At 42.4% G+C, this 143130-nt stretch overlaps 1 protein-coding gene across 4 annotated transcripts; it reads left to right on the top strand.

Moving 5' to 3' along the window:
* Window positions 1-33583: 33583 nt before the first annotated feature.
* Window positions 33584-107677, top strand: LOC147888226 (protein phosphatase 2C and cyclic nucleotide-binding/kinase domain-containing protein). 4 transcript variants are annotated; one of them, XR_015543099.1, is made up of 16 exons: window positions 33584-36329; window positions 44809-44940; window positions 45060-45278; window positions 45515-45640; window positions 46111-46173; window positions 46335-46423; window positions 58525-58756; window positions 58928-59202; window positions 59396-59483; window positions 59793-59859; window positions 60059-60336; window positions 98817-98882; window positions 99321-99442; window positions 104859-105015; window positions 105106-105495; window positions 106021-107677. XR_015543099.1 is itself a non-coding variant. In XM_087393351.1 (15 exons), exons 1-15 carry the CDS (start codon window positions 35268-35270, stop codon window positions 105358-105360), a joined length of 3231 nt encoding a protein of 1076 aa, XP_087249477.1. In that variant the 5' UTR covers window positions 33584-35267; the 3' UTR covers window positions 105361-105916. The 4 variants fall into 4 exon arrangements, 1 of the variants encoding a protein (XP_087249477.1); XR_015543098.1 differs by having other exon boundaries at window positions 105106-105602; XR_015543097.1 differs by having other exon boundaries at window positions 105106-105725.
* Window positions 107678-143130: the final 35453 nt, after the last annotated feature.

Below are 143130 nucleotides of genomic sequence, written 5' to 3'. Positions count from 1 at the left end.
GCATGCACAGTGGTACAGTAACGGTATCTCAATTCACTGCGCTATTGTAAATCTGCGGTGGAGCCTTCGAAGAGTCTGCGGTCTTTTACTTTGGTGTGTGAGCATTTGAAAAGGAAGGTCGTCCGTGGGATGGCAAGTGCTTCCAAAGTCGATATGTCTGAGTACATGGAAGGTATTTTGCTTTGCTGGCTTTCGGTTTTCGTCAAGTTTTGAAATCACAAATGCTTGGACGTTCGAGCTTTGTGCTTATACATGATTGGAGCTACTTCGCTACTATTTTGATGATGTTTCAAACATGCGAATTTGTTTGGAGTTTGCCATTTCCTATTTCGGGTTTGAGTTTTGAGATTATGGTGGATTCGAGCTCGCTCACTACAGCAAACTGAACTTCGCTAGGTTTCACGCACGAAAACTCGCTGTTTGTCTCACTGTGAAGCTCTCCACCTGACTGCGTCCTTCACATCTTTATACTGTTCTACATTTCCCGGTGCCTAGATTCCTCACTCTCTGTTTCTCTTGCAAATGTCTAATTTACAATCATTAGTACAAAGCGTTGTCCTGCTCCCGCTCTCCTGGCAAAGCTGTTCCTCTGATACCTCCTTGCTCTTATTCTCAATCTTGTCATCGCTACTCCTTGTATTACCACTGAGGTCTTCGCTTTTCTTTTTGTTGTTTTTGCATTATGTTGTCGTTCTTCCTGTCGCATTGCTGTAGAGAGTGGATGTTATGGACAAAGTTGCAAGTAGTGATGAGTTTTACGCTTTTTGTGAAGTCGAGCTAATTGTGAGTGTCATTGTTACATTGCTATCTTTGTTGAGGCTGGTTCATAAAGATCATTTACATAATGACACTGTATGGTTGTGTTGGCATTAGATGCGAAAACTTGTCTTGCTTGTCTAGTGAGATTCATTTTTCTGATTAGGGTTCAATTTGTTTTTGTAACTCCAGTTAGTGAATGTTATATTTTGTTATGTTATGCTTGCTTGTATGAACGTGCCTATGCCTTTCAACATGTTTGAAAGGCATTTTTAATGGAAGGCCCAACATGTTAGCTTTGCCGATACACTTTATTGGCCCTGCAAAGATGAAAAGTTCTGACTTATTGTAGAATAGTGCTTTTGCAGCTCCTATATAGAAAAATGTTCGATGATTGCCTGTGGGCAAAAGCTTTTGTATTTGGAAAACCAGTTTCATTAATGTAATACGTATTATTATTATTAGATGAAAGCAGATTTTTAAAGCATGAGTCTCATACTCAATTTAAATTTTTATTACAAAGTCTTTCGTTTTTGTCATTATTTAATAAGAACTGTGTGGCATAAATACATTTTGGCACTAGTATTTACTATGCAGTCTTCTGTGTTTGCCATTATTAAATAAGAACTGTGTAGCATGAATCCATTTTGGTAGTAGTATATATAATTTAATGGTTAAACTCCAATGGAACATCCAAAATATGTAAATATATTTATATTGATGAGTTCAATATTCTCGAAACAGTTTTTTTACATTTTTAAACTCAAGTCATGTTAAAATTATTCTATTTAGATCTTTTTACAGTAAATTTTAATTTTTTGTTTTTTTCATTTGGTTTTTTTTTTAATATTTGCAGCAAGTAAGCACTATTGCACATGTTTGTACCCTCTATTTGCACCTACAGCTGTTGTGCAACATATTAAATGTAAATGACTACTATCTTACATAGTCTTTGTGTAGTAAGAAGCTGTATCAAATTAGTAATTACATAATCATAACAACTTTAATAATCCTTAATTTCAAGCATAACCACAAACTCTTTGCTGTGTTAATACTTATAATTTTAGTAATTAGTCTTGAGCTTATTTAGGTTTTATTTAGGTAAGTTTGAATTAATTTGTTTCTTTATTTTTTTTTTTACATTTCATTCCGGTTTTTTTTTAACATTATACCCCATTTTATAAAACATTAAATTCCATTAGGAAGGCATTATACTTTTTATACAGATTAGAAAATAGACAATATAAATTACTTCTAATTTGTATAAGACAGTTTACTATAGCTGTAGATTAATTCTGAAGTTTGATTTATATTTAGTTGTATATATTGTTGGACTAGTTTTTTTATTTAAAGCTTAAAATAAACTTTAAGCTTTTGGAGGCCATGTATCTCTTCAATATATAAATGATTGAATAGAAATACTTCTACTATAATTTTGGCTTGCTTAAAATAGTTTTAACATGACTTGCAGGAGTCGTATAGAAAGTCATGGATTCTAGTAAATCTTCAAAATCGAAGTTGATTACAGTTGTAAAGAAGAAGCTAAAGCGTAAAAAAAGAGAAGAGAAGAATGTAATAAAGCCGTGCTACTATGAAAAAGCTAGAGCTTTAGGGTTTTCTAAATTCATGAGTACAACCAAGAGTAGTCTTTATATAGATAAGACGCCATCTTTATTGTGACGCGAAATGCTCATGGAACCTGCAAATCCTTGAAAAACACAGCAACACTCTTCGAAAATATGCACAAACTCTCAAAACTCACAAACGGAAGAGACAGAACAAGCGTGCTTAGGTGTGGTGCTCTCCGTCCACCTCCTATGTATTTATGTATATTCCCCAAAAAGCTTCCGAGCAAAAATCATACAAAAGCCTCTATGCTTTCCTCCATGCACCATTTTATAAAAAGCCCATCCACCTTCTAGAATAGCTGGCTTTTTCCAAAAATAAAGCTTTTTCTAACTTTAGTTTATACACTTAGCCAAGCCACTAATATTCCAAAATTCAAATATGCACATAAGCTTTTGGAATATCAAAAATTAGGCATAAGCCTTATTCATCTCCACATCACTGGAGTTGCGCCTACTCACCCAAAATATGGCGGATCATGGTTGCCAGATGCCATCACCCGATCAATTACTCTTCCTTTGGATTCACATGATCAATAGTAATGAAATATTTCAAGCATAAGATAACCTTGGAATTAATTACCACAATCAATCAACCTTTCAGTATTATAGCAACGTGAAATCAATAAATCACAAATGAATGGTGCACACATGCAACACATACCATCTCATGGTGCACCTGATGCTACACATGAATAAAATCGTACGAATGGTGCACACATGCTACACATACCGTCATCGCGTAAGTGGTGCACACAATGCTACACACTCATACAGCCTGCAACCGTATATCCAGCCATGTAGGAGCACACATGCATCACTATGGAACAGCGAGAACACATGCATCAGCTGTGCAATAAAAATGTTGGATCTCACTAAACTAAATACTGAAGGGTTAAATTATTGGGATAATTCCAATTCTCGTAACATCCCTCTTGCTTGAAATCGCAATTGGCCTCAATAACACGACAAAAAAGTAGTCAATAAATTAGGGTACTGGTGAAAATATCACTCGAGCATCAACACAGCATCCTCAACGGGGTGGTTCTTAAATGTAAGAAGATAAATAGGATACGAGTTTCCATGTCTCATTTGAGTAATTTGTTGATCAATGATCTGGTCTAGCTCTAAGAGCTGGGTCTCCCCTTGAAGTAACAGTGCATCGTCTAAAATAGGTCGAACTGGCAGGTCTCCATGGAAAGGTTTTAGGAGGTGCACATGAAAAGAATTATGAATTTTTCCAATCGGGTGGTAATTCGAGCCGATAGGCATTGTCATTAATGCGCTCCAAAACTTTAAAGGGACCATAGGATTTAGGAGCAAACTTAACTACAGGGTGTGTCTCAATACTCTTAAGTCTGCGCTTCTCAATACGTAACGTGACTAGGTCACCTTTAGCAAATACAACTTTCTTTCTACCCTTGTTTGCACGTGCAGTATACACAGCTTGATCATGCTCGATATTCTTTTTGATAGTAGCCAAAATGCTAGAGACATCTTCAGTAAATCGATCAGCAGTCTCTACTTGGTGCTTAAGGCAGGACAATGGAGTAGGAATGGTCTTTCCATAGACAATTTGGAATGGAGATTCGCCTATGGCAAAGTGCTTAGTGTTATTGTAGGCAAATTGTAATATGTGTATAAATTTGTCCCATTTGCTTGGCTGACCAGACACATAAGCACGTAACATGTCACAAATAGTATTTTGTGTGACCTCAGTTTGGCCATTAGACTTAGGATGAAAAGCAATGGAAAAATCTAACTTCGTATTGTAAAAGAGTGCGGTCCGGAAGTTACTACAAAATTTACTATCCCGGTCTAATACGATTACTTTTGGAAGGCCATGGTATATAAAGATGTGCTTGATGAACAAATGAGCATCCTGAACTGTGGCTAAGGTCTTGTTACAAGGAATAAAGTAAGCCTGCTTGCTAAATCTATCCATGATAGTCCAAATCATATCAAAACCTAAGCTAGTTGTAGGAAATCTAGTAATAAAGTCCATGGAAATCTGCTCCCATGGGCCATCAGGAATTGGTAAAGGCATAAGTAAACCTTGATATTTACCCTTGTAGCTCTTAACTTTTTAACAAATAAGACATTGTGCAACAAAAGTTGCAACATCAACTTTAAGCTTAGGCTAGAAAAAATCTTTAATTACAGTCTAATACGTAGCAAAGCGACACCTCTATGTTCCCATGTAGGGTGGCTGATGTACCTCTTCTAATACCAAGCATCGAAATGGTGCAGTGACACACAAGCGCTTTTCGTAGAATAGATAGTCATTATGAATGGAATACGAGGCCATAGGGGTGCTATTAGCTTGCTTAATCTTACGCCAAATTTTTGAAAAGTCTCGATCAGTAGGATAGTCCACCTTCATAGGCTTGAAAGGGTCTCCCTCGATGACTGAGATATTATTTATGCTAGGTCGACCGCTCAGTGCATCGGCAACTACATTGTCTTTGCTTGGTTGATATTGGATCATCGGTTTAAAGCTGTCAATAAAGACAACCCATTTAATATGCTGATCCGAGATCATTGAATAAGTAAGGAGATGTCTAAGACTCTGGTGATCAGTCTTAATGAGTATCTCGGAACCCATAAGATAGTGTTTCCATAGTTTAAGGGCATGCACCACAGCGGCTAGTTCTTTATCATACGTGGAATAGTTTAGCTATGCTAGTTTTAATTTACGTGACTCAAATGCAATTGGATGGTTATCTTGCATGAGCACAGCCCCAAAACCCTGTCCACTAGCATCAATAACCATGACAAAGAAGGGTCTCATAAAGTCCGCCATGGTCAAAACTAGTGTGTGCGTGATTGCACCCTTACGTCATTGAAAGCTAAAGTGTGCTGCTCAGTAGGATTGTGTCTATATGGTGATTTACACGGTGGTGTGCTACCTGTAATGTTATGAGAATTGGAATTATCCAATAATTTAATCCTTCAGTATTTAGTTTAGTGAGATCCAGCATTTTTGTCGCGCAGCTGATGCATGTGTGCTCGATGTTCCGTAGTGATGCATGTGTGCTCCTACATGGCTGGATATACGACTGCGGGCTATATGAGTGTGTAGCATTGTGTGCACTACTTACGCGATGATGATATGTGTAGCATGTGTGCACCATCCGTACAATTTCATTCATGTGTAGCATCAGGTGCACCATGAGATGGTATGTGTCGCATGTGTGCACCATTCATCTGTGATTTATTGATTTCGTGTTGCTATAATACTGAAAGGTTGATTGATTGTGGTAATTAATTCCAAGGTTATCTTATGCTTGAAATATTTCATTACTATTGATTGTGTGAATCTAGGGGAAGAGTAATTGATCAGGCGATGGCATCTGGCAAGCCTAATTAGCCATATTTTGGACACGTAGGCACAACTCCGGTGATGAAGGGATGAATAAGGCTTATGCTTAATTTTTGATATTACAAAAGCCTATGTACATATTTGAATTTTGGAATATTAGTGGCTTGGGTAAGTGTATAAACTAAAGTTAGAAAAAGCTTTATTTTTAGAAAAAGCCAGCTATTCTAGAAGGTGGATGGGCTTTTTGTAAAATGGTGCATGGAAGAAAGCATAGAGGCTTTTGTATGATTTTTGCTTGGAAGCTTTGGGGAATATACATAAATACATAAGAGGTGGAAGGAGAGCACCACACCTATGGGGGGAGATTGTACCCAGCACGCTTGTTCTGTCTCTTCCGTTTGTGAGTTTTGAGAGTTTGTGCGTATTTTCAAAGAGTGTTGCTATGTTTTTCAAGGATTTGTAGGTTCCATGAGCGTTTCTCGTCGCAGAATTGTGCACACATGCGACACATACCATCTCATGGTGCACCTGATGCTACACATGAATAAAATCGTACGGATGGTGCATACATGCTACACATAGCCGCCGCAATCGTATATCCAGCCATGTAGGAGCACACATGCATCACTACGGAACAGCGAGCACACATGCATCAGCTGTGTGACAAAAATGTTGGATCTCACTAAACTAAATACCGAAGGATTAAATTATTGGGATAATTCCAATTCTTGTAACATTTATGTAGTTGTTACCAACAATATGGGTTGATAAGAATAATATGGTATTAATGTGTCTAATAATTTGTATAATTAAATGCTCCTACTTTGTGTTGATCTTCTAGTAAATGACATTTTAAAATGAGATTCAATTAAATATTTTGAACTTATAGAATCCAAACTTTTTAGAATGTTAAGTATAGTAAGATTTAGATGTGTAGTTTTTGAATGAGACGAAGATACTAAAGGTTTAATGAATTTAAAATTTTTAGATTCAAGTAGATACTATACTAAGGATGATGCAGTAGTTCATGTTAAGTCCAATGGAGAATCATCAAAATTTCCTATGGTCACCGTCGACAAGAACTCTATGAAGAGAATGTATAATGAGGTAGACTATAGAGAAGACAAGTGAGTCAAATTAGAATCTCCACAAGAAAAAAGGCCGTACCACACTCTAACTATAGAGTGTTTGGCTGATTTGAGCGTTGCAAGTGAGTATTCGCCTAATGAGAGGGCTTTACTCATTCATGAAGTGGACTTATATGTTAAGAATGGAATATTCATAGGTAAAGTATTGAATAAGTATGGCATTTGGGCCTTGCATAACGTCAATTACCCCAAGAGTTTGAAGCTAGACCTTACTGATAAAGAAGGAGGTGGTTGTATCACACTTGCTATAGGCGAGGTTTACTATGCCGACTTTGTTAAAACGCTTAATATAGGAGATTGCATTAAGGTTATAAACTTCTCAGTTTGTAATAGAAATACTTGGAATGATGGAGGAATGTCCGATTACACCTTAGTGTTTGATCCTTCGACTAGAGTCGAACATACCGAAATGTTTGCAATCGATCCAATTTTCGTCCCGACAACTAGCATTTGGAAATACAAAGAAGATTGTAAAGAGATAATGAGTAAAGAACAAGGCAACTACCTACTGCTAGCTACAATTGCAGTGACAGTGATTAAGCTCGAGAGCTCTATGCGTCAAATGGATGAACTAATCGTTGGTGATGGTGAAAATTTAGAAGATCTCATCACGGTAACTTGTCATTGTTATTCTTTAGATTATTACCCACAGTCGGTTTGGTGTTATTGGACGACTAGTTTTTAACACATGCTAGTTTTGCAGCTGACTTTCTGGAGCAATCGTTGCCCAGATTATGTCAAGATTGTGGATGGGTTTAAGGCAGTGGGTTTCTGCCATTTTGTTCTGAGAAATGTAGGTGCGAAGAAAAATAGCCATCCAATTGTGCTTAACATGCTTGATGTAACTATTATGGCACCTGCATGAATACCTTCAATATCTGCTAAATTAGCCCGAGTGTTCCACCAACATATTCAACAGATTGGTTCCGGGAACCAAGTAATATTTGATTTGTGTGCATATAATATTAAATAATAGATTATAATGTATTGGTATTCAATACTCGCCGTGTCATCTTAATAGATAAGCGGCATTCTCACTGTGACGGGTCTAAACTCAACATTGTATGAGGCTGTGTGCTCATTTTGTAAAGAGGGGAAAATTATGAAGGAGAACACAGTACCTCAATGCTTAACATGCGAGTGGATTACAATTTTGGAAAAGATCCCCAAAGTGAAGGTTCTCATTATAAGCTTAGATGGTGCAACTGTGGAGGTTATGCTGAAGGGCGCATGGGTTGACAAAGTTTTAGATTTACCCCGACCTTTTATAGAGTTACTAGAAGACAACACACAATTCCTAAAATCGGAATTGTTTGACCAAAGGATTGAAGAGAGATTTCTAGTCAACATGCATTGCTTCGATTTTTTACAAGGTTTATCCCTCTAAGGCGCAACGGTGCTTGATGAGTTCAACAGTTCAGTTTCTTTATAGCAGTAGACTGAAAGACTTTTGTTTTACAGCTTCAGTTTTCTTTCTTTCAACAATTGAAGATATCTTGTAAGGGTGTTTTTTTGCAACTATAGAATATGTGCTTATAAGCTTGGTTATTTCATAACATAGTAGCAGTTGTTGCTACATGTTACTTTGTAAAAAAGTTTCCCTCAGGTTTTTTTTAAAAAAATTTTGTACATAGCAAAAGTTTTTATTTGCTCCTACTTTATTTTTTGGACTTGCAAATGAAGTTCATTCAGCAAATAATATATTTCGATGAATTAGTCGTAGCTGCATATATAGCTTTGCAAGAAATCCGAATTATTAGTTACTTATTCTTTTTAACATCTTCATTTTAAACAAAATGACAAAGTCTCTCCTGATTAATAGACTCTTTGTTGAGGTTGACTAAGTGGATTTCCTGTACTAAATTTCTCAAATTAAATACATGCTTACTTTACTTTTACTATAATTTGCCTCTTTTGAAACACAGTTTATTATACTTAACAAAGAGCACTATTTTAAAATGATGCTTACTTTCATTTAAAACATTACATAGATAATATTGTTAGCAACCAAATATCAACAATATAGCTTAATTAACTATATAACACTTTTCTATTACAATGTTTTAAAGCCATATTACTCTAAGTAATCATAAAAGGTAGAGATTATTTCTTCTAACTCTTTATAAAAAACAAACAAATATATTTTCTATGACAAATTTTCCATATTAAACAAATGCTTGGTTTACGCTCTAAGATATTATTTCATATAAATTATTACCCATGCTTTACAAAACATTGTACTTTTCATTAATAGTAGCTATCGATTTTTTCTTTAAATGGTAAATATATTTTCTTGAAACTTTTGGTAAATATTACTATCCATAATTAGAAAACAACGACCTACCTCCATCAAATATATAAGATTCTCCATTCACAATTTCAACACAACACTAATGTATCGACTTGCAAGTCTTACAAATAATTCATTAACACAAGAACTCTAATGCAATATTCTTTGAATCATGCGCCTCAAGAAGTAGTTATATTTATATTATCATATTTATGTTTTTTTTAATAGATGGTTGTTGGTGCGATTATTTATTCTCTTCATTACATATAATTATGCTAACTCCAACAATAAAATAATGTCAACAACTCTCGATAAATTAATCTCTACCTCTTACAAACACAGTCTTTTAGAAATATTTAAATAAGCGCATACACGATAAATATTACTTTCCGTAATTAGATAACAACCACCTAGTTCCACATCTCAATAAGTAGTTATATTTGTATTACCACATTGTAAAAAGAAAAAGAGACGGTTGGTAGTGCGGTTATTTATTCTCATCATTACATATAGTTATGATAACTCCAATAATAAGATAGCATCGACAACTCTCGACAAATTAATCTTTGCCTCCTACAAACACACTCTTTTAGTAATCTTTAAATAAGCACACATACATTGCAGTTAGACTAATGAACATTACAAGCACAAACTACTTTGAACAATTGAAGATCGACTCGGAGTTTGTAGAGCTATATCCACAAAACAAATGCATCTTCTTATGTATTTCATACACGCTGAAGTTCCATATCACACCTGATGCACTAAAAAGAGCCATCTACATGCAATTCACATAACTTTCAAAACAACTTGAATTCCAAATAGCAAAATGGGGTCAACAATTTTTTGAATCTACACTCTTTCAACAACTATATCCAAAAATCAAAAGTATTACCCAATACACTAATGGATTGCTGCACAATCATTATTACTACTGTGTTGAGGACTTGTTCTTGCGACATGCTTTCTCTTGTATATTTGGTTTTGAGCTTGAAATACATCATTCACTAAACAAAACAAATATAAGCACTTGCAAAATAGCAAAGCATACACAGAAGCCACAAAAATAACACCTCCTTCTAATAACTCCAGAAACATTAATTTTCCCATGTACAATTGAAACAGCAATACCAAAGTATACTCGATGGACTAAAAACATGGGATGTGCTTTTAAAAACACGATTGATCTAGACACACTCATTTCTACTACTAAGGTGATAAATATCTTAAAGCAACAATTTCCAAATGCATGTCTCCTGCTATGGTGGAGGGCGTGGTCTCCTCGACCTCTGTATTCAGAGAGAAATATCAAGGGTGACACCTCGTCTCGGACTTTCGAAATGACATTATCAAGCATAGAATTGTGGATATTAATAAGAAACAAAAAAACCCAACAATGGAATACAAAGATGAAAGTAACAATCAAGCCATTAAACAACATAATCAATTGCAATATGGAAACCAAGTAGAAGCAACAGCTACACTACAACCAGTGTCAAACTCACAATTAAAGAAAACACACAAACGAAAGCATACGTACATAATAGATGAATGTATAACAATACAAAAATACTCATCAACATTTGGAATTCCTTCAAAGTTCATAGAAAAATACATTAATACAATTCAAGACACACCAAAATACGGCTGCTTGTCGTGCGAGCATCTAGTATTTAAAAAGCAAACAACATACATGAAGGAGACCACCCACGCTTGGATAATGTCCAAAAGATAGCAAAATTTTCCTTTCGAAAAAAAGAAACACTATATTTGTAGAGAATGCAAGGCAGCAATAAAACAAAATATCATCCCAAAGTAATTTGTCCCTCAACATATAAAGCGAAATACAAAGTGAACTAATGTGATCATTCTTAACAACATTGAGGAACGTTAGGTCACTCTAGCATTCATTCAAATAAGAGAACTAACACATGGTGGCCAATATGGAATACACAATAGCATCATAAATGTCATGGCCGACACAAGTAAAATTCAGCATATCTTACCAAGGTGTATTAACGATGAATCATCTATAATAGCTAGAATTAAAAAGAAATTACAATTTAAAAGTACATACTTGATCGGGAATGTTAGGCCAATCATTCTCATGCGAGCGTTACATACACTTGTACAAACACCACTCTATGAATTTAACAACATTCAAATTAACCAAAAATGGACATAACATTTACAAGAAATCCTACACTCTGATCAAAGTGAAGAAGATGAAAATGACCAAGAATGCTACCCAGAAGACACTGATGAAACATATACAGACACTCTAATACACAACATTATTACAGCTAAATAGATCATAGATTATTAAATTGATATCAACTACATAAACCCTTGCAAAAATAATAGACCATTAGGCTTATTTCAAGACAAGAATAGTGAGGAACTAAACTTCCCTACACTTTTCTTCAGCTCAGAAAGACATATTTGTTTTTCAAAACAATTAAAGTTCTCATTAATCAAGTAATGCAATCCATTTGGGTACGATTATGCAAAGGTGCACTGCAAAACAAAGTACTATATGCTAAAGATATTTCAAACGACACAAACATCGAAGCTATTTTAAAATCTAGAATTGGCTACATTGACTTTGAAAACCTACGAACCTCTCCAGACCACAAAGAAAAACTCAGAAAGGATGCGTTTGCAATGATGAGACAATTAGGCCCTCCATCTTTATTTATGACATTATCATGTGCTGAAAGAATGTGGGAACCTTTAAAAGAATGTTTGTATGACATATACTCACCTAGCAGGGAAAAAAATGAACCACTGCAACACATGACCACTGATACAAGAGACTTAATAAGAAACAATCCAACAATTTGCAAAAGTATTATACTCACAAAATCCAACAATTTCTCAAACTAATAATGGAAGACAATAATATACTCGCAAAAATAAATGATTACTTCTTCGTCACACAAAATTCCAAAGCAGAGGAAGCCAACATGAACATGGAATTATCATATGGATAGAAGATGCATCAACATATGGAATTCACAATAATGATATCATCACATCTTTTGTTGATAACAAAAAGCCTGCAACACACAATTAAAGCTTGTATACAAGATAACAACACTACATATGATAGATTACGGAAGATGGGGAACACTTTTTTACATGCACAACAAATAAGTGCATAGCAAGCATCTTTCATTACTCTGTCTCTACCATTATATTGAACAACACGGGGCTTCTATTTTACAAAAACAAACAAAGAAGAAAACAGAGCACTCATCCTCAAGCGAAAAAAGCACTTGCAACACCTCCCCATGAACTCCACTAACATCACATGCGATATATATCCATAATTCAACATTAAAGATAATGGAAGCTGTAGTCCTACCAACATATTACAACATACAAAATACTTCCCTTTGGTTATAACCTTGTATCCAATATGTAAAGGTGCTTTCTTTCATCTCCATGGGTAGGAGTATTTCACACATATGCTACAAGCCAACGATTAAACGGTAGTATGTAACAGCATAGTTTTGCCTCAATTATGACCATCAAGGTCTGATTCTAAGTCTTCCCATTACAACTTTTTTCCTTAGAACAAACATATATAAATACTAATTCTTTTATTCAAATAGAATACAATAACACCTAAGAGAGTCTCCTATATATCACCTTTTGCTGCTGTTAAGAACCAAGTTTCCCTGCATACCATATAAGAACCTCCATGGTTGTACTCTCTATATACTCAATGGGATGGGTATATCATACCCAGTACACCTAAAAGGGAACGTACTATATCAAGGTAACTAGAGCGACTTTTGGTAGAGCTAGGGAGCTCAAAAGTGATAGTCCATGCACTAGCCCAGAGGTCTTAAGAAAATCTAACCATATGTTTCTAAGGTCATTGATCGACTGTGTCATATCACAGCTTTGCCACAAGCTATGGCCTTTGTAGTCGCTCTCCTACTTCACGCTCAAAAAGTTATTTGGGGATAGCAATCCTTATGCGAGTATGCTTAGGGGCCCGATACTGAGCTCTATACCAATCCATTGCAACTTGCTGCTATGGGAGGTAGTCACAAAGAACCTGATATGTCCACAAACTTTGTAGGAGTGGCTACATGACATAAGCCACACCATGCTATTGGACCTACCTCAATTGATTTTAGTGTATATTTGAGTGAGCATGACTCAAGGAAAATCGACTATGATGAAGTGATGAGCATGCAAAGGAGTAAACATCTCTTCATGGAGTGTTGTGAGCTCATTCCATCTCGAGAAGTAACTGTCCCTAAGTGACTAACATAACTCAAACGGTGTAACATGTACAGTATATTTCAATGCTTATAACTGTGTACATTGCGTAAGTAATCTACTGCATAGACTTCTATTTCATAACACTACACATGATGGTGTCTCTGGGTAAGGGCACACCAATAAATGCACAAAAGCTAGTTTGTACATCGTCGAGTACCCACACACATAGTTGTATTACTATGCATTTTGAAAAAATGGAACATGAAGTTGTTCTACTGGTGCCACTATAGAGAAGTGGTCGACTGGGTAAGCAATCTCTTTTGCTTCTCAATGACGACTCTGCCCGGGCATCCCAGTGTCTCGGTGAGACACTCAGTCCTCTAAGGCAGTTTGTAATCCTCCGATATTGTGAGGGGAATAGAGATTCTGCTCTATCTTATATGATTTGCAATACTAGAACTAGTATAGTCCTTCCTAATGCATATCTATGCAAATAAAACAACGAGCTCTAAGGTATATGTATCAGTGAGACACTCAGTCCTCTAAGGCAGTTTGTAGTCCTCCGATATTGTGAGGGGAATAGAGATTCTACTCTATCTCACATGCTTTGCAATACTACAACTAGTATGGTTCTTCCTAATGCAGTTATGGAAAGAAAACAATGAGCTCTAAGGTGTATGAAATCCCTATAGTAACATAAGGTAGCGAGTCCTAATATCATCCCAAGTTTTTATCATTACCACGGGCTACTCCTCTATACAGGTTACGGGCTTCAGGCTATGCCTAGTCATCATTGACGATGGCAACGATGAAGGTATGTCATTTATATTCATAGCCCTAGGATTTCTACTAGTTTCATTCACTTGCTCAGCTTCCATCTCGATGAGTTGTTTGAGTCATTCCCCAAGGAGGTATGGCTCCTCCCAATCCGCGCTACTCTAGGTATCGCATAGTTCACACAGCTGCGAGTACACTCCCTTCTAAGTTTGTCAGCTCTATCAGAGAGCCATCGGTGCCTTTGTAGAGAATTGAAAGGCTCCCAAGTGTCTCGGAAGATGGACCAATAGAGGGGACGTTGAGATTTTCCAACACTCCTTCCCAAGCCAATAGACTCCTCTTGAGTCCTTTCTCGGATACTCTTTCCCGCATAGCTCAAGGCCTGGGTTGTACTTCCAAGGCAATTAAACTTCACTCACCCCCATTTTCATGTCCTAGCATGATGTGCCAAAGTGTGTAATGTCCATGTACCTTCTCTATTCCTACTATGGACTACTATGTATTGTGTACTCCTTGTGTGCATACCCATTCATTTTCTATCATTACCTTTCATTCTAGTGGTTGAGGTGCTCTTTTACCCTTCAATTCCTATGGGGGACGATGCATCTAATGAGGTTATGTATGTGGTTACGTAAGAGACCTATATACGATACTAGGACTCTCATGGTCCCAAAAACTACTTGTATCCCCTATGGTTGTGGTTACTAAAGGGTGACATAACCACGGTCTCCAAGGGGTACACATTATTGAATTTGCCTTTATTCTATTACAAACTATACATGTTTCCACACTCAGCCCCTTGGTGTATAATCATTATCTACTTTTTGGGGGTCAAGGGGCTCCATCTATTTCAAGTATTCCCCACTAATGTCATCCTTCCTCACCCTGCCAGGGGAAGGGGAAGTGTGTGTGTGTGTGTGGTTGGAGAACTTTATGATTTATAAATTTGCTCTACATTTATGATACCTTGTGGTTTTTAATTTCAATTTTTTGGTTTTCCATTGTGACATGCATAGCAATTGTGTGTGTGCACAATGATGCCTATAGTCCCGAAAACCACATGGACATTCTATTTAACTTTATTATTTTGGCTTGATGAATGCTAGTGTCCACCCTTCTCCTAAGAAATTACTTTTTGCAAAATTAAGTCTATTAGAGTTTTGCATAGATGTATTTCAAAATAAGTGTTCATGTGTAAAAGTAATGCCCCCCCCCCCTCTCTCTCTCTCTCTCTCTCTCTCTCTCTCTCTCTCTCTCTCTCTATCTATCTATCTATCTCTCTCTCTCTCTATCTCTCTATGTGTGTGTGTGTGTGTTTAGATTAAAAAGTCCCATCAATAATTGAGCCATACAATTAATTCCATCAATTGGATAAAAAGCAAAAAAAGGGAAACATATAAGAACAAAATGTTTGAGACATCTAAGTTGAAAAATGCAACAACTAGAGTTTGCAAAAGTTTCGATCAAAATTAAGAATTTTTAATAATATTGAGTTTGGCAAACATAATGTTGAAAAAAGATGTCGAATCATCAAGTAGCCCAGGTTCCGAGGTTAGGGTTCACTTACCTACCACCATCCAAACAAACAAGGTGTTAGAACATCATAGTTACATTTTGGTAGACAGGTAATGCCTGTTTTCCCCAGCTTGCTATCACTTTACCTAGGAATATAGAAAACCATATGGATTCTTATATAATTTAAACAAATTTAAGCCACAAGTGAAATTTAAGTCACAAGTGGAGTAAGGAGCGAATGAGTGCATGGGTTGAGAAGGGATAAGAGGAGGTATGGGACAATTAGTGGGCATGGTGTGTAGGGGGGTTAAAAAGAGAGAGTAAAGGGGAGATTTCATGGGGGGTACATAAAAGAATAATTCATAGTTGGGGAAGTACTTCATACATGTGTGTGCATTTAGATTTAATAATCCCATCAATAAATGAACCATACAATTAATTCATTCATTTGGACAATTATAAAAAGTTGCATATGAAAAATAAAATTGACGTAACTTTTGACAACATTGCAATCCAAACATTTTTTTGGTTAGGACCTAAGCAACACGATTGGTAATAGAATTTTTCTTCATATTGAGTTTGCAAAATTTAAGCAAACAATTAGTACAAAAGTGTCGAATCCATCGAGTAGTCCAGGCTCTGAGGTTAGGGTCCACTTACCTGCAACCATCCAAACCAACTAGTTGTTTTTTTTCTTCCAAAGAAAGGAACCTTCTATTAATGCTTTGAAACATTTCATACAAGACAGCAGCCCAGAAGGTGCTGAGTATGGAAAAAATCGAAAAAGGTTGAAAGAAAGAAACCAGCCTGTTTCAGAGAAACCCAGCTCACTGCCTAGCGGATCTCTGGAACTGGGGCTAATAGCCAAGTGGGGGGACTATACAACCAGCAAATCCCTCGTGGAGTGAAGATGTATAAAATACCTATAGGCCAAGCCTTGCATAAATGAGCACATCTCTCGATAGTCGCCCTGGAGCCATGAGTCCCATGCTCCCAGGTGGGCTATAGAGTGTAGATGATATCCTGCCAGATGGAAACTAGGGTAGCCAAGGGTGGAACTGGGTGCTCACCCATCACAAGACTATGGCAAGCCACCCAAAATGTTCCAAGTCGTGATGCTAGCTACCACCTCCCAAACACTGTCCTCCCTAGAAGGAGGAGGAGCTAGGCTGTTAGGGGGGACTGACTCGTGGAGTGCAATCCTCTGGATGCTCTGACCTTATATCCAGTAGGCTGGGGAGATCTCATCAATCTAAAATGCATGTCCTCCCTCTATCAACCAAGCCACCATCCCCCAGGTGTAGTCTCTATGAAGACTCTGCATATGTGTCATGATCTTGAGAGCTCTCATCTAGTTCCTCACTGCACTATGACAGCTCCACAGGCAATGCTAGATAGTCTCCAAGACACCATCGGAGCAACAATGGCACTGCCCGTCCACTCACATCTGCTCTTGATGGGCAAGCCTTCATGGGCGAGCGACCAGCCAAAAGAAGTATGAGATCTTCCTCGACTGCAAGATGGGGATCACAACCACATCCAAAACCTAGAGTGCACATCCCAGGGCACTCTCTAGGTCACCCAATGTCTCTCCCTCGAGGGGGTCCACCTCGACGAGTCCATCTGAAGCCTCCTGCCAATCTGTGTGGTGTAGGAAAAGAAGGGCACCTCATCCACCACCTCAACTAGGCTGACCTTGGAGGGCCAAAACCACTCTCCTAGATCCCACTGGACCTCCCTCAGGCGTCTACCCTCCCACGGCTAAAGGCGCCATCTAGAGGCATCCTGCTCTGAGATACTAGGAGGGTCAATGTGCCACTCCTTCCCCAAACATCCTACCACTTTGATCATCTACCAGTGTATCCCATCAAGACTCCCATCCACACTCTCAGTGAGTGGCTGAAGTAGGCCTCTAGGTCTTGCATGGAAGAAGCTGGGGTACATACTACCACGTTGCATCAACATCCTAAAGGGAACACTAGTACAGGAAAATTGCCCCAACCATCTGTTGTCTCTCTAAACGTGAAGTCCTTCCCACCAGGACTCAGGAATGGCTAATTCAATCTCACCCATTTGCTGCCCTACCCCTCGCAGATGCACTAGCCTCACCTTTGTCTCCATAGGTAGTCTACTCCAATGGCCAAAAGACCTTGCTGGACCACTGTCCCACTGTGCCCAACCAATCTGATTCCATTGTCCGAGCATACATCCCTCCTAATCTTTGACCTCTGGGTGCCACATAAGGGGCTGGCACTCAAACTCCTCTCTGCATCTAGGCAGAGAACGGATGAGACCCCTTGCCAGTCTCTACCAGACTCTATGAAGACTCCTCATCAGGGGGGAGCCCTTCCTCATAGGGGGGGCCTCTGAGAAGATCCATCTATGTGAAGGCTTCCACTGCCTAGTACGTGGGGTATTCCTCAGAAGCCCTCATTGTAAGAGGAGCTTCCAAGGCTCTGCACTTGGGGTGAGACCACAAACCACCAACTTGCCCAAAAGGGCCATGCTCTACATCTCTTGATCAATGACACCCAAGCCTCCCAGTGCATGCGGCATGATCACCATCTACCAAGCTACTTGGGCCCTAGTGTTCCTAGTGCCATCTGAACCTGCCCAGAGGAAGTTTCATACCAACCATCGAAGCTACCCAATGCATCCTCTGTGAAAGCACCAACCGGAGGCAATATACCAGGCCATGGTGGCAAGAAGGACCTGGTTTGCCACTAAGGCACAACCTGCTAGGGAGAGTTTGGTCGAGCTCCAATAGAGAAGCTTGCGCCAAACACTCTCAAGGACCGAGGCAATCTGCTACTCTACTGTAATGTCAATACCCACCTGGCATTCGAGGTATCTCACTGTCTGGCCCTGCGGTATCTATTTGAAGCCAAAGTCACTCCCCCACTCACGGATCTCCTGTGTCTCCTCAAAGCCCATGAAGAAGCCTATGGATTTCATCCAGTTGATCTGTGCCCCCGAGGCCTCATAGTAAATAGCTAGGGTGCCTTTGACTCTCTCTAGAGTTGTTGTGATGCCCTCAACATACAAGGCCATGTCATCTGCAAACTCCAAGTCAAGTAGCTCCTCCTCCCATCTGATTGGGAGCCTCATTCCTATGAGAACCGCCACCTGTGACCTCAAATAGTAGCCCAAAGCCTCCGCCACAAACAAGAAGAGGAAGGGAGTGAGTAGGTAGCCCTGGTGGACCAAGCGAGAGAGAAAAAAGGCCTCGCCTATGTGTCCTCCGATAAGCATTTGACTAGAGCTCCTTGCATATAGCGTTGAAACTCCTCTAACCCATTTGTCTACTGCTGAGAAACCCAATCTCCTCGTAGTGCCCTCTAGGAAAGACCACTCCACCCTATCATAGGCCTTCTCAAAGTTTAAGAGAAGGACGGCTAGTGGCTGTGACTCCTCCTGGACCAATCCACTGCCTCCTAGAATGTTAAGATATTTTCTAGGATGCTGCACTCCTGGACAAACCTAGTCTATGTGTCATGGATGATGTCGGTAAGATGGGGCTGTAACAGCAATCTCAAGACCTTGGTGAGGATCTTGTATGCAGTATCAACAAGGAGAGTGATCGGCCTCCACTTTCAAATATCTGACCTATCTCCCCCTTTCGGGATAAAAAAATCCACCCCGACTAAGGAAGAAGGCCTACATCAAAAATCTCCTAGCAAGCTAAACGGAAAGGGGTGGAGATAATCTCCTAGAAGTTCTAGAAGAAGGCTGGAGTCAAGCCATCCTCACCCGGGCACTTCTAGATCAGGACAGCCTTGAGGGCTTCCCAGAGCTCCTCATATGTGAAAGGCTCCTCAAGTCTGCTGCATAAGTCCTGTGAGACTACTGTCAGAACATGATCCCAAACTAGCTCTCGGGCCACAAGATCAGCTCGGGTCAGCCTCTCCGTCTAAAAGAGCTCACTGTAAAAACTAGTAGTCATGTCTAGAATCTCCTATGGGTCATGTGCATGATACCCTATGAGTCCCAGAGACGCTATAGTTGTGTGCCTGCCGATCGGGGCCCAGTGGTTTGAAAGAACTGCTTCACCATCCTATCCCCTTGATGCACCCATCGGGCCCAAGAGTGATAGGAGAACTCAGCCCACCACAACTCCATGTCCTGAAGCTCGAGATGAGCACTCTCAAATCTATCACTAAGCCACTGAGAAACTGGGTCATGCTCCCTAAGCCTATCAATGGAGACGCGATCGCTCCTCAAAGCCCACTCATGCTTTTGAAGGGCCCTCCTCCACCTAAGGGCATGAGCCTGCATCTCCTCACTACTCCTTTGAATTGTGTCGGCCACCCATGCAGCCCATAGCCCTCACACAGTGCCATCTCTGACTGCTCCCAAATCCCTACCATGACCTGCTAAATCTCCTCGTCCTGTAGAAGGTCCTTTGGAATGCGGACCCCCTTTTGGGGAGTCCTCGATGGGGCTGATCCAAGTGAAGTACCACTAGAGAGTGGTTTGACATCGTGGTATCTGCTAGAATCTCGGTAGATCCGCCTTTGTGTAATGCCCAGTCCCCAACATAGAAATGGTCTAATCTCTCTAGCAGTCCATCATGTGTCCTATGTCCAAAGGAGAAGGGAAGGCTACCAGGAGTCCTCTTGAAATCTGGCTCTCTCCACGAGTCTCTGCCACTAATGATCATGAAAATGAACTGCTCCCAAGTGCTATGCTATGCTGTTGGCATCTCAGAGAATGAGTTGCCGCCCTGCTTGTCTTCCCCAAATTCTAGGTTGTTGAAGTCACCTCCAACAATCCAAGAGTCAACATTCGAAAGACACTCTTACATCCTCCTCCAAAAGGCCGATCGGTACTATCTACACACTGGGGCATACACATTCAAGACCCCAATCCTAGACTCTCTTGTCTGAACTCCCATCCAGACTGCTTGTCCTAAGCTCGCCCTGATCGTAGACCTCTGAAGCCAAAGTCTATGAGACTATGATGCAGACCCCTCCGCTCCGTCCTACTGCGAGAGACCACTTCTCTGGACCTCTACCTAGGAGAAGGTGATGGTGTCATCTGATGTCTGTGGGTGAAAACATGTGCTCCTGAATCATAAAGATGTCCACTACCTGCCATACCATTACCCTCTGCAACTCCTACCGGAGTATCAGGTACTGTGGCTAGCTACAAACATAGTCATGGAGCCCGTGTATGTTCCAACTCACTATGGTCCAGCTCATGAGGAGGGGGGAGTCAAGAACAAGGCTCTCCTATGAGTGGGTGCTTGTCATAGAAAGATTGCCTTGTGTGATTTTGCCGAGAGTTTAGAGGGCGAGTAGTCAGTGTCTGTGCAGTGCCATACTAGGGTGGATACCAGCTCGATACCAATCTTCCATGCCCACTCCAAATAGCTCCGCACACTTCTGGAGGGGCTAGAAGTGTGCATGCTCCACCTTTGCCTCCAGTGGTAATTTGATAACTCCTGTCGCCAAACCACACACTGGCTTCTCGCATGTGAAGCTCAACTGAAAGTTCACCTCCATGCCATGGGCATACCAAAGATCTAGTCCCTATGGTCCCATCCATTCGTCCATCATGAGTGTAATCTGATTACCCAAAATAGCATCAAACACCTCCGGGGACCACTTCTTCAACCCTGTGGAGGCAAACATAAATCTCCAAATGGGGTGTCTGAGATCCCACTACACTGATCAAACCCCCCTTCCGAGGCTAAACGACCACGAGCGTTACCTCCAATGGTAGAGGGTATGAGTCTAGAATCTCCAGATAGTTCCACGGTCCTAACCTCCATAAGTCCCACGGTAAGGGATGCCCAGGCTGGAGGTTGGGAGCTGCTGACCAGAAGGACGAGCCTTATCCCTCAGGATCCCTCCCTTAACAGACCTATTGCTGGTGATAAGGAAGCAGAAGGAGGCATCATCGTTCCCTTGCCTGATGGAGGGGTGTCGAAGTTGAAGAACATACTCCTGAAGTGGAGAGGGGGGTGGCGGGAGAGGGAGAGGTAGGGATGCGGGGGACAAGGGGTTTTACAATTTAAAGCCAAAAAGAACTTAAAATATAGTTCTAGAGGCTAAAAAGTAAAGGGGACAAAGGGGGTTTAGTCAACCAAAACTTACAATAGTTATATAACTAAGTGCCCAACTATTTAAGGGGGGAATCCACTCACTTGTAAAAAAACCTAATAGTAGTTAAACAAATAGGTGCCCAACTATTTAAGGGGAGAATCCAAAAACTTACAGTAGTAAACAACTAGGTGCCCAACTATTTAAGAGATGAATCTAGAAAATGCCTAACTTACTTTGTTAAAAATTTGAATTGTCCAGGAAATAAATGAGGAACATATAGTTTGACAATAAATTAAATGAGGAAAATGAGGAATTGATGAGAAATTATATTTTTTTAAAAGCTATTATTGAAAAATATTGAAAGGTAGCGGGGGTAGTCCAAGCCCAAATGAGAAAACTTAAATCTCAAAAACTAAGAAGGGTAGTCCACATCCCTAGTTAATTAATTAAATATAAAAAATTAATTAAAGTCAAGGGGGTATTCCACACCCATGCTCTAGACAAGCAAAGGAAGTAAAACTGAACTAGCTAAAGCACACAAAAAAAAAGCAAATGAAAAGAATCAAGCATTTAATTTAATAAAAGCAATTTCCTTTATAGAAGATAATGCAAGGGAAAAACTAAAATCAATTGCCTTAAATGAATACATAATTTAGATAAATATTCAATTTGATAAATGCATAAGAATTTGCTTAAATAAGAAACATAATGACGACTTGAAATTGAATCAAGTATTGAAAAGAATAAGGGAAGTCTATGAGGGGATGGTCTTAGGGACAAATCAAGAAAAGAACAAAATAATCATGATTGTGAGGGAAATTTTTAAAAGGCACTAAGAGGCAAGTTTGGTTATATATTTAAAAAATTAGTGGAAAAAATAGAAGAAATTAAAAGATGAAAATTTATGTGAGAGAGAGAGAGAGAGAGAGAGAGAGAGAGAGAGAACTACTAGAAATATAAATAAAGAGTTAATAAGGCCCCTAATTTTTAAAAAAGTGAGAGAGCGTATTTACACCAAAAGTGAATGCATATATATACTAAAAGGAATTAAAGAACAACCAAGGTCATAAAAAGAAACTAAAAAAAGAGAAAGGTTAGTCAACTCCAAGGTTAACTTACCAAAGAACCAAGGTGAAAGGGTTGAAAATCTACAAAGTACATGTCACTGGCAAACACAAGCAAATGTGTTCATCACCCATGAAAAAGAGAGCCTTCACGCTAGTTTCATCGATCATAAGGAGCCAACACCAAGTTGCACCAAGAGTAGACAAAGGACCAAGCGAACAAGTGGACACTGTTTAGCTAGAGGAGCAGCACCAACAGAGAGCTTTGGCTGATTTCATGAGTATGTGATTTTGTTAGAAGCGCAAGGAGCTTACGTGAATTCGTGACTATGTGAGTATGCAGACGATCACTGGCAAAGCAGCTTGTTATAGAGGTTGGCAATAGAGGAGAGTTTTAAGGGCAAGCATACAACAAATTGGAGGTGAAGATTTGGAAAAGAGGGTGCGAGAAGTTGCATACGATCAATACAAAGGCTAGTCAAGGAAGAGGCGGCCAACAAGTTGAGCCATCGAGTAAAAAGGCACAAGAGTGGACCATCTAGAGTCGGCTGAGCATGAAGCATTGCTACGTGAGGGAACCATCCCAAATATAGAGCTCTTGAGAGTGCCAAAAGGGTGGGGAATGAGATCGAAAGCCAAGCAAATGCATGAGAGCGAGGCGAGGGATGTGAACCGAATGGTGCAAAAGAGTCAAAGAAGAAGACATTGGTAAGTGGCAAGCAGTGTAGATGGTGCAGTATCAACTGCAAGGAGATAGGCATGTAGAAGTGTGCATGAGTGTGGATACACAGAGTGTCGAACAATAGGTAAGGATTGGCAAAGAAGTTAGCAAGACCTTCAACTGAGAAGCGAGTTGGCAAAGGGTAAAAGGGAGAAGACAGCCACCGCATGTAGCTCAGAGAGGCTGGACAACGGAAGATGAGACTTGAGTAGATTCCAAGGGCAAGACAATTGAAAGGAGGTCACAATGAATGCGAACCTCGAGAGAAGTAGCTATAGAGAAGACAATGATGTTGATCAATGGGAGAAGGGACCAATTAATAGTCACGTAAAGCTATATGAGGAAGGATTTTGGTGACGAAGGAATGCTTGTGACAAGGTGGAACCTCAAGAGAATGCAAGGGCTTGTAGCTATGAGTATATAATTGATTGTTGCAATAAAACGTTTAATCAAGAACATTCATGGGTAGTTTAGAAGAGAAGTGGGCAAAGGTGGCAGGGGAGTTTGAAGTAGTAGTGGGTAGAGGTGGTAGTGGAAACAGCTGCGAGGAGCACTTGGGAGCACATGGGAAAGTTTGGAGGTAATTAGGTTAAGGGAAATTAGGTGGGGGATTAGGGGTTTGCTAGAGGTATTTAGGTTATAGGTAATTAAGCAGAGGATTAGGGGGTTGTATGGGAAAAATTGTCCATAATCAATAAAGAGGGAAAGGTTAGTGGTAGTTAGGTTACGGGTAGTTGAGTGGGGAATTAGGGGTAGTATGGAAAAATTTGCCCACAATTAATTGAATTTTGATATATCGTGTGTGAAAGGGTCGTAAATAAACTACTACGTAAAAATAGGAGAGTATAAATTTGGTATTACAATAAAGAGGGGATGGGATTAAAGAAAGTTAAGCCATTAAGGAAATTAAAAAGACCATCATTAAATCAATTTAGAAAAACACCCTCAATAGACTTAAAAATGACATAAGTTTATTAAAAATCAAGGGTTAAGAAAAAATAAAGTGTTATCAAACTTACAATCGAATAAGGGTTGGGTAAAAGAGGGTAAGAGAGCGGATAATCAAATTGACTAATTACTTTTAAAATGCCATAAAATAATAATTCAATTTAAATTATACCACAAATGGCAAAAGGAGTGTAGGGAAGGGGGAAACTAATATTAGTTAAAAAAGAGTTTAATGTGTGCCATAAAAATTAGTTAATGACCATTAAAAATAAATAAATAAATAAAGTTTGAAGTGTAAGTAAGGGAAAAGTTAGGGGGGGTTTGTGTTTATTACAGGAGGGCATTAAAAACTTACCCAGGTCTTTCTTACACATGTACATTTATATATATATATTTTTTATTTATTTATTTATTTATTTATTTATATTTATATATATATATATGTATATGTATATATAAGTAAATGAAAGAGAAAGAGAGAGAGAGAATGAGCTTAAAAATATAAAAAGACATAGAAAAACTTAAATTAATAAAATATCTAATTGAAATGTAAGCAAAAGAATTAATTAAAGGGGGTTCAAGAAGGATAAAGAGGGGTTTTAATGGGGGTTTAATTAAAGGGCTATGTAGGGGGGAATTTTAGTTACAAGAAACAGGGGGTAGGGGGTAAGCGAGGAAACATGTGAAGGGGAGCAGGGAGGATTCTAAAGGCATACAATTGATAGATAAAAAATGTTTAAAGGATAGCACACATAGGAAAACCTCAACATTCAAAAGAGAAGTCAACTTGTTGGAAAATTCAAAATGTTCATGTCACTATAGGAGTCTTTAATAAAGTGGGAGAACACACGAGCGGATGTGCATGCGTGCGTGCATGCGTGTGTGTATGTGTATGCGTGTGCATGTATGTGTCTTAAAAAATAAAAAAAAACCTCTTAACAACACGTCACATGATGCTCAAATAAGGGTAGATAAGAAATTTCTCATTTTATGGGTGTACATAAAATATGTTTACAATTGGTACAAAAGTGTCAAATTTGTCAGATAGTCTAGGCTACGAGGTCATGGTCCACTTACCGGCTAGCATCCAGACAAAACAATGTGTTAGAACATCATAGTTTTGTGAGGGAAGACATGTAATGTCTGTAAACCCCAGCTTATTATCGCTTATACCAAAAGCAAGACACCTGTCAAGATTCTAAAATGATTTAAAGCATGGGGCATCAAAAAATTTTAAAATTAACAAGGGGGAACCCGCATCAAAACAATAGTTAAATTCTTTTCAAGGGATGGTCCACCTCCCAAGTACTATACCTCAAAAAAAGAATTGAAACCATAGAAAGATAAAGTAGATAATTTAGTAAGGGATGCAATGCAACATATAAATTAATAGAAGATAATGTAATTAAATTAATAAATTCCTTTGAAATAAGAGATTAATTTTTAAAAATTGAACATTAAATGGATAAGGTTATTAAGGGGATAAAGCACCAAAAAAGAAAATTAATAAGCAACTAGGTAAAAAAGAACTCAAAGAAGCTCAAGCAATGCTAATAAACTAGATAATTAGAGGGTATAGAATAATGAAAGAAATACCTTAATGAAATTTAGTTACAACTTGAAAAAATATTTCTACTTTAAGGAAAGGTGGGACCTAGGTTGAAAACGTTTATTAGGTGCAAAAACACTTTTAAGCTATCTTGCTTCATAAAATGCTCAATTATTGGGAAGTACAAAAATAAGAGAATTAGTGCTTAGAATTATATATGTAATAATCTAGACAAAGGGGGCAATTGGGCCAAAATTAGTTAGTTAACCTATGTTAAATATAGGAATGTATGAAATGACCAAGAGTGTGGTTTGTGTATATAAAAGTGAGTGTGTACATGAGGTAGCATGATTTTTATTAAAGCGGAGTAGGGCTTACTATTATAAGAGGGTTTAAGTATGTGTGTGTGTGTAGAAGGGTTGATTCTCTCTCTCTCTCTCTCTCTCTATATATATATATATATATATATATATATATAAGTGGTTCCAATTAGTACTTAGAAAGGGGGTTCATTTTTTATATATATATCCATATCAATGAATTTACTATAAGGTGCATGCACATAATCCGAAAGCTCAAGAAAAGTAGGGGAATTAATAACCAAGAAAAAGAGTTACAAGAGGATAAACAAAGGCCATCAACTATCAATTTATCAAAGAAAGGGGGAAATAAAAATGTAAATTTGTTAAGTTACTAATACAATTTACGAGGAGAAGGTTTATTCCAAAATCTTTTTGAAAAGGGAAAACATTAAAATTAATTGAAAAAACCAAGGGAATAATATCTCTAAGGGGAAAAGGGCGAGCAGGGGGGGGGAGGGCAAAAAGTTGTATAAGTGAAAAAGTGTGTGTGTGACCCACCCCCAACTCAGAGGGTAAGATCACATGGTGGGGAGTAAGCCCACCATGTGAAACTTACTCCCCACCTACTAACAATAAGTGAATAAAAGTGGATCCGTATGATAAGTGTCAAAAGAAAAAAATGATTTCAATAGTAAATGCGTAAACCACTTCTACAAAATAGATATGAAAGTTAGTATAAAATAAGGCGATCACAAAATGACTAGGGATTATCCATGCTTAAGAACTTTCCAATGGATTTGAATTAACTATATGACACTAGCTCGGACCAAAGGCTAGTTGGGAAATCAAAGTGTGTGTTTAAATTAAAAAGTCTCATCAATAATTGAGTCGTACAATTAATTGGATAAAAAGTAAAAAAAGGGAAACATATAAGAAAAAAATGTTTGAGACATCTAAGTTGAAAAATACAACTAGAGTTTACAAAAAAGTGATCAAAATTAAGAATTTTTTATAATATTGAGTTTGACAAACATAATATTGAAAAAAGATGTCGAATCGGTGCACTTACTACCCACCATCCAAACAAACTAGGTGTTAGAACATCATAGTTACATTTGGGTAGACATGTAATGCCTATTTTTCCCGGCTTGTTATCACTTTACCTAGGAATGTAAACAACCAAATGGATTCTTAGATAATTAAAAAAAATTTAAGCCACAAGTGAAGTTTAAGTCACAAGTGGAGTAAGGAGAGAATGAGTGCATGGGTTGAGAAGGTATTAGAGGAGGTATGGGATGATTAGTGGGCTTGGTGTGTAGGGGGGTTAAAAAGAGAGTGTAAAGGGGCGATTTCACAGGAGGTACATAATAGAATAATTCATAATTGGGAAAGTATACGTGTGTGTGTGTGTTTTAGTGGGCTTGGTGTGTAGGGGGCTTAAAAAGAGTGTGTAAAGGGGCGATTTCACAGGGAGTACATAAAAAAGAATAGTTCATAGTTGGGGAAGTACACATGTGTGTGTGTGTGTGTGAAGAAATAAGTATCTGTATGTGTGAGATACATTTACTAATCAAAATTATATTGTTTGTGTATGTGTAGCCCACCCCCAATGTAGAAGGTAAGACCACGTGGTGGGGAGTAAGCCCACCATGTGGAACTTACTCCCCACCTACTAGTAGATAATAAGTGAATAAAAGTTGATTTGTATGATAAGTGTCAAAATGAGAAAATGATGCCAATAGTAAATGCGTAAACCACTTTTGAAAAATAGATATGAAAGTTAGTATAAAATAAGGCGAATCACAAAAAGGACTAGGGATTATCCATGCTAAAGAATTATCCAATGGATGTGAATTAACTGTATGACACTAGCTCGACCAAAGGTTAGTTGGGAAATCAAAGTGTGTGTTTAGATTAGAAAGTCCCATCAATAATTGAGCCGTACAATTAATTCCATCAATTGGATAAAAAGTAAAAAAAGGGAAACATATAAGAAAAAAATGTTTGAGACATCTAAGTTAAAAAATGCAACAGCTAGAGTTTGTAAAAAAATTTGATCGCAATTAAGAAATTTTAGTAATATTGAGTTTGACAAACATAATATTGAAAAAAGATGTCGAATCCTCAAGAAATCCAAGTTTCGAGGTCGAGTCCACTTACCTACTGCTACCATCCAAACAAACTTGGTGTTAGAACGGGTTAGAACATCATAGTTACGTTTGGGTAGACAGGTAATGCCTATTTTTCCCGGCTTGTTATTGCTTTACTTAGGAATATAGACAACCATATGGATTCATAGATAATTTAAAAAAATTTAACCCACAAGTGGAGTAAGGAGCGAATGAGTGCATGGGTTGAGAAGGGATCAAAGGAGGTATGGGACGATTAGTAGGCTTCGTGTGTAGGGGGGTTAAAAAGAGAGTGTAAAGGGGCGATTTCACGGGGGGTACATAAAAGAATAATTCATAGTTGGAGAAGTATACATGTGTGTGTGAAGAAATAAGTGTCTCTATGTGTGAGATACATTTACTAATCAAAATTATATTGTTTGTGTGTGTGGCCCACCCCCAACATAGAGGGTAAGACCACGTGGTGGGGAGTAAGCCCACCATGTGGAACTTACTCCCCACCTACTGATAATAAGTGAATAAAAGTGAATATGTATGATAAATGTCAAAATGAAAAAATGATGCCAATTGTAAATGTGTAAACCACTTCTGCAAAATAGATATAAAAGTTAGTATAAAATAAGACGGATCATAAAATGACTAGGGATTATCCATGCTAAAGAATTATCCAATGGATGTGAATTAACTGTATGGCACTAGCCCGACCAAAGGCTAGTTGGGAAATCAAAGTGTGTGTTTAGAATAAAAGTCCCATCAATAATTGAGCCATACAATTAATTCCATCAATTGGATAAAAAGTAAAAAAGGGAAACATATAAGAAAAAAATGTTTGACACATCTAAGTTGAAAAATGCAACAACTAGAGTTTGCAAAATTTTTGATCAAAATTATAAAATTTTAATAATATTGAATTTGCAAACATAACATTGAAAAAGGATGTCAAATCCTCAAGCAATCCAGGTTCTGAGGTCGGGGTCCACTTACCTGCCACCATCCAAACAAACTTGGTGTTAGAGCATCATAGTTACGTGTGGGTAACCATATGGATTCTTAGATAATAATTAAAAAATATATATATCGCTTTACCATATTGATTCTTAGATAATAATAATATAAAAAAGCCAAGTGAAATTTAAGTCACAAGTGGAGTAAGGAGCGAATGCGTGCATGGGTTAAGAAGGGATTAGGGGAGGTATGGGACGATTAGTGGGCTTGGCATGTAGGGGAGTTAGAAAGAGAGTGTGTGTGTAAAGGGGAGATTTCACGGGGGTTACACAAAAGTTGGGGAAGTATACATGTGTGTGTGTGAATAAATAAACACGATTGTAAATAAAATGTGTCTAAAAATGTGTTTTGTTGCATTAACACGATTGTAAATAATTGAACATGCCCACCGTTATTTTTTAGAGATGTTAACTTTCTTACCTACTTAATGTGGCTACCTTGCCCTTTGGCATTTGTCTCTTGTGTGCAATTTCATTGAATGCATTGATATAGTCTTTATAGAAGCTTTTGAGTTGCAAAGGATGTATTGAATCACACATTATTGAATGCAATCTGTGAGCTTTGCCATATCAATCTCAAAGTTTTCATATTGCAATACCCAATCAAAGTGCATATCTTTAAGAATGTTTATATGATTAGCAAGATGGTGTGGATGCTACATGTAAGATCATTATGATATGCAATACAAAGACCACACATAAAACTAAGGGTGCTAGCAAGCTTGATGATGTGGCAACACATATTTTGAGACCTTGTTTAATATAATTAATGAGGAGGGTGACAATAATAATAAGCAATAATATGCAACTAATCTTCTTCAACTATAAGTGGAGAATGCTCTTGCGCTGGTAATACAGGCCACCTTGGGACTAGTGGTGAGAGCATATTTGACATTTTTTAAACATTCATGATATTCACTTATAGATTGTGGATATTTACAAACAAATAAACTTATTAGTATAGTGATGGATATAAGGGATATGATGGAGAATGTAGGAAATACTTCTTCCATGTGTACTATTTTTGCTTTTCCTTAATCAAAGTCAATTATAAAATTGAAAATCTCACCTTCTTTCTACATTTGTTAGTAGGAGTAAAGGGATAGAATAAGGGTAGCGAGCATGACAATGGGCACGATGATGATGACACTTCGAGGATCCCTCTCATGAAGATTATGATAATGATGAGGTAGAGACATCAATGATCCTTGTTTGTGAATGCATCTACAATACTTTGCACGAACGATGGAGTCGTAGGGAGATTTGACCTCAAGCGATCAGTTCGACAGGGGTGCCCCCTGGTCCCCTTGCTATTTGCAGTGGATACCATGCTTGATACAGGGATCAAACTAGAATAGAATCAGGGGGGATTAGAGACCTTCAACTCCCGTCAAGGGATTAATTTGGTTCACAACTATTGGCATATGACATGGTAGCCATGTCCGAGGAGTCGAGGGATAGTGTTGTGAATTCGATCAGCATCTTGGAGAAATTTAGTACCTTTGAGATCTAAATGTAGCTGGGAAAATTCCTTCATTATCACGTCGAATCCAAGGGAGGAGCCAGATTGGATGAGTCATTTTGCTAGTAAGGTAATCCAAAGAGGAGAGGTAATCCGATACCTCAGGACACCTATGTGGGTAGGAGTTACTTTGAGACATCGATGGCATGAATGGTTCTTGGACAAGGTAAAGCAGAAGCTCCAAGTGTGGAGTGGCACTTCTCTAGGATGGAATGCACGCTGTTTGGTGTTCTCTCGGCATTGATCGCTTACTAGGCCTCTATCTGGCACTTAAAGAAGGCTCGTTGGTTGGAGATAGATAAGTTGTTCAGAGCCCTTCTGTGGTTGGAAGATGGGGAAAGAAAGAAATGACACTATGTGCCTTGGAATGCCTTGAAAGCCCCTAAAGCGATCAGAGGGCTAGGATCCCGGACCCTAACAAGAACATTGCCCTTTTGCCTAAATGGATGCCTAAATTGTTTGAGTCACATGCTCCTTGGACGGTTTGTGTTAAATGGTATGCTGAGAATTGCCAGGGCAGGAAAGTGGGAATGTGGAAGGAGATGAATTGGTATGAAATTATATGCTCGGGATTCCCTGCTAAGATAGTAGGCTTGAATCTTGATTTAGGCGTGGAAATTGAGTGGTCAAGTAATGCAATGGAAAGGTGGGGAAGGCCTAAGAGGTGATGCCAATCTACTTGAAAGCATTTGGTGGAGTTGGGATGTTATGGTTATAAGCCTGTTGCATTTTTGAATCTACCTTTGGCCTGTGGCATGCATAACAAAGGTATGAGGTGTTGGCTGGACATTTGGGACCAGTGCTTAGCCTCCTGGAAATCTAGAGGATGGATTGTGGACGAATTCCATCTTCATGATGATGAATGGCTAGTTTTGCACTAGGTGCTAGAGGCAGTCAGTGAGGAATGGCCCTCTCATCCAATCCCTACCTTGGACTGGCGGGTAAGTCAATGGGTAGTGGGCTTGAAGAGGGTGTCCGCTAAGGTGGTATACAGGAGCCTGATTGAGATCGTCTCGATGGTGGGTCACCTTAATGCTAAATGGAAAGTATGGAGAACTCCCAAATGGTGGAAAGATAGGTTCAAGGAGATCTGGGGAGGGTGTAAAGTAGGTAAAGCAAGCTTCCTCTTATGGAAGATCATAGATAAGTGCCTGCCCTTAAGGGGGCACATGGCGAAGTGGAAGAAATTTAACTATCTCTGTCCGCTCTGCGGTTGTGCTGTGGAGGATGTGTCGCATTTGTTTTGGTCCTATGCGGTCACTAAGAAGGTTTGGAGCAAGGCGACATGTTTGATCAGATCGATGGGACTGATGCATAAATTCAATCTCTGCGCAAAGTGGCAGTTGGTGCTCTTGGGAGAGATGGTGAACCTCTCGTCAACTCCGTCGTCTTGTTGGCCTTATATCTGGGCCACCGTGTTTTGGGGTATTTGGTGTGTCAGAAACAAAATAGTCTTCAGATCCTTTGTAAGTGTAGGTTTGAGGGTGGAGGCCATATGGAATCTAACCAAAGTTACACTGGCAGGTTCAGTGGTAACCACAAGGGACGAAGTGATCAGTGATTGCTTAGTGGATTTGAGTCGGGGTGAGGTTTTACCATGCCTGTTGGTAGTAGGCTGTGGGGAATCCCCCCCCTAAAAAATCGGCCAATTTTTATAATGTTTGACAAATTTGTATCTTTCCCGCCTTTCTTAATAATAAAGCCAGCATGTTTCTCTATTTTTCAAATTAAAAAAAGACCAAACCATGTGGTCCAAATCCAACTGGGCCCCAACCCACCAGCCGAGAAGCACACGGAGAAGAACCATATCTTGCTGTGGAACTACCTCTATACAGAGCCTCCTTATGAAGCAGAACCGTCACCATATGCACAAGAACCATCCATCCAGCAAAATCCAGTGAGTTCTAGAAGACATTTATATGGAGAGGAGAGGGCTTCTTGGCTTACTTCTAGGTTTTGGAATCCGGTTGTTAATCACATCCTTGCTGTCAATCTAGTTTGCCGCTTATGTTGTAATGAATTTATATTAGAAAGACACTTGTCTTATTTTCTTACGTGCTATGTGTGAGTTTTTGGTATCTAGCATGAAATTTGTGCTGTGATCGCATGATTTTTTTGGTAGTGAAAGAGGTAGTTAAAGTTTTAAAGAAGTCTTCTCAATCCTAGGCCCTTGTGAGAAATAACTGGTCACGAAGGCAAGAGAAGCCATGGCCCATCACTCTAGGAACTTGGAAGAAAGCCACAGTTTCAACTTTCAACTTTCTAGAGTGGGGGGACCTATTCTATCCCACAATAATTATGTGGTAGGCATTGTCTCAAAATGGTTCCCAATTAAAGTGCGCCACGTTGACCGACAGTCCCGCTATGCAGAGCTCCACGTGGGCAAGCGATACCTCTGCCACATCAGCGGGGCACACGGGTTGAAAAAATTGACATTACCACCAAATGTGGGTATGATTAGAGTCTAGAAAAATTGGAGAGAGGTCGTCGTCCCCGAGGCGTTTAGTTTGGGAGCGAAAGGCGCGCTTTCCGATCAACCAAAAACCATTTCAGCATCCCCCAGCGCCCACTCTCTGCTGATTTTATCCCATGCAATTCTTCCCCAGCTATGGAACTTTACGGCTTGTGATGCGGATTTGGATTCCTGTGGTAGGAGTCTTCCTTGCAATGGTGGTATTGTTCCCTGCAATGGTGGCAATTTGATGCGATGTTGCTGATTCCTATGGTGGTATTCTTCCTTGCAATGGTGGCGATTTGATGCAGATATCGTGAGAGAAAAGGCTATCTTCGCTGCAGGTGCGCAGAGATTGCTCTAGACGCCTTGATCCTAGCAATGCATATACATTTTGTGAGAAAGACGTCGCGAGGGAGGTCGCAGTAGAGGAGAAATTGACAGCGGACCCAAAAGGGATACAGTGGGATGGGAGAGGGGCCGTTTGCGTATGGAAGTTGCAACCTAGACGTTATCCCAGATAGCGGCAACGGCTTGCGTATGGAAAGGCTGGATTGCAGGGAGAGTTGGCCTTAGGGTTGTACGACTAGAGTGAGAAGAAGCTTGCCGGTGCCGGATTTATACCTTGAGGTACGAAGAGCTGCGCAGTTCTACTGCAGTGCGCAGAGGGAGGAGGCGGTAGCACGAAGTTTTCTCTGACAGGGAAAAAGCTTGCTGGCACTAGGATATGGCCGATACCCTGGAGGAGGAGAGTACAGAAAGCGGTGCACTTTTATCAACTTTTCTTGCGACATCTTCGGCAATGGGTTTTGATATGTTACAACTCGATTGCCGAAACCGTCGTCCAGGGTAGCACGAAGCAGGGAAAAGCTTGGATAGATACATTGAAGCAGGCAGAGTTACAGAAAGTTGTGCATTTTCTACTGTGGATCATTACCGTTATTGGCATTCAGCGCGCTATCAAAGGTTGCTGGTGCGTGGCGATGGCGGATTGATACCCTGGAGGGACGCAAAGCTGTGCATTTTCTACTGCGGAGCATCACCTTTTTCCTTTGCTGTCAAAGGGTGCTGGTGCGTTGGCCATGGCGAATTAATTCGTCAGGGAAGCTGTGCGTTTCGACTGTGGATTATCAGTAGGATCTGCATTCATGTTACTGTGAAAGCTTGCAGCAGGTGCGTGGCTATGGCGGATTGAAACGGCTGCAGAGGTACAGAAAGTAGGGCAACTTCTACTGTGGATTATCGCCTTTTTTGGATTCATCTTGCTGTCATTTCTCTTTTTCCTTCCATCTTCCCCACCATCACCACATTCACTATCCCAACAGACAACAGCGTAGACCAGCATCTCCTCCCCTTAGCGCCTTCAGGGACCAGCCTCTTTGTCCCCTTCCATAGTTGCTGCTGGGCCTTCCCCCCAACCACTCGTCCACTCTCATCTTCACGCTGTCGCCAGTTCCGCATTTGCTCATCTTTCCCCTTTACTTGTAGTAGGAAACGAAGTCCTTCTGGCAATGCGGAAGTTTGCAGAAGCAATGCTCATCGCCCCGTGCGAATTTGTCATACTTGGAGCATTTCTCTAACCCAACTCGGGGCCCTATTCATCGACAGCAAGTGAGGGTTTATGATCCTGTTTTGGACCTCTGAAATCCTTTGTTCGCATGCAGTGTTCTCGGGCGCCGACTGGTTTTTCAAATGTTTTCCGTATGACCGCTGGAATGTCGGTCACAAGAAATCGTGAAGCCACCAACTGGGGGCGGGAAGCTGAATTCATGATAGCAAAGGCAGTGCTGCCACTTGAGCTGTGGGAACCCGAGTTTAGTCCAAAAGCAATCCTGCTTTGTGTTGTATAGATACCAGATGGGTTGTGTCTATGGGAAAACCAGAAGGTCTCGCTCGCCTTCTTCGCCTTCAAGAAGCTCGAGGAGGCACAAAAGTGGAACAAATAAACAGGATGTAAATTCTTCAGCCAGGCTAGGACAGGATCTCACTCACGACGTGCACGAAGAGAAAGAGGAGGACAGTGAGAGTGGCGACGAGCCAACGCCGCTGTACAGTGCTTTGGACGTCGATTCGGGAGTGCCGCGTCTCTCGCGGTTATCCGGGCAGTTTTTGCCGCCTAGTGGTTCGAGAATTGCGCGGTTGCCAAATTGTAATTACGAGCTGCGTTATTCCTATCTGTCCCAACGAGGTTACTATCCTGAGGCACTCGACAAGGCGAACCAAGACAGTTTTTGCATTCATACTCAATTTGGGAAGGACTCTAACGATCATTTCTTCGGCGTATTCGATGGGCACGGGGAATATGGGACTCAATGTTCACAGTTTGTGAAGAAACAGTTGTGTGAAAACCTGTTGAAAGACCGCCATTTTCGTACTGATGTAGTCCAAGCTTATCATTCAGCGTTTACTGCCACCAATGCTCAACTTCATCGTCACAGTATAGACGACTCAATGAGTGGGACTACAGGCATCACGGTGCTCATTCGTGGGAAAACACTCTATGTAGCAAATGTTGGAGATTCGAGAGCCGTCCTGGCAGAAAGAAGGGGGAAAGAGTTAGTGGCAGTGGACCTGTCGAGCGATCAAACACCTTTTAGAACAGATGAGTGTGCTAGAGTTAAACTTTGTGGGGCGAGAGTTTTAACTCTGGACCAGCTAGAGGGCTTGAAGAACCCGAATGTGCAGTGTTGGGGAGGTGAAGAGGATGATGATGGTGATCCACCTCGGCTGTGGGTTGCAAATGGAATGTACCCTGGCACTGCATTTACAAGGAGCCTCGGTGACAAGATTGCTGAGCAAATAGGTGTAATAGCAGTGCCTGAGGTGCTTGTCATGGAGCTGACATCAAATCACCCCTTTTTTGTGCTGGCTAGTGATGGAGTATTTGAATTCCTCTCAAGTCAGCAAGTAGTTAACATGGTAGGCTCTTCTTTTAACCACCACTGTAATATTTCTGTGTTCGTCATCCGTACATCCAGCGACTTCAATCTAGTGCAACGGATGTCACATTGTTTGAGTTTGATGCTTGGCACGATTAATCATGGCACCATCACTTTAGAATGGCTTTACACATGCCATTTGCACAGATTGTGTAGTGCTTTTGTTTTATTCATGACATCATCATCAGCTGGTCCGTCTTTCTGAACCTTGAAAATGAGCAGGACTGTGCAATAAGAGCACATGCAGAACCTGATGAGTGGCTGCACTGCTATGTTTTTGAGCTTTTGCAAGGGAAAGGGCTCTCATTGAGAAGGCTTTTACTAACCCTGCAAACATGTTTAAAATTCTAGCTTTTATATCTAGACGTAATTGAAAATTTTATAAATCAGATGCACAGAAGATTGGTCTACTGTACTCTTGTTGATACGCATTATGTGAGGCAATTCATTGCAGTGGCACTTCAAGTCTTATTTGCGAAGAAACAGTTGGTAGTTTTTTTAATTGGAATTTAGTTTTGCCTTTTCAATCTTGGGCCGTGGACCTTTATATGAATGCATACAGCACGTGTGTGTGTGAGCATGTCTTCAGCTGGGTTTGTTATTGGGCACTCTGGAAGGACAGAAATCATAGAGTCTTTAGTGATCCAACTTTTTCACTTTTCTCTTTTTTCAAGCTCTCTTTGCAGCAAACCTTTAATGATTGTTTACAAACTTAGTACATAGACTATGATGTATACTTGTCACATATTGAGATCTTCTCTTGATGTATTTGAGCACATCCCTTTTTGGGATAGTGACTCTGTATGCAACAGGACTGCTCCTAACTGACAGTAAACTTCCCTAAAATTGGTAGAATATGCAGGAAAGTTAGAGTAGTGAAGTACCTTATGTTTTTGGAAAAAGGTAGGAGTGGAAGGTCATGGGCTGGACCTACAACAGAGACTTTTGAGGGGCTGCACAAGGACAGAGGAAGTCAATCCTTTTTAGAATTCAGCTGAGTATTGAGCTCTTGCTGTAATTTCTATTTGAGTAATGAAGTACGAGTCATGAATGTCTTGCCAAGTACAACTAGAGCCCTTATATAGGTATGGCCCAGGGTAGTACAAAGCAGTATTGCTTATGGGATTACCTCCTAGGATGCCATGTGGCAACTTATGGTATCCCCTCAAAAAAGAACACACTTACAAGCCAATAAAGGCCTTTCTACTAACTTTTAGCCCAAGTAAAAAGTAACCCTCTGTTACAATCCTCCCTCCTCAAATAGAAATTTGTCCTCAAATTTGAAAAGGCTGTAACCTGGACATACAATGCTCCTTGTAAACCTGAACAGCTCAATTCTGGTCATATCAACTGAACAATGAAGTTTCTCAGTCGAATACCTCCCTGTAGGCATGCTGATCTGTAAATGGATCATATAATATTCCCAAGAAATCAAGCAATTGGGTGGAAGAGCTATGCTGTCCAATATAACAGATCTGATCATATAATCCAGTGAGAGACATGCTGATCTGAGAAAGGATAGTGAATGCTGGCTGCAGCATGTCCATATATGCTATATAGCAAGAGAAAATCAAATCTGCTCATAAAGACTCAATTTTGGCCATAGAATTCAGCTAAGCAATTGAGGGTACTGCTCCACAATTGTAGATGGCTGCCAAGAAGACTCCTCATCAGGTAGACCTCTCCATTTGATAAGATATTCTATGTAGGACTTGTTCCTCAACACATGATCTCTAAATCCAAGGATCTTCTCAGGTATATACTCAATTTGGCCCTCTTCATCCATAGGAGGTAGCTCTTCCATAACTTGCTCCTTAGGCCCCAAATACTTCTTGAGCAGTGGTACATGGAATACTTTGTGTGTTCTAGAGGATGGTGGGACCTGTTTATTTCGAGTCCCAATCACTATGACCTTTGTTTTCGCTATGTTGACTTGTATGCTTGAGTATTTGGAGAAAATTGTTCAAGGCATCCAAGTGTGCTTGCATGTCCTTGTTTTCTTTTGCAATGAAACCACGTCATCCGCATATATGAGCAATAATATGGCATAGCCAGCAGCCTGGACTCCGGTTTGTTTTCATTCAATCTTCTAGCTCATCTATTAAGTGGCCAAAAAGAGTCGGCCAAAGGGGGCAGCCCTGTTTGACTCCTATGTCATTGCTTATGGTGACCTTTTTTTCTAGAACAGGATCCATCTACGAGTGACTGTGCTAAGTTGGCTAGCACCTTCTCGTAAAGTTTGAATGTAGCTTCTTTAAGTTCCGGAGGAACATGGAGTTTTCTAATCTTGACTCTCTTTTCATGTGGTACTTTGTCAGTGGTCACATGTGTTCTTGAAATCTACAAAGCAACAATAGACAACCCCTATCCTGCTCTTTGCTCCCTCCATCTGCTCTTACGGCAACCAGATGGTCGAGTGTCGAATGCTTGGGTTAGAACCTTGCTTGTGATGGTGCCTTGCCCCCTTGTGCTTCCTCGAAGCTCTCAAGTTGTTTGCTCTTAAATGAACATTTCTTAGAGAGAGAGAGAGAGAAAGAAATTTTATTAGAGTCTTCGGAAGACCGATGGGTCTATGACACTGAAAGAAAACCTGATACAAATCACAGTAAGGGTGGAGCTACTAAACGAGCATCATCACCTGTGTTGAGGACTAAGTCTGATCATACATAGTCAAATACATCCGAGTGTGACAAAGAAAAGAAAAAAGACTGGAGCGGGAGCGGAATCCTCCGTATGTCATGTCACCCTAGCTAGTGCATAGCTGGTGATGGGATGCAGAGAGAGAGAGAGAGAGAGAGAGAGAGAGAGAGTCTATTAACGGCCACGGGAGACCAAGAAGTCTATGGGACAACATGAAAACCAACTAGTACATCAGCTTAGGGAGGGTAGTTCCTAGGGAGTGCATAAAGTAGCTCCAATTATTTAGAGTACCTACATTATGACTCGGAAAGAAACATAATCGGCCATACATCAGTTTAAGACCGAGAGTCTTTTGGCTTGGATTTAAACTCTTTAATGAGTGCTACGCCTTCACGGTACACTATAGGCCTTCTTCTCCCGATCGTATTGATGCCCTTTGGACCCTAGGATGTGCCATGTAGCTTTAGTTATCGGCACTTAGGTCACCTAGTACTTTTAGTGTCTTATGACACCTAGTACTAGTGGTACCATTAGGACACTAGGTCCTAAGGTTCTCTTTTATAGTACTTTGTACTTTCATTTTCATTCTACTAGTTGATGTGACGGCTTCTACTTCTTGCTCCACTCTTGTTCATCCTTTTGCTTCCGTGAGCCTACAGTGGTATCAAAGCACTTCCTTCCCGGACCTGCTCCCTACTCTTAGCTTCCTGCTTCCAGCTTTAGCTCCCGCACTTCAGTTCCATTGTCTCGCACAGCTTTGACGCAATCCCGCGACCTGCTGTTCGTATGATTCCGCACAGTCCGTATAGTCGCATGGATCTCCGTACGGTGTGTCAGTGGGCAAATTTTTTTCTTCTGTTCGTACGATTCCATACGGCCGTTCGTAAATTTTGTTCGTACAATTCCGTATGCACGTCCGTATCGCGTTAGATTTGCGTTAGATTTGACCGTACAGTTCCATCCGTACTGTTTTGTACTTGTAGGATTCATTTGCAGGCTCAGCTGTGCATTCAGCCATTGTTTGGCTTTGATTTTGGGAGCAGACATTGCAGTAAATCTGCAATTTTTGGTGACATTTGGGGCTTTTGCATTCGGGCTACAATTTTATAGGTAGATTGTAGATTTGCAGACAATTTGGGGCTTTTCCTGAATTTGCCCAATTTTTGGCTCAGTTTTGCTCTACAAATTGGGGATATAGGTGCTTAGTATATGATCTTCGTGATGACAATGCCATAGTTCTCACTGGCACTTTGCAAAAGGGGCTTTATCACCTTGATCATCACTCAGCTGCACTTTCTATTGAAGCATTTGCTATTTCAGCTTTACAGCTTGCTGAAGCTCATCTTTGGCATGAGAGAATGGGTCATCTCAATTATATAGCTCTTGCCAAGTTACATTCAGGGCATGGCAAATGATGTACCTCAAACTCACACAGTTTCCAAACATGTGTGTGAGGGTTGTCTTTTGGGTAAGATGCATCGGTTTCCTTTTCAAAAGAATCGTCCAAAACTCTCACAAAGGAAATTGCAGCTAGTGCACAGTGATGTCTGTGGCCCAATGAGGACAAATGCCATTGGGGGGTACAAATATTTCATGACTCTAATTGATGACAAGATATTGCTGGGTATATGCTTTAAAAGCCAAATCTGATGTGTTCTCATGCTTTCAGAGGTGGCTGAATATGGTTGAGAATGAATCAGGATGCAAGTTTGTCACCCTCAACACAGATAGGAGGGAAGAGTATATGTCAAAGGAGTTTGATGCATTTTGTTTTCACGGAGCATTGTTCACTCATGCACTACTCCTTACACTCCTCAGCATAATCCTCTTCTTGAAAGGAAGAACAGGTCCACTATGGAGATGGCTAGATGCATGCTTAAGGCGAAGTCCTTGCCCAATAAATTTTGGCTTGATGCAGTGATGTGTGCCAACTATGTGCTGAATAGATCACCTACAAGGGCATTGAGGACTGTTACACCTTATGAAGCATGGAAAGGCAGAAGCCTTCACTTTCACACATGAGAGTTTTTGGGTCTCTTGCATATGTTCATGTACCATCTCAGCTGAGACATAAGCTTGATGACAAGGCAATCAAATGCATATTTATTGGTTACTGCCAGGAGAGTAGAGGTTATCAGTTGTATCAACCAAATACTGGGAAGATTATTGTCAGTAGAGATGTGATCTTTGCTGAACATTCGGCTTCTCCTCTTGTGGACTGCAAAGCTAAGCTAGAAGTGGACATGTTTGATGCCTTTGACTCTTGGTTACCTCTGCTTCCCTCAGAGGGAGACTTTGACCAGCATCATGAGCCTCTTGCAGGCCCTCCAACAAGCAATGATCAGCCAGCACCCCATGCTGATTTGCAGGTTCCTCTTCCAGCACAAAATGATTCCACTATTCATGATGCAGTGATTGAAGAAAGAGCTGTCAATAGACAGCAAAGGCAAGTTCCCAGATGGCTTCTTGACACATCGAGGGACAGCAAACAAGATCAACCTCTTGCTGCCTGGACAAGATCAGGGAATAGACAGATGCATGCTCACTTTCTTGAGTTTGCACTCCTTGCTACCGCTTGCAATGAAGAGCCTTTGTGCCATAAAGATGCTTTTGACAGCAAAGAGTGGATGGATGCAATGAGAGCTGAGCTACAATCTATTGCCAAAAATGACACATGGGAATTAGTAGATCTCCCTCCCAAGCATGCCATTGGTACCTGATGGGTCTACAAATTAAAAAGGAAATCTGATGGCAACATAGATCGACACAAAGCCCGTCTTGTTGCAAAAGAGTATGCCTAACAACAAGGCATTGACTTTGAGGAGACCTTTGCTCCCACTTCTAGGATTACTACTATTAGATGTGTCATTGCCATTGCAGCCCATCACCATTGGCAAGTGCACCAGCTTGACATCAAGACTGCCTTTCTTTATGGGGATCTGCTGGAAGAAGTTTATGTGACACAACCTCCTGGCTTTGAGGTTGTTGGCTCCGAAAACAAGGTATGCCGGTTGAGAAAAGCCCTTTATGGTTTGAAGCAGGCACCCCGGGCATGGTATGCTAAAAGTCATGCACACTTACTGCCCCTTGGTTTTCAGAATAGCCCCACAGAGCCCACTCTTTATGTCCGTGGGAGTGGATCTGATTTTTTAGTACTGATTTTATATGTGGATGACATGCTGATTATGGGCCTTGATACTCGGCATATTGCGGCTTTCAAGGCTGATTTGCAGCAAGCTTTTGAAATGTCAGACATGGGACAGCTGCACTATTATTTGGGCATTCAGTTTGCTCATGTTGAGGGGGGTATCATGATGTCACAGTCCAAGCATATTGGACACCTCCTTGATTGTTTTCAGTTTGAGGATTGCAAGCCAATCTCTACTCCAGTGGACCCTGGCTTCAAATTTTCAGCTCATGATGGGAGCCCACCATGTGGTATCACTCTTTACCAACAGGCTGTTGGATGTCTCATTTACTTATGCCACACCAGACTTGACTTACAATATGCAGTATCCCAGCTCAGCAGGTTCATGCACATGCCCAGTTCACAGCATTGGTAGGCAGTGGAGAGTTTTCAGATATCTCAGAGGTACTCAGGATTTAGCCCTCTTTTATGGTGATCAAGGTTTCGACACCAGAGTGTCACATACCGATAACTGTTTTTTGCTTGGCAGTTCATGTATCTCGTGGCTCAGCAAGAAGCAACCAATAGTTGCCACATCCAACTGTGAGGCTGAGTATAGGGCAGCCTTCACCGCTACAGTAGAGTGTGTCTAGCTTCGACAGTTACTTACAGATCTTGGTATTCGCTAGACATCCTCCACTATGCTCTTCACTGACAGCCAGAGTGCTTTGGCCATTGCGCGTAATCCAATGTTTCATGCGCATACCAAGCACATTAAAGCTCACTATCATTATGTTCGAGAGCGGTTGTTAACAAGGCTTACATTCAGAATGAGATTAAAGAACATCAGATAGGCGTGATAATGCTTTGAAGATTAGAATAGGGCGACTCCCTGAAGGATGGTACAAAGAGGAAGACTCTTTCAATGACACACATGTCAAAGCAGCCATGCCTAATATTGATTGGACAGTTGATAAGGATGATGCTCTTGATGATGACGATGAACTCAGAGCAACTCGTATCTTACAGCCTAAAGGTCATGCTATCATTATGCGTAACTCACGGGATCTACGAGTCAGGCTTCTCTGACAATCCTACAAGCTGAAAGGAACTAAGATATGGATAGCCGAAGAACTTACACGAGCTCAATTGAAAAATAAGGCAACAGCATTACCTTAGGTCAAGGTTGCAAGGAATGATGAAAAATGGGTAGTGTATGTAGGCTCATGGAAGCAAAAGGATGCACAAGAGTGGAGCAAGAAGTAGAAGCCGTCACATCAACTAGTGGAATGAAAATGAAAGTACAAAGTACTATAAAAGAGAACCCTAGGACCTAGTGTCCTAGTGGTACCACTAGTACTAGGTGTCATAAGACACTAAGAGTACTAGGTGACCTAAGTGCCAATAACTAAAGCTACATGGCACATACCAGGGCCCAGAGGGCATCAATACGATTGGGAGAAGATGGCCTACGAATCCCCCTCCATTGTATGGGCTGAAGTATTCTGGAAACGACTCAGAATACCTGGTATTTTCTGGTCATGGTGGCACATGTTCATCCAAAAGGATATAGCCACCTATCAATTTACCAAGGTATGCCAGATCATGTAGCAAAGGGAACCAAGTGTAAAGCCTGTCGAAAGACTTCGAACTTGGGACGAGGAAGTGCCTTTGTAAACATATCTGCTATGTTGTCCTTTGTGGGTAGGTAGGACAACTCTACGTCTTCTGCTGACAACCAAACTCCACAATCACTTCCTTCCTTGCGGTTTGTACTTCAGTGTGAACTAGGTCTTTGACTTTGGAGACTAGCTGGGGGTTAGGGGGGGAAGCCTTGTAAGATTTTACAACCTCATCCATGACTGCTTGCTTGCCAGGTCCTTCTAGAACTTGAATTCTAGCTACTGCATCTGCCAGTTGCATCTTTAACTCTCATAGCTGCTCTTGTAGATAAAAAGTCTATTAATGGAGCCCAATGATGGGTCGGTCCAGCCCTCCTCGTAGGTATGTATGTGCATATAGAGAGGGTGTCATAGTTGCAACGATGGCGTATCGGGACCTACTGCCTGAGATGATTGGGGTTGAGGGGGGGGGGACTTTGAGGAGAGGATCAGCCATTCCTTGCTAGCCATGTCTACTGCTACCCCCTAGCTGGGCTGGGGATTAGCTCAGCCCAGCCAGGGGTTAAACCTTGGGTGGGGTTAACTTCTGTTGAGGTTCGGTTCGGTAAGAGTTAACCTAGGTTAGGTTAAGTTAGGGTTTTTAAAGGGAGGCTGTTGTCAACAAAGTTGGAAGGGGGGTCGAATGTCCTGGTTGCTGTGGTTGCTCTTGTCGCTAGCTCTGGTGGTGGTTACTGTTGGAGGCGACTGTTGGGCGGTGTTGGCGGTTGGTGGTGGCTGCTTGCGGTCCTCTAAAGAACCAAAGCAGAAAGGAAACGGCTGAGGCTATGGGCGGATCAGTGACGATGATGCGCGACGGGTGGCGAGAGTTGACGGGTGACGATGACAAGGTTGAGGTGACGGGCGACGGGCTGAGGTGACGGCGGGAGGTGAAGGGATGAGGTGGAGAGAGAGAGAGAGAGAGAGAGAGAGAGAGAGAGAGAGAGAGAGAGAGAGAGTTGTATTCCATGGCATTTTGCATTGTGATTAGTATTTGATCTTTGGTTTTCTTTTGGGTGGGCTGGATGATATAGGTGGCTGAACATCCGGATCCATGCAACGCATGTGCAGCTGTGGTTGCAGAGTCTTATCGTCTTTGGTTGCATTATGAAACCCGTACAGATGACATTACAATTATAGTTGTGCGCATTGATGGTCTGATGAATGTAAGGAAGCTGGCACCATTTTGATTATTTTGGTTAGCAGAAAGGTTGATTTGGCCAAAAGTTCTGTTTGTTTTTCTATTTTATTTTGCCTGAGTTCCTTTCAATGTTTGAATCTTTAGGAGGTTGAAGGAAGTGCTGGTATGAAACCAATTGAGCAGATGACTGAAGTAGTGAAAAAAGATCTCTCTCCATCACACAAAGGTTGGAGACACATGGAAACTCGTCCTGTCCGCCATGAAGTATCTGGTGCACGCCTTAGGGCTATAGAGTCATCACTGCATCATGGTGTCACACGGGAGCCTCATTTTGAAACGCACCTGAAGACTGACAATGACGTGGTTGGTTCTTTATTGTAGTTACTTAATGAGGATTCTATTGCGTTGTCTCATTAAGAAAGAGTTTGTTGCAAACGTCCTTATTTGCTACGATTTGTATATTAGAATTTAACTGTTCAGACACCAAGACTTTGACTGTATGACTTACTAGATTGTTTTGAACTAAATATGTTAAGAGTTTCTATGAGCATTTTTTTAAAACCTGGAGTTTATTCCGGGTTGACGCAATAATGTTGCAGGCACGGATAGAACGAGCGCTGCAAGGAAACTTTTTATTTAATGGCCTAACAGAAAAACAACGTCGTGTTCTTTATGACTGCATGGAGAAAATAGAAGTTCAGGCAGGGGATGTTATAATACGACAGGTGTGTTCTTTTGATTTGACACCCTAAAAGTTACACACAATATTTTTCATTTTTGTGCAATATTGTTCACGTTGTCAGAGGGATGTCTAGGGGGATTTTCGCGCTCATGTTCAAGCAGAACATTGTTATCCTGTTTTTTGACTGAGTAGGGTGTATCCTCATTCCCCCCAAAAGATAGCATACTGCCACCTCTTCTCTGGCAGGGTCCTTTATTTGACTTCTGCAGCTAGGTCTTTCATTTTTTCATTCCTTTGTCTCGAGGCACACCATTAGTGTTGTGAAGGTTTATTGTACTAATGCTAATAAAATTAGATATATATATAGTCTAGCCTTATGAAGTTTTAATTTTATTTACCCCAAAAAAAAAAGAAGGTGTATTCTGGCCTGCCTCTAGTTTCGTCTGAATGTTACGGCATTTCTAGTTTATTTGTTGTGAAAAGCATGTTAAAATTTCGGAATGGCCATGTTAGGGTGCAGAAGATAATTGCTTCTACATTGTGGATTCTGGTGAATTTGAGGTACTATTTTCTCAGGTATGAACTTTGAACTTTAAACAAGAGCAGCAGGGACTCAGATTAAGGGTTTTTGAATGCCAAGTTCTCTTTCAGTTTGCCCCAGTGGAATTCCAGAAAGTCCTGCCAGAAGTACATGAATGAAATAAGTCCAGGGATTAAAGAAACAAATGCCATTGCAGGCTGCGGTCCTTGGAGGGCAAGATCTTGGCACAGTGGTCAATCGCTACAATGCTGACTCTTTTTCCTGCTTCGGAGAACTGGCATTGATGTAAGGTTCCACTTCAGATCCCTATAAGCGGGCAGCATATCGTACTTGGTTGAAACTTCATGCCTTGACTTTCTGTATTTGAAGTGTTGACAAAGTTATTATTTGCATCATTAAATCATCCTTGTTTGCCTAGATGACGCCTTTTTTTGGAGGCAGTGCACTGGTTAAGTCCTTCCAAATAGTTCTAGACCTTCCAAATAGTTCTAGTCCCCCCCCACCCCCCCCCCCTGTTGCAATGAAAAAGTACCTTCTATTATATCAGCTGGCCCCTTCTATGCATGTAAAGTTGATGATCCCCTACCCAAGGAAAAATTATGTTAGATTATATGCTTAAAAAATGATACAAAATCAGCTATTCAGCGCTGATAAGCAAAGGAGAAGCTAGCTGCCTTGGAGCTGTTTCACTGGGCTTTGGCTCCTTGCCAGGCTGCCACATGGGCAGCATACAGATATCCTTTGTATGGCTACGTACGACCCACCCGTCAGGGCGGACCTGTGCCACAAAGGACACCCATGGTGCTGGCCATCCCTCGGGCCACACATAGGTATATAAAGAAAATACTTGGAGACAAATAAAACAATACTGAAGACAATCAATGGCTGAAGAAGATATATATATCAGTGAAGATATGAGAGAAGCTCTGGAGGAAACAAACTTCAGTCCTGACAACTGTAGTGGACTTCTGCACTAGCTCCACAAGTTGGAACTGAACCAAATCTGAGACAGCAAACTGATGCAGGGGTTGCTGCAGATTTGGAATAGAAAGAACAGAATCTGGAGCGGAAGTTGGAGGTAGATCTGGAGCAGAAGTTGAGGGCAGATCTTGGAGCAGAAGTTGGGACAGATCTGAAGCTAAACGAAGGCAGATCTGGAGCAGAAATTGGAGCTGATCTGATGCAGAAAGGAGAGCAGAACTGAAGCAGAAAGGAAGGTTGTTCTGGAGCAGAAAAGAGGGCAGATCTGGAGCTGAAAAAGGGGACAGATCTGGAGCAGAAAGGAGGACAGATCTGAGCAGAAAGGAGGGGCAGATCTGGGGCAGAAAAGAGGGCAAATCTGGAGCAGAAAAGAGGACAGCAGAGGAGGCAGCCAGGAGGCAGAAGTTGAGGCAGCAGAGGAGGCAGCCAGGAGGCAGAAGTGGCTCAGGGTGTGCAGGAACCTCTGGAGCTGGAAGAGAGATTGTGTTTGAATACCCAGCCCCCCCCCCCTTTAAATAGGAAGGGGCTTTAAGTCGGTCAACCAACAGGTTGACCGACCTGGTCAGATTTGACCGACCAGGTCAATCTGGTCGGCCAGATCTGGTCAGACCAGAAAAACATTTTTTAAATAATTTTTTAATTTTGTTTTATCCTCTGAACCGGGGCTTTTGACATTTCTTTGGTTGTGGTTTTTTTGCCTCCGATTCGGGGTTTCTTTGACAGGATTTGGAGAGGCACCAGTGGTGTTTGTACCTGTTTATCTGGTCCTGGAGAATTGGAGATTGCCTGGCTTAACACCCCCTCTCAATGTCCAATGCAGACAGGAGAAGCAAAGAGGTGTTCCATGAGTGATCTATCATCTTCATCAGCCTTTTTTTTTTTTTGGGGTTTTTTTTTGGGTTTTCATTTAGATGGAGATGCCTACAGAGTAGGTTTTCATCTTCACTAAATGCCCAGATGATGGTACAAAAAAGAAAGACTTGAAGGAGTGCCCTCGCAGGGGATTTGTTCACTTCCTTAAGTACACAAAGAGAAAAAAACTGTTAAAGAGGAGGAGGTAAACCAATCCCCAACCGTGGGCAGAGATGCTCAAGAGTAGGGCGATTAACCGGCTTGGTAAGAATATCAGCATGATTATCGGCAGCTGGAACATAGATCAACCGAATAGTACCTAATTCCACTTGCTCGCGAGTAAAATGAAAGTGAACACCGACATGTTTGGTGCGGTTGGAAAAAATGGGATTGCCTGCGAGAGCAATGGCACTTTTGTTGTCGACGTAGAGGATCGTGGGTTCAGTACAAGGAAAGTGCAATTCTGCCAAAAACTGTCGGAGATATATGGCCTCTGTGGTACAATCATACAAGGCCCGGTATTCAGCCTCAGTAGAAGAACCAGCAACAGTCTCTTGTTTACGGCTAGACCAAGAAACAGGTGCCGAGCCAAATGAGAAAATATAGCCGCCATGAGAACGACGATTGTCCGGGTCACCAGCCCAGTCGGAATTAGTGTATCCCTGTAGGGTTAGTCCTGGTCTGAAATGTAAACCATAAGAGTAAGTACCACGAATGAACCGCAAGATACGAATACATGCATGCCAATGAGTGAGCTTAGGTTCATTAAAATACTGACTGAGAATAGAGACGGAGTAAGCAAGATCAGGACAAGTGTGAAGGAGCCAGAGGAGTTTGCCAACAACCTGGCGATAGAGATGTTCATCAAAGGGAGGAGACTCCAAGTCTTTTGAGAGCTTTACGGTGGGATCTAAGGGAGTGGCGGCCAGCTTAGGCTCATGAGGAATGATTTGATCAAGGAGTTGAAGAGCATATTTCTGTTGAGAAACAAAAGTACCACCAGAATGTTGTACAACTTCCATGCCTAAGAAATAGGAGAGCCGACCAAGATTAGTCATTTCAAAAGTGATGCTGAGTTGAGTTTTAATGTACTGAAGTGTAGTGGGAGTGGAGCCTAAAAGCAAAAGATCATCGACATAGAGTAAAATAAAGCAGACCCCCTCTGACGAATGATGGATATATAAATTTGGATCAAAGGGAGTAGAATGAAAACCATTAGTTTTGAGGAAGGTGTCTATCCGGTGGAACCATGATCGAGGTGCTTGTTTGAGTCCATAAAGAGCTTTGCGGAGACGGAAAACCTTATTTTCATGGCCAGGAGGAGAAAAACCTGGTGGGGGAGTCACATAGACTTCTTCATCAAGGTAGCCATTGAGAAAGGCACTCTTGACATCCATTTGATAGATAGTCCAGTGGTGATGAGCAGCTAAGGCGAGAAGAAGACGAAAGGAAGTTAACCGAGTAGTAGGGGCAAAGGTTTCCTCATAATCGATACCATGTTTTTGGCGGAATCCTTGCACTACTAAGCGGGCTTTGTATTTGTCCAGGGTGCCATCGGCTTTGAGTTTTGTTCGGAAGATCCACTTGGTTCCGATGACCTTTTTGTGAGTGGGTCGATTGACCAAGATCCAGGTCTGATTGCAATCAATACTTTCAAGCTCCTGTTCCATAGCACGATGCCACGCAGGATTTTTAACTGCTTCCTGCCAAGTGGCAGGTTCAGAATGTATGATATAGGCCGTGGTAAAAAAAGAGGCAGTGGCAGTAGAAGAAGTTATTCGAGTAGAGCGGCGAGGACCAGAAGGAGGAAGTTCGACATGAATAATCCCGGAATCCTTCATAGTTTGACGATACCAGCGTGGCAGTGGGTCGTGAGGAGAAGCAATGGGTGGGGGGAGAGATGTTTCGGGAGGAGAGGAAGGAATTTCGGGTGGAGAATTGTCGGAGGGAACTGGAGTGGAGACGTCATCAGTAGAGAGAATAGAGGAATTTTTAAGCACTGCTCTTTCATCGAAGACCACATCTCGGCGAACCAAAACTTTGTTTGTACGAGGATCAAATAATCGATAAGCTTTGGCTTCTGTCGAGTAGCCAACTAGAAGAAAAAGTTCAGCACGAGGTTTGAGTTTACCGCGAGTATCATTGGGAGTATGAGTGTACGCGCGGCAGCCAAAGATACGAAGATGAGAAATAGAAGGACAATAGCCATAGAAGGCCTCAAAAGGCGTCATGTTCAGGATGGGTTGAGTAGGACAGCGATTAAGGATATAGACAGAAGTATTGACGGCTTCGGGCCAGAGACGTTCAGGCAACTCGGCTGCAAAAAGCATGGAACGGGCCATGTTCATGACAGTACGTTGTCGCCGTTCGACACGAGCATTTTGGGAAGGCGAATTTGGAGATGTAAGATGGCGTTGGATACCATGCTCTTGAAGGAAGTGAGTGAATTCATGGGAAATGAATTCACCACCATTATCACTACGAGCAATCCCAATAGACTTGCCTGTTTGGTTCATTACCAAGCGAGCCCAAGTAGCAAAGAAAGAAAAAGTGTCGGATTTCTCTTTCATGAAAAACACCCATTGATAGCGAGAGTAATCATCCACAATTAAGAAGAAATAATGTGAACCATTGAGGGAAGGAACATGAGATTTGCCACTAATATCGAGATGAATTAGACGCAAAATCTCACTGGCTCGAGAAGTGGAATGAGAAGGAAAAGGAGTGCGGCTTTGTTTACCTAATTGACAGGGATGACAAATATCTTTAGCGCGCGATAATTTAGGTAGGCCATCAACTAGATGATCCCGAGACATTTCATATAAAGAGTCATAGGACAAATGTCCCAGACGATAATGCCATAATCGTTCTGTGTCAGTTGGATCTTTTAGGGTAGCATTACCGTAAAGCCGATGAAACTCAGAACCGCAATGGGAGGGAGTCGCAATAAATTGATTTATAAAGTACAGACCATTAGGTTGAGCATCACCTCTAGCTAGGAGGAGTCCCGAGGACTCATCTATGATGGGTTGGCGAGAAATGAAGAGATCAGGATGAGGGGTCATATGATGAGTGGCTCCACTATCCACAATCCAAGAAGATTTAGAGTCACATGGAAGAGTATGAAAAGCTGACCCAGATAAGGGAGAGGAGGAGTCAAGCTCGGTGATATGGATCAAGGCTTGAGAAGTGAAGTCTAGAGAATCTCCGGTGGACCAGTCAGACAGACCTTCAGGAGTTATAAAGGGAGGAGATGGAGTGAAGTGATTAGTGACATGGCCCTGGGGTCTCCAGAGACCAGTGTTCGAAGGAGGAGGAGGAGGACCACCCCTAGGACGCCAACGAGGTGGCTGAGGAGTCGTGGTAGGGGGCTGTGGAGTCCAACGGGGTGGTTGAGGAGTCGTGGTAGGGAGCTGAGGAGTCCAACGGGGTGGTTGAGGAGTCATGGTGGGAGGTTGAGGAAGAAGGCCTTTGGCTTTGGAGCGACATTCATCGTCAATATGCCCAACTCTCTGGCAATGCTGACAAAACCTATTCTTTTTGGGAAGGGAGTGCCAGGCGGGTTTACTACTAGAGGGGTTAGGAGTAGGAGAGGGCTTTCCGGAGCTAGGTTGATCTTTTGGAATCCCGGAGAGAAGAGCCCCCTCTGAAGCAGGAATGCTATGTTTTTGGTGGACCTGAGAGTAAAGACGAGCATAACGCAAAAGTTGACATTCAAACTCATAAAAAGTAGGAAGAGAAGGTTGAGAAATGATTTGTTGCATAAAACTGAAATACTTGGGCGGAAGTTTATTTAAAAAGAAAGTAACTTGGTCATCCTCGGATTTGGGAGGACCAGTTGTGGCAAATTCAGCAACTAACCGCCGGTAATCGGCTAGTTTAACCTTGAGATCATCGTCAGCAAGAATCTGGAATTGTTGGAGATCATGGTCAAGATTGATGCGACGAGTACGATCTCGAGCTGCATAGCGGTCAGTGAGATGTGCCCATCGCTCAGAGGCAAGATCAAAATGCTGTAATTGAGAGTGAAATTCAGGTAAAAGACCTTGCATAATTTCAACAATGGCAGTGGCATTACGATGTCGCCACGAACGAACTACCTGAGGAGGATAAACATGAGGATCAGGTGGCGATTCGGTACCTTGAACGAGTTCCCATAGGTCTTGAGAATCAAGCACATGGCGCATAAGATTGGACCATGTGGTATAATTAGACCCGTTAAAACGAGTCATATTAGTGAAAGCATGTTTGGCTGTTGCAGAGACAGGGTGAGGGGAAGAAATAGAATGATAGGGAGAAGCAACCGGTGGAGGCATAAGAGAATTTGGAATAGTAGCAGAGTGAGAAGAAGGGAGAGGTGGCATCACCGGAGGAATAAAGGAATTTGGAAAAGGTCCTGAGGGGGAGGGATGAATATGAGAGGTGGGATAAGACATGAGAGGTGAAAAAGAGGCAGCGGGAGAGATAGAGGGAAATAAACTATAGGAATCCAGTGGCATGGGAGAAGGAGGAGGATGAGAAACCACTGGAGGAAAGATGGCAGCGGAAGAGATGAGAGGGATGGGAGGGATGTGAACCGAAAGCAAACTCATTGTCAGACGCATTTCTCCTTTCTCGTCTGCGAGTGTTCACATGCATGTATGGATCTGTGTCCTCGTGATTACTTGTTCCTATGCCTTGCATAACAGAAGGAGTTGCACTAAGGGAATAGGGCATCATACCTTGCACTGATTCTTGTGGAATAGGCACTGTCGAATAATCCAATGTTCTCATGCCGGCCTGTCCTCTTTCGTCAGGGGATACTTGTTCTTCGTTGGCACCGAACTTGAGATGTTGCTCAGCTTCTTCTGAGTTGAATAGAGGTCCTTGTTGACGTATTGGAGAGAACCGTGGAGAGGTAGAGGCACGAGGTGTGCGGGTACCTGCTTCAAGTTCCTTCCATTTCTGGAATTCAGCAAATTCTTTAAAGAGTTTGGAGAGGTATTCATCACCTTCAATCCTAGTAGACTCTCTCTCGACATATGTCGAAGGTGATGGTTGAATAGAGGTTGATTCAGGCTGAGATCGCTTCGGAGAAGAGGGAGAAGACATCTTCAGGTGATGATTTATCTTCCAAGCTTTCCAGATCAAGGCTCAGGTGTCGATTGGCACACCTGGCTCTGATACCATATAAAGAAAATACTTGGAGACAAATAAAACAATACTGAAGACAATCAATGGCTGAAGAAGATATATATATCACAAACGGAACTCAGTACAAGTGAAGATATGAGAGAAGCTCTGGAGGAAACAAACTTCAGTCCTGACAACTGTAGTGGACTTCTGCACTAGCTCCACAAGTTGGAACTGAACCAAATCTGAGACAGCAAACTGATGCAGGGGTTGCTGCAGATTTGGAATAGAAAGAACAGAATCTGGAGCGGAAGTTGGAGGTAGATCTGGAGCAGAAGTTGAGGGCAGATCTTGGAGCAGAAGTTGGGACAGATCTGAAGCTAAACGAAGGCAGATCTGGAGCAGAAATTGGAGCTGATCTGATGCAGAAAGGAGAGCAGAACTGAAGCAGAAAGGAAGGTTGTTCTGGAGCAGAAAAGAGGGCAGATCTGGAGCTGAAAAAGGGGACAGATCTGGAGCAGAAAGGAGGACAGATCTGAGCAGAAAGGAGGGGCAGATCTGGGGCAGAAAAGAGGGCAAATCTGGAGCAGAAAAGAGGACAGCAGAGGAGGCAGCCAGGAGGCAGAAGTTGAGGCAGCAGAGGAGGCAGCCAGGAGGCAGAAGTGGCTCAGGGTGTGCAGGAACCTCTGGAGCTGGAAGAGAGATTGTGTTTGAATACCCAGCCCCCCCCCCTTTAAATAGGAAGGGGCTTTAAGTCGGTCAACCAACAGGTTGACCGACCTGGTCAGATTTTACCGACCAGGTCAATTTGGTCGGCCAGATCTGGTCAGACCAGAAAAACATTTTTTAAATAATTTTTTTATTTTGTTTTATCCTCTGAACCGGGGCTTTTGACATTTCTTTGGTTGTGGTTTTTTTGCCTCCGATTCGGGGTTTCTTTGATAGGATTTGGAGAGGCACCAGTGGTGTTTGTACCTGTTTATCTGGTCCTGGAGAATTGGAGATTGCCTGGCTTAACAAGGTATTGTCAATGGGCAGATAAGTCAGTAAACAGGCATGCATATGCCTAGGCAGGTACGCAGCCCGAGGGTGAAGAGGCTGGCATGAGGCCTGCACACATGCTGCCACATGGGCAGTATACAGATATCCTTTTGATGGTTACATACAACTGACCCGTTAGGGCTGATCTGTCCCACAAAGGACAGCCATAGTGCTGGCCATGGCTTGGGCCACACATGGGCATTGTCAAGGGGCAGATAAGTCAATGAATAGGCCTGCATATAGGCAGGTATGCAGCCCGAGGGATGAAGAGACTGCCATGTGGGCAGCACACCGGGTGCCACATGAGCAGTATACAGATATCCTTTTAATGTTTACATACAACTCAACCTTTAGGGAAGACCTGTCCGGCAGAGGACAGCCATGGTGCTGGCTATCCCTGGGGCCACACATGGGCATTGTCAAGGGGCAGATAAGTCAATGAATAGGCCTGCATATAGGCAGCTATGCAGCCCAGACAGAGGGCAGGAATGGGCCAGGCCTGAGGGGTTTTATAGGCCCCCAAAGCCTGCTCTGCTCTGCCAGTCCACAGACTGGGACAGCCAGATTTACAGACCAATCGGTCTGTTACAGACTTGATCGGCGAGTCTGTGGGGGGCCGGGGCATGTCAGCCCCTGTAAAGGGCCCCCATTGGGGAGGCATAAGTATTAAAGTTGAGGCCGTTGCAGGGTGCAGATCTGGCCTTCAGAATTGGACAAAGGCACTAGAGAAGGTAGAAAAAGGCAGCAGCATACAGCCAGCAGATCCAGCCGTCAGAAGTGCACCAAGGTCCATGGCACTAGAGAAGGTGGAGACTACAGCAGCAGCAGAGTGCAGCAGAGATACCAGCTGCTGCAGCAGCAGACCATAGCACTTGTGAGGAGCTCAGGTGGTGAGCAGATCACAGAGATGCAGAAGGGAAGCTGACAGTGTGTTGGGCTCCACTGGCGTCCTCAACAGAGGCATGCAGCAAAACAAGAGAGCAGCGGATCAGGGCAACACTGTGTGGCCTCAGATTCAGCATAGTGGGCAGCACCCTGCTGTCCACATATTGTGGTTTGTGAGTGCACCATTTTGTAATACATTTTTGGTCCCCTCTAGGACGTTCTTATTCAAGAATTGGTTTGGCATATCTTGTAGATCTGAGCGTGGTTTACGTTACATGTATGTGTACACGCACATCTCCGTGTAGGATCTAGAGTGTGATCTTGTGGGGGTGAGTCGAAATTCTGCTGTGTGTTCTAACATATGTTCAGATGTTACTCCAACAAAGTGGCCTCTTGAATTTCCTGATGCATGACCATCTCGTGACTCACCAAGTAGGGGATACCATCTTTGTGGTATAGATCCCCTCTGTCAGCCAGGTTACCATCCCCACGGAACACATGTTGTGGATGTGCTCATGTTGTGAGAGGTTTTTGAAGCAGCACTGCCAAATCTTAGTGCTGAAGGGCAAATTCACTGGTAGTGTGAGATCATTTCCTGGACTCCTGCCATTCAATATTGATAGCGTATAGGTACCATCCAGCCTCATTTGTTCCAACTACGGGCGCATGGGGAGTGCCAATAGCCAGAAGAAGTAGATCTTCCATGGTCGGTGGCTGATTTAGAGCCATGACCAGAATCTTTTAACCAGTAGTGTGAGATCATCTCCTGGACTCCTACCATGCAATAGTGATAGGTACATCCAGCCTCATTTGTTCCAACTAGGGGTGCATGGGGAGTGCCAATTGTCAGAAGAAGTAGGAGATCTTCCATGGTCAGTGGCTGATTCAGAGCCATGACCAGAATCTTGGAACCACCTGCAATACCTACATCTCCAGCCAATGCCTCTTGTGTGAGTGAGTCCAGTGGGATACAGCTAGCTATGAAGCATGCATACTCAAGGAGTGTGGGAGTGATCATGAGTCGAAGATCTCCTTGTAGGCTAGTCTGAAAGGAGTGGAGATATGCTCCCAGAAGCATAAAAAAAGGGTCGGGGTTAGGCCATCCTCGCCAGGGCACTTTTCGGCTGGAAGGGCCTGAAGAGCCTCCCACAACTCCTCGTCCATGAAAGGAGCCTCTAATTGTTTGGTAAGGCCTTGCAAAACTACTAAGGGGACCTGCTCCTAAACCACCTCTCTAGCCAGAATGGTTGTGGGCGATACCTCCGCTGACTGAAAAAGTTGGCTGTAGACGGTTGTAGTCAGCTCAAGGATCTCCTACGGGTCCGTGCGCATGTGTCCTTGTGGGTCTTGAAGTCGCTGAAGATGGGCTCCTGCAGACCATGGTCCGGTGGCTTGAAAGAATTGTGGGATCATCCTATCTCCCTGCTGGATCCACTTGGCTTGGGAAGAATGGTATGAGAACTTTGCTATGCAAACCTCCAAATCCTGTAGCTCCAAGCGCGCACACTCCAGGCGATCGCTAAGCCACTGGGATCCCAGGATTCTGCTCCCTGAGTCTCTCGATAGATGCAAGGTCTGTGCGAAGGGCTCTCTCCCGCTCTTGAAGAGCCATTCTCCGTCTTAGGGTCTGACTTTGGAGCTCCCGATTGCTGCGTTGAATCCTCTCAGCCACCTGAGCAGCCCAACCCTTCTCAGGTCTGCTCTCGGGCTCTCTCAAGAGATCTGCTATCAATTGCTGAACGTTTGCCTCCTGGAAGAGAACATATGAAATACGAACCCCTTTTTGGGGGAGTCCGCGAGGGCTGTTCTAAGTGCAGTACCGTTGGAGAAAGGTCGGACATAGTAGTGCTAGCTAAAATGCCAGTGGAGCCAATCTCCACTAGCGGAAAGAGAAGCGCAGGCTGCTTGGGGTCTTAGAAAACTCAGGCTCTCGCCAGGGGTCCATGCCATGGATTGCAAAGATGAACTGCTCCCAATTACTCCTCTCCCCTGTTGGCATCTCTGCAAAAGAGGCTGCTCCTTGCTTATCCTCCAGGAACTCAAGATTATTAAAGTCCCCTCCAACAATCCATGAGTCCACCTTTGGGAGGCAATCCGTGATTTATTGTCAGAGAGCCGGTCGGTGCTGTCTACAAGCGGGTGCGTACATGCTCAAGACCTTAATCCGAGTCTCTGCTACCTGAAATTCCATCCACATTATGCGGCCTAGAATGAGCTCACCCTGCGCAAAGATGGAGCGAGAAGGTGCCTCCTTTGGTTGATGAAGAAGCGGCTTGGAATCAAAGTGCACCAAAGGGAGGACGGGATGCCCCATAGCGGGCTGTGGGTGTGCTGCCTGTTCGAACTGAATTGTGAAACAAGATATAAGGATTTTCATGTCAAACTGAATGGCGAGGGTAGAGCATGCTGAATACAGGGAGCCGGGCTGGAGAGACCACACAATGTAGCAACCTTGCTGCAAACGACAGCAGCAGAGTTGATCTGGCAATGGCGGGTGCCCGTAGGAGGGCCTTTTTGCACAGTTGCTAGGAGGGGGTCGCGGACTGGCTCGAGCCTTGAGGCATAGATTGTACGGCGACCACAGCCCGTACGAAGGGCTGTGGCTAGAAGCGATGGGAAGCAGTCGCGGGATCAGTGCACCCCCATTGTGGAGCCCTTGATGTTCATGCGGCTGAGGAGCAGGCTGAACGAAGCGTGGAAGGAGAGCAGAGCCGAGGAGGGTGCAGCTCGGAGGTAGAGGCCGAAGGCAAGGACCTTGCTGAAGGATGACCTTGTTTTAGAGCTCAAAGGCATCTACTTCGACGTCTGAAGGATTGTGCCCTTGCGAGAAGGAGGGAGGCTCATGTTAAGACAGATGTACGACATTCTTACTCTATCTCTTCTCAATTCATTGTCATGGCCCATAGATATGCTATGGAAGATGAAAGTCCGGAGCCATTTAGTGTTGAGAGAGTTGTGGAAGATTGCGACGGCAGAGAGTTGATGCCTCAACCCACCGTGACTCCAGCCACAGTGATTGTAGCGTCAGTGACTGTACCGGCAGATCCTATTTTGGTGAGAGCCTGGCAGATTTGAGATGCGGAGGCAAAATAAAGGTTTCGTTGAAAGCGTTTTGCTGTGTTTCGATTCTCGAAAGTTTCGTCCGTTTCGTCCGTTTTAGGGTTTTGACAGGACGAAATGGGTTTTCATGTGACTATGACTTTGATGTGCATTTTATCTCTTGTTCCTGTAGGTGAGAGGACTCTGTATAGCCTTTTCATTGATTCAGTTTATATAAATATTTGCCAGTTTCTGTTTTGTTTAATCAAATGGTTTAGCTGAAAGCTACCCTAGCACTTGGTGGGTTGTCCTCTGAGAGAGCGCTTGGTTAGATCTTAGAATTTAATTGCTAATATAACTCACCATTTTTTGATGTGGGCTCTAGACCCATCTTTTAAGAATCAGTTGTTTGGTTGGAGGCTTTGGGGAATGTCTTCTTCATTGCTTAATCTTTATTTCATCTTTTATTTAATCAGGTATAGCAAGCCTCGCCAATCCTCTGTGCGTGCTGTAACGGATGGGAGTTTGTGGTCTTTGAGGCGGGAAGTTTTTCGCAGTATGCTGTCAACAAAGTATAGTCATGAATCCATTTTAAAGGCGCTAAGGACTGTTGAAATTCTATCTCATTTGACCCTTTCCCAGCTTCATCGGTTGTCAGAAGCACTGACGGAAGTTTCTTATAAAAATGGGGAGCCTATAGTAAGCAAGGTGAGTATGGCCTTTATATAACAGACGGCGTGAGGCTCTGGATCCCAAGCTTTATGCTTAAGGCACATTATTGAGTTAGGTGACCTGTTTTCTATGCATATTTTACAGTGAACTCCTGTTAACACTGTACATGCAGTAATAGAGTTCTGATTTCATTTCTGCTGTGTCCAGGATGACAGTCTGTCCTCTCTGTATGTAATCCATCAAGGAGAAGTGCAGTTGATGTACCATACAGAGCAGGCAGATCGAGATGATGAAATGCCACGGACAGGGAAAATAAAAATAGTAAAAGAAGGGAGCTGTTTTGGAGAGTGGGTGTTGATGGGTGAAGCATCTTGTCCGATCACAGCGGTTGCTTTGGGTGATGTGGAATGCTGGGTCATCACAAAGGAGAAGTTTGAGGAAGTTGTGGGTCCATTGCATGAACTTATTCAAGATGATCTGAAGTAATGAGTTTTGTAAAGGCAGTGTACTATTTGTTTCTGTTTATTGTTTACAGATAGTATTGTTCAAAGCTCCAGAGAGCGGTAATTGTATGCCTAAAGTGTAGGGGCATAGGAATCTTTTAAAATTCATGGCTTTTTATCTAGCTGACATTTGTGTGCTGTGCCAATCAAGTTTGTTGTAATGTGCTTGCAGGATGAGGGAACGATTAAACAATTTGAGAAGAAAACATTCTCCTGAAGTTGATCCTCATGAATTTGAGAATTCGACATTGTCAGATCTGGTTAGTTCCTTTGCAAAAGGAAATTCTCTTATAGCTTTTTGCATGCTCAGAAAAAGCTCATATACATGGATCTGTTGATGGTGCTGATTTTTGACTCTAAAAGAACTTGCACCTTTCATAGGTGGTAAGAAGCAAGCACGATGTAGAACCTAGCTATCTATTGTTTGGAAGCGACTGTGTGCCAAAGAAATGTCTGAGTTGCGAGTTTAGTTCCTCTGTTGGGTTCTGGGCATCTTGCAGTGTTGTTCAGCAACACAGTTCTGATCTTTTTTTCGATTTATGTTGTCGATGTTTTCTTTCTAAAAGCAGGAATGGCAAAATACAATATATTCAACAGATTGCTGTGAAGTGGGTTTGGCTAGCAAGAAGGGCTCAAGTAGGCAGGCTCTTCCCTCTGTTGGTTGCAAATAGAGCTGATACAATTTAGATAACAGTTATCTTCAAAAAAAACTTAATGTAAAGCTAACATTTTGAAATGAAATATTTGTTGTAAGTTTTGGTTCTTGATCTGCTCTAAATTTTTTGGCTTGATTAGTGTTCTGGCTTAACATTCGAGGTGATGTTTACACGTGCAGACACTATTATCAGTATGAAAAGATATTCAAAAAAGAAGGTGAAGCTCTTGGGTCGTGAGTCGCAAATTCTTCAAGAGAAGGCTTTGATCCGACGCTTGTGTCCATCTCTTTTTGTGCCACAAGTCCTTTGCACCCGTGCTGATGCAGAATATGCCGCCATACTGCTGAACACATGCTTAGCAGGACCGTTGTCCTTAGTCTTGTGTGCCCCATTGGATGAAAACTCTGCTCGGTTCATAGCAGCTTCTGTAGTGCTTGCTCTTGATTTTCTGCACAAGGTGAGAGCTCTCTAAATGTGTACAATATAAAATCAGAATATACTGAAAAATGAAATGCTTTTGAAATCCGTTTTTCAATCTACATTGTTTACTGATAGATAGATGGATCTAGTGCAAAAAGATCTCTTGCAAAATCAGTCATCAAAGAGCCTGATCCTCACACCCTGGCAACACAGTCTACTACTCATATGCTGTCCATTGCCCACTTCCATTCTCAGACCGTGGTCTATCTCAGCCCTACCTTATGCAAGATGTTGATGAAGCTATGGGTGCTCCCGCTGTCCACAAGCATGTGAACAGTACGGCCCTTGATCTCACCCTTTAATCTGATAGTCTCAGCACTCCTGGCACCCATCAATGCATCAGGGGCGATAACATATATTGCTGGCTGAGCATCCCAATAAATCTCCTCCGCAGCCACAGGAGCATTCTCATCTGCATCCTCCCATGCATGGAATGGCATGGCAACATGTTGCTCCACAAAAGAGGCTCTAGGCATATGGTGTTGTCTCTCATCACCCCTGTTGATGCTATGGTCCTCCTCAAAACTCTTTGACACTCTGTCGTCCTCTTGCTCTGAGATAGTCAAGGACCTCTCACAGTGTGACATAGCCAGTGCATTGGGCGAAACTTCGTAGTACAACTTGTCACATGTGTCTTGACTTTTTTGAGAGTGCTCAATGTGAATATGTGTATTTGAGAGCTCTTTTGAGAGAGAAAGAGAGAGAGAATCTCAAGATAATTATCTATGTTATATATATAATTCATATAAAACTTTAATTTTAAACCCATTTCTAGATGAAATGCTTGGCAAAATCTAAAAACGTTTCTAGAAACATTTCTTGTGACTATGATCAAACCAAATCCCTAGAAATGCTCATGTAGCCTCAAGGCATCAAACTGCAACCAAATGGTTTCTTTGGCACCAACCAGATATACCCTCTGTGACTGGGTATCTACTTACAGCCTGTAATGCCCAGAAAGAACTCCAAACAACAAAATGCAAAGCAACAAGCTTCCAAGAAAGTAAAATCAAACCAGAAAGAAGTCAGAATGTCCATACCCGCTGTCCATGGGAGAGGGGCAAGCTCTTTCGTCCTCCTATCCTTTGCCCAGGCCCCGAGGGTGTAGAAAAGACTTCCGGCCAAGGGGAAAGAGAGAGAAAGTGGGGATACAGATTTTGAGAGCTGAAAAGAGAAGGAGGAGCAAGGCTCATGGGTGTAGAAGCCAGAAAACAGTAGAGAGAAGCTGTTCTGCAAAGAAGGGAACCCCAGAAAGGAAGTAGGAGGTTCTGAACAGCTCCGAAGGCCTGCCTTGAAGTGTGTGCCAGCTCCAAAACAGCCCGAATAGCAGCATCCCCAATCCTTACAGCAGGGAAAACAGTCCGTACAGCAGTGTGAGGATTCCATACAGCCCGCCTAGCTCCGTACCAAAGCAATAAATGCTTCCGTATGGCTGTACAGAAGCCTTGGAGAGAGACCCTAGGGTCGAAGGTGAATGCCAAAAGACCAAGAAGACCTCGGGATGCGTGAGAATCAAAGCAAAAAGAAGAAGAAGAAACGTCAAAACCATGGAGGGGGAGGAAGGAGTAGGTAGGCATGCATGAGGGGCTGCCACGTGGCCCCCTCATTAATGCTTTAACCCACCAAAACCAATGAAACATTGGTTTGGCCCTCGCATTAAAATCCCAACCCTTTAAGCCAATGAAACATACAATCGTGATGGTGATGGCACATCCGGATCATTGGAGGGTGGCTATTTTCTCCCTTGAGGGGAGCCCAAAGATACAGAGATCAGCTCATACAAGCACATAGAAGAGCACACGAGTGTAATGAAGGGGGGGAAAGGGCTATGTTAGTAGTGGTCCTTTAGATGGGAGTTAGGGATGGACTATATGTCCCCATCCACCCCTCATTTTGTACTTTTTGATGTGACATCTAATCCTATCTACCCTCCTCCTTCCTTTCTGCTACTTGCTTCCCCCCCCCCCTCTCTCTCTCTCTCGGGGAAAGAGTATCTAAAATCTGCCCCGCAGGAGAAGTAGAAAATGAGCAGCATGTACTCCTAACATGTTGAGCATATGCGCAAATCAGAGAATGTTATGGGGGCAATAGAAGCAACTTGAAATTCCTAGTAGAGTGGCCAGCCAAAGAGCTAGGCAACTACATAAAGGAAATTTTAGAATATCGCAACAAAGTACTTGGTCTAGACACATGCTAGCACAACAAGTACTCACTGCATAGCACATTTATGCAATTTTCTTTCAATGGATGTAAACAATCACTACTTGTTGATAGTGATCACTGTCCCATAGATCCTGAAGGATTTCACGAGGACGTTAATACAATCATATCATCTCTCTCTCTCTCTCTATATATATATATATATATATATCTCCTTTTTCCACCTCTTTCTCTCTCTCTCCTACCTCTTCTCTTTCCTTCTCTCCCTCATTCTTACTCCCTTTCTATCCTCTTCCTCTAATTTGCCCCTACCCCATTTTCTACATTAGTATCAGAGCTCCTTCCTAGGGCCCTATGCATTCTTTCCCCATACTTATCATTCTTAGTTCGCTCTACCGTACACCGTGCAAGCAGAAGCTATCTCAGCATCAAGCAAGGACAACGTAGACCAAGTCCAAGATAGAGCAATACAGCCTTGACGACCAACTTCAACATCAATTGAAAATCTCATGAGGATTGCAAGCCACAATGCAACATCTATCGATCGCCAAACCTTGCGCCAAGATAGCTAACGTTAGCCCTGTGCCAAGCATATTTTTATTGAGTCAGTGCCTTCCGTAGCTAGACCCGCCAACAGCCACTTACCGTTGCCACTCCCACCAATAGCCACTCGCCGTCCAATTCGCCGCCAGACCCACCAACAGCCGCTCACCATCCAATTCATCACTACAATGGCTGAATGGATTGTCGTTGCGGATCCTTCTACCACATGGTGTTTGAGGGCTCCCCATTAACGCCCAACAAACCACAATATCAGTCACCATCTTGCTTGGTAGAAGACACGCCGCTGTATGCAAATAGACCAACCAACTGCTCGTGCAAAGCTTCCCATCCGCGCGCCTTCGCCATGCATGCACCATGGCGCCGCCGCTTGCGCCAATTTCCACCGCCCACAATGCCCAATTCTCCAAGGTCTTTGATTTAAGTTTAGGTTAGTTTAAGTTGGGTCGGTTGGGTTAGCTGGGTTAAGTTAGCTTGGGTGAGTTTAACTACGATTAGGTTAGATAGTAGGTTGGCTTAGGTTGGTTAGGTTCGCGAAGGACTTTGATTGAAGTTTAGGTTAGTTTAACTTGGGTTAACTACGTTTAGGTTAGATAGTAGGTTGGGTTAGGTCGGGATTAGGTTAGGTTAGTGCCAACTAGGGTTAAAGGTTGGGTTGGGTTAGCCTAACTCAATGTCCTAACAGCCCTAGCTTTCTTAGGTTAATGCTGTACTAACTATCCTATGTGACCTAGGACCCCCCCTCTTATTTTATTTTATTATTTTTAAAAGGGAAGGAAGGAAGAAAGAATTTTTTCCAGCCTCTTTTCAAGGCCTTCCACAGCCCCATTTGGGCTCATTCTAGCTCTGTTTCGAAAACTCTTCACCGAGCTTCCTCTTGAGCTTCGACATCCACACTTGCTGTGTGTTGCACACACAACATTAGGTGCTATTACAGCAGCATTTATTTCTGCCTATCTGCTTTCTTTCTTGCACTATGCTTGTACTTGCTTGTGGGGTAACATTGTCTGCCAGAGTGGACTTTTTGCAGGAAGCTAGCTACATTCGAGTTCCTTTCTTCCTTGACAACCACCATGGCTCCCAAGCGGGCCACTCTTGTTTAGGGATCACTACAATGACAATGATGAGGCTGCTCAGTATGAGCATGTGCCTACCACAGTGGGTGCATCCACAGGTGGTGCATAAGTTCCCGACAACGCAGCCCCTCTCTCCAGCATCTCTGGATGCTCAAGCACAGTTCCTCGAAGCGTTATCCTCCAAGCTCATGATACATTCCTTCAATTGGGGCAGCACACAAGTGAGCAGTTATCTCAACGGATTGGCTAGCAGCTTGGCGCATTATCTGACAAGGAAAAGCAGCTTATGCCCCAGCATGGGGTTCAGTCGGTCAGCCAGGATGCATTCGGGGGTTTTATGGCAAATGCCCGACGCTCAATGGAATTTTAGCTCTTTAGTCGGCCTCTTTAGCAGGATTATCGAGGCATGGACGACTCGCTCTCTGTAGTACCGACCCTGCTATTGGCCTTGGGCCATCCTACAGTTTACAGCTCTTTGCACCCATGCAGATGGAGCAATCTATTTTGGGCCCGCCTACTAGTGTGCATTCAATAGAGTCCTACGAGCACAATTAGCCCTTTCACCGCACCAGCTAGCATGCCTGGATTTGTGTTGGGTCCAATTGGAAACCCATAGCAGTGAGAGAGAGGTCAATCTCCTCTCAGCCTTTGGCATGCAATCCTTGCGGCAGCGACATGCATTTGACAGATGCACCCATTCCACCACCGATGAGTACTTACAGCCATACACAGTCCATGCATCAGAGTTTTGTCTCTACATCTTATTAGAGTGTTGACTATGGACACCAGCCCGGGATTGATGATCTGCTGCCCGAGACATTGCACTCTTACCATGCTTTATCTGTGTCCATCTGTGAGGAGATGCCATTACTTGAACCTTAAGCGTGATGAGGCCCGTGCATTTGGGAGTAGCGGGAGTAGAAACTATGCAAAAAAAGACGTCAAGGATAAGCTCACTGTGCACAAGTTCAAGGGTGATACACACATCCAAATGTGGATCATGAAGCTGGAAGATTACTTCCGCTTCTATCCCAAGTCTGATGAGGATCACATCATTTTTTATGGCATGCATATGCAGGATTATGCTCACACGTGGTGGCAGATATGAGGGATTCAATACAGAAGCCAACTGCATGGAAATTCAAAGAACTCATGGTCACTACCTTCGTATCCTCGCTCATATTAGAGTAGTACTTGGCTGAGTTCTATGCATTGTCACAGGTCTTTGATGTAAGAAATCCTAGATTTACTATATTTAGAAATGTGCTAAGGAACATAAAGGAGACTAAAATAGCAGAGAACAAGGAATATTTGTATTGCTTGAGTGTCTGTAGTGTCTGTATTGTCATCCATACAATTGGGCCTCTCTTATATAGAGAGTGAAGAGTCACACATGAAAAGGTGTGTACTCCAAAGTGTATGTGCATGAAGAGGTGTGTACCCCTTGTGAAGGGTGTGACTCGTGATGAGAGGGTACATTACAATAGGAATGTCTCTTGTGAAGGGTTGTGCAGTGTCCCGTCGAAAGGGCATACCCTTCCACAAGCGTCCATTCATCAAACCATCCATAAGTCTAGAAATAGAGAAAGGAATACGTCACAGATCGTGACATCCCCTCCCACTCAAAATAAGACCCTGGTGGAGATAATGAACTGATGCAGAAAATATCACGGTAAGTTCTGAAAATACTGCTGTAAAATGTCAGGGTACTGTTGTAAGTCTTCATCAGATTGCCAAGTAGCGTCGGAGTCGTCCAGATCTCGAGCGTTCATGACTGGCTGAGTAAAGATATACTTTAGAGAGTGATGGTCTGTCTTGACCACTGAGTCGGCTCCCATGAGATAATGTTTCCAAGAGCGATAAGCATGTACAACGGCAAGAAACTCCTTATCATAAACCGGGTATCGGGTTTGGATATCAGAATGTTTATGGCTGTCAAAAGCAATAACTCTGCCTTCTTGCATCAAGACTGCTCCTGTAGCGATGTCGGAAGCGTCGGTCATGACCTCAAATGGAAGGTTTGGGTCAGCAATAGCCATAACTGGTGTGGTAGTGAGTGCTTGCTTGAGTTGTTGGAAACTATACTCTGTTTCGGGAAGCCACTGAAAAACTGCTGTGCTTTTCAATAATTCGGACATAGGAGCTGCGATTTCGGAAAACTGATAGACCTTTGTATGGTAGAAGTTTGCCAATCCGAGAAAAGAGCGGACATCATGAACATTCTTAGGAGTAGGCCAGTTCGGATTACCTGGACCTTCTTGGGATCCACAGAGATGCCTTGAGCGGAAATAACATGTCCCAAATATTCGAGTTGGGTCTTGAAGAACTCACTCTTCTCAATGTTGATGTAGAGAGAATTTGCGTGGAGAACTTCAAAAACTTAGTGAAGATGTTGTTTGTGTTCATGTAGGGATCTGCTGAAAACGAGGATGTCATCGAGGTAAAGGATGACGAACTTATCGAGGAAAGGCCTGAAGATGTCGTTCATGAGTGTCATGAATGTGGCCGGGGCATTGTTTAACCCAAAAGGCATGACCAAACATTCATAGTGTCCATACTTTGTTCGAAAAGTTGTCTTGTACTCATCGCCTTCTCGTATGCGAATTTGATGATAACCTGAACGAAGATCAATCTTTGAGAATTGTGTTGCATGTAGAAGTTGATCGAAGAGGTCATCGATGCGAGGCAATGGATACTTGTTTTTGATAGTGAGCTTGTTGAGGGCTTGATAGTCGATGCAGAGGCGCATTGACTTATTCTTTTTTTCCACAAGTAGTACAGGAGATCCGAAAGGGCTGCGCGATCCTTAAGGAGTGCTTCTGTTAGAATCCAGCATACGATTTCTGAGACTTCTGGGGATCTTGAGACTGTCGCTGACCTTGATTACCGGAGTTTTTTCGAAACCTGGTGTTATCTTGAGGGCGAGCACCTTTGGCCATAGTAGAGTTCTGTGTGCGATTAGCACTCTGCTTCCCTGTGTTTTGAAAATCTGTAATGCGCTCTACGTAAGCAATAGCGCCAGCTGTGGTGGTGATGTTTGCTTTAAGGACATCAATGCATAACGAGGGATTTAGGCCTGAGATGAAAGCATGAAGGCGATCATCCTCAGTTAAACCAACAATCTCTAGCACCAATGTGGTGAACTGAGAGATGTAGGAAGACAGGGAGCCTGTTTGCTCCAACTGTCGGAGTTTTGATCGTGCTTGGAAGTTTGCATTGGCAGGTATGAATTGCTTACGGAGCACGTGTTCAAAACGTTCCCATGTTAACACACTTTTGCCGTCCTTTAAGCGTCTTTGCCACCATAGAAAAGCTGTATCCTTGAGGAGGGAGGCTGCCAAGGCGATCTTTTTGCCTTGAGTGAGGTCAACAGTATCAAAATACATGCGCATTTTTGCGAGCCATTGTTCAACTGTTCGGCGATTGCGTTGACCAGTGTAGGCTTCCGGAAGTTTGATGTCAAGCCTTTTAGTTTTGGAAGCTTGAAGTAAACGGTAGAGGACACGTAGTTCAGTGTTTTCTACCTCAGGTGGGAATGAATCCACATAGTCGTTTGGTTGCGTCACGTCATCCTCTGTATGTGGGGTACTGCGAGAATCTTGGAGTTGTTGGACTTTCTGGACCAAGTCAGAGATGCTGTCCTAAAGCTGGGAAATTTGAAGTTACAGTTGTGTTTCGCCTTGTATGTTGACTTCAGGGGTCTTTTTTGGACTTGAGTCTTTGATCTCTGGAGAGGCTGCACGCGAGCGTTGCGACATATCTGAGGTCCCCGTGAGAAAAGCACGAACCTGCGCTCTAGTTTGTACCATTCCTGGAAGAGGATTCGGGCTGCTCCCTGAGGTTGCTCATGTTGGAGGGGGCAGGCGAGGCAGGATGGAACCACCCGTGGAAATCTGGTAAAGGAGATCCTGTCTGAGGTAACACTGGTGATGTCGAAAGGGGTGTTACTGCTCGTGAGAGTACAGGAGTAGGTTGCAGAGTCCACGGATCTGAGAAGGGATAAGGAGCTGCTGTCGGAAATGGAGGATATCCAGGAGAAGGAGTGTCTTCAGAGTGTAAATACTGTCTTGGGGAAGGTACAACCTGTATAGGAGGATATCTGGGAGCCGAAGGAGGTGGAGAGTACCCTGGAGATGCCGAAGGTGAGGGGTAAAATTCTCTCCAAAGATGGACAGCAAACTCTTGAGGAATATCGGGTTCTGGGTATCTTCGTGTCTCGTGGAACACAACGTGGACTGTGCTGAGGAAGTAATGTAACTGAGGCGCCTCACGCAGAAGGTATAGGATGTGGTCCAAATCACTAGGAGGGCACGTGACACAGAAGACCCAAGATGCCAAAGCTCCGAAATGGGCTGGTTGTGCAATCTGAACACGATATTGTGTGGTAGATAATGCCTGAGGTGTCCTTGAAATGCCGGGTGAATTACCAGGGGTTTCCATGCTTTAAGGAAGCGTCTTTCATTTGCTGTAATTTGATAATGACAAGAGAATCCTTAGAAGTAGAATGGAAAGACTCCACTTGGCAATGATTTAATCTGCCAAATTGTTGCGTAGAAGAGGCCTGCAGATTTCTGTCTGGAGGTCCATGTTGCAATGGGTGGCGAGGAGCAGATCTGGGCCTGGCATTTAACAGGCTGTCTTCATCGCGATAGGAGGCTGAAACTCTGTCTTCATCGCGATAGGAGGCTGAAACTGCTGCTGATCTGGCAGGAAAATGTAGCGTCACAAAGGGGCAGGTTGTCTATGGCGCAACAGGCTGCAAGGTACCCAATTCTGGATCGCGATAGGGGCTGGCGCACCAGGCTGATGATGTCAGGAAAGACTGGTGAAATAGAAGGGGGGGCGGCAGGCTGTCAATGGTGAAAACTGGTTGCAGGCTGGATCGCGGCAGAAATGGCGGGCTTCCAAGGCTGCAGGTTGATTTGTGGCAGAAAAGGCTGGCTGGCGCTGTTTTCACGCTGCAGGCTGGCAGGAAACAAGGCCGGAAAACTGGCGAGGCTAAGGCTGCACATGGCGAGGGGAGCAGGGCAGCGAAATGGCTAGGGGCTGCGCAGGTAGGCTGAGCGAAATGGCGAGGCTAGGGGCTGCGCAGGTAGGCTGAGCAAAATGACGAAAATCTGCATGGGCGTTGAAAAGGTGCGCCCTTTTTTTGTTTGGGCTGCCTACGTTGGGTGGTTGCCCCAAAAATTAAAGGGTGGGTTTAGTTGACCCTTGGGTAATCTAGGGTAGACCTAAGGTTTGGGGTTGGGTTTTTTTTTTGTAACCCCTCTAGGTACCCTTTTTATAAGTGCTTGGTGCCAAAAGGTGTGCCTATTCGAAGGGGTGTGACCCTTGGAATAGGTGTACCTTTTCATGAAGGGGTGTGACCCTGTTTTTAAAAGGGGTGTCTTCACACGAAGAGGTGTGTCCTTTTTTCCACGATGGGGTGTGTCCCTTGGGTGAGGAGTCAAAACTCTTCATCAAAAGGTGTGTCCGATGGTGGAAAAGATGCGTCCCCTGGTTTTGGGACAGCCCAAGCACATGAAAAGACACGATTTTTGTCGTGTCCATTCACATCAACTTGTGATGTGTGGGAGATGGAGAGGCCATTGATGAATTTAGGCAGGGTTGGCGCTAAAAATTTTTACGCTCATTCTCTCCATCTCTTCCATGCACAATGTGCACGGATCCTTCTAGCGGAAAAGATGTATCAGAGAGACTCTAGAAGGTGGGGGGCATTTCCTACAGGCAGGAGCGAGATTTTCTCTGATACCACTGTAAGATTTACTATATTTAGAAATGTGCTAAGGAATAGAAAGGAGACTAAAATAGTCGAGAACAAGGAATATTTGTATTGCTTGAGTGTCTGTAGTGTCTGTATTGTCATCCATACAATTGGGCCTCTCTTATATAGAGAGTGAAGAGTCACACATGAAAAGGTATGTACTCCAAAGTGTATGTGCATGAAGAGGTGTGTACCCCTTGTGAAGGGTGTGACCCTTGATGAGAGGGTACATTACAATAGAAATGTCTCTTGTGAAGGGTTGTGCCTCATAGGAAGTGTCCCGTCGAAAGGGTATAGGGTTGTGCCTCATAGGAAGTGTCCCGTCGAAAGGGCATACCCTTCCACAAGTGTCCATTCATCAAACCATCCATAAGTCTAGAAATAGAGAAAGGAATACGTCACATATCGTGACATTTGAGCCTAAGTATGCCAGTAATATAAGGATGCAATAGGCAGCACTCATGGACTGGGTATGATTTTGAAAAGAAGCCTAAATGGGCTGATCGGTATGATAAGAAATCTGCTGCAGCACCTTCCCCAAATTTCCTACTATATTGGGCGGCAAGATGCCATATGCCAAGCCCTACAGATATCCTGATGCCTAGTCGGGAGGCAAGACAAATGCTGGGAATGAAAAATCAGAGATCAAACAGCCTCCAAGGGCAATTATCGACAGCAGGAAGAAGGCAAATTTATGCTTTAAGTGCGGTGAGAAGTGGGCCCTTGAGCATTGATATCTTTGCAAGATGCGCAACACTAGTGCAGCCAAACTCAGCATGATCATCGATCTATGTGATGATGAGGGATTGGTAGATGCTACTGACCACTTGGATGCCTCTCATGATGAGATGGAGGGAGCATATGTTCCAGAAGAAGCCCCGGACACTGGGACCACAAAGGGTGCTGAGTTTCCTTTTGATTCTTGTGGTGCTATTGAGTCTAACATGCACACTAGTGACACATTTGACATTCCTCCACCAGTGTACTTGGTTACTAGTAGTGGCAGATGAAGAGCAGAGTGTATTTTGGAACCATTGATGTTGTATGCAGGTCTCAAGCATTTCCGAAGATCTGAACAGCCCATCAAGTCTAGATTTGTTGCAGGAAAGAGGCGAGGATTGCCTTGAAAGAAATTGTCAAAAGGCCCTCTATGATGCTAACAAATGTTTCATGTGCAAGGAAGAGGGCCGCCAAACACATGAATGCCCACACAGAAAGAGAAAGTTTCCTTCGTCGGATCAGAGTGAGAACAAAGGAGAAAAGAGGGATCACTAGTGGGGTAAGAAGCCCAAACCTATTGCTGGTCTTTTGCCAGATGTCACTGGAGCCATATAGGATGTGGATGCATTGGAGTTATGCAGAGCGTAGGGTAAAATCCGTGACCAGACCGCTTTATTCTTCTTTGATCCAGGCACGAGAGCCAATTTTATATCGCCATAGCTGGCTGGAAAATTGGGCATAAGGGCAGATGAGATGGGGCCACTATGTTACGCAGATATGGCTTGCCCATGGCACAATGAGTCAGTTACACCAATCATTGGGAAGCTCCACATGCACATTCAGAGCTACGTGGACACTGAGGAGTTCTACACTATGCGGTTGAATGGGTGTGATGGTTTGCTGGGCACCACAGGAAGGGAGCACTTTTGGATGACAGAAACATAACTCTAACTTTGATTCCCCGAGGGAAGACTCATGTTTTGGATTCTAAATTGAAGGGAGAATCCATTCCAGTTGTATTGGCTTCGGCCATTTCAAATGTAATAAAAAAACATCTTTCTGCGTACTTGGTTTTTGCAATTGAAAAACAGCAAGCAGAAGAAAATCCTAATTTTTCTAAGCTGGATAAAGAGGGGACAGATTTCCTTTTTCAGTTTCGTGAATGTTTTTTTGACTCCCTACCACAATCATTACCCTCAGAACGACCCGAGGACCATGCAATTGAATTACGTAGCAGCCCGTGAAACAGACCTCCTTATAGGGTTAGTGTAGCCCAGCAAGAGGAGATAATGTATCAAGTAAAGGATCTCCTAGAGAAGGGGTTAATTCAGCCGAGTTCCTCGCCATATTGTTCCTCGGTCTTGCTTGTGCAAAAGAAGGATGGCTCATGGAGAATGTGCATAGGGCTCTGAATTAGATAACCATTAAGAACAGATTCCCGATACCCAGGATTGATGATATCTTGGATAGGTTAGAGGGGTCTGCAATGTTCAGCCGCATAGATTTCAAGAGTGGCTACCATCAGATTAGGATTGGCTTGTATGAATTTCTCGTGATGCCATTTGGGTTGACTAATGCACTTGCCACCTTCAATCGGATAAGGGACACAATCTTTAGAGAGCACAGAGCTTTTGTCGAGACATTCTTTGATGACATCATAGTGTTTTCTAAGAACGAAGCGGAGCACAAAGAGCACTCGGCTATTGTTTTTGCAAAGCTCAGGAAGCATAAGTTGCTGTTTAATGCCAAGAAGAGTGAAATTTTCATGCACAAAATCCACTTTTTGGGGCGCATAATCTCTGGGGATGGAGTCAAGATGGATCTTGCCAGAGTGGAGGCCATACGGAATTGGTCACCGTTGAAGAACATCCATGACGTACAGAGATTTCTTGGCTTATGCTCGTACTACAAGCGGTTTATCTGCTATTTTGCTGAAATAGCATCGCCTCTCCATGCCCTACAGAAGAAAGGAGCATCTTTTAGATTGGGTAGTAAGGAAATTTCAGCTTTCGAAGAGCTTAAGGAGAAGCTATGCTCCGATCCTGTCATAATCTTGCCAGGCTTACGCAAGCCCTCTGCTGTCCAGTGTGATGCATGTGGGAACAGCATAGGAGGAGTACTTATGCAGGACGGTGGAGTGGTTGCATATGAGAGCAAGGTGCATCACCGATGCTGAGATGAATTTTGTGATATATGAGAAAGAGATGGCAGCTGTCATACATGCTCTATCTACATGGAAGCATTACCTCTTAGGTGCTGAATTTTATGTCCGGACGGATCACCAATCCTTGAGGTATTTTCTCACTCAGAGAAAACTGTCAGAAAAGCACATGCAGTGGACAAACTTCCTTTCGATGTTTCATTTTCAGATTGTGCATGTGCTTGGCAATTGAATGTCGTTGCAGATGCACTTTCCTAATGCAGTGTCAAAGAAACCGCAAGTTTCAGCTGTTACCATTGCATACCACAGTGAACTTGATGATTTTACAAGGATTTGGATCAGCTGGTTGAGGGCACTCGACATGAGGACATCGAGGCATTGAAGCCACAGTCAAAGGCGTGGAGCACTTCTTCTATCGGCCAACTTTGAGGAAGGATGTAGAGACTTATGTCAAGACATGCATCACTTGTCAGAAGGTAGTATGATTGGCAAAAGCCAGCTGGATTGCTACAGCCATTGCCCATTCCGGATAGACCTTGACAAAGCATTGCCATGGACTTCATCTTCGATCTGCCTTGTACACCATCAGGACATGATGGAATTTGGACCACAATTTGCAGATTCAGCAAGCAGGCCCACTTTATTCCAGTGCAGAAGAAAATTACAGCAGATGAGATGGCAAGATTTTTTATGTCTCATATTTTCAAGCACCACTGGATGCCTCAATCTATTGTCAGTGATCGAGACCCCCACATCGAAAAATTTCTATGGTGAAAAAATTCTGGCAAAAAATTCTTGGTGAGGCTAGTGGTGGAGGGAGGGGGGGTGGATATGACCAGTCTTTTCTGGAGAAGTTTGTTTGAGAACATGGGCACTATGCTGAATTTTTCATCTTTTTTCCACCCCCAGTCAGATGGACAGTCAGAATAGGCAAACTCTACTGCCCTTGATCTTCTCAAATGTTATGTTTTAGATCAGCAAACAAAATGGGAGCAATTTCTGCCACTGGTTGAGTTTGCCTCCAGCAATACAATGCATTCTTCCACAAGGAAATCCCCCTTCGAAATTGTGGAAGGCGGAAGAAAGGTACCACCCATTTTGCATACCAAAGAAAAGATCTTCAAAGCGGACAGATTTGTGGAAAGCTTGGATGCAGCCTACCAGAAGGTAAAAACAGCCCTCCAGAAAAGTCAGGAGAAGCATAAAAGAGCAGCAGATAAGCAACCGACATGAATTGGTCTTTAAAGATGATGATTAGGTGTTGCTGCATTTTTAGAAAGAAAGACTTAGGCGGATGAAAGGCAAGGATAAGGTTTACACCAAACTGAAAATGCGGTACTATGGCCCTTTCCAAGTCTTGCAACATATAAATGATGTAGCGTATATATAGGCTGAAGCTACCAGGCCATTGGACGACTTACATCATGTGAGTTTTGTTGAAGCCTTTCCAGGGAGATGTGCCAAAAGATATCTTGATGAGAAACAGCTTGAAGTAGAGGACCTGGATGAGATTTTGGTTCCGGAATAGATTCTGGCATACCGTGAAAGAGAAGTCAGAGGTAGAGTTTCCAGAAGGTATCTAGTCAAGTTTTAGAACTACTCAGCACTGGATGCCAAGTGGATGGAGGAAGACTTGGAAGCATTTCAGCTCGAGCCCACTGCGGTACATGCTCATTCAGGCTCAACAGAGTAGAGGTTTGGAGCATTGCTTGATGCTCGAGAGGGGGGTAGCACCTCCACTCCCTCATGATACAAACACCTCACATGATATCTAGAGGTTGCTTGGTGAGACTACAAGTCTCACCTGAGGTACTGGTTGCTGATTGTATTTCTGCGGTGGAAACTCTATGATGAGTGTACTAGTCACTATACACAGGTGATGCATTGATGTCTTGATGGAATCATGCGCTCTCCTAGACCATATCATCGTTGTTGGTTGTATCATACATATCATGTATTCACGGTGGATATGGGCTATTTATGCCTCTTTCATTATTGTTTATTTCCTATATTTTGTAGTAGCTAACGAGTTTGTTTGCTGCCTTAAGAGGGGGGTATATCACGGGGACGTGAATGTAATGTGGAGCTAACACTTTCGTGGCTGCTTTGTACAAGGTAACTGGCCTGGAGGAAGCACCCACTTCCTAGAAAGTCACTAGTCCAATTTTCAGTGCACCTACTAGGCCCAAATGCTAGGGGTTGAGGGGTCTAAAGGTTAGGTCCAAGAGAAACCGATGTTTCATTGGTTTAGAGGGTTAGGATTTTAATGTGAGGGGCAAACCAATGTTTCATTGGTTTTGGTGGGTTAGATCATTAATGAGGGGGCCACGTGGCAATCCCTCATGCACGCATATCTACATGCCTTGCCAGGCACGATATCCAAATGGATAGGCTTCCCCCCTTTCAATATAGCATGGATGTACCTTCTGAGTCGATCCTGCGAGATGAGATCAATCGTATCATATGGTTAAACCTCCTCCAGCTTTACACATCCCGAACTTGGGGGGGGACCAGGAGCTCCCCACCAAGACCCAGTTTTATCGCGACCACTTCCTGAGAGAAAAGGAGGGATTCATTATCAGAGCCCAGTATCTTGAGGACAGAGGAGTCTTTCATACACTGAGGATTGCCATTGGTCAGATACAGGTTTCGTCCCATTAGCTGAGGATCGAGAGCAGCGGGTATACCTAGAGAGAGCGGGTCTGCACGCTATGTACGCAAGGGGCGGTTGAGACAGAGGAGCATTTTCTTTGTGTTTGCCCAGCCTACCACGAGATTCGAGGACACTACCATTGTCTCTACTTAGAGGGGAGTGGCTTCGGTCCTTTGTCACGACTGATCCATTTTCATGACTAGGTTTGTATCGGGCTTTATTTGATGGAGATGCGGCGATATAGGGAGACACTTCTACGACAGATCAGAGAGCAACAGGGGATGGTCAGACCACTACAAGACATAGAGGGTGACCGGGCACAGCGGCACGTCACAGACTTCTATACATTTGAGTCAGCCCTTGGGCAGAGTGGAGTGGAGGAAGAGGAGCTAGCCGATATGAGAGCAGCGCGGATGAGCAGCCGGCACAATACCACCGAGAGAGGGGCGCAGAGGCCACATGTGCGACAGAGAGCCCCCAGAGTATACTCTATTGAGGTCCGACCTATCACAGCTTTCCTCAGGGGAGATCGACAGAGACGAGGGGTCATTCTAGGCATAGCCCAGAGAGTCCAGAGAGCGAGGAGACCGCGTCTCCCACCACAGCTTGAGACAGCTCCACAGACGCAGATACGAGACATCTTTGGAGCCCACCAGAGAGCCATCACTGTACTAGGCTTCAGTTTCGTCCCAACGCCTGGATAGATTTATTAATATGGCCCACTCTGCAGCCGTAGTTGACTTATGATTATGATTATGATTATGATTATGTTAGCATAGACTAGTACTCAGCAAGGGTCCTAGCGTACCCTTTGCTTCAGCCCACTGAGGCTTGCATGAGTTTGCTTTTCTGTGCTCTTTGTCCCATAGGCCCGTGAGGTCTCCCGTGGTCTGTATCCCCACTTTCTCTCTTTCCCCTTGGTTAGAAGTCTTTTCTACACCCCTGAGGGCCTGGGCAGAGGATAAGAGCAGGAAAGAGTTTGCCCCTCTCCCATGGACAGCGGGTATGGACATTCTGACTTCTTTTTGGTTTGATTTTACTATCTTGGAATCTTGCTGCTTTGCATTTTGTTGTTTGGAGTTCTTTCTAGGCATTACAAGTTTTAAGCTTAGTAGATACCCAATCACGGAGGGTATATCTGGTTGGTGCCAGAGGAACCGTTTGGTTGCAGTTTGATGCCTTGAGGCTATTTGAGCATTTCTGGGGATTGGCTTTGATGCCTTGTCACAGTCATGTGACACAGTCGTTGAGTTATAGCTTAGCCTTGACCCTGGCATTGGGGTACTAGTGGTGCACTGGAACTGGATGCATGCAGAGGCCAAGTATTGGCTTTGGTAGTGGAAAAATGCAAGCATAACAGTATAAGGGTGCGCCGTTGTTGTAAAGCAATTTCCATTCTCATAAGAATTAAATAAATACCGAAAGGGGCGCCAAGGCATTTGGGGCGAGTGGGTGTCTCGTGTGATGTTTCATTGAGCAGGGGCATTCTAGCCTCCATGCAGTTAGTTTCAATTTATTTCTAAGTGTTTTTCAGTGGTAGTCAATTAATGGAAGTGATTGGGAATGATGTAACGTGGTTGTAGAAGGTGTGAATGCTAAGATAGTTACGGTTTACTGCCCTTTGGTTAACTGAAGGCCAGTTTTAGGAAGACAGGCACTATAGAGTGATTATATAGTTCGAATGGTACGAGCACAATATGTTGGGGTAAAGGCACATTGCCACCCTTTAAAATGTTACGACCCCTATGACTATCTTAAGACAGTCATAGGGTGAATACCTAATCCTAATAAAACCTTTGAGTTTGTGGTGTGGCTCACGATTTTTCTTTACACACCCACACTCCTTGTGTCTTTGTCTCCTAACGTTCCACCCCCCTTTTCCCTCACAAGTGGTATCAGAGCTACCCTCTCCCCTCTCCCTCTCACTCCGGTCTACCCCTCCCTCTCCCCTCGGGCCTCGTGCCCTCTATCAGCAGGCAGCACGCGGTGTGCTTCAGGGCGCAGCAGCAAGCAAGCAGGGCGCAGCAGGGCAGCAGCAAGCAGGGCGCAGCCGCGCGCAGCAGGTGCGTGTGCAGCCATAGCTGCAGCAGCAGCTAGCTGCTGCTAGCTGCTACCAGCCTACCAGGCGGCCGCAGCCTACCAGGCAGCCGCAGCCAGCCGACCGGCTGCAAGGCAATAGCCGACCAGCCAGTTGCGACTGCGACCAGCCGCGACAGGCAGCCGGCCGTGCAGCTGTTAGCTGCCGGGTCGTGTGACCAGCAGCAGCCGGCTGCACACAGGCAGCCGACCTCCATCAGCGGGCGTGCACGTACAGGTACAGCCGTACCGGCTGTACCCTCAGCCAGAATTTTACATTTTTTTTGGGGATCCGTGCCCTCGCAAGTACAGGGTACAGCAGGTACTCTGTGCAGGCACAGTAGGTACTTGCAGGTACAGCAGGCACATAAATTTTTTTTTGGGGAAGAAGGAAAAGAGTGAAGAGCACTCTGCTCTTTTGCGTGGTACATGCAATTACGCGCAGAGGGCTTTTATGCTTTTGCTGAGTGCAAATCTCAGTTTTCGGGTGACAATTTCAAAGGGCTTTTGCCTAGAAGTGTATGCAGTGTATGCCTTGAGGCAGTGTGGAGCCAGGGTGCCCACATTGGTCTCGTTTTTCGCAGTGTATCAGTGACATTTCTTTGCAGGTCACATTTTGTGTACGGCACTTAGAAAATCTCAGTTGAGCCACGCTTGGCCAGGGCGCATCGAGTTTACTCGGTCCCTAACTGTCCATCGTTGACAGTGCTCAAAAGATTTTCTTTTCGGTGTTTGTACGTTGGGATCTGTGTTGCTACTGTGCACACAGGGCAATTTATGCATCACATTTTCAGGTGATTGTGCCAGAGAACTGTTTCTTGTATGCTACCTCAGTGTTGAGGTGTTTTTTCACTTGGTACAGGTGTCAAATCAAGGGGCTTTTGCCCAGATTGTGCTTGAGAGCACTTTGGTCACTGTGTAGAGACTTCAGATGTCTTTTATCCCCTTGACTTAAGGGTGATTTGTTGGGATTTGTCCCATACTCTGTTGCAGGTTTTTTGACAGTAAAAAAAACAGCACTATTGTGAGTGCTCCTGGCTCTTGATAGAGCAGGTTTTCTGAGAAATCAGAATTTTATTTAGTCATTTTTTGACTTACAGGGAGTCAGGCTAAAACCAGACTGACCGGTGAAAAACAGCTATGGCTTATAAAACCAGACTGACCGGTGAAAAAACAGCTATGGCTTCACTTCAGCGACGGAATTTCACTCTCAAAAACTCTCCCTCACTCCCTCTCTGTTCCGAATTCCTGACTTGGGGTCTTCGGGACAAGGCATCGGCCACTCTGTTCCGAATTCGTGGAGTATGGACAATCTGAAAATGATACATTGACAGCATGTTTGCCCATTTCATATGCTTCTCTGAAAGCTTAGTCTGAGTCAAAAAGTATTTCAGACTTTGGTGATCTGTTTTGACAGTAAAATCTGCACCCAAAAGATAGTGTTTCCATGTATGGATGGCATGAATTACAGCCAATAACTCTTTCTCATAGATTCCTAAATATCTTTCCGCATCCCGAAGTCGCCTGCTTTCATAGGCTACTACATGACCATTCTGATGCAATGCAGCCCCAACACATTCTCCACAAGCATCACAGTCCACATCAAAAGACTGATAAAGATCCGGAACTACCAGAATAGGCTCTGTAGTCAACTTTTCCTTGAGTGTATTGAATGCTTTCTTCTGTGATAATCCCCATGTGAAGGCTGCATTTTTCTTAGTGAGGTCATGTAATGGAGCTGCAATATCAGCAAAATGTCTGATAAACCTTCTGTAGTAAGAACACAAGCCTAAAAAGCTTCGAACTTCATGCACAGTTTTCAGCTCTGGCCATTCCTGAATGGCACGGATCTTCGCGGGATCCATTTGTATCCCATTCTTGGATATTATATGCCCCAGATAGTGGATTTCTTCCAGGAAGAATTCACTTTTCTTGCTGTTTGCATAGAGCTGATGATTTCTCAGCTCTTGAAACACTATAGCAAGATGTTCTCTGTGGTCTTCCTCTGTCTTAGAAAAAACTAAGATATCATCAAAGAAAGTACCAGTAAAATGCCTGTACTTCCGGAAGATGCGATCCATCATTCTATTGAATGTGGCTGGAGCATTTGTCAGCCCAAAAGGCATCACTAAGTATTCATACAACCCGAATGTAGTGCGGAATGCTGTCTTGTGCACATCCTGAGGCTGTATCCTCACTTGGTGGTAGCCACTCTTTAAGTCTATCCTGCTGAAAACTGAAGCTCCATTTAACTGATCCAGGACATCATCAATACGCGGAATAGGGAATCTATTCTTGATGGTCATTTTGTTCAGTGCGCGATAATCGACGCACATACGGAATGAACCATCTTTCTTTTGTACTAACAGTACAGGGGAACAAAAAGGAGACGAGCTGGGCTGAATCAACCCTTTGGACAGCAAGTACTGTACCTGAGCCATAATCTCCTCTCTTTGAGTCGCACTGACTCTATAAGGGGGTCTGTTTGGTGGCTCACTACGAGGCATTAACTCAATCTGATGATCTTCTGGTCTCTCTGGGGGTAACTCCCTTGGCAAAACATCAGAAAAACAATCTTTAAAGTTTACCAGAAACTGAAACTTATCTTTGTCTGCATCATTCATTTCAGCATGCATATCATTCTCTTTTTCTTTTACAAAAACCATGTACGCAGAAATTGCAGACTTTATTGCTTTACCGCATGAAACATCAGATACAATGGGGATAGTGTCCCCTTTATTCCTGGCAATTAAACGCTGATTTTTCCCCCTATGCACAAACTCCAGCACTCTTTCAGGAAGGGTCAACTTCACTGCCTTGCGGTGAAACCAAGGCATTCCCAAAACTACATCATAATGTTTCAGTGGAGAAATGAAGAAGTCTTCCCGATCCACATAACTCTGAACGCCGTTGCTGTCAAGTGTAAACTGACCATTCTTAATTTGGAGGATTCTGAAAATTTTTCTGTACCGAATGCAGCATCAAACTGTCTGATAAACTGCAATGCTTTGTCTGTATGACAATACTGTCCATTGTGTTGGAATACTGAAAAGAAAGAGTAGAGTGGACACAAACTCAGAATACTTGCTTATAGAATGAAGAAGAAAGAGGTCCTTAAGTAGGCACCTCATACAAGGTCACTGACATCACTGATGACCTCAAAGCTCCTCAATCATCTCCTCAATCTGCTCCTAGATTCACTCAATCATCCTATGTGGCTTTTCCACCACCTAACTGTGCTTGTGGGCACCTAACTGTGCCTCTAGCACTCACACATAGAAACATAAGGTGTGCCTGAGGCATACACCTTGAGATATCCCAACAAACCCCCCCTCAAGGAAATGCCTCAGGCTATGTCAAGGATACATCTAGTCTCATAGTTTCTCATGCCATCTCATGGTGGTCAAGGATAAATCTATGGCTAGGTTCTCATGCTAGCAAGGGTTCCCTTGGGTGTAGGGTAAACAAAAAGGGATACAAACAGACCTTCCAATGGTTCTCTCTCCTACATGTACATGCACACAATGTCTGTAGGAGGTACCATGGAACAAAACATACACATGGCCTACATCATAAGGTGACCAGAGGTGTTTACAAAACACACAAAAACACAATAGTTTATTTCATTCATTTTGGAGGACTATCCAGGCTGAGTACCTTGACATAAAAGAGAGATCTGGAGCATACATAGAGATGAGTTTAAAATGCATAATCTTCATGAGATGCCTCATCTTGTGGAGGCAAAATATCCATGTCAAGGCAAGGTCTTACCACATGGGCAGTGTCTAGTGCCTTATAAGATGGTACTATGATAGAACAAGTGGATTTGAAAGTCATATCCTTCAAGAAAACAATTATCTTGTCATCTCCATAGTTGTGTAGAGAAGCATATCTTAGGTGTCTGACCTTCATCTTTTTCTTGTACTTGGAGTCAAATAAAAGTGCCATGAGAGGGTAGATCTCTGTAGTTGCTTCCTTTTTGGCAACCATTGTTTTGGCAATCTTCAATAAGGAAGTCAGGTTGGCATTTTCATCCTTTGTAGCATAACAAGACATTGCTTTATGTTTTGGCTTTTCACATATTTGGCATAAGCAAGCCATGAGAGGCTCTAACCCAAGTATTGGGTAGTGTCTTCTCTCTTACAAGGCAAAAAGAACTGAAATACTTCCAAAGTATAGCCACTTGTTGTAGCAAATAGTAGTGACTAGTTTTCAAACAATGATGCTTCTTCTTACATGCTTCATAGAAGTGGATGAAATAAACATTTTCCAATCAAAACCAGGTCTAGCAAGTCAAAACAAAATTGAATCCACACTTGTACTGAAGTTATTGAAAGCTTCAAAAAACCAGAAATGCTAGAGTAGCATTTTATGTAGCATCATCTTCAAAAACTTGTCCAAAACTGTCAAAACTGAAAAGCTGAACTTGGAGGGCTTGTAGCTCACTCTTCAAAGCAAGGAAAAGAGGGCTTTCTGAAGCAAAAGAAAGCTCATATACCAGAGAAGGTCCAGCACAGAGGTTGGACGAAATGGTGCGCACTTTTGCCCGGGAGAGTTGCTACAGGCTGAAACTGAGTTTTGACGATTTCTCCCTCGTTACTGAACCAAATGACTTGAAAAATAGCTCAAAATCTTCGTCTTGAGGTCGCCCATCTACTCCTAAGAGGGCTCAGGCAATGGTGGAGCAGGCAGGGAGTATTGAGCAACAGAAGAAATTCGCTGTTTGGAGAATGGCAGCCACCACAGACGTTTTTTCTTCAATTGCTTGCAGGTGGAAGTTCGCCCATACTAGAGGAGTTTCCAGCTCAGAGGGTTTGGGCAATGGCTGTTTGTAGATGGAGAACCAAGCTCTCAAATATTTTGGGAAGAAAGAGGAAAATGGAGAAGAAGAATATGAAGAAGAAGATGATGATGTGGCAGAAATGGGCTCAAGGGGGATCAAAGGGCTCTGATACCATGTTGGAATACTGAAAAGAAAGAGTAGAGTGGACACAAACTCAGAATACTTGCTTATAGAATGAAGAAGAAAGAGGTCCTTAAGTAGGCACCTCATACAAGGTCATTGACATCACTGATGACCTCAAAGCTCCTCAATCATCTCCTCAATCTGCTCCTAGATTCACTCAATCATCCTATGTGGCTTTTCCACCACCTAACTGTGCTTGTGGGCACCTAACTGTGCCTCTAGCACTCACACATAGAAACATAAGGTGTGCCTGAGGCATACACCTTGAGATATCCCAACACATTGTAGGTCATAAACTTGACAGATTTTCCTCCCTCTTTAAATTCCTTGGTCGCTTTGGAAGACTTTCTCTTCCTAGACTTCTCGTGTTTCCTTCTTTTCCTAGATGGTTTATCTGATAAGGAAGAAGAAGACACAGAGGTCGAACTCGAGGTAGACGGTGATGGACTAGGAGATCGGTAATGATGCCTCGATCTCTTTTTACTATCGGACCGTCTCCTATGAGATCTATGAGATCTCTCTCTCTCAGGCTGTACACGAGAGTATGCCTCCGGCATTGGCACGTCATATACTGGATTAGGCATAGCTTCTGCTTGAAACAAATGCTGAGCCCTGGGATCCCTTTTGAGATTTTCCAGCTCTTGTATACGAGTGCGTACCATCTGTTCAAATTCTTGTTGAGTTTGCGGCACATTTCTCTGTCCTGGATGTACATCCCTATCTTGTGAATCCCACTGGATGGGTGATTGATCCATATTCTGAGATCTGCAAATTTCTCACACAGTGCGGGTAACTGATGCACTCTACTTTTGCTTTTTCAACAGAAAAAGTACCTCAACAAGAGGTGTTTTGCATTTACAATCTATGCCAGTACTGGCTGTCAGTTCAAGGCATATACCCACACAATTGCCAAAGCATCAACAATTATATTGCCCTTTTTTGGCTGCTGCAGATGGCTTCAAAAGGCATCTGTTTCCCCTTCTCTGTGCACAAAGGCATGCATCTCTTTTATTTCTGCAAAACTCTGATTTTCTCTGTTTTCTGCTGATTTTCTGACAGTAAAATGATTACCAGATAGGTGGGAATTGATGGCAAAAACTGTCTCTGCAACTCTCTCTTTTTTTTTTTTTTTTTTTTTTTTGGGGTACTGCTGGTTACATTAACCAGATCAGTCCTGTTCTGGTCTGGTTAGATGTCTGTAACTTGGCCACTAACTGAACCAAACTGGTTAACTGCACCAGTCTAGTCTAGTTAGGCTGTCCTCTGACCAGATCTCTAACCAGGGTCAGCTAACTGCAGTTAACTTGAACAAGGTCACACTAACCACAGGTCTGCCAGCCTGGCTGCCACGTGTCAGTGTGCCACGTCAGCTCTGAGCTGGATGCCACATGTATTGCCACGTCAGCACCACACGTGTGTGCACCACGTCATCTGCTGACCTGCCACATCATCTGCTACATGGCTAGGCGCCACGTCAGCAATTGCGCGGTCTGCCACGTGTACTGCCACGTCAGCTGCTGAGCTGTCTGACCACGTCAGCACCTGCACATGCGGATGCCACGTCACCTGTGTGCCACGTGTATGCTGAGCTGTCCTAGGTGGCACCTTGGCCACGTCAGCAACAGCCAAAGGTTTCAAACCTTGGCAGCGTCACGCTGGCACCCTGCGCAAGGAAAAATAGTCGACGGAGCCACCTCGTCGCTGTTCGTCACGCAAACACCAATACAACCGACTCGTTCGTGCGTGAGGACCAGGTGTGCCCGCGTGACAGCATCAATATTCCCTCCTAGCCCTCCGCCCTGGGCATACGCAATTGTCTGCTCCTCGTCTGCATACGATGTCTATCGTATCAGTTATCGCCGGCATATTCTCCTTCGTCTGCCATCATCGGACCTATGGCAGTGGAGCTCATTTGCGCTATCGATAGCCACATCGTCGTCTGCTCACTACTTGTATCGACGTCCAGACCGATGACTTTATTGGCAGCTCTTCTTGCGCTATGCCGTCACTTATTCTGCGTCACAGACCTGCACTCTACAGCCTTACTTGGATCGTCACTTCCTAGGAAGGAAATGAGACCTTCCGCTCTGATACCAATAAAACCAGACTGACCGGTGAAAAACAGCTATGGCTTATAAAACCAGACTGACCGGTGAAAAAACAGCTATGGCTTCACTTCAGCGACGGAATTTCACTCTCAAAAACTCTCCCTCACTCCCTCTCTCTGAAGATACACTAGGGCCCAGGACAAATCGTCGGGCTGGACCCCCCCGAAGGTCTTTAGTCATTCAAGAAAATCTGTTACAGAAGTTCAGCTTAGAGCTGTCTCGTAAGTCTCTCTCTCCAAAACGTGAAAAGAATCCCTTCTTTTACAAGAGCTTCAAGCTCCATTCAAATTGGCAACATGCCACTTGTCTAAAATCTAGATTAAATCCTATTACAAGCCACTAAGGGCCATCCTGGAGTCTTCAAAGCTCTCGGTCACACGAACCGCCTCCTAGATGCTTGTCAGGCTCCCATTTCGCTTAGGAAAAATAGTCCTTCCTAGTACCTGCAACAATTAATTAAAGCGCACCACCATGGTACCCATTAATTGTTAGCGCTTTGCATGCAAATAACACACTGTGGACTAATCCTAGTCACGGTGGGCGTCCCCACTAAACACATGTGCACATCTAAACAAATATATATATACAAATAAATATATATATATTTTCTCTGGTTGACCGGGGTCAACACTCTTGATTATAATTAAAGAGCTTTGACCAAGGGTCAAGGGGCCTTAATTATAGCCAAGTCCTTCAACCGAAGCTGGCACATCTTGGTTAACCGGGGTTAACCCTCTTGGCGCATGCCAAGTCTTGTTGACCGAAGTCAACACTCTCTGACCGCAGTCAGGTTTACTTGACTGGAGTCAAGTATCTTTGACCGTAGTCAATCCTTTGACCATTAAAATAACTCTTTGACCATAATTAACACATATAAAACTCTTTAATTATGATCAAATAAATGGTCAACTGTACTTTGACTAAGGATATTTACATTGTGGTGACACAGGCACTTTCCTTGTCTGATATGGCATCAGGGGGAAGTGAATCCTCAATACTGAACATAAAGAAATTGGAAGGGGCACACAATTATGCATTATGGGCAGAACAGTGTTTGAATGTACTTCTGCTAAAGAAGATTTCTAAGCCCATAAGGTTGAAGGGTGTCAAGCCATCTGGGATGGCAGATGATGAGTGGGAGGAGCTTGATTTGTCCGCAAGGGCGGCTATCATGCTTACTCTCACTGATTCTCTTGTGTTCAATGTTCAGGCAGAAAAGACCTCTTATGGCCTATGGCAGAGGCTAGAAGAGTTGTATGCCCAAAAGAGTTCAGCCAGTAAGGTTTATTGGTTGAAGAAGCTTGTCGATCTTCGCATGAAGGAAGGTACAGCTATGACCTCACACTTGAGTGAGTTCAATGCCATCTTTACACAGCTTATCGCACAGGGATTGAACCTTGATGAGGAGTTCAAGGCTACTTTCTTGTTGTGTACCCTCCCTGAGAGTTGGGACACTTTCAAGACCACTCTGTCAAATTCAAATGTCACTCTTATGTATGCTGATGTGGAGAGCTCTCTCCTTATGGAGGAGATGAGTAGGAAGAATAATATGGGCAGCAAGTCTTCCAATGCTTTGCAGGTACAGGAAAGAGGTAGGACTCAGCAGAAGGGGAGATCAGCTGGCAAGTCCAAATCCCGCAGTCATTCCCGTGGCAAAAAGGATATTGAATGCTTTTACTATGGTAAGAAGGGACACGTGAAGTCTAAGTGCTTGAAGTTTATACGGGATCAGAAAGCCAAGAAGGCTGAGACAAAGGATGCAGGCAGTGGAAGCAAAGGCAAAGGCAAGGCCAAGGGAGATGACACTGATACAGTGAATGTTGCAGCAGAGGACAGTGACAGTGACAGACATGATGTATTATGTTCTTCTGCTGTAATTGCACATACATTGGTTATTGATGGCCATGACATGCACACCTGGCTCTTGGATTCAGGTGCTTCTTTTCATGTTACGCCTCATAGGGAGTGGTTTACTTCCTACACAGGTACTCATGGAGTTGTTCACCTTGGGAACAACTATGCATGTTAGATTGCAGGGATTGGCAGTATACAGATAGTATTCCCTGACGGAGGCATATTTATGCTTGATGGTGTTCGCCATGTGCCGCAAATCAAGAAAAATTTGATTAGCACTGGCTTGTTGGATGACAGTGGTTACCACACCACATTTGGGAACTCCAAATGGGTGATTACTGATGGCCAGGTTGTAGTGGCTGAGGGTTATAAGAGTGATACCTTGTACCCTCTTTATGTTTCCAGTGTAGGTAATCATGTTGTTGCCATAACCGAGCTGCCGAAGGTTTCATTGTGGCATAGCCGGTTGGGATACATGTCCGTTAAAGGAATGCAAGAACTGTCACGTTTGGGTTATTTGCCGTCTCTTTCATTTTCAGATTTGCCTGCTTGTGATCATTGCATTTTTGGAAAGCATTCTATGACTCCTCATAAGAGGAGAACTCCCCAGAATAGAGCACCGCTTGATCTAGTGCACACTGATTTGTGTGAGATGCCACAGCTATCACTAGGGGGTGCAAAGTATTTCATTACTTTTATTGATGATGCCACACGCAAAGTGTGGGTCTATTTCTTGAAGCATAAGAGCGATGCCTTAGATGCTTTCAAGAAGTTTGTCGCTCAGGTTGAGAATCGGACAGGATGCAGGCTGAAATGCCTCAGATCCGATAATGAAGGTGAGTATGTGTCACATGCTTTTGTACAGTTATGCGAAGCTAAGGGCATTAAACAGGAACTCACAGCCCCTCATAATGCATCTCAAAATGGTGTGAGTGAGCGAATGAATCGAACTATTCAGGAGAAAGTTCGATGTATGTTGTCTTATGCTGCATTGCCCCATGGCTTTTGGGCAGAAGCCGTGCAAACAGCAGTTCACCTAATTAACAGGTCGCCGAACAAGGCTTTGGAGCTGAAAGTGCCAGAGGAGGTGTGGTCTGGCAAGCCACCTTCATACAAGCACTTACGTGTGTTTGGCTGCGAGTGCTTTGCTCATGTACGCAAAGAACTGCGCACCAAACTGGAACCAAAGTCTTTGAGATGCATCTTCATGGGTTACGGTGACGAAGGTGAAATGGGGTACAGGTTATGGGATCCTGTCAAACGGAAGATTATACGCAGCAATGACGTCATCTTTAAAGAGGATAGTGTACACAAAGAGCCCGTGCAACCTGTGGAATACAGGAGGGTTGTTTATGATGATGTCGGACAGCAAAGAATGCCCATTAATATGCAGCAGCAGGTTGCTGTAAATAACCCTGTTCAAGAGGGTATACAGGCTGAAAATCAGCGAGACAATTTTGCCAATGATGCACCACTGGATATGCTAGCAAATGGCGCTGTAGGACAGCCAAATATGGTGGTACAGCCACCCGTCATGCATGATGAACAGGCTAGACAGCAGCCTAATACGGAGCATTTTGTTAGGAGGAGCACCCGTGTACAACGGTCTCCTGACAGGTTTGTTCTAGGAGCCAATAATTTGGCTGATTTTATCATGCTGACAGATTGTGGTGAGCCTTCCAGCTTCAGGGAAGCTATGGGAAGAACAGAGAAAAGGAAGTGGGAGAAAGCCATGCAGTCAGAAATGGACTCCTTACTTCAAAATGATACATGGGACTTGGTGCAGCTACCTGCAGGCAGAAAAATTTTGCCATGCAAGTGGGTTTACAAAGTCAAAGTGGATTCAAATGCTTTACCGCGGTATAAGGCCAGATTGGTTGCCAAGGGATTTAAGCAGGAGAAGGGCATTGACTTTGATGAGATCTTTTCCCCTGTAGTCAAGATGACTACTTTGAGAGCAGTGTTAGCTCTTGTTGCTCATGAGGACATGGATTTATGTCAGATGGATGTGAAGACTGCTTTTCTTCACGGAGATCTCCATGATGAGATCTACATGAGTCAGCCAGAGGGATATGCTGTTAAAGGGAAAGAGCAGCTTGTGTGTAAGCTCAAGAGGAGCTTGTATGGACTCAAGTAGGCGCCAAGAGAATGGTACAAGAAGTTTGATGCCTTCATGCAGTCCCAAGGGTATCATAGGTGTGAGACCGATCACTGCTTGTACACCAAACGGGCAAAGGATGGCAGTTTGATGCTACTCATTCTATATGTGGATGACATGCTGATTGCCAGCAAATCTCAGCAGGAGATTATTGCTTTGAAGAAGCAACTACATAAGTCTTTTGACATGAAAGACTTGGGTGATGCAAATCACATACTAGGTATGTGGATTACTCGTGACAGGTCTAAGGGACTTTTGTTTCTGTCACAGGAAGAGTACATTGGCAAGGTACTGCGGAGGTTTAAAATGGAGGGGGGGAAGTCTATTAGTACCCCGTTGCCTCCACATTTAAAACTCAGCCGTAAGGACAGCCCCAGATCAGATGATGATAAGGCTGAGATGGCCAAGGTTCCGTATGCATCTGCAGTTGGTTCTTTGATGTATGCCATGGTTGCCACTCGTCCGGATATTGCTTTTGCGGTGGGAGTCATCAGCAGGTATATGGCAAATCCAGGCAAGCGGCACTGGGAAGCAGTGAAAGGCGTCCTGAGGTATCTCAAGGGTACCAAAGATTTGTGCATATGCTATAGTAGGCAGGATGCATTGGTGCATGGTTTTACAGATTCAGACTATGCAGGAAATGCAGATAACCGGAAGTCTACTACCGGAAGGCGTCTTGAGGTATCTCAAGGGTACCAAAGACTTGTGCATATGCTATGGTAGGCAGGATGCATTGGTGCATGGTTTTACAGATTCAGACTATGCAGGAAATGCAGATAACCGGAAGTCTACTACCGGTTATATTTTCACATTTGCAGGAGGTCCTATATCATGGGTGTCTCGGTTGCAGAAATGCATTGCACTGTCAACCACTGAAGCTGAATATATTGCAGCCACTGAGGCTTGCAAGGAAGCAATATGGCTTACTCGGCTGGTGGGAGATTTGGGCATTACAGGAGATATGCCAGTTTTGCATTGTGATAGTCAGAGTGCTATCATGTTGGCAAAGAATCCGGTCTTTCATAAGAAGACCAAGCACATAGATGTGAAATACCATTTCATCAGGGAGGTACTGGAAGACAAGCAGCTTGAGCTTGTGAAGGTGCATACTGATGATAATCCTGCAGATTTGCTCACTAAGAGCTTGCCTACAGAGCGGTTTGCGCATTGTCGCCGCATCATGGGATTAGGTTGAGACCATTCTTATTTTATGGTCTTGTATACAGTGACTGTATATTGCTGTAATTTTTATTCTTTTCTCCCCTTTAGGCACATTGGCCTTTAGGTGGGAGGTTGTTGGGGTAAAGGCACATTGCCACCCTTTAAAATGTTACGACCCCTATGACTGTCTTAAGACAGTCATAGGGTGAATACCTAATCCTAATAAAACCTTTGAGTTTGTGGTGTGGCTCACGATTTTTCTTTACACACCCACACTCCTTGTGTCTCTGTCTCCTAACGTTCCACCCCCCTTTTCCCTCACACAATAAAATGACCAAAGGGCCCAATATCAACTGCAAGAGAATAAATAATCATTCTTTGGGATAGAAGTATATCTTCCAAACAACCAAAAACGCTTTCCAAAGGAAGTGGATGGAAAACAAGCTCGATGCCCTGTCATCAATTGGAAAAAGAAATCTCATGCAAAAGGATAGGTCCATATGAGACTAAGAGATGCAAGGTTGTCTCCCTTGCATGAGAGGAAGTGGGGCAAGTTGAAGAAGCAATGCGCCTGGAGGCCAAGAAAGATCCCACCTGTAAAGGCCCAACTAAATAGCGCTAGAGTAAGACTCTTTGCTTTAGAGGGAGTTTGTTGCTCCAGATGCGCCGAAGAGAAGTTCTCCACCAAGAAAGAGACTTTTTGAAATGCAAAAAATGATTGCCATAATCGAGAATCCAAGGTCGTGGAAGTAAGAAGTTATATGCCTTCTTGGCACGAAGATCAACAAATGAAGAGGAGGAGGACTTGGAGTCTCATGATCAAACCGCCCATCCAGCAAGGGGAGAGTAGAAAATAGATGAGGGACAGGTTGAAGAGGCTGCATCAAGGTAGTAATAATACTCCAGATAGGTCTATGATGCTGCCCTAAGCAATATTGTCTCGTGGCGGGTGGAAAGGAAGTGTATCATTGCGATCATGCACAACATTTGCCACTTTTGAAACTCCCAAATGGTAGAGGAAATACGCTTTGGGGCCTGCAAGTGACTCAAAGGAAGAGGAAAGACCCGACTCCAGTGAAGAATCTGCAGTCGAAGTGTGTTACGAGGATCCCTTTTTTTGTTTAAAAAAATTACAAAAAAAAAAAAAGATTAGTGGGGCTAAACAGGGCCAAAAGGAAGCCCTGTCTAGCCCCACTAACCCTTTTTTTTTACTTCTGTTAATCGTCGCTATATAGCGATGTTTACCAGTGTCGCTATATAGCGATGATTAACAGTGTCGCTATATAGCGATGTTTTTAGTGTCGCTATATAGCGACGTTTGCCAGTGCCGCTATATAGTGACGCTTTATAGCGACGGTCCTTTTCCAATGCTTTTAGCGACACTTATAGCGATGTTTGCGCCCGTGAAAAAAAACAAATTTAATGTAAAAAGCATCAGTATTTCCGTCGGAAAATGGCCTATGTCTTGTAGTGTTTGACTGGTTAGCTCCCCGCAGAGGAAGATAGACGAGCAAGACAGTGCCCAAGAATCACATATTGTTAATTTCAAATCCAACTTCTTTCCATGGTGTGTACTGAGAGATAAAGATGCACAAAGTAAATGAAGAGAGAGTTCAAAAAGAAATATATTCTTGTCCAAGGATGGGCCAAATCATATACAAAATATGGGTTCACTATTCCACCATCTATCACAAGGACGTGAATTATAACATAATTGAATTTACACGTGAATACCTTGGATCTTGGTGGCACAGGAATTGCGGGAGTCCTAGTACATGTATCAGGCTCGAGGAATTAATTCCTAGTAATCCCAGGCAAATTGTACACGTGTTGGTGTATTAATTGTGCGTTGGGGTAGTTTTCTGGTGATCCAGAAGAGTGGTAAAAATCCAGTTGCTATTTTCAGCTTAAAATCAGCCAATTGTGTCAAGGGGCCAAAAACAACCCAATTGAGGTGCAAATTGAGGCCAGGCTAGATGGAGCAGAAAAAGCATCCAGGGAAGATTGCACCCAGTTTTGTGCAAGCAGGAGGCTGACAGAGAGAATTGTGATTTGTTCTTCATTGCTTCCAAGCTGGTGCCGGGCAGATCTAGCCAGGGCGAGTTGATTCTGGTGGTTTGCAGGCAATTCTGGAGCAAGTTTTGCATAGGCAATTTCATCTGGGGCTGGACTGGCTGTACCAGGTGACAAGAGTCAAGGCGATTGCATGCAAGGCTAAATCCTGCTGATTCTAGTGCTAGGGAAGAGAGGCGATTTCACTAAGAGGGGATTTTTGCTGTCCGGGAGCCAAAGAATTGGGCGAATTTCATCTCGAAACGTTTTTGCTGATTTCTTGGCGTGGTGCTGGGCGACTGGGCTCTGAGGTTGTGCAGGTGCTCCTGGAGTGTGCCAGGTCAAGGGCAAATTAATCTACTGCAGTTTTGGGCTGTTCCAAAGCTCCTACCGGCTGGACGAGTTGCTTTTTGGGCCTTCTGGGCTGTGTTTTTGCTGGCTGGTCTGTCTTTTGCTGATTTCTAACAGAGACCAGGCTGTGGATGCCATGGTTGGTCTGTTGCTGGGCTATTGAAGGCTGGGTCGTTGAGATTTTGGGCTGATTCTAGGCTAGGGCTGCTTTCCAAGTGACTGTGCGGTGAGATTACTCACAATTGGTCAGCTAGGGTGCCTTGCTGCGCATTGCAATCCACCGGTTGTTAGTCAAGGGGCACCGTAACAACCAAGGGCTGAGTGCTGGCCTTGCTTTCCATGGGTTTGGTGAAACAATCAATACTAATCTCTGCCTTCTTTCCTTCGAATCACGGGCACAATCACAGGCGATGGCATCCAGATTATCCTCCCAGCCTATCTCATGGATTGCATGCACACAAGATACGTAATTCATTCTCTTCATGCCTATCCACAAGCCCACAAATCCCAAGATGGTTCCCTCATGCCACATGTCATCATTTTAGACCTTTAGCTTGGTACACCATTTACCCCTCTCTTGGGGCACAATTAAACATTTGCCCCTTGGCATTCTTACACATTTAGGTGCACCTAGGCCTGAGCACTCGGAACCACCTAGTCGATGCCAATACACCCTCACCTAGGACCTTGGCAGTTACTTCCCTTAACCATTTAATTTACGCACATGAAATATTACAAAAGTCGGTCCTCTAAGGAAAAATGCCCACCGATCTTTCCGAGGTCATGCTATCTCGGCTAGAGCATAACATTTCTTCCCTCTTCAAGCATCAGCGTCCTCGATGATGAAATCTGGGAACACTCTCCGTAATTGGTATACGGATTCTATGCCGATACAAGCATTTGCAATATTGTCCATGATTTGCTTGCAAGGCACAAAACCATATTGTGCAGAATGCAAGCCCATGTACAAGAAGTGCGGTATACACAAAACCAACATTTTAGAAATTAGCTTGTACACCATAGGCATCAAGGTGATTGGACGCCAATCAAGCAATGATTGACAAAGGGGATTTTTTGGAATCAATCGCAGCAAGCCCTTATTTCCAAGATGAAAGCATATGACTCGAAGTCTAGGCCTTAAGGATTAATCATAAATAGAAGAAGGGGGCTCAACTGATCCCATAATCCCATAATACATTCCAGGGTCAATCCATCCCATCTTGGAGACTTAGAGCGCCCCAATTTGGATAGTGCTGCTTTCAGTTCCAAATCTGTAAATGGCAATTCCAACTTATGTGCATCCTCTTGAGATAGAATGGGTCGAACATTCTGCAAAAGAACCCTCCTTGCATCGACCTCCAGAGGCAGAGGAGGAGGCGGGGCAGCAAGCATATCAGGAAAATAACTTCAAATCATCATCAGGCTGCTGTTTATTCATTGTCCAAGTTCCATCCTGGCACATGACACTATGCAAAGAATGCATGCGGCGGGAGGTATGAAGACTGGAAAAGACCTTAGAAGAACAGCCTATATCTTGCATAACTTTTGGACTGGAACGAAGCTGCCATTTTCTCAGCTTGCATTGATCATTATCAAACAACCAACGAGGGCATCAGTAAGAGCTATTTGATTATCCATAGACAATTGTTTTTGCTGTGCTACAGAAGTAAAGCACTGAACCAAAGCTTTTGCATCTGCCACTTTGTGAAGCCAGTCTCCAAGATAGCTTTTGCCATAGTCTTTAATGATGTCCTGCATTGCCATGGCAAAACGACTGCACGCCTAGTCCCCATCAGTGTATGCAATGTGCATGCAAGAGAAGTCGCCATATAAGAGCCTTAACCATAATTTGAAAAGCCTGATGCTTGAGGTAAGGAGTTATGCGCCAATAAAAGCCTTTTGACTTGCAAGTGCTCATCATGCAGCGGCAAGCCGAAACCAAGAGTCATAGAGACTGGAAAGGGATCAGATATTCGCAAGGCATAATCCAAATGTGTATCGCAAGTAAAATCATCAAACTGGACTGCATGAAGCATGTACCATCTATCTAAGTGTGATCAATATTCAGTAAAGGCATTGTGATGGAAAGTATATCCTATATCATCAGGCTTGAGATGTTGCCACAGATCACATGCTTGTGAAGTATGAATCATGAGTGCCCATGCATTCTTCTCCCTTGCCATCATATGGGAGCGATGCGTAATGCTGTCCTCATTGTCAGGAGAATTATTGAAATCTCCACATACAAATGCATGATGTGTCGAGTGATGCTGAGCCAAACGATGCCACATTTCAGCCTGAGCTGCAGAGGTGGAGGATGCATAGACCGAAGCAAACTCATAGCTGTCCCCATTGATAATGCATCTGACTATAAGACAACGATGTGGGTCATTATAGAGCAATTGTGGCTGTAAATCATTATGAACCAGCATTGCAACCCCGGAGAAGGAAGTTCGGCCTGCATAAAAGGTGCAAAAACCTGCAAAGAAGCCTTACGGCTCACGAAGGAATGTTGATTATGTTCTTGCAACAAACCACAGTAGCCTATGAGCAGTAATATAATCCCATAGTAGCCTCCATTTATTTATACTGCAGAGGGCACATGCAAGCCCTATCACACACAAGGGCACCTACACACCCACACGATCACACACACTCACACACACGTGCGTGCACACACAGTGTTATGTTCCTAAGTTTTGTTGAGGTTGATGTTCGTTGAAACAATTTCAAATTTCCATAGCGATCTATTTTTTTAGGTCTCTCTCTCTCACACACACACGCACATTTACTAATTACCTTTTAAAGGAATGTCTCTTGAGGTTTGATTGCCTTTAATGAGGATTATATTTTCTATATGCAAGTGACATGGTCTTGATTGCTTACATTTTCAAAGAGCTACAAACATATTTTACATGAATGAGAAGTAAATGTGCATGTCGAAAATCATATAGCTGAATGTTTAATGTGAGGGAAAACGTCCCTTGCAGCAAGCAATTGGTGGAGTTTGTCTTGAAAATACATTCTGCGAATGGAATATACAGGTGCATGCTCAGGTTCACGTCATCCCGTCTCAATGCCAAACCTATGGATGGCATGCCACGCTTGAGAGAAAATGTGTTTGTCTACATTACTTGGAAACTAGAAAGTCAATCGTACTTGGGTTTTCCTTTTCTGGGTGACATTTAGGCAAGGCAGTGTGTTTTTGGGGTCATGCTTGTGGTATTGAAGTGATTTTTCTTCAATTAGCGGCTGACTTTCATAATAGAGGGTGGATGCATAGTCGTTCCATGAAAATGAAACGCTTTAAAACTGATTGCATTTTTTTGACCCAGAAAATAGAAAGTTGATTTCAGACCCAAGAATATAAAGTTGATTTTCGAAACTCATGCTGTTTTTTGAAATGTTTTGAAACGTTTCATGTGACTATGCATTGTGAGTGATATGGCAATAATGGTGAGATGACATAGACTTCCTTGGTTGTTTACTTCCTTCTTTTTTGAGCTTGGCTCATCAACTTGAGGTTCTCTGGGATATAATATCTTCAAACATGAAGTGAAGCAAGAACAAGCAAACAATGGACCGGTAGATGGTCTTTGAAAAGTGATAGAGAGGATTAATCGCTTTTTATACTTTCTCATGATGCTAAGTATAAAGAAACCAAAGCAGAAAGATGCATGATGAAAGTGGAGGCAAGCACTCTTAGTTGGGATAAGATTACTCAAAATGATTCTAACCAGGGCTGAAACTCAATGGGTGACAAATCTAATACTGATGTTATCATAATTGGGGAAAGGAATTACCCTTCATCAATGCAGTAAAGTACATATGGTAAAGGCAATAAGTCGGTCCCAACCACCATTGGAAAAGGCCATTGGTATAGAAGAGATTACCATGAATACTCGGAACACCAGAATGCAGATATAATAGAATGGAGGCTGCTGACAGATTCGTAGCAGATTACATATTACGATGGCTGAAGGATAGCTATGAACTGTTCAGACCTGCACTTGAGAACTGCTTATAGAGACGGTGCATCTTCAGAAACAAAATCTCTCCCCTTCACAGCTAGGTGCATATACTGCAGAAGCTGCTGTGCACAGACTGGTAGGGCAAAAAACTCTATGTACATTGGATATGTTTTTCAATGGCAGCAGGGCAGCATGATAATGGTGATGCAGGTCTGCAAGACGGCTTGAGAAAGCATCACAACATTGGCCTTAGGAAGACATTGTGGCAGAATGCCAGCATGGGAAGAGCTGCAGAAATCAAAGGTTGAAGCTGATCGGATGGCGACGTCAGATCTCCCCCTTGGCTCTGATACCAACCGTTGAACTGGGAAGCTATGTCAGGTGAAGGACAAGAGCCATGTGAGAGAGAGAGAGAGAGAGAGAGAGAGAGAGAGAGAGAGAGAGAGAGATGTTAACATCCACAGGAGACCTCACGGGTCTATGGGACAAAATGCACACCAAAATCATCAACATCAGTTATAGACTGAGAGTCTATGGGGGAGTACATCAGCTCAGCCCCAATTATTATAGCATAACTACATTCGAGTACTATATTAAGGGTGGTCTGAATAACATCAGTTTAAGACTGAGGTTTGAAATCTCTAATGAGTGCTTGCCCGTCTCGATAAACCGCCTATTTACCTTCTTTCCTTGCTTCTTTCACTTTGATAAGTTCATTTGCTCTTTGTTTGAGTTGGGTCGGAGTGAGCTCTTCAGATATTCAAATCCTAGTACCCTTGAGCTTGTTGGTTTGTCTAAGGATTTTGGTTCTTAAAATCCTTTCTTTGAAAGAAATCTATGCTTGATTTCCCTTTTAAGTGATAAGACTTATGCCGATTTGTGGCACTGCCTTCTTGAGTTGGGTAATCTTTTCTTCATCAATGCATTCCTCTTCATCTTCCATTTCAAAATAGCTAAGGCAACTATCTTGCAATCCCCCAATACATAAAATCTTATTGTTACTTGCTATGGCTTGCTGCTCTCTTACCTCTGTATAAACATCACATTTGTCGATCTTGTTATGTATCGTTGCTGCAATTTCCTGTCCCATGGATTTGAGCTGAGTGGTGACCATTTCTTGGACCTTGGCTACAAGGTGTGGTGTAGGACTTGCAGTATTGCATTGCTGTAGGAACTCACCATGACATCACCTATGATGTCCATGACCTTATCCACTCCCAAAGTCACTTGACCCTTCAAACACTCCAAAACACAATATATCTCACCACTCTCAAACACACACGAGATAATTTCTAACAATACTCATTAGCTGGTTCTGTACTCTCAAAGGCACATGATAGACTTTTTGACAACGGACACATGCTTGAGGAAATAGGAAGGGGCAAATGATATCTCTGACAAGCAGAGCCACTGGCTAGGTTTTTGCCCAAAGATATGTGATGGTGTGGATCATGTGAAATCTCAGCCCCAAGAGGTGGTTGGTGAGGATGGTCCTAATATGGGATGGATTGAGTGGAATAAGTTGGCCGCTATGGTCCTTATCCTTTTAAAATTAGATATAAAAGTGATTGGTGAGGATGGTCCTAATATAGGATGAACTGAGTGGAATAAGGCAATGGCCACTACTGTGCTTCTCCTTTAAAAATGAAATATGAAGGCGAATACTTTGGACAAGCCCCAAAGGTCTTGGTTCATTGGAACCCACCATTTGAACTCACCATGACATCACCTACGATGTCATTGGAACTCACCATGACATCACCTATGATGTCCATGACCTTATCCACTCCCAAAGTCACTTGACCCTTCAAACACTCCAAAACACAATATATATCACCACTCTCAAACACACACGAGATAATTTCCAACAATACTCATTAGTTGGTTCTGAACTCTCAAAGGCACATCACTTTTTGACAACAGACACATGCTTGAGGATATCTCTGACGAGCAGAGTCACTGGCTAGGTTTTTGCCCAAAGATATGTGATGGTGTGGATCATGTGAAATCTCAGCCTCAAGAGGTGGTTGGTGAGGATGGTCCTAATATGGGATGGATTGAGTGGAATAAGTTGGCCACTACGGTCCTTATCCTTTTAAAATTAAATATGAAGATGAAGATTTGGACAAAGCCCCAAGGGTCTATGTTCATCAAGGATTGGAACTCAATTGGTATGCGTCTCAAAAATGCATATGCTCCATGTGTTTTAAATTTCCCTTTGGCACATATTTGTGACATTAAATCAAATTATAATTTTTTTAGAGAAGTGTGGGTGAAGTTTCCATGGTTCCTTCTCAATTTTTATGTCAAGATTGCTGCCTTTCATGCTAATAAGCCCTCAGCAGGAGAAGGATGTTCATTTGAAAGATCCCTCAAGCTCGGTGGAGTTTCGGGATTTAGACAGCCCTCACCCATAGGTCCTTAATAGTCTACTCTTAATTCGCGTTCCACCTCATAATATGAGCAATATACTCATTTAAATGACCACCAATGGATCGAAAAACAACATTAGAAGTGCAAAAAACTAAGCATTAACTTCTAAGTTCTAACAATGCTCATATGAATAAGTCCTTTGTCTTATCTTCATACGAAAAAGGGGTAATTTAGATTATGTTTCTATTTTCGTTAAGCTTTCTCAAAAGTTATCTTATTCTTGATTTTGTAGGATGGAGTTGTGTACCGGGGTATATCACCTGACATGTTGATGCTGGATGAGAAAGGCCGACTACAGGTATTATTAAGTGGTTTCCATTGTATGCATGTACTACTTTGTCTCCTTCCAATAAAGAGTAGGTCATACACTTCATAAATCTTTGTTGGCATGACTCCCTTTTGTTTTTTGATGAGATTTTGAGTTGTAATAATATGGGTACTATTTAGATTTCTTACTCTGCGCTTGTTGTTTGTAATCCCTATTTGACTGAGACCCACTTATGTGTGTGTGCTTTAAAGCTCAAAGAAAAAAGAATATAAGACAATCAAGGTTTTGTTATCATCAATAGGCTCAAGCGTAGTTTGTAATTGCCAACTCATCAATGATATGCTGATTGCTGGCTCTTGGGATTTTGAGATTGTAATTTTGCCTTTTTAGATGTTTTTGAATCAATAGGTTTGAATGGATGCTGAATATGCTAATACATTCTTCCGTGTTGATTATTTGGTGTTGCAGCTTATTGATTTTCGCTTTGCAAAGAAACTCTCTGATGAACGGACTTTTACAATATGTGGAATGGCGGATTTCTTGGCTCCAGAAATTATTAAGGGCCAAGGTCATGGATTTGCTGCTGATTGGTGGGAGGCTTATCCTTAATTTTCATTTCTGCCTTGATTTGGAATTGCAAGTGTGTGCCTTTCTTACTTTTCGTGTGTAACAAAAAGGGGCCAAGTTAGAGGCTTAGCTCTAGGTGGAAACAGTTAGGATAGGCTAAAAAGGACATGGTGGGTTTGAATGTTGACAATTTTTACTCTAATCTATACTACCCCCCCTCCCTCTCTCTCTCTCTCTCTCTCTCTCTCTCTCTCTCTCACAGCTTTGTCTTTCTCTCTTACGCATTCCTTGATCTCTTTTCCTCTGCTGTTGCTCCTTTTTGCTATTCTATCCCTTTTGTCTAAATCTCGCTTTCCCGGTTTTCTACATTGGTATTATAACGGTGTGGAGGAGATTGCCGAAAGGCGGGAGCATTTTTGCAAGGCATGGCATTCAAGCATTTTTAACATTCTCATGAATCAAGGAATCTGCTAGTTGTATAGCCCCCACCTTGGTTGTCAGCACTTGTTTCAACTTTCCAAGGTAGTTTAGGTTGTGAGGTTTCGAGAAGTAGGTATCGTAGCATCTAACTTTCCTCGACTGACAACGATTAAGAGAAGAGGGAGGCTAGTGTTCTGTCCCATGCATTCTCTGACTACTTTGACTGTTTATTGGCAGTTTTGTTGATGTTTTTGCAGATCCTTGCAGGCCTGGAACAGGTTCGACAGTTTCTGGGGGGGCCTTGGGTCCTTCACGTTGATCCGTGTAGTCTTTGCAGTAGGGCAGGTCCTGTGGAGGCCCTTGGGTACCTCACGCTGCTTGCTGCACTCTACGCAGCCTACGGCTGATCGCAGCAGGCAGAAGCCTAGAGGGCTGCTCAAAGCAGCTCTATCAGCAGGTACAGCCATCCACACATCAGTCGGGTTCTAGGCGGCCGGGGCCTAGAAGCTGCTCCCAGCAGCTGGTGACAGAGGCAAGTGCCTACTCGGGTAGTGCCAGGCAGTCACGGCAGTCCCGCGATGCCCAGGAGGGCCTGGTAAGAATGTCAGCAGTCAAGAAGGTTAGGCAAGCAGGCCAGGGAGTCTGGCGAAACAGTCATGTAGCAGGTTCAGCACACCAGGGGGGCTGACGAGCACTGGAGGGGGCTTGACGAACAATCATACAGCAGCCAAAGGTCTGGTAGACAGTCGTGCAGTTACCAGGGAGGGGGGGGGGCAGAGAGAGAGAGAGAGAGAGAGAGAGAGAGACGTTGCTTAACTATTTGGAAACACTATCTTTTGGGAGCTGATTTCACAGTCAAGTTGGGTCACCAAAGTCCCAAGTATTTCTTGATCTAGACCAAGCTCTCAGAAAAGTATATGAGATGGGCAAATTATCCCTCCATTTTCCATTTTTAAATTGTGCATACTGCAAGGGTACAGAATAGAGTGGTGGATGCCTTAGTCAACCAACGAGGACTCTCTCAAGGATGGATATCTCATGAAGGATGATCATCTGTATATGACCCGAGACATGTGGATGAAAGTTATGGAGGAATCTCATGCTCCACCCTATGCAGGTACCAGGACCCAAGTAATTGAAAGATATTTCTTTTGGCCAAGAATGTAGAAGGATATGCAGAAGTTTGTAACGGAATGCCTTACTAGAAAGCAAAGGATGACATACAAAAGACCCCTGGTCTTTTGATGCCACTGTTGGTAACCCAGGTTCCGTGGGAGAGTATAGCCATGGACTTTATCTTTTTATTTTCACAATAAAAAAATGCAAATAATGGGATTTGCACCATAATTGATAGATTTAGCAAGCAGACTCACTTTATTAGACCATCAAGGCGGACCACATGGCGAGATTGTTTTTTGGAAGAAGTTTTCAAGCACCATGGGATGCCTAAGTCTCCATATTAATGGACTGAGACCTGAGGATGACCAGCTTGTTCTAGAGAGCCTATTCGACAACATGGAGATAAAGTGTCTCATCTTCTTTTCATCCTAGTCAAATGGTCAAATTGGGATTGCCAATTTCATGGTTCTAGATGTCTGGAAGTGCTATGTGTTTGAGCTAAGATCTGAATGGAAAAAGTATCTTGTTCTGGTGGAATTTGCCTATGACAATACCACTCACAGCTCCACAAGGAAATCTCCATTCAAAGTAGTCTATAGAAAGGTAATTTTGCCGCCTATTCTAAGGATCAAGGATGAGATTTTTACAGCTGATCAATATGTTCGAGACCTAGAAACAACTTTTTTTCAGGTTCGGACAGCCATTGAAAGATCTAGAGAGAAGCATAAGAAAGTTGCTAATAAGCTTAGAAGGGAGATGAATTTCGAACAAGGAGATTGGTACCTCTTAAGTTCGAGAAAGCACAGGTAGGGCAAAGAAAAGATATGTCCTAATCTTTCAACCAGGTACCTCTTAAGTTCGAGAAAGCACAGGTAGGGCAAAGAAAAGATATGTCCTAATCTTTCAACCAGATACTATGGACCTTTTCGGGTCACTGAACCAATCAATAAAGCCACATGTTGATCAGACTTGCCAAAGCATTGGAGGATTCTAAATGCCTTCCATGTGAGTTTTCTAAAGAAGTATCTTGTTTAAGAAGAACCATCTTAGATGGAAGAGCTGGAGGAGATTCTCCAACCAAACAACTATGTACCACACAAAGAAGAAAGGACCTAGAGGCAAGGTTACCTGCAGGTACTTTGTCAAGTTCAAGAACTACTCGGCACTAGATGCCAAGCGGCTGGATGAGGGACTTTTTCTCGGGCATCCACAAGTTTTGAAGTTGTACCAAGAATTTTTTCAATGGAGGGCAACTGATTAGAAGCCAAGGGGATGTCCCAAAATCATACTTCTCCCAAGAAATAAAGAGAATTTTTTTTTTAATTGACTCCGGTCAAAGAAAGTCGACTTTAGTCAACTAGAGTAACTTTCTTTTTCCTTTGCTTTACGTTGGTAAATGTGGATTGTGGGGATGCCCACAAGGGACTAGGATTAGTCCAAGGATTAGAATGTATGCATGGGCTGACCATTAATGGGTGTAATGTGTTGGCCATAGTTTTGTTTTGTGATAGGACTTTGGAGAGTACTTTCGTAGGGAAAAAGCACCAAGACATGTGGCGCCCAACTTTTAGAGGGCCCATGGGAGAAGAAGCTCATAGATTGCGTACTTTTTGGAGAAAGCTCTAGCTTTTTGGAAAGCTAGCCTATTCTAGGCTAAGAAAGCAAGCTCCAGCTTTTTGAAAAGCACTCTTTCTGGCTGGCAGCCGCAATCTGTAAAATTAGAGGCTATGTGCTCTCGTGAAGGAATGCGAGTATTGGCAGTGTTCTTGCTCCCATGTGAGCCAATTTTGCATCAAATTTTCTATTGGAATAAACACCTTTAGGAGGGGGGGGAGGGGGGGTGTCACACCACACTAGGGGCCAGAAATAAGGGCTGCCTACGTAGGGCAATCCGAGAGGACATCTTCTCGGACACCACCCACAGTGGTAGATGTTTGGAGTTAGTTGCCTCTCCTTGGACCCCTTCATGAGAGAGAGATTGGCTAGAGTGATCAGGTGCTGCATGAGGTACCGACCAGGTTCTTGTCTCAACTGTCGGTAGTGCATCGGTCGCCTCCTCCCATTGGACCTTGACGGGAGAGTGAGGGTCTGCATCAGGAACTTTTGCATGGTAGGTGGCAAGGAGATGATTGCCCATTGTTTGTGGAGCTTCCTTTCAGCATAGAGGATCTTGCAGCACTCTCTCACGATTTTACGCAGGTACAATATTTATGCTGGAGTTGGTAGCCTACTCGATGGACAGGGAGACCATTATGAGCTAGGAGATTCATGATGCTACTCCACCCTCTAGGGAAAACCAGAAGTTCTCTTTGGAGGATAGTGTCGGAGAGATAGTTGCCAGCATCATGGTTTGGGACATTTCAGAAGGTCCCTCCTGCTGCCTCCCTTGTCAACATATGGATGGACATTATCTAGACCTTGCGTGCCATTTGGGAACAGGGTATTGTGGGCTCCAGGAACATTGATGGCCAAGCCGCATTAAGTGCTCACAAGGTATGGCTTGTAGTTATCTTCTGGATGGTGGAGACGCAGGCTGCAAGGCAGCTAGGATTCTCTTCCAGCGCCTCACAAAGTATTGACTCATTGTATGTTTTCAAAACTTTCCTTAGTTGGACGTAGAGGTAAGTAGACTGGGAAAGTAGACTGGGAAGGCAATCCACTTGTTAAGACTACTGATAGAGTCCTTGAAGTGAAGACATTCTAACGGAGGAAGGCAGTTTCTGATATGCATGGTCAGACGTAGAGGTAAGTATTCTGGGAAGGCAATCAAGAGGTCGTCACTGCCTGTAGTGGAAGAGTTTGAGTAATAGGCCTGTAGCACTGAATCGTTTTAATTGTCTTATGCTACTCCACAGTGGTCTCTGTTGAGAGACGCCAGAGAGTACTATGCCCTGAACAGAAGGCAGTTTGAAACTCTAAGTCTAATTGATCTACCTGGATTTTGCAAGGGGCCCTTGACAGGATCTTCCATGAAACGGGGGATGGAGATGGAAAAAGAGCTTTGAGGAGTCGGGTATTGTTGCTTGTTGTATGTGAAGTACCAGCAAAGGCTCCTTTATATCCTGTTTTTAACCTAGCTAGCAGCATCACGAAAGAAAGTTTTCTTCAGCATTGTCACTTGGAGATTGGTTTCATCTGGAGGATCCTTATTGATGTGTGCTGCTTGTGGACTTGAATGGAAACAATGCTTTCTTCCAATGCTGATTGGGTCACGGATGAGCAACCGGTTGTTGCAGTTGAGATTAGATTGACATCTTGTCTTTCTTGAACTGAGAGTGTGTCGGGCCTAGCAGGGACCCGCCGTGTTTGGGCTGCCTTTGCTTCGATTTGGGTATGCTTGCATCCCACACAGGTTTTTGTCTAGCATGTGCAGAACATGTCCATTGGTCATTTTAGCAAACTTTTGAAATAACAGCGTTCTACCTCAGTTTTCAAACTTCTGGTGTGGGCTTACATCTCATAATATGGCTGGAATGGCTAATTGTTTCATTACAAATTTTACTCACATTTATGTACAATTTGGTTTGATTCGAAAGGTAATGCATCTTTTACATGAATTGTCTTTGAACTAAGTGGCAGGAGAGTTTTCGAGTATGTCTTGCGAAAAGGGAATGCACCTCTGTGAGAGAAAATGCAGTCAAGAATAAGGCAACTAGAATGAATGTGGGAAGTGGGGTGTGCTCAAGAGTAGGAGTACAAATACTGGAGTAGGAGGAGTAGGAGTAGGAGTGGGGTGTGCTCAAGAGTAGGAGTAGGAGTACAAATTTAATTCTGGAGTCATAGACCTGTTTGAAAAGGCCCGTGCTGCTTTAGCACTTTGAATCTTCTGGTCAATCACTACGACAGCAGGATACTTGGAGAAAGGAAAGTGTTTGTGACACTTCGTTGTGTTTGTTGCAGGTGGGCATTGGGAGTTCTTATCTACTTCATGGTGCAATGCGAACTTCCGTTTGGCTCTTGGCGGGAGAGCGAACTTGATGTTTTTGCCAGAATTGCTCGAAGACAGTTGGTATTTCCAGGTCATTTTAGTCCAGAAGTAAATGATCTCCTCAACAAGGTAAAGAGATTACCCTTTTGATATGTGTAGCTTGTGCTATGATTAATATTGCTTATTCTTCTTACACATCTGTTGTGGTATTTGTAGCAGCTTCTTGTCGTTGAAGAGAGAGAGAGATTAGGCTCGGATGAAAGGGGAGCAGCGTCAATTAAGCAGCACCCTTGGTTCGCTGGCTTGGATTGGGAAGATATGTTAGAATGCCGAATAAAAGTGCCTGCAGAGATTGTGTCCCGGTTGGAATCAGCTGTGGAATCCCATCATGCGGAGGACTTTCAACTCCTTTCAGATAGTGATTTCACAAGCGTAGAAGATTTGAACACTGCATTGTGGCTTGATGATTGGTAGCAGATGACATCAAATTGCTACCTCTATCAATGATGAAGATCTAACTTCTTTGTGCTCGTTGCACATTGACACTCAAACATGGTTCCTTTGGCCGACAGTTGGGTCCTGCAAGTGAAGACATAACGCTGCCTCCTTGTAATTTACTTTTGCATTTATGATTCCTCTTTTTTGTTTTGACCATAGGGGGGAGGCGGGTTACTCGTGGAGTACTGCACTTTTTGGCAGCAGTATTCTTTGCTTGTGTACGTCCACCAAGCTCTTCCAGCACATGCCAGAGAAGCTGTATTCAGCCACCATATTTTTTGCTGCACTTAGTAGATCATTTTCTAGTCCGCATGATCAAACTATAAATCATGTATTTCTGGGTGAGGAAATTGTGTAAGAGTTTTTTTCTTTTTTTTGGTTGCCCCTTATGTGTGACCAATCCTGCATAAAACTAGCACAAGAATTTGGTCTTCAAATGGTAGGTGCTTTGAATGCTCCCTAATGCTCTTCTGAGTGAGAGTGCCTGTTTGAAGGTGTGGCTGTCAATGTAATCAAAGGTTTGGATACGTTTTTTGTGGGTTTTCATTGGTTGTACTTTCTTGGCACCTTAGTTAATCAGGATAAAAATCTTTTGCAAAGGCTTGGCTTAAGGTGTGTAATTTCTTTCTTTTGCAGGTTTGTTTTGGTAGTTTCTTCCCTTCCAAAGATGGTGCTTGTGCAGGGGCTGTTTTAATGGCAGGATTTGCAGAGGTAACCCAAGTAGGGCCAGCAACTGCTGCAGCCTAACACCCTGGCAGAGCAGCTGATGTTGAGATTGCAGACCATGGGCATATGCCATGAATTTTCTTTATTTTTGCTGCATTGGACTAGGAAACTGAGTATGCATACCACCCCAGGCTTGTATTAAAAGATTAAAGAGGTGCTCACAGGCAACTGCTGGTAGTCGTACTCACAGGCAACTGCTGGTAGTGGTACTCATGTTAGTCTCACCTGACAGGTGGGAAGAGGAGTTTTTGTATTGTAATGCAATGTACAGCTCCTAGACCAATTGCATTGTTTGAATAACTCCCTTAGTTTGCCTTGTTAAGAAATTCTGAGGATGTTTATCTCCACAATTTCAACATCTTTGCGGTAAAGATGACGTGCGTATCTACTTTTGGGATAAGCCTCAAACAGGTGCTAGGCCATTTCATGAAACACACGAGTCAACACTTGATTCTACCAGTTATTTTGAAATTGTAAAACCTGGTTTTCTTACCTTTTTTTCATGCTTTGGAGACCGGTATGACATTTTGTCCTCCCATCCATGCTTTTCAAGCGTCGGTCATTGAACCACAGGCTCTGTGCATGTCGTAGAACTTCAAATTATGTAAGTTGTAACACTTTTCATATTGTGGATTTCTTGGAAAAGTGAGGCCTCTTGACATTGGAGGGCCTATTATATAGTCTGGAGCTTTTAGACTCCTTTCATTCTCTCCATTGCTGTCTAAAGTAGATTGACAGAACACGTTACCAAGGGATTCTCTCCAGATTCTGCATTCGAGCCTTTGCCATCATTAGGCCGCAAGGAGATACAGGGAAAATCATGCTTCTTTTGATCCTGTTCAGTAACCTTAATATATTTTGAAACCTGGTTTCCGTGAAACATATCATGAGTGAGGTCTACAATCCCTGTAAATCTGCCCAGAGATTGTGCCGGGGACAAGAATGTCTTTGAGGTGCTAGAAGTCATCTTTATGGTTCCAAATTTGGGTTTGATGGATTACATGATACCTGGGCTACAGTGTACTGCATTGCAGCATTCAGGTAATGTGCAGGTTTGATTATGAAGGCTGAAGTCAGCTCTGAGGAGCTTTGACAACAATTTGTGGAGGCAATGCGTTTTTTTGAAGTGTCCTGAATCTGCAATCAAAGCTGGTGAGAAAGGACCTGAACATGATTAGAGTATCAGAAACTCTTGCACTATCAGCAACTTCATATTGGGGCGATCACGAAGCTCTGCTTCAACAACATAGAATAGCCATACTATTGACTAGATGAGCACTACGATCAGCCAGTGTCTAGTAGTCATTGGATTACCTGAACAGAGAACTCCAAAGTGTTTGACAAGTATCATGAATATTGGTGCTTCATTTAAATATGGGGCTTTGATTACTCTGATTTCACCCATATCTGTCGCTGTGCCTACCATGGATTTGTTATGTAAGTGGATTCACAGAAATACCATCTTCTCGGCGCTTATATGAGCAGTTGCCCCAAACCTTCAGAATGTTTTGCGAGGGCAGGTTTAGAGGTTGCCATCGTACACTTTTGCCATTTGTTCTAAGAGGATGGGGATTTCTTTGTGCTGTATTAGTCTTGGATTAAGGATACTTATGACAAGTCCTGCATCCCTCTCTTTTAGGCATTTGAGAATGGATTTGTTGTTTAATAACCTCACAAGCATACGTGAGGCATAGAGAGCGCGTGTATTGATGTGTATTTTTCTCACTTTTTGTGCCCCAACTTAGCATTCATTGTCTCTTGGCTCCTCACATCACGTAGATTTCTATGCTGTTGACTCCCACATTGATTTGGGTTTGAATTCACCTTGTATCAGGGTCTTGATATTTCATGCTATCTTTCATTCAAGCAATATTCAAGTGATGCTCAAGACATCGGCCCTCGTCCTTTTTCCGTAAGTTTGAATCAAAACTAGGCTTGCTTTAGATCTGATCTTATACCACTATTTTATTCTCATCTTGCCTCTTAGTGATTTTGTTATAAGGGTTTCAAACTAGTAGCCTTCACATTCAAGCCAAGGCTTCGTATGTAGTTATGCATATGTCTTGAGTGTTTATCACTATATATTAACCGGCTATGCATTATTAGGTTCGGTTGTATTTGTGGTGTTTGACTAGTTATCTGTCAATAAGTTTAGTTGGTTCTAGCTTCCATATCTTTGCATCCACTTTCAAGTCTCATCTCGGTCTTTCATTGGCAACACTCAAATTGTGAATTATCATGGTTCTTGTCAACGTTGTCGACAATTCCTTGCTACGATATGTAAACAATTACAAAAGGCGATGTGAATTTACCCATGGGCATGGAGGCTAAACATGCACGTGCATGTAGTAGTGTTAGTAAGTGCGGCTACTTTGAAATTCAAAAGGTTTATGTGAAGATAGTATGTAACAAAAGGACACACAAATGTGAATTTGAGATACCAGAGTCAATACAAGAGTGGGCCTTACAATTGTGAGATATCTTTGTGCCGCTAAACATTAGGAGAGAGAGAGAGAGAGAGAGAGAGAGAGAAGGGGGGCGGGGGGGGGTGCCGGGGGTTAGAAAATGGGAGAGAACCATAAGAAACTTGATGCTACTTCTAATTGTAGAAAGGAATGAGATGTCTCAAATGAGAGTGAAAATTGTAGTGACGTAATATACTGGTGAGAGTGGTAAAAATGGAAAGAGAGCTAATATGATGAGAGTGTTATAATATTTGCTGTAATTTCTGTAGGGTGATCAGCCTTGGTTGCCATGATGTGTCATCTACTTTCGCAGTTGATTGCTCTTGCTTATGGGCACTGACATCCCACTCAATGGGATTTCATTCTGGGCTATATCGATGGCACAGTTAAAGGTTGTCCTTTTGTTTCTAATATGTTTTTGGCTTGGAATTCCTTGCGGGCTGGAACTTGCATTGGTCAAAGACATTTGATAACTTCTTGCTTTGGAGGAACCCAGGCACTCATATTTTATATCATCAAAAGGAATTAATCTTGTTGATGATGTACTTTGTGATGACGGTCCTTTGGTGGCGAGACAGTTCGACCCTTTGCACTATCTTTCTCAGATGGGTTCATTGCTTTTTACCGGTACCCAGGTTGGAGCTTATGAATCGCCTTACTGATTGGACCTTACATTGCCAGGATTCTGCTACTCGTCCCTTATGCATGGCCGATATCTCAGCGGCTAGTTTATACGAGGTTTTGATGCCTTGTCCTTGGAAACCGCATCATGCGAATCAGCTTTGGTCTTTGCATCGTAATGCCAAATGGTGGCGTAAACGGTTCTAATAACTCTGGTCCTAGAAACTTTCGCTTCAGGTTTTTCTATGGCGAGTGATGCTTGGTGTTATTTCTTTTGGCCAACTCTTGGCACGTAAACATATTTCTCGTGCTCTCCTAAAGAATCCTTGCTCTTTGCTCTATGTCATAGATGTTTGACTTATTGCTATTTCTTTAGCAGTGCCTCCAGGCCCGCTTTGCCATTGCTTGCTTTGGCAAGCTTTTTTGGAGCTTCGGAGAGCATAGTTTGATCTATTTTTCACATGGGTTTGATAATGGGCTCTTTGGACTCTGTGGAAAGACATGAACCACCAAGTCTTTCGAGAAGCTACTTCTTCCATGTTCTACTATTTTCGGATGTCCTCAGGCAATCCTCTTATGATTGCTTGTGTGTTCGTCAGATAGATTACACTATCTACTTGCCTTACAATGAAATTTTTTGATCTAGTATTTGTTGATCTCCACTTTGGGTACCAAAAAACAAAAGAGAGAGAGTGTGGAGATGTTGAGATATAGATCGAAGGAATGTATCTGGCTTTGTCTTTAGAGAAAAGCTTCTTTTTTGTGAAGGGAGTCCTATATAGTGTCATTGTTTTCTATGTATAAGTTCATGAGAGTATAGGAAGTGTTCTCAGACAGTTTGTTCTTTCTTGACTATTAAACATTTTGTCTCAATTCCGTATTAGAGCTACTATGATTTTATTTTGTCCCATTTCATTACTCCATTTTCTCGTCAGTTTTGAAGTATTAATATTTTTCTTCATTATTTGTTTTTGAAGATGAGCTTATTCTTGAATGCACGCACGTGTGGGCAAAGAGAGAGAGAGAGAGAGAGAGAGAGAGAGAGAGAGAGAGGTTGGGAGGTTTGGACCATTTAAAGCTCTAGAAGCATGATGGATGCATGTGTGGAAGTAGACAAATGAGAGAAAGAAAGAAAGAAAAAGAGATACCAACGCCTCCAAAAGGCCTGGAAGACTTATGAAGCAAAGGGCTCATTGGGGCCGTTGCTGAGTGCTATGCTAAAAAGGTTGAGAAAAACTCAAAACTCAACACTAGTCCTCAAACTAGTAGTTAGAATTAGTAAAGTTGCCATGGTGGCTCTTCTGTGAGCTGCAAAGGAATGTCGTATGTGTGTTTGTTCGGTCGCCTCTTGCGAGGGCGGGGGGCGTGGTCTCTATGATCTCTATATCTAGTGGGTCATATTAAGAGTGACCCCTCGGCATAGGTTGTTCCTTTTGAGTAGAGCTAGGATGGGTTGAACCTCCATCATGCATGTTTTGGTCACAACCTCTGCATTGTGTGTGGGGCATATTTCTCTGGCTCCATTGCTTGGCATCGTCTCTTCCCATAGATCCATGCTACCCTCATACTATCTATCTCTTCCTCCTCTACTTCATTATGTCCCAAGGATGACTTGAATGCAGACATGTTGCTGAGCTCGATCTATCTTTGCCCTCCATGGCACCGACACTCCCTATTGTCTGATTTGTTGCAATAGGGTTTCTTTATGTCACCGCATCTCGATTTGATAGAGACCAATGCAAACGTGGTCATGAAGTGAACGAGACAGTAGTGTCATCCTCAGATCTCATAGTAAAGTGGGTAGATACATAGGAAATGCTCCTCTGTCTGCACGTCTGCCAGCATGCATAACCTACAGATCTGCTACTCTCTAGGCTTGCCTGTGGCTCTCCTTGCTTCAATTCTCAGTGACATCCACATATGTCCCATGGCAATCATCAATGCGTGTGAGACTCGTATGTCCTCTAGATACTGGGGTTTGAGCATCACTCCATCCTCCAATACTCTAAAGAAGTGGTCGTAGTAGAATTGGATCTTCATTGGGAACTCCTACCTTCGTCTTCCCCCCCTTGTCTTTGTGAGTTGTCTAGTTGGAGTAGATCCAACCGTTTGATACGGTTGATCTCATCACACGAGATCAGGGGGTCAAGAGCATCCAAGCTCCACTGAAAAGGGGAGGAGATGGTCCATCTGAATACCCTAAGTGCCAAAGCATTTGGATATGCATGCATACCAGGTTGTGCTAACCCCACTCTTGGCTGGTTGTTTGGATAACTCTAGTGCTAGCTTCAATAGTCTCCAACTAGGTGAAGTTGACCGTGCTCTCTCTCTCTCTCTCTCTCTCTCTCCCTCTCTCTCTCTCTCTCTCTCTCTCTCTCTCACACACACACACACACACACACACACACATCGTGGGGTTGTGTCAAAGGCCTTTAGAAATTCTACAAAGCGAGTGATGTTTTGGGATCTTTAGCTTGCCTCCATGATGACATCCCGTCTAACGATCATTCCATCCTTTGACACTACAAAGAAGTGGTCTATGCTAGAACTGGATCTTGGTGGGGACTTCCTGGTATGACCGCCCTCAAAAAAAAGTTTGTGATGTATCTAGGTCGCTTAGATCCAACTGCATGATACGGTTCATCTCATCATGTAGGACTAGGGGCATCCAAGCTGTATCAAAAGGGGGGGGATGGTCCATCTGAATACCTCGAGTGTCAAAGCATTTGGATATGCGTACATACTAGGTTGTGCTAACCCCACTCTCAGCTAGTCATCCGGATGACTTAGGGCTAGCCTCGGTGGTCTTCAACCAGGTAAAGCCCAAACCTTGTGAAGATATATCACCATCTAGAAGGTGGCATCATTCTAGAGTGAACTCTACTTTTACGATTTGATGGGGGATTGAGGGCTTACTCCATATAATCTTGGATCCTGTAATCACTTGCAACCTCTCACATCGTCGCCAGTTGGTCGTTGATAGATCAACCCCAAAAGGGTGTTGCACACATGGCTGTGGGCCTCACAAGTATATCAAAGTCACTCTCACGAAGGGATTCTAGAACTTTGCCTTAAATCTTTGTCACTCTAATGGAGCCCTAGCTCCCTGTCCTCTCGTATAAGCCATGCCTAGTTGCAAGAATCATCATGAAAATTGCCCCGTGAAGGCTTCCCTGAGGCAAGTGTATGATTGCACAATCTCCTTCGGCTCTTCTTAGTAAGTGTATTTGTGTTGATGAAGTACTACGTGTGGTGTTGAAAATCATAATCTTGGTCTTGCCAAGGTCGAATGTCAAGTCTCTCTCTCTCTCTCTCTCTCTCTCTCTCTCTCTCTTTGCAAAACACCTCTAGGGACTCTAGATGTCTCTGTAGGACTATTGCTGAAGAGGATAAGAGAACTATGTCATCTGCATACAGTGGTACATGTATCAAATCAACAAGCAACGATCACTCACCTCCTAGGCAGTCAATGAAAGTTGTGATCTCATTAATGTAGATGCCAAATAGTGTCGGTGAGAGGGGGCATCCGTGCTTCATTTCGATCGTGCTCTCAACCGAATTTGATAGGTCTCCATGGGCACAAAGTCTACCTGTGACTGACTCATATAGACTCATCACCTCCCAAAATCATGTCCCTTGGGATCTGCATCTCCTAAATCATGCAAGATTATGGGACTATGTTAAAGCCTTCTAAATTTCTACATAGCAAGCATACACTTTTGGGATATTGATCTTACCTCCTCGATGACGGGTTGATAGAGTGAAAATATGGTCAAGAGTGGAATGCAATCCAGCTTGTACTAGTATCCAACCACTGGTCCCTATGCCTCTATATAGGAGCTGATCTCTTGCTCTAATACTGATCCATAAATCTTGGCTAGTGTGTAACCAATCATGAGAGTATGGCAGTTCATGGTGTTCATGGGATCTCTTGCTTTATATCAGCACAATGATAGTGGTACTCCAAGCAGGGGGGAAACCATGACATATAGCATGATTGAACATCTGTGCTAAGATCAGGGCGGAGACCTCTTGTCCATGTGCAAAGTTCTCAGTCCGCAGCCCCTCAAGGTCATTGGCTACGTAGTGCAACTCATACATTTTGTGCAGCGAACAATACAAATGTGGTGGGCCTAGGGAGAGAGGACAAGTCAAGATATGCGTGAATGGGGACATCATAGAGTGATTTCACATAAGTGTACCAAACACCTAGATCCATGGTAAGGATAGGTGGCTTGCCCTTAGAGAGAAGCCCCCATGTAATAGGGGGGTCCCCTCCTCGAAAGGTTTGGATCACCTCATCCATCTTATGCGAGAGGAAAGCTCGCCTCTTGGGGCATCTGAGGTGACATGAGATACATAGTGCCTTCAAGTGCCCCAAGTCCCACTCACATATGAGGTGAGATCTCATCTCTCAACAATTATCATCAAACCTTGGGTTCTAGGGCATCTTTCCACCTAGGGGGCGTAATGCGGATTGAGTAGTGGGAAAGGATCTAGCAATAGCATCCTAAACCATTGAATGAGAGTGTTTGAGGCATGGGTGAGGTTTGCATCATCTCCAAGGAAGGTAATTAGCTCATGAGATAGTTGGCTCATATAGACCTCATCGAGAGCATGGTCAAAGTGTATCTAGACTCGACTAGGGGCAAGGAGACCAGTCCTATGGTGGATGGCATGGTGGTATTGGAATACTAAATGCCATATAGGAGTGGTCAGCAAAATGAGTGGGGTTGGAGGAATAGTAAAGTCATATACTCATGTGCACAAAAACTAGGGAGCCCATCAAGTAGTCCATTGTGCTAATCCCTCCTCCATGTGGAAAGAAAGTGAGACCACTCGATAATGGCCACCTTTGAAGACCATTATACATGATCAAGTGATGTATTGCTCCCATCTCCAATAGGTGTCGCCCATACCCTATCATTTGGAGTGCATCCTCAGAATGTCTCATCTTAATTGAGCCTATCTCTACTACTACCCTGAGGGGATTGGATCCAAAGTCAAGTAGAGCCATTGTTCTATTTCCCATACATGCATTGAAGTCACCTAAGAAGAGGATCTCCCCCTACCTAAAGAACTCTATGATGTCATCATATATAGTCTCACATGGGTTGTGACCCGTTGTCGTGACGTCATGCACATAGGATGAGTAGCATACTAGAATAAAAATCAGGTATATATCAAGCATTTGATCACGTGTCTACATGTGTTGTGCATGCTTGTCCTTTCCTACCATAGATGTGAGTAGTCTCAAGTAACAAAAGGATGACTACACCTCCGGGGCCTCGTATTCTGTTGTCTCTCCTCATCTCCTTCTTGTGAGTTGACTCCCATATATATCTTGTGACCATGGGGAGTCCCTTTTATGAGCTCTCATGTCATATCTATTAGTGTCAATCTCTAAGAAACCCCCTAGGTTAGACCAACAAAGGGTACCATTGTAATTCCACATAGCCATACTCATTTTGTATTGTACCCTTGTCCCATGGGCTTGACACAGTCATGTGCTTTCCCCTTTTCCTTCTTTTTATTGAATGATTGCTTTGCCATCTCTATATGCAGCCTACTTTCCCTCTTTCATGACTACCATCTTTTGTAAAAGCATGAGGTCATCATCCAAGTCTGTCCTAGTCCCCTTAAGTGTAGCCTTCAAACTCAATGAAGGCGGATTTGTCTACCACTGTTCATAATTTCACTACCCTTGGCGTTGTAGGTCCATTGGTCTTTCCCACTCTTCAAGTTGTCTCAAAGGTGGGGTTGATACCCATCTTGGTGATCAGTGCTTTGGTATCCACCGCCATCAAGGTGTCACCCACTACTAGGCCCCTCACAAGGACATCCAGAGCGTTCCTACTCCATCTCTCCTCCTCCTCTAGAGAATCATAAATAAATTCTTTATTCGGGGCTGAGGTGTCCCTCTAGACCACCACTTTCCTCTCTTCCTTCCTTTTAGTTAGTTGCTGAGTGAATTCCACATGCTCCCCCTTCATAGTGGCCTGCATGGCAACCATCTCTTCCTAGGTTTCTCATTTGTTGATTTGAACTCTTCCAATATTTTGCTTGTCTTCTTCTCCTCTTTTGCTTGGATAGTCTTCATCTATTGCTTGATTGTGTTCAGCTCATCATTGAGGGATGGCCAAAACACTCCCTCTCCACATTGTTTGCACGTCCTCAAGGTTGCCTTCTTTGATTTTTGAGTGGCAATATGAGTTTCTAGCTCTTGTATCTATGAGGTAAGGTGTTGGTTTTTTCATCCAACACTCTAGCCATATGCTCTTGCATTTTTCTTAATTGATTCCCCAATTGTGATTGCATTTCTCCTTCCACTTTTCCATTTCCTCCTACATGTGAGCACTTAGCTTGCACATGTCTCTTCGAGCTTCTTTTGCAAATTTTCAATTTCTATGAATTGCATTTTGGAAACCCCATTCATTGTGGAAAGGCATGTCTTGGTATGGGCATCATTTATTTATTTTGTGTTAGTCCAAATCATTTATTCTCTCTCTCTCTCTCTCTCTCTCTCTATATATATATATATATATATATGTATATATATATGTATGTATGCATGCATGCATGTATGTATAGATATGTGTACATCTATATGTACATACATGTTTTTTTAATGGCTTATAGAGAGCTCTTGGAGGACTTGTTTGAAATATCTTTATGATTTGTTTCTATCTCGTTTTGTCTTTCGCTAGACAAATGACTATGATTAGTTTACAATGGTCATTTGAGATGCACCACCATCCTTTGAGATCATGTTAAACATGCTTATGCAAGAGGAGATGAGAAGAGTTACAAAGTCATAATCAAGCACTTTCTACAAAGGGAAAGGATTTCATAGAGGAAAAGGCAAAAATCTAGTAGAATTAATAATCAAGCTGGAGGAAACTTTTCACATCACCCTAGTAGACATTCTCAATCTTCATTAGGTTACCACAGTGACATCAAGATCCTTCCATTTATAGAGGGACATGGGATATTAGAGGTAGAGGAAGCACATGAAGAGGAGGTAATTAAAGCAATAATCCTAGAAAATTAGGCAACTATAGCTACTATAGTATCCTAGGTCATTGGGAACTTGAATGTAGGAAAAACAAAGAGACACAGTTAACAGGGTTAGTACAACAAAGTAACTTCAAGGTACTTAGCATAGATAGTTTCCAGTGTACACATTATGCCAAGGATCACTATTAGGATTATTATCAAGTTTAGTACCAGTGCAAAGTTATCATTTATCAATATGCCATTGTAGAAAAGCCTAAGTTACCAAAAACCACAAAGATGAGAATACTTGGTGGTTTTGACTCATGTGTGAGCAACCACATATCTCCAAAATGGATTGAAATGCTTTTGGAGTTACATTCAAATAAAAATCCCAAAGGGTGCCATGGTGAGCTGTAGGTGCTCAATGTGATGTCTCCATTGTGTTGGGCTTGCTCGGCCATGATGAGTGCAGCTCCGTTAGCATGTCGCCATCCATTGGCACTGCACTTTCAATTTGATTCTGGTGGTGCGGAGCTACATATCCCAGAGGAGGGCTCGAGCTTTCATTTCTGTATGTTGCTTGCAGAGGATTTTCAAGTTGCAGGGACATGCTCCTCTTTGGCCTGCTGGTGTGTGTGCTTGAGTCTTTCCACCTCCTATGATAGCTCGGAGACCCTGGTGACAAACTCTTATGAGTAAAGGACAAGTTGCCACATGGCATGGAGGAGATATCCCACATGTGAGCAAGCATATGCATGTAAGTACACAGCTGTGCCATCTCTTTTTGAAAAGTTTGAAAATAAAAATTAGCTCCCTATTATGACCCGATGACAGCGATAGCTTCAAATCTGAATTCTGATTTTAGGAAGGCCATTTCCGCCATGGATTAGTGCTAAAAAGTTAGCCCTCCATAGTACCGGCCCCCTTACCCTAGAGGAAGAGACAAAAGGAAGGGTTGGCTAACATGGTGAAGCTGAGGCAATCGAAGTAGGGGGAATAGGTGCAAAATCAGTCGGGCCTATTGAGGTAGCTAATGGAGGTCCCTCAAAGAAGGTCATCATCTCAAGACCCATGGCCAAGGGAAACGAGGTGATTGGCTCAAAGTCATCATTTGCACATGCTTTGGAGTTGGGGGTCTCTTCAAGGCTAGTATCCTTCAATTCCATGACTCTGGCTGTCTTTTTGCTATGTCCAGTCCTATTCTCCAATGTGCATTTTGAGTGGTGCTTCCTAGCCTTGGACGTCTCCATTGGGTTGGCCTCCAATGCTCCAATTGTTGGTAGTGCTGAGAACGGGAATAAGATGGAGTACACCTGACCGATGCAGTTCTGAGTATTTGCCCACTTTGTGAGGCTTTTTACCTCTTTGAGGAAGCACTCCATGAATAGCTTAGCCCACACCATGGCCCTTCCTCCACCTACATTAGCCACCCCGTTGCATCAACCAAGATATTGGCTGACTTTTCCTGCAACCAAATCAATACAAGAAAGAAATTGAAGAAGGGGATCAAAGGAGGGTTAGGAGGTGCTCTTGGGTGATTGTCTTGCCAAACAGGATCTCTCTATCGCTAGGCTTGGCACTAGAGCATCGAACTTTGCCATCGAGAGGAAGATGAAGTGCTAAGGTGACCAACCTAGTGGTGAGCATGTATTCCTTGGAGGTGACATGCACTATATTTCCTTGTTGGAGTTATGTAGTAATGCTATGAACATCGGGGTGAATAGGGATCATGCTCCATGCTGCACATTTAAGACGTGTTATTGTCACCCAGTTGTCTGCCACAGTTGTTGTAGTGTAAAAGGTCGGGAGCCCAGTGTAAACCACAATGGTGGGAGTTAGGAGGATCAAAGGTAGAGTGCAAGAGAGTGCGAAGAGAAAGATCACCATGTGAGAAGAGTTGCAAATGGCAAAGGGAATGAGTGATGTTGAGGAAGAAAAGGCATGCAAGGGCAAGAAGTCATTTGCATGCATGTCAGGTGATGATGGCCTTTTTTGGGATGTGGCACCCGAAAAATTGTAGTAAGGTGGAGTGCATCCTGTCACTTGATGACTCAACATCTGGCCAAATTAAATCCACACGTGCAGCCACTACTACCGGGTCATCTTCTGATTTCTCAAGAAAGGAATATTGTAGCATAGGGCCATTAATGGACTTTTTGAAAAGTTTTCCTTTAAGCGTGCCAAGTAAAAACGTGCCATCATAGTAGCAATGCATGATCCAATACAGTCTGGCCCATGGGAACTTCAATTTCCTGGGGTGGGGGTGCTGTCTGGATCAGCAGAATAGCAATACTGTCTCTTTCTCTTTGAAGATTTGGTTCTTTGCATGGTAGTCAGTCCATTTCTTCCAATGGCATTGCACTATATCAGCACAATGGGCCATGATGAATCTGGTCTCACAGTGGTGTTGTAACTATTCCTCCATGCGGTGTGTGAGCAATTTTTTGGGCTTATCCGCTCTATGGCTGTAGCTTTTGATCCCAATCCTTTCGGTTTTCATAGATTAGTTTCTTTAGGATCATCATCATGATCTTGTTGGAGGATTCCTCCTAGCCATCTGCCTATGCATGATAGATGGTGGACAGCTTGTGGATAATCATATGCTGCCTCATCATCTTCTTCATCACTCCATTAATGAAGTGGGCTCCTTTGTCCCTGACTATCTCAATTGGACAATGAATCACATGATAATCTACTTACAGATGAATTTGGCAGCAGTTGATGCAACAAAATTATCTTCAAAGGCCTCGCCTCAACACATTTGGTGTAATAGTTTGTCGCCCCATTAGGATGTATCTGTTACTAAATGGGTGGCTAGCGGCTTAAATGGGTTGGCAAAGTCAAGGTTCCACTTTGGAATGGATCTGATGGGAGAACTGGGTTATGTGGCATGCGGTCCCTGGTAGTGGGCTATCCCATTATGTGGCATGCTTCACATTGCTTGACATTGGCAAAGGCATCACCAATAACTATAGGCCACTGTAGGCTGGCTTGGAGGATTTTCCAACCAGTGTTATTGCCAGCAAAATGGCCTCCTGCTAGGCCTTTGTGAGCTTCCCACCGAATGGGTTGTTGTTCTCATTGGGGGAACGCATATGCAAAGCACCTTGTTTGGACCAGAGTGGTACAAGGAGTCATGGATGATCTTAAAATTTTGACTCTGTAGAGCAAGTCACTTGTACCTATCTTAGGACAGGTAATGGTCTAGTATGGTGGTTTGCAAAAACTGGTACATGTCATCATACCACATCGATATGAATAGGAGGATGTTGTCTTGTGCTTCTTGCTAGTCTTGCACTAGTGGTTGTGCTCCATTGGACACATTGACTAGCGTGCATCCCTTGATCGGTGCCTCAAATAGGTTTGCATCTGGAAAATCTCAATGAAGTGGTCGGGGTGCTTGCCATCCATCCTAGACAGGTAATTAGCCACCACGTGCAAACTATGGAGTATGAACAATAGCATGGAAGATGAAGGGGTTTTCGAGCAGGTGGTGCCAAAATTTGTTGATGAAGTAAATCATTCTAAGCACTTCTTTCACAGTTTAAGAAATTCCAAATAGATTTGAAGAAGTGATAAATATGATAAGATCTATAACCAAAAGGGGCATATATTTGATTTGTGATATGTGTTGGCTTTTATAAAATGTGTATTGCAGTATGTTTCTTTTGTATACTCAAATTAGTTTTTTTGCATTTTGTTTTTGGCAACTTCAAAAGCATGGTGCATGGCAAGATTTGGTCATACGTGATGGAGATACGAAAAGTACATGCCTTGGTTTCTTTCTTACAGTGTAAATCTTGTGGACACAAGTTCACAGGCGGTTCTACTCACATCAAACAACATTTTCTCAAATAGGCAGTGACAATGGAGCTTGCACATGCACTCCATCTGATGTTCTTCCATTATGCAAATCATATTTAGAGAAAGTGAAGAAAGTGGTTAATCTGACCCTAATAAGAAATTATTCAAATCAACAAGATGTGAGCGCTGAGGTTGATGAAACGGTTGAAGGAGAAGCACCAATAAATGCGAGGAGTGTATGGATACATGAAGGTGATGTAGATATGCTAGCAAGCGGGTCTGAGTTTTGATGCGACTAATGCCTATCAGGTAAAGAAGATAGAATTACAATAACAGGAGGGGTTTCTTAATCAAACTTTGAAAAAAATAACTTAGTTCATACGTAAAGAGGGGTGTTTTTATTGTGGGAGAAATTTTAGTTGAGGGGCTTTTTTAATACCCTCACTTCATAAAGCATCAAACCTAATCTAGTCAAAGGAAATTTGATCATCTCACAGTGTCATTAGTAATCAAACTTCATCATACTTTGATGAGCTTACAATAGTCTCTATACATGTACTCATCAACTTCACTGATTCAATGAATTACCTTGCTAACACCATTAGATTCATATTGACAATCAATCTTCCAACAAAGAAAAGACCATTGGATGCAACTGGGTTTATAGAGTCAAATTGAAGAACTTTGTGCATGTTTTTTATTTTTATAATTTTGGGCATAATGCGACTTTCAAAAATTCCAAAACTTGACTTTGTGAAGCGCCCTTGCTTATTTGGTGTAATTCAAGAGGGGCTGTGGAGAATGATATAAGATGCACATTGAGATAGGGTTCATGGGACAAACCCTAACCTTGATATTTAACTTTCCAAACATAGTGTGGAGCTCTCTCTCTCTCTCTCTCTCTCTCTCTCTCTCTCTCTCTTTCTCTACACACACACACACACATGATGTGGAATATGGGGTCTCTAAGGGTACAAGATGTGGAAGCACTTGTGGGCAAGAATAGCCCACAAGTGCAACTTTGTGCCTACTTTTTATTTTAATAGTTTTAGGCATACTGCAACTTTCAAAATTTCCAAAACTTGACTTTGTGAAGCACCCTCTGCTTATCTAGTGCAATTTAAGAGGGTTTGTTGAGAATGGTGTAAGTTGCACCATTGAGATAGGGTTCATGGGAAAAACCGTAACCTTGGATATTCCACTTTCAAAAATCAAGCAATGCCCCCCCTACTACTTTCACCAAGGGATTCCAAAGGGGACCAGCGATAGCTATTTAGGACCCCCTTGGTGGGGCTTCGAGGGGAGCGCCCCCAAGGCCAAAAATATATGAAAATTGGTGCATGAGTTTGTGATAAAAAATGTAAAAAAAGATATGTGGCTCACATAGCATGAGAGCAGTGAATATACTGCTTGTATCTTGTATGTTATTATTGGATTTCTCCATGGATGTAGCCCACACTAGGTGGACCATGTATATTGGTGTCTCTCTTTCTCTTCCATTATGTGCTCTTTTTGTATTGTGTATTTTATACATTTCACTTCTCGAATTACTACTCTGTTATTGTGTTGCTCCTAACCACTGGTATTAGAGCGTTTATTTGAGCAATGTACGATACTCATTTGAACAAGGTTCCTATTTTAAGTGGGAGCAATGATGGAAGAAGGCAAGTTCAAAATCAAGAATCTCAATGCCAAGAATTACTAGCATTGGAAGATGTAAATTGAGGACTATCTATACCAGAAGGACCTCTCTTGCCATTAGGGGGGATAGCAAAGAAGCCTGTGAGTATGTCAGCTGAAAACTAGGAGGTCCTTGAAAGGGAAGCACTAGGAATGATATGACTGTGTTTGGCAGCATTAGTGGCTTTCAATGTCTTATATCAAAAGACAAAAGGGGACTTGATGAGCACGTTGGATACATTGTGTGAAAAACCACCTAAAGATGTCGCTTCTAACAAGGTATTTCTTAGAAGTGTTTATTCAATCTAAAGATGTAGCTGATCATTTAAATCAGTTCAATATGAATGCATGCCATCTAAGGTCTGTAGGAGTAACATTTGATGATGAGGTTTGATCTCTCCAAATCCAAACTAGAGTGCTAGCATTGCGAGAAGAAAGGATGCTTGAAGGTAGACTATTGGTTGCCAAAGAAAAAGGAAGGAGATGGACAACAAAAGAATACACAAGAAACAAATAGGAGTAGGTACTATGTGCAAGATGCCTTAATTCTATCACCGGACAATATTATTGATGCATGGGTAGTAGACTCAAGGGCTTCATTTCATGCTACACCTCATAGGAAATATTTTCAGTATGATGTTCAAGGTGGTTTTAGAGAAGTTTATTTAGGTGTGATGATGATGAAGCATGTAAGGTTGTTGGAAAGGGCAAGGTGCTAACAAAAGTGTAGAATGGAAGCCATTGGTTGCTGAAGGAGGTAAGGCATGCTCCTGATTTAAGACGGAATAAATTTCAATAGGACAATTGAATGATGAAGGTTGTACAACCACATTTATAAGAAATTTGTGGAAGGTCACTAAAGGATCAATGGTAATAGAAAAAAGAGCCAAGGTAGGTACCTAGTATTGATGTATCGATAATGCTTACCGCTCTATTGCTTTAGCTTCTACAAGAGAGTACACAGCTTTGTGGCATCATAGGCTTGGACACATGAGTGAGAACGGGATGTAGATTCTTCAGTCAAGAAAGCTAATGCCATGTTGAAGCTAAAGCAGGTTTGTGGCATCATAGGCTTGGACACATGAGTGAGAAGGAGATGTAGATTCTTCATTCAAGAAAGCTAACGCTAGGTTGAAGCAAGTTGATTCGGATTTTTGTGAGAAATGTGTTTATGGAAGGAAAATGAGAGGCAGATTTCTCAGAGTTGGGAAACAAAACAAGAGAGAAAAGTTAGTGCTTATGCATACAAATGTATGGGATTCTATTGATGTATCATCTTTTGGTGATTCTCACTATTATGTTACTTTTATTGATGATGCAATGGGTTTAGTGCATTCAAAGAAAATTTATCTTTGAAACTTTTAAGAAATGGAAAGCCTAGACAAGAAAGAAGTTGAAGAGTCTCAAATCAGATAATGAAGGCCAATGCTACGGAAAATAATTTGATAGTTATGAGAAGGTCTACTGGGGTAAGTGTTGAGAGTTGTGGTGCCATGAGCACATGTAGAGCAAAGGTATGAGTAAAGGGCAAGCTGCCACATGGCATGGAGGAGATATCCCACATGTGAGCAAGCATATGGATGTAAGTACCCTCACCTATAAAAGGGAGGTTCATTTGAAGTAATATCAATCAAGCACTTTGCACTATCTCAAGATTCTCTTTATGAGTCCGAGCTAATCTATCTTGGAACCTAATTGACTTGAGGTACATGTCATGAGCACTCTCTTCATCATGTTTCCACATAGGTTCCATCCACCTTAGAGTGCTCCATAGATCCTGAGGCACACATGTTTTGTCATGGTATCAGAACTTAGGTATAGTCTCCTAGATTAGTTGTAGACACTCCTTAGGAGCTCATGTTTTTTCTCCTAGGTTAGCTTCCCTAGTGAGAGATTTTCTTAGTATTAGAGATTTTTTTTTTGCAATATTGACTAAGAAGTCTGTGAGTTCAAGATAGAGAGATCAGTTTTTTGTTCTAAGGAGAAAGACTTCCATGGCAAAAGCAACCACCGCAACTTCTGCTTGTAGTCCTCCATAGCTTGCAAAATTGCTTTAATGGCAGACAACTCCTTTATCGCAACATTTGCATTTGTTGCATTCTCTGCGAGAGACTAGCCACCTTTACGGGCCTTCTTCAGATAAGCCTCTCCAAAATAGGTTCCAAAGCTAGCCAACACCTCCAAAGAGTTCATCGGCCTGAGCGGCACCTCCTTCAATTGAACTATGAGCCCCAACAACCAGCATCGGCCCTTCAGCCGCATCAAGCGACACAGCAGCCTCGAATGTCTCCAACTTGCAACAGCAAACAACGACCTTGCAAGATAACCTTGTAGCAATGCTAGATGAGCAGCTGCCAGCCCTGACAGCCAGCACCTATGCTCTCTACGACCTAACAAGCAAGCACCTATGCGTGAGCTGCAAGGCGGCTCCTACACCGATTATAAGGCTCAAAGCTCTCCTCTCTACAACAGCTCTAGCACGGCTCCTTCGAATTGCACATAGTTCACAGCCAAGCACTCTCTCTCCAACCTTGACTAGTCTATGCTCTTCCAACCACCTCCATCGACGACAAACCTCCTCCAGCGCACCTACAGCAAGTGACGACCACAACAGGCAGTACGCACGCATAGCTAGCACAGATGAGATAGCCAACAACGAAGCAAGCTCCTAAGGCATAGCCCAAGGCCAACAAAAGCAGCAGACGATGACCCAAGCATCTCCAACGGCTCCCGTGATGCAGGCAAAACATGCCATTGAGCCAAGCTCCCAGTGCAATCAACAGCTCCCACGATGGACGGCATCGCTCAAATGACTTCAACCCATGAGCTTCATCGCTCCATCGCCATGCCATTCCATCGACCTCTCACCGTCATCGCTTCTCTGCATGGAAGCTTCAACCTAAGGTTTTAGACCTTAGGCCACCTGGCTGATTGCCACGTGGCAGATAAAGTGGTAACCTTTAACTATGGTTAAGTTAATTGTTTGGGTCAGTTGAACCTTGGTACATTTGAGTAACTGTGGGTTAACTAAACCGGGGTAATAGGCCACCACAGTGCCACCTAAGCACATAGCCCCTACTAAGCACAGTATGGAATTCAGCATGTGAATCCATGTGCCACATCATCAAAGGCCCTCTTCTTCACAGAAACTTCAACAAGCCATAACTTGCAATCCAAGAAGAATTTGGCCATGCTCCAAAAAGAGAAAGTGATAATCTTTTTGAGCTCTACGCGCCTATCAAATCAAAATCATTGTTAGCAATTAGACACTGCCATTGAAGCAAAAACACTCATGGTAAGACCTTTGCGACAAATGATAAAGCAAAGCATGAATGCAAACATCGATGTCATAAGCATGCCGAAAGCACAAGTGCATGAGATGACCATAGCATGAAGCATGGTATCCACACATAAAGCATCAAGGCACATGGAAGAACAAAGCATCATGCATCAAGCTACGTCAAGCGAAGAAGTGAACGCCATTGACATGAAGCATTGAAAAGTAAAATCCTTTCCACCTTCATCCCATATGTTTGTAAATCAAGCCTGACCACCTGATAGTAGTTATGAAAGCACCTAGGGGAGGTATTGACATGCAAATCACACTTGACCACCTTAAGTAGCAATGCATGCACTAAGGGGAGGTGATGGATTTGTAACTCACATCTGACCACCTTGTAGTAGTCAAAGGATCATGGCACCAAGGGGAGGTGTTGAGAGTTGTGGTGCCATGAGCACATGTAGAGCAAAGGTATGAGTAAAGGGCAAGCTGCCACTTGGCATGGAGGAGATATCCCACATGTGAGCAAGCATATGGATGTAAGTACCCTCACCTATAAAAGGGAGGTTCATTCGAAGTAATATCAATCAAGCACTTTGCACTATCTCAAGATTCTCTTTATGAGTCCAAGCTAATCTATCTTGGAACCTAATTAACTTGAGGTACATGTCATGAGCACTCTCTTTATCATGTTTCCACATAGGTTCCATCCACCTTAGAGTGCTCCATAGTTCCTGAGGCACACATGTTTTGTCAGTAAGTAGACCACCTAAGAAATTTTCTCCTTCTTTCAATTATGTTCGACTAATTTTGGTGAACCAAAAATGTATGAAGAAGAAATGTAGGTCAAATCCAAAATGGAGTGGGATCGAGGCATGAAAGAGGAAGTGGACTCTTTGCTACAAAGTCAAACTTAGTATTTGGTCCACTTGCCTATGGGAAAAATAGCATTGTAGAATAAATGGGTTTACATGTGAAGGAAGAAGATGGAGGAAAAAGAGGTACAAGGCAATGCTTGTTGTAAAGGGATTCGCACCGAAGAACATTATAGACTTTGATGAAATATTCTCTCCTATTGTTAAAATGACTTCAATCACAACTATTTTGAGTCTTATGGCTGTAGAAGACTTGCATCTTGAACAATTAGATGTGAATACAAAATTTTTTCATGGGGATTTAGAGGAAGAGATTTATATGTAGCAGCCACAAGGATATGAGGACTTGGTATGGACTTTAAAGATAAGTTTGTATGGCTTAAAACAAGCTCTAAGGAAGTGGTATTTGAATTTTGACAGTATGGCAGAGCAAGGTTATAATAGATATCATTCAAACCACTGTGTTTATTCTTAGAAACTAGAAAATGTAGATATGTGATCTTGTTATTGTATGTTGATGACATGTTATTGCCAGCTCTAATATGTAGGATATAAATGTGCTCAAGAGAAAGTTGGCAAAAACATTTGCAATGAAGGATTTGGGTGTTGCAAAGAAAATCCTTGGGATGAGAATAATAAGAGACATGAAAAATCACAAATTAACATTGTCTTAGTGTGAGTACATTGAAAAGGTATTGGAAAGGTTTAAAATATAGAATGCAAAACCCGTTTCTACACCTTTGGCAAATCATTTTAGATTATGCAAGGATAAGTGTCCCAAGACATAGGAGGAGATTGGAAATATGTTAAGGGTTCCATATGCATTAGCAAGTGGTAGCTTGATGTATGCAGTGGTATGCACAAGGACATATATTGCACATGCAGTTGTAGTTGTGAGCAAATTTATGAACAATCAAGATAAAGAATGTTGGATGGTTGTAAAGTAGATTCTCAGATATTTGAGAGGTACGACTGGGCATGCTTTATGTTTTATGGTAGGTTCAAATAATTTCTACAAGGATATGTTGATTCAGATATGGTAGGTGATAAAGATGGAAGAAGGAGAACCATCGGGTATGTTTTCACTAGAGGTGAAACATCAGTAAGCTAGGTTTCAAAGTTGCAAAAGGTTGTTGCACTTTCTATAACAAAATCATAATATGTTGCACTTACAGAGGTAGTAAAGAGAAGATTTAGTTGCAAAGGTTTATGGAGGAACTTCAAAAAGCAAGAAAATTGCGACTTGTATAGTGATAGCTAGAGTGTTATTCATCTTGCAAAGAATTCAGCCCTCCATTCAAGAACCAAACATACACAGCTCGAATATCATTTCATCTTATCTATTTTGGAGGATGGATAGTTGAAGCTAGAAAAGATACATACTAGCCAGACTCCCTCATACATGTTGAATAAGATGGAAACCAAGGAGAAGTTGAACCCTTGCTCAATTTCAATTAGTCTTCAAGGATGAGGAACAATAAGAGAGAGAGCCAAATCCAAAGAAGTGGGAGACTTGTTGTTTGTGGAGAGTGCTCCTTTTTTTAGAGGTGGGTTTTAGCCATGTTTTGGACCCACGGGTATTTATACCCACTCTATGAAGGGGGGGCAATACCCCTCCTACTACTATTATCTAGGGGGCAACACCCCTCCTACTACTATCATCTAGGGTTCCAAGGGGGGGCGATGATAGATATTTAGGCCCCCCTTGGTGGGGGTTTGGGGGTAGCACCCGTGAAGACAAAAATACATGAAAATTGGTGCATGAGTTGTGTTGTCAAAAAATAAGGGTGTGTGGCTCACATAGCATGAGAGCAATGGATATAATGCTTATATCTTGTATCTTCCTGCTTGCTCGATAAGAATTACATAGGATTGGCTATTTCTCTGTGGATGTAGCCCACACTAGGTGAACCATGTATGTCGGTGTCTCTCTTTCGCTTCCATTTTGTGCGTTTTTTGTATTGTGTACTTTACGCATTTTGCTTCCCGCATTGTTGCTCTATTATCATGTTGCTCCTAATAACAAGGTCTTCTTTGGTACCTTAACAACATCCATGAAAGTTTTTGGATCTCAAATTTCCAAGGTAGTTAGTCATATTACATCGTAACTTACAATCATTGCAAGAATTTGGATCTTGGGTACAACTTACAAAAATTGTTTCCAAAGAGTCCTAGTTGGTGTCTCTCCATAGCTTCCACTTTGATAAAAGTTGTATGTGATTGCTCCCAAAGACTTTCATGTCCAAGAATGTGCTTCCATCCAAATCTCACCATCAAATGGATCCTTGCTAATAGAGGTGGCCATTTGATGGGACTTGTTTCCCCATGCCCATTGCATATTTACTAAGGCTTCCAAAAATTATTGCATGTGGGTGAGGGATAAATCCCTTCCTCATTTAACAAGTGACAGTTTGTGAAGCCCTCTTATTTTGTTTGTTAAAATTCCAAATATTCTTTCAATATCAAGATCATGATGCTATTGGAAAATGGATTGAAAACAATGATGGAGCTTTACTAAGCATCAAGCTTTCTATTTTTGAAGGTTTTATCTACTTACAAGAGCAAGACTGTCACATCAGTGACTTGGAAGACTTGAAAGGCCATTTTTAAATTGCAAATTAAGGTAGAAAACTTGGACATTAAAGTCAATTTTAGTCCCTTCAAATGAAATATGGTAAACATTGAAGGAGATGGAGAGAAAAAAATATGTACAACTCTATACGACTTAACCATTAATTCACCCTCTTAAGTTGTAGATGCACGTTGAAGAAGACCAAGAAGTAGCTAAATTTATTGACGGGGAGTGGTTTGGTGAAGACATTTTAAACTTGTTCTTCTATCTATATCTAGATGAGCATTTTTGGGATTCTTCTTATACTGACACTAATTGAATATGAAATGTCTTACCTAGTGATGGTAATGGTAATGGTCAAGTAATGACCTTTTAACTTAGAACACCAATTGAATATGAAATGTCTTACCTAGTAATGTTAATGGTCAAGTAGTGACCCTTTGACCTAAAAGCTATATATTCAATTCATGGGAGTAGGAAAAGTTTTACAATCATGCATGTAGAATTGCTTCATAACGTTTTCTAGTGTACTTGCCTTGTATCAAGATAACACCATGTGTATCTCTTCAAATTCTTATACTAGAAAATGATGGAAGTCTCCCATGCATTTCATGTCAAGCCTTGATGCAAGCTAAGTTTTAACTTTTGAAATGAGCTTGCCATTGATCTTGTGATGATCAAATCATCCACATTAAGAATAATAAGAAAAATGTCTTGTGTGGTCCTCCTAGTATACAAGTAAGGATCTAAGTCTAATGGATGGAAACCCTTAGGGAAGTGATTATGGACCTTGGCATTCCATATCTGGGTGCTTGCTTCAAATCATACGCATTTTAGCAATCTACCAACGTTTTGCTCTTAGCCTTTGACACAATAACCTTCTAGCTATTTCATGTAGATTTGTTCATCTAGAAGACCATTCATGAAAGCATTTTTCACATCCATCTAATGTATATGCCAATAAAAGTGTAATGCTAGAGTAATAACAAGTCTAATAATTGTTATTTTTACAATTGATGCAAAATTTTGCTTATAATTTGTATCATATATTTCTTATGCATAACCTGTGGCAATAAGTGTAGCTTTGTAATAGTCAGTTGCACCACCTTAATTCAATTTGACTTTGTAAATCCAATTGGACCTAATCATCTTTCTCTTTACTAGAAGATTTGATAAAGAGCAAGTTTGCTTTTTGATGAGAGCCTTGTACTCTTCATCCATGGCATGTTTCCATTCAAGTGCTTGAAATACTTTATTGATAGATGCAATTTCATCAATTTCCATAACTTTCTTCATGGGCCAAATTAGATTTGTCAGGTCATCTTTCTAGTTGTTTAATGTTAAAAGGATCTTTGTACAATTATAGTGGGACTTTCTAATCTGTCATTGATGACTATAGTAGTTGGGATGCGTCAATTTTACGAGCAAAAACCTATGAGCAGGTTTATCCGAGCGTGTTTTTCAAGAGATTTTTAAAAATGTTTTTCTTTAGGAAACATGGTTTTTACACTTTTATTTTCACTAGAACTAGATCCCTTTATCATAAAAATATACAAACTAGTCACTCATTCATTTTTACACAACATAATTTTCTTATTTAGAGACATCCCTTTGTACCCCTGTTATTACCTTAAAAAAGTGTTGATTCCTTTAAGAAACATTCCTCATAATCACTCTCAATGTAATAATACTATGCATATATAATTACTTATTAACACATTTATATCATATGGCAATATCTTTTTAGTGTTTTTATAGCATATTTATGGACATGTTTCTAAAGAAGTTTAAATTACTATAAATAAGTATTAACTTGGGCTTATATATCACTCTCATAAAATACATGTAATATTTAATACTATATATGAAAGATTTTCCAAAATATAACTCCATAGATGTGCTCAAATGGGGTGTTCCGATCAATTTGAGTGGTTGAATGACTATATTTGGACATTGGATATGAAAGTTATGTCACTTTTAAAAGTGCTGTCCAAGGTAGTTTCGCCAGCGAAACTACCTTGGGAGACTTGCTTCAAAGGGGTTTCGCTGGCGAAACTACCTGGATGGCTTGCTTCAATGAGTTTTCTTTGAAGAAACTCTTTCATGAAGATAGGTTGAGAGAGGGTTTTCAATGTCACCCCCTATTAAGTAAAAGTTGTAAGAAGGATCATAAGGGAATTTTCATAGAGAAGTCTACTCTACATGTGGGTTTCTTCAAAAGCCATCCCATTATGCTCTCACCATTCCTACAGATTCACCTAAATATTTTTGTATAAAATAGTCATTGCTATAATACTTTGCATATTTCTAAGTGAAACTATGTTTTCTTCTGATCGATTTTTGCCATATTTATGCATAGTTGGAATCTTTTTTTTTCCTTCGCTCGGACGCTCGGAAGATTTCGCTCAGAAAATGCTCGTCCCCTAGTAGTTGCAATATCAACAATTCTTATAATTATTGCTTGCCTTTGCTTTTTGATGTCACTATGGACTGAGCATTATCTGATTACGTGAGCAACACAATTTTTGCTCACCTTTTCTTTCTAATATCATTATGGACTAGCCACTATCTGATTACAGTGGGACTTTCTAGTCTATCATTGACTATCATTAATTCCTTACAATTTTTGATTGCCTTTGATTTTTGATGTCACTATGGATTGTGCACTATCCAATTATGTGAACAACACAATTCTTTAATTTACTAGATTTGATGGACGGTGCAGGTATAGAGACTATTGAGGGTTGATCAAAGTATGATGAACTTTCATATCAATAATGATATCTTTGAAGACAATTAACCTTCTTTTGATTGGAATATATGATCTATATGCTTTGGATTCTTGTGAATATGTTTATGAAGAAACATTGATGGATCTAACATTAAGTTTCTCCAAAGCTCATTAAAAACATGTGCATAAACTAGAGAGCCAAATACTCTCAAATGATTACTAAGGGATTAATTCATTTGAATGCTTCTTTTGGTGTCATTTTCTACAATATGGTAGTGGGAATTCTATTCATCAAATAGGTTCTTGTTTGAGCCGCTTTTGTCCAATATGGCCTTGGGGTTTTCTTTTCATCAAGTATACATCGTGATGATTCTACAATGACTCTATTTTCCCTTTAAGCTACTCCATTATGCTTTGGAGTGTATTTGCATGTGAGGTGTCTATTGATCCTAGTGTCTTATAGAATGCTTTGAACTCATTGGACTTGTATTCACCTCCCTTATGACAAAAGAGGACTTTGACGAAATTGCGAGTTTGTTTTTCCATGAATGCTTTAAGATCCTTTAATACACCGAGTGTGCCAATTCTTGTTTTAAGAAATATATCCAGGCATTTCTATAATAATCATTAGTGAAGGTGATAAAGTATAATGTTTGACGAATTGATTGGGTAGAAGTATAACTCCATATGTCTAAACAAATGATCTGGAGAAGACTTGAGCTCCTGGACCTGATGTTGGAAATGGTTTCCTATTCTAATTTTGATTCTATTTTCCCATGTAGTATGATTCACAAGTATCTTTTTGAAAATAAACTTGTGAACAACCTTGTAAAATGCTTGGTCTTTTAGTGCTATACCTCTCAAAATTGAGGTGTCCAAACCTCTAATGCCACATTGTCCTAAGTATGCATCTTGATTTTGATGATGAGCAACATGACCTTTATGAATTGGAATTATCGATGAAAGCTTAAAGATTTTCCAATATTGGGAAAGCTTAAAGATTTTCCAATATTGGCACCTTTAGCAATAATAGAAATAGGATTCTTAGGTTCCTTGACTATGCATCCATCCTTGTTGAAAACAACTTCCATATCATTCCTATCATTTGACTAATGAAAAGAAGATTCTATGCCATAGTTGGGAACATAAAATGTATCATCAACACTTTTTATAGTCTTTGTATCACTATGTAGTGGTATGTTTCCAATTCTTGCAATTTTATGAGGTATCTGTCACAACATTCTCTTTGGCATTTCTATTTAGATGTAGTTAGGAAAACCCATCCTAATCAAAGGTCATGTGGTTGCTTGCATGTCTATCAAGCTACCAAGTATTCTCATCTTTTTTATTCTAACTAGTTTTTTTGCAATGGCATATTTGAGAAATAAGAACTTTATGTTGGAATTTATTGTAAGAATTATCTTGAAAGATGTTGTTGACATAATGTGCAGACTATCTATGATGAACCTTGATTGCCTTGATTTTGACATTGGTTGCCAACTTTTTTGTATTGAAGAATAGTTGTAATCTTTGTTCCTTTATGCATTCAGGTCCCCAATGGTCTAAGGTCTCAGGGCCATCACTCTATAAATATATAAGATAGCATGTTCATTCATGGAAGGGGATTATCCAATTTAGGGTACTTATTATGGGCCACTACACATAGGAGGGGGTTGAAAAAAAACTTATTACATATAACTATGGTATGTAAATGTAAGGAGGGGACCTTTAAATTCAAAATTACATCATGTATACATACGGAAGAGGGGTAAATAATTATTCAAAAAAATGTAAAATTTTAAGTATAGGGGTATTTTAAATATGTGTTTGCTTGCACATGTTTTATGGGTTTTTACATAGTGACTACCTTGGGCCTAGGATACAACATTAATGGGATTGACTATATTTCTAGGAGTATTGACTTGATTATTTCATCTTCTAGGGTATCTACTACCTCCAAGATTCAATGTCCTCGTTTGAGTGGAAGGACCTTGATTATGATATCTTGATGAAGATTGATAGATATGGGACTGTCTACCAGAATTGTGTGAAAATTCTACTTCGGCTTGATTGTTGAATCTACTAGAATTTCTTCCTTTTCCTCTATGAACATTTTTCTTTGGCATATAATGCTTGACCATTGCCTATAGTATCAGTTTTTGTACCTCTTCTTATTTGTTCTTGCATAAGCATGTCTAACATAACCCTAAAGGATGCTGATGCATCTCTAGTAACCATTGCTATCACAAATTGTGATGATTGTCTTTGCATAAACATTAAGTGTAACATGCACTAATCCTTTTGTCTTAATATCTTGACCAATGGATGTCAATTATATTCTATGTCCTTTAGTCTAGCTAAGTAATCTAAACCTATATTGATGTGCCATTCAATTGCATTATTTAGCTAATTTTCCAACATAATGATTCTTCACATGGTCTTTGATCCTTAAGAGCTTTCCATGCACCTATAGCTAACGTTTTGTCTCTAATGAAAGGAATAATGGCATCTTTGACATTGAAGTTGATGATATTGAATGGTAATTTTACTTTCTCATCCCATTTAGTTTGTTATTTGGCAAGTTCTTGACGTTGTTTAGGTGTGAATGGTTTGTTAAATTTAGTCAATGCTAGAGGTTTTGAGCTATTTTCATGTTGTAAAATGATGTTCCACCACTTTTTTATTTGGAATATGTTCACAAGTTTGAAATTTGAGTTCCATTCTTGTTGTCATCAAGTTTACTATGGTGATTTAAAAATATAAGCTCATCATGTGATTTATCTATACTCTATGAAAGAAGTATAATCAAACACAAACAAGGCTTCTACCTTGCTAAAACTCTTCATTTCAGTGAAAGAAGAATACCTATGAAAATCAATCCGAAAAGGATAAGAATTGGCCAATTTGTGGCCAAAAGTGCCCAAAATAGACATAAAAACTGATATAGGAGTTATATTTTGGCATATTGCACCAAAATAGCAAAAAAATGGTTTACAATGATGGATCTTGATATGCTTCAGTATTTGGTGATGATAGCTTTGAAATCTGATAAAAGATGACTTAGATGTGGCCGAAGAAGCTAAAGATAGCTTGTTCATAGGTGCACTAATGCTTGTTAATTATGCCCAAAAATAGGCTTTATGGCTCAATTTTTTGAGTAATGTGTACTTTTAGTGGGTGAAATATCAATCAAAATAGGACTCAATTTGGATGCAATATGATCGAGGTATGGGTGTCTAAAGATAGGGGAAATTTTTAGGGGCTAGCTAACAAGTTAGGAACCTATAGTCTGATGCAATGTGCATGAAAACTAATGATATGGCAACTGTGTGCATATTCTCTATGAGTGTTAGTGAAGGGGTGTGCTTCGCATGCACAAGTAATGTGGAATGTGTGCACATGCACAAATTACATGTTGTGCTTAGCAAGCACTGATGATTTGGTCTATGTGCCATGTGTCAATGATGCGGTTGACATGGCCTATTGAGGTAGCAACAATGATGATGTGGTAGAGTGATGAGGTGTAGATTCGGTCATACTTTCAAAATCATGATCTAAATAGAGAAATACTAAAAGCCTACACTTTTTGAAGTCCCCTATAAAAAGTGCAAAGACCCCAAGAGGTCCCCTATAAAAATGTAGAGATTCTTGAAGTTGCCTACAAAAAGTTTAGATACTCCCAAGAGGTCTCCTATGAAAGAGGACCCACCCTTGAGGTCTCTTACAAAAAGTGTAGAGAATCCTACCCTTCAGGTCTCCTACCCACACTTGAGGTATCCTACAAAAAGTCTAGAGACACCTACCCTTGAGATCTCCTACAAAAGAGGTCCCTCCGAGAAGTCCCCTACAAATTGTGTAGAGACCCCAAGAGGTCCCCTACAAATTACGTAGAGATTGACATGTATAAAAATCACTCAATGGAAAGAAGGTACCACTCTTTGGGGTTTAGTGTTCATTTCAATTTGGTCTTCATGTGCTTGATCCCTTGGGTCCATGCTTCCTCAACACTATCAACATGTGATAGCATGTTCTAACCTTGCAATCTCCCATGAGGCTGCTCACCCTTGTTCACCCCTCCTCAACCCTAAACCCCATGAATACTTGAAGGAGACTAGCTCTCCACTCCTCAACCCTGTGACTCTTTCTCAACCATGAACTCTTTCTCAACCCTGGAACCCCTAGCTAGCTTTCTCAACCATATCCTGATTCCTTCTTCTAAGCCCTGCAATCCTTTTCTAAACCCTTGAACTCCAATAAGGTGAGAACCTCCTTCAATCCCTGTGATCGTAGTTTCTTGCTCACCGAAGCACACGCTAGAATTGCTTTCTATGCTTTAGCCTACACCTCTCACTAGAGTACAAACCAAGGACCTATGCTACATTTGTGAACACCTATGCTACAACAAGCAACGACATGACTGTAGGTGACATTGACCCACTAATTAAGCCTCTAGACCCCCACATCCTAAAAAGAAAGCACCCCTTCCACTCATCCCTTTTCCTCACTTTTGCAAGCCCTCCCCCTACTTTTGTATCTCCTCTCCACCACCATTATTTATGTCCATCCACCCTCTCCACCACCACTTTTTCTATCTTTTATCCCTGCCTCACCTCTACTTTCCATATCTCCTCTCCACTTCATTTTTCGTTCGTCCTCTCCCCTCCACCAGTATTTTTCTAGTTCATCCTCCAACTCCTCCACTACCACTATGATCTCCACAGTTAGTCTACTTCAAGGTATACTTTTCTTCTCTTCTATTTTTTTTCATCACTCCCCTTTCTTTTCCATTTCAACCCCCTTCTCTATTTTCCCCTTTTCCCTTTTCTTTTCCATCATCCTTTCCCTCTTCCTTGTCATCCCACTCTCTTTTAAGTCGCTCTCATTTTCCATTCCACCTTTCTGTCATTTCTCATCTCCTACTCCTCCCACCTCTTTCCTATTCTGTTTCCTTTCACCTCTTCCATCCATCCTCCTACCATTCTTGCTCTCTTTCCCCCGCCTTCCTCCATTGTCTAACTATCCCAGCCACTCTCAACCCCCCTGCCCCCCATTCTCACTCTCCCATTTCTACCCCCTTACCACTCCCACTCTCTTACACTTCTTCTATTCCCTCTCACCCTCCACCTTTCCTTTCCCCCCTCTCTACCCCATTACCACTCCCACTCTCCCATTTCTACCCCCTTATCACTCCCAGTCTCTTACAATTCTTCTATTCCCTCTCACCCTCCACCTTTCCTTTTCCCTCTCTCTACCCCCTCTTCCCCACTCTCATGGCCACTCTCACCCCCTTGCACCTTAGGTGCAACAAAGCCCCACCCTCAAAAATTGCCCCATCCCCTTTGCAACTGCCCGTCAACATGTCAGGCTCAAAAATTGCTCCACTAGTCCTCACTTCCACCTTCTATTGCTTGCACCATGAATCTCTACCACTACACCATTATGTACTCCTCCCTAGGGCATAGAGCATTGTCTCAAACACCGCAGTTGCCACACCCACACTAGTGGCACTCCTCATCGTCGATGCAACTCCCCATGCCAATGCTAATCGCACACTGTCCTTGAGTGTTGTGCCATCGGTCGCATCCTTTTTCCCATCATCAATGCCCCCATGCCCACCTCCCCGGGGAAGCCTCCTCTCTACCGGTGCCTAGGGCATGATGTACCCACATGCGCAAGCTGATTGCTCTTGCGTTCGTCATTCCCCTTAACATCGTTGTGCCTAGAGATTAGTGCAATCACCTCATCTCCCACAAGCGTTCATTATATGCCCTTTGTTTCAATGCCCACCCCTCAAAACCTTTGACATCCCCAACTTGAAATAGCCACAATCCTAAGCGCTCTAAATGCTCCGCAGTAAGTGACAGCCGAGTCTGCCTAGCTAGCTCTAGTTTGGCCATCCTTGATCCTCTATCCTTGTGTGGGGCTTCGTGTACATTTGCGTGCCACCACCCTTCATAAGCCCTAGCTACCTTTCACTAGCCCTCACAGACTGCCCTCTAGGCTCTCTGCCCCCTCTTGAACTTCACCCCACCCTCATTTTTAACTCCCCACAACCCCCACCACCGTTTCATGTGGTGATACATCTCCCCAACCACCTATCTCACCTTGAGCCACTTCTACCCGTGCCTTTAGTGCTGGCCCATTGTACTCATCTTCAATCACCCCCCTCCTTGCCTTCACTTCCCTTGCCAACCATCATTCCACTTCAACTTCTCCCTCATTAATCATTCTCCTATCACAGTCTTTGGTGTAGCATCGTCGCCTTCACACCCATCTAGTGTTGCCGCCTTAACTTAAACTCCCCCCTCCATTGTCCCCTCAACCTTTGTGAACTAGAGTAGGTGCTAGATCATTGTCTAGGATTCACCCTCTGCCTCGATTGAGTCTTCCAGTTGCTCGTGTCCTCAAATCCATCATAGACCACCAGGCTTGCTGCTCAACATCCACCATGCTACATACTAGACTCCCAACCACTGCAGATAGACATGCGACTATGAACGATGGGAGAGAGAACACAAAGGTGGAGAGAGATAGGTTGGTGGGCACATGTGGTTCCAATTGCATTCCATCAAGAAATTTATTGCCGGATGTTATCAAAATTAAGGGCACATGATAAACTAAAGTTTGCCGTGGATACTAGAGTTACGGGCACATGTTCAAGTTGAAATATGTGAAGTAGTCTTTTTTATTTCTCTTGGATACGTCCCTCCTACCTACCCTTGTCCGTTTTTGTAGTCCATTGGCATCTGTCACACATTCGATTGCCTTCAATGCATGAACCTTGCCAAAACTACTGCATGTGCCGCGCACACACTAGAGAGAGAGAGGGGGGGGAGAAGAGAGAGAGAGAGAGAGAGAGAGAGAGAGAGAGAGAGAGAGAGAGAGAGAGAGAGAGAGAGAGAGAGAGAGATGCCACATCATCTCTCCTCTCCTCTTGATACGTGGCAACAATAAGGATTAACCAAGGTAAGTTAGCACTGCTCCTAAGGTAGATGCAGCTAGCCATAGTTAGACTAATTAACTAAATCTGACTTAGGCAAAGTTAGAACCAAGCTAGGTTAGAGCCTAACCTAATGCACTAATGATTGTCTAACCCCTCTAGTCTTATTTGAATTAAATTTTTAAGGTATATCTACACCTAGACTTACACCACAAAACCCTTCTAAAAACCCAAATTTCACCCTAACTTTGACAAGGCATAACTTGGTGTATTAAAGCCCAAAATGCACCTTGTCAAATACCACATTTCATACACTAGAAGAGTATGTTGTGCATATATTTTTCAATACATTTGACCTAATTTTTGACATCATTTCCAAGGTGAATCATTTCACCAAATGCAAGCTCATAACTTCAATAAAACATGTTAGAATTGTTTGCAATGTTCACCGATAGTTTTGGCCATTCAAGGAAATATTTCTACAATAATTCTAAAGAATATTGGTCAATTTTATCAAAGTATTACTCAAAGGAAAACACTTCATCAACAAATTAGCATTTTTCAACAAGGACATCATCAATTAAAGAACTTCAGGATTAAGACCCAATGAGATCATGACATCTTCAGCCCATAGGCTCATTTCAATTCATATAATGGTGGCACCAAACAATAGTTCAAGCAACTTGTATAGATCAAGTGACCATTCAATGGACACTTCAAACATTCTGATGATCAACAAGTTATCACCTTAGCTACCACAATCGGATCAAGGCGACAAAGGCCAACTAGTATTCATGTATAGTCCTTATACTTCATACCCCACCCGAAAGACAAATCCTCAAGTAATATAAAAGCTCATAATGCGATCCATATGGGATCTAGTTCCAGAAGATGACCCCCAATACATAGACATGTATACCAACAAGACAATGGACTAGTTGGAGTCAATCCCAAAAGAACTTGACATGCAACATAATTGTCTTACAAAGATGCCTTTGTTCTCAGGAAAAGGCAATCCCAAAGAATTCATTGCCTTGTTTGAGAAGAAATGGTTATTAGAAAAAACCTTGAGGCAAGAGGAAGATTAATTAAATGTCTTTCCACAAGCTCTCATAGGAGAACCATTTGACTAGTATCTCAAAATGGGTAATACGAAACTCATGGCCCTTGCTAAGATAATACTTTATACTACAATTTGTAGAATAGAATGTGTCCTTGACAAATTCCAACAATCTTCAAAGATCAAACAATAAGATTTAGAAACTGAGATTACCAAGGGTAGTTCAAAAGAATCAAGACATATTGGTAGATTCTTTCAGCAAGCTCAAAAGTGCTATCATAAAGGGATTTTGCTACCAATAGAGAACTAGTTAGTCAAAAATTTTGTCAAAGGATTGCATGCAGAAATTAGAGAGCAAATAGATCACTATTGTTACGAAAGTATCATGGAGGTATATGATGTCATTATCATGACTTAAGAATTAATAAAAAATGGTCGTGAAATGATGAAGCAAAATTAGAGAGGCAAGTTTCAAAATCCAGAGGTGATACCAGTGAAGGCATTTCTAAATGTGTTGATGCCCATAGGTGAAATCCTATAGAATCATAAGAGGAACTAAATAGTAATGTGGACAACTTACCAATATGTTCAAAAGAATCACATATCACTAACTTGAGTGCAATGGAAAGTTGACTAGTACGCAAAAAAAAAAAGGAAGAAAGAAGCAAAGAAAGCTACCTTGAATGTATACTCAAATGATGACTCCAAACCACACCTCAAAAAAGAAGATTTTACAAAGGGGAATGCAATGCAAAGGTTAGCACTGGAAGGTTCTAACACACATCTATCCAAGGATGCAAAAATAGGACATGGCATTGAAGGACATCTCTACCACTTGGGCTCATCAAGTATAAGACTTTTGCATGAAAATAAGGTAAAAATATCCTCTCTGATAAATCTCAAATATGGATGCCAGCCATAGAAGAGAAATTACATCTTGCCCATACAACAAAGGATTCACCAAGGATAAATACAAATATAGATAAGTTAGAAGCACTCTCTTATCAACCACCTTGAGGGCCCCAACTCTCAACATGTTGCAGAAACTAGAACAAAAAGAAATAGACCCAACACAAGATCTACAACAACTCAAGATGATTTTTCAAGAGCAAGTACAACTAATGTATGGACTCTAGAATGCTTGGCAACAACAATAGTTGACATAGCTTAGGGAGCAACTATAAGAGGATTGAAATCAAAAGAACAAACTTATTTCATGCCATGTAGAGCAAAACAATGAGATATGAGACTTAAAGAAGGACCTCACTAAATGCTAGCAATTGACACCGGCCCCTATCAGAGATCTATACCATTTGACAAAATCCAAAAAGGAGAGTTAACAATATCAAGATGACAAGAGGATTCCCAAGTCAAGATCTTTTCAATGATAAAGATCAAAGAGGACTCCAAAGAAAATCACTCAAACAGATGGAAACCCAACAAAATGTCAATAGGGACCCATCGATAGGAAAGGAAATGGTCATTTAAGAACAAAGAGTATACAAACGAGTACTCCATTCCATACAATCAGATGCAATCAAGCAACAACCAAAGACAAAATCTATCTAGATTACAAAAGAAACATGTGCATTGCTTTGGACCTAATAGATATCAGCACTTAAGGTGGGCATGAGTCACTGAAAGATGCATCTAGAAAATCACAAACCCCCTTGCCCTCATAAAACTTGCAACTATTGATAGACCATGCAATATGCTAAAAGAAATATGGGTACCTCGTTGACAATATGCAAAAAATGAAAATAGTGATGCTAATAGGTCCACAAGAATTTGGACACACACTCTCTATACTAGTCTAGCTTTCCAACACTTCAATGGACTCAAGTACAAGACTGTTAAGGCTTCAACAAAATACAAAGACCAACATGAAAGAAGTTTCTCCATGAAACATGTTCCCAGTGATGATCTTGGTCTTTGAAAGAAAGAAGGATTAAGAACAAATAAAGAGTTTGCATGCAGTAAAACTTCGTTTGGGGACCAAAACACAAATAATAATGTGTTTTCCCAACCATGGCACGAATGAATAAAATGTATAGATAAGAATCTTTCAAATCATGCAACTCAATAAATTGGCACATAGTCACATAGTTAGGTCCACAGAGACATGCACAAGGTTTTTCACTTAGATGCAATAGATGCACAAATAGACCCCATTGAATAGGGAAGGGCACAAATATGTCAATCACTCAATATCAAAATCAAGACACATCCTGGAGAGTCCATATGTGATCATATTGAATATCTGCTTTAGGCATCACAAGACACCCACCCATGTCCACGCATGCACTCTCAATGTCTCTTATTGAAAATAGAAAACTGTTAAGAGCACAACATATGACAATAACACAAATCCATACAAAAATAAGGTACGCTTAGTTCAAAGTTATTGCCATTGTCAATACTGCAAATTCACCCATAGGTTGCAAAGATATGCATACAAGTCCTAAGTGTCATCATAGACAACCTCATCCTTTTATAAGATAACTCTGGATAGAGAAAAGTTCAAAAACTACCCAACTCTATGATCATAATAAGCCATAACCAAGTACAAGTAATGAAGTCACAGTCCATGGGAATGTTAACCCCATGGCAACACAGATCATAAGCATAGTTTGGAGCAGCCAATATGAAACCATTGTGTCTATATAGGCTTCAGATCTTGTTCTTTTTCATCATCATCATTGGCCAGCCTCGCTTTGCCTAACCTTCGAGGCCTATGTGTGTGCCTGCCTCGACACCTGAACTTACTCTTCTTGCCTTCTCGTAAAAAACTTTGCAAAAATGTAATCAATGCCAAATCCTTGGAATTAGACTCGGAGGCTTTGGAATTGATAGAGGATTCTATGAGATACCAACTATGGAGGGCATTCCAATGGGAAACAAATTGAAGCTCTTCAATTTGCCCTACAACTGCGATCACCGGGCGATCATCGCTCATTTAGGGACTCGTACGACAATCATTGAGAGTATAGAGGTGCGCTTGCTTTTGTCATGTGTGACAAGGTTCCTAATTGTTTGTCAATTGTCGGTATATCTCCATGGGAAGGAAATTTGCCATCTATATTGCTCGTCATTCAGGAGATTTATCTGCGAGCATAAAGTTGAGAGATTAGTCTCTACCGTAGCAGTGCTACTTCGCTCCCATGCAGATGCCAAGGTTTCTAAATTTGTATTCTAAGGATAGGAGGTAAAAGCATCTGCATATTTTTAATATGCCTTCTAAACCATGTTGCAAACAACTCCCATACATCATCCAAACCTCCCTCAATCGTCAAACCAATGCAAATACGGACTCATATGTAAATGCCTCAAATATTGGTAGACTACCTTGATTAGAAGTATAAAGAACAACTAAGCTCAAGCTTTAAGAGTGCAAACAACCAAACCTAGTAGAGCTGTGCCATTATCCAAAACAATACATTCCACCTCCCTTGCAGGCTTTCAATCGGCGAGTTTGACTAGTTGGGACCAATCCAAATCTCACAAAATCAAGCAGCTTCATCTTCTTCGACTACAATGAGAACACTGATTACACATACGAGCCATAGAACACCTTATGAATAGCACAAATGAGCTATGTTTGTGGCACATACATTGTCTACGACCTCTCTACAAAGCATCACATCGAGCTCATCTGCGTGCACTTTATGCACAACTCCCGCTACTCAACTCCTGCATATAGATTGTCTACGACCTCTCTACAAAGCATAACTCGAGCTCATCTAAGTGCACTTTATCCACAACTTCCACTATTCAACTACTACATACAGATTGTCTATGATCTCTCTCTTCAGCACTTGTATACGACATCTCTACAAAGCATCACATCGAGCTCATCTGTGCTCGCTACTCAACTCCTACATAGCCATCAACAGTCCTCTTTAACTCCAATATAGTCACCCTTGACCCACACAAAGCATTCTTTGAGGTGTCTTTGCCTCAACTCTACTTCGTCTCACCATCAGTAGATCAGCATGC

This window comes from Dipteris shenzhenensis, chromosome 22, assembly GCF_047967505.1.
Source record: "Dipteris shenzhenensis isolate YYH24624 ecotype China chromosome 22, Dip_SZ_1.0, whole genome shotgun sequence".
Taxonomy (NCBI): Eukaryota; Viridiplantae; Streptophyta; class Polypodiopsida; order Gleicheniales; family Dipteridaceae; genus Dipteris; species Dipteris shenzhenensis.
Note: the sequence above shows the minus strand (reverse complement) of the source record. Positions and strands in the feature narration are given on the sequence as shown.

What these genes read in the sequence shown, in the direction of transcription:
- LOC147888226 (XM_087393351.1), top strand. Translation starts at nt 35,268, where the DNA reads ATGGGTTGTGTCTATGGGAAAACCAGAAGGTCTCGCTCGCCTTCTTCG. An exon ending in GTCAGCAAGTAGTTAACATG is followed by an intron (nt 36,330 to 44,808) that starts GTAGGCTCTTCT and finishes TGGATGATATAG; the next exon opens with GTGGCTGAACATCCGGATCC. An exon ending in GCATTGATGGTCTGATGAAT is followed by an intron (nt 44,941 to 45,059) that starts GTAAGGAAGCTG and finishes TTGAATCTTTAG; the next exon opens with GAGGTTGAAGGAAGTGCTGG.